Below are 121896 nucleotides of genomic sequence, written 5' to 3'. Positions count from 1 at the left end.
CCTGGCATCCGAGGGCCGAGCCTCGAGAAATTCCGCTCGTTGGTCGTGCGCCTGTTGCTTGCCGCCCGACGGGATTTCTCCGTGGCCAGCTGCGATCGTGTTTCTCCTCCTCTCCAAGCGTCGCCTGGGGAACACCAGATGGGCATTAAATGCTAATTGAGGGGTTACCTGGGAAATCGGATCGCCAGTTGCTGCTTGCGAGGAGTGTCAGTTAAGCGGCCGCGATACGCGCGTTCTTCGAGGCGGATGCGGCCTGGGCGCGAGCGGAGATATGTGGACCTAGGGGTACAGGCCACCCGGAGTGTCCTGCACAAAGAATGCGATTAAGGAGAATAACGCTTAGGAAATCGCGGAAAGATACGCCTCGAGAGCCGGATCGGCTTCGGATTCAATGCGCCCGTATTTATTGGAGCCACCCGCATCGGAACGACCGGGGGGCCGCAGTTTGGCTATAAATATAGGTGCAGGTGCGATGGAGCCTGCCAAGCCGGAGCTGTTCAGGTTGCCATGGATCGTGGGCCTCCTCTCCGGCGCATGGTTGAGAGACCCCTACCGAAGGAACGGGAGGCGCGCCCTTCGCGACTTCCGCCAACTAGCCGTTTCATCTGGGATCAACAAGGAGGTTCTCCCCGGCGGAACTCCGCTCTAGGCGTTTCATCCGGGATCACGTCTCCCCTCCTTGAAGTTCAGCCTCCCGATTGAGCTCCGCGCCAGACGCTTGATCCGGGACCGCGCCTCCATATGCTCTTCTCCCTTGTATCCCTTCTCTCCCCTAACACTGGGGAGGACCGGAATATCCCTTGGAGGTGGCGTTCCCCTGGAGGCAGCGGGAGCTTCTTCTGCGGCAGCTCCTCGTCTTTTTCGTGAGGCGTGGATGGCGCCTCTGGGTAGGAGCAGTGTGGACTTCTCCTTCGTCCACTTCTTCTTCATCCGCGCCGGCTCTTCGTCTTTTTCGTGAGACGTCGATGGCGCCTCCGGTTGGAAGCACCCACTTCCGGTGGGATTGCAGCCGCTTCGGATGGAGGTTTCGGGATCCCAGATCTTCAGCTCCTCGGAGTCTCCACCTCTTCTTTACTTTCTTTACACCCTAATTCCCCTCTGGGAATTCCTTGTAATCACACGAGCACGCCATTGTAACCAGAAATTATTGAAATGAAAAGTGTTATACATTTTTGAACTGTCTTTCTGGCATTATTGTTCTACTGGTAATACATCCGCAGGTTAGCGGAATTCCAGCTCCTTGGAATTTCTCGACCATCTAGGGCCTCCAACTGGTAGGAGCCAGGTCGGTTTACCCAGCGAACCTTATACGGGCCTTCCCAATTTGGCGCTAGCTTTCCACCTTCCGCAGGTTGAGATGCTTTAGCTCGCCTTAGCACCAGATCTCCGATTCTGAAAAGCTTCGGTCGGACCTTGGAGTTGTAATATCGGGCCACCCTCCGCTGATACATCGCCATCCGAACCTGCGCCATTTCCCTCGCTTCTTCCAAGAGATCCAGGTTCCCTCGGAGTTGCTCCGAATTGGCCTCGGGTCGGTGCACGGCCACCCGAGGTGAGGGGAGTCCGAGCTCCACGGGGACAACGGCTTCCGTGCCATAGGTTAGGCTGAAAGGCGTTTCCCCGGTAGGGGTCCGATGCGTGGTCCGATACGCCCAAAGGACATTCTCGAGTTCTTCGACCCAAGCTTGCCCCGTCCGACCGATTCGCGCTTTGATTCCTTGGAGGATTGTCCGATTTGTGACCTCGGCCTCGCCGTTGGTTTGGGGATGCGACACAGATGTGAACCGATGCTCGATCCCGAACTCCTCGCAGAAGTCACGGAAATGCTTGTTGTCGAACTGTCGACCATTATCCGAGATGAGGACCCGAGGTACCCCAAATCGGACAATGATGTTCTTCTTCACGAACTTCCGGACTTGCGCCTCCGTGATAGTGGCCAGCGGCTCTGCCTCCACCCACTTGGTGAAGTAGTCGATTGCAACAATCAAAAATTTCCGTTGGGCTGAAGCGACGGGGAATGGTCCGAGGATATCCATTCCCCACTGTGCGAAGGGCCAGGGTGCGGTGATCGGGGCCAAGGGGACAGAAGGGACTCTCTGGACGTTGGCGTGGCGCTGGCAGGCGTCGCATTTCCGCACGTGATCCTTCGAGTCCTCCAACAAGGTAGGCCAATAATAGCCTTGCCTCATGATCTTGTGCGCTAAGGACCTAGCCCCCTGCGTTCCTCACGGGCCGGGGGCAGCCTCCAGTGATAGTGTGGATCACGCCCGCGACGGGTCGATTCTGCTCCCGAGGCTCCTGAGGAGCCGGGTCGGCCGGACGCGGGTCTGCGGGGGGACGTCGGTCGTTCACATATCGACCGAGACGCCCTCGGCGGATGAGAGCCTCGATCTCGTCCCGAAGCTGGAAGCAGTCTTCGGTGTCGTGGCCGTGGTCCCGGTGGTACTCACAGTACGCCCGAGAGGGCCTCCTCCCAGGAATCTTCTTCATCTGTCTCGGGACCGGGAGGTCCTCCCGCCCCTTGATTTCCATGAGGATCTGGGCCCGGGGAGTCAGGAGAGGAGTGTACCGGTTGAAACGTCGGGGCGGAGAACGAGGGCGTAGGGCGCCGTGGTTCCTCGCCGGCGACAGGCTTCTGCGCCGACGTTGAGGCGTCGGGCTCCTCCTCTGGCGTGCCTCTTTTCGCCTTTTCTTCCCGAGCTTTGGAGGGATCTCGGCGGCCTCCTTGCTCCGGTGGGCGGCCGCCGCCTCGGCGTCCGCATACTGGTTCGCCCGGGACAACAGCTCCGGGAAGCTCCGCGGCAGGCGTTTATCCAGGGAGAAGGTGAGTCTGCCCTTTCGGAAGCCACGCTTCAGGGCTGAAAGAGCCACCTCCTGGCTCAGGTTTCGGACTTCCAGCGTAGCCTTGTTGAAGCGGGTAAGATAATCCCGCAAGCTTTCTCCCTCGTTTTGCCGGACATCAAAGAGGGAGTCGGAGACCAGTCGCCGCCGGCTACTGACGGCGAAATGGGTGATGAAGAGGCGAGTAAACTGGTCGAAGGACTGGATTGAGTTAGCCTCCAAGCCGGCGAACCACGCCCTTGCCGGGCCACGGAGGGTCGCCGGGAAGGCCTTGCAGAGGAGAGGATCTGATGCTCCGTGGAGGAGCATAAGGGTCCTGAAACTCTCGACGTGATCCCGCGGGTCCGCCGCCCCGTCATAGGGCTCGATCGCCGGCATTTTAAACCCCGGCGGATTCGGGGTCCGCAGGATCCTCGAGGCAAGCGCCGGCTGGGAGGAGATCTCCAAGTCGGCGAAGGGATCTTTGGAGTGGCCCTTCAGGACCTGGAGTTGTCGGTGGAGATCGTCCACCCGCCGGTCCAGGGAGCGCGACCGATGGGTGGGAGACAAGGAGCACCGAGAGGGGGACCGACTGGAGCGCGGGTTCCTTGAGGACTGGGGGGTCTGGGAACGCGCCCGGGCCCGCCTCTCGTACCCCGCGCAGCTCCGATGGGAAGGTCCCGGCAGAATGGACCGTGCTCGAGAATCTTCCTCGCGCCGGCGCTCCTCCCCATGGGAGAGGAAGGAGCGCGGGTTGAGGAGGACAGGTGAGCGCTCAGGGAGCAGCGGCTCCTGGGCCCGCTGCGGCGCCCGAGACATCACACCCTGCAGGTTCTGCACTGCCTCCGCGAGGGTGCGAACCTGCTGGGCTAACTGGTCGAACTGAGCGGCTTCGACCATCTGAATGGGAGGTGGAGCGGTGGAGTGTTGCTGAGAATGTGTTGGAGACGCAGCGACCTCCCGGCCGGAGGCGCGAGAGGCCCCGCGACCGGAGGCATTGGAAGCTCCACGACCACCTCGCCGTGCCATTACGATCGCTCTGAGATTCGGGCCCTTCCTCTAGCGCCAACTGTTGCTGGTAGTCCAAACCGAGAACGATTGGCACAGCGGTGTGAACGGGGTTCCGTTTGAGTTGCCTTGGTTGGTGTTGATTGCGCTCCACCTTCCACCGGAAAACCTGCAAGCAAGCCTCGCACCACCACTGGGGTAGTGGGGGCCCTCCGACGATCAAGTCAGAGGAGATTGGAGGAGAAGGAGAGATAATAGTAGCAAGTAAGAGAATGCTCTGGAAGTTCTTGCTTACCCCCCCTCCTCCTCCCAGCCGCATATATACCAGGCTGGGGGGTCTTTCAGGGGGGTTCGTCATCGTGGGGCACGATGGAGCTGCCACTGACACGGCCGTTACAGGGCGTCGCGGGGCAGCGCTGGGTACGGCCATGACAGGGCGTAGTGGAGCTCCGCCTTGTACGGCTGTTACAGGGGATCGTGGAGCAGCGCCAGATACAACCGTTGCAGGGAGTAGTGGAGCAGGAGGCTGCGGCGTGCCTCTGGGGAATAGCCTGTCGTTGTCGAGAGATGTCCGACTCGGGGTCGGGCTGCGGAGACGAAGATGTTCGACTCGGGGTCGGATTGCTGGATCAAGGGGCAGCCGACTCGGGGTCGGGCTGCGGAGCCGAAGATGTCCGACTCGGGGTCGGATTGCTGGATCAAGGGGCTGCCGTCTCGGGGTCGGGCTGCGGAGCCGAAGATGTCCGACTCGGGGTCGGATTGCTGGATCAAGGGGCTGCCGTAGTCTTCCTGGGCGCGCGTGCCGGTCACGTGGGGCATGGTGGCTAAGTTCCCCCGTAACAAGTGGTATAGATCATGTTAATAATATATAACATTTTGCAAAGTTGCAGTCCCCTCCATGGTGTGGCAAAGCACTCGAAGCCCTTTGGAGGTGGACCAGGTGGTTAGCATCGCTCCTTGGACTGCATATCGAAGCTAGTCGCGTATCATCATGTACTTGCAGCAAAACACAGCAGAAATGGAGCTGTTGTTGTGAAGGAACCTCAGGAAGTCTCGTCACCACCGAATTAAAAACCTACCATGGAACGGGCATTGTAATGGAGATCATATAGCAGAGCCTTTTAGAACATGCCACGCAAGCACATTTTCGCATCTCGAAGCGTACCTGAAATGGAGCTTCCCGATGGTTTATCGGAAGCCCGACAACCCCGTCCCTTCCGTTGTTCCACGGCCCCTCGCCTCGCAGGGTCATCGTTTTCATGCCTCCCCTCGGATTCCGACGACCTTGTCGCCATACGAGGTGATCCATAAAGAGAACTTCCGCTGCCAAAAATGCTTTTTGGCCTTCTAAAAATTTTTCCAAACGGAATCTAAAATAAAACACACTTCCGAAACCGTGGCATGCCTCATGGTAGGACCCAGCACACACACACACACACACACACACACACACACGTACCTTAGCTAGATTGGCCGTTTGTTAACTGGTCTTCACTCGTGCAAGCTCGCGCCAAGCTCTTCTCATTCAGTGTTCACATGTGCCCCGCCTCCGCCGGGTCAAGCTTTCTGTCAGCCGCAGCAGAAACAATAAATATTATATGTCCAGTTTAATCTGAATTTAGTTTGTTTTATAACAAAGTGTAGACCATTAAAACCATCATTACTGATAAATAATAAATTAGCCATGCTATATATTCTAACCGCATCCCTCATCTATTGCAACGTGTAAGGCTGCCATCTATATTCAAACATAGATAGTGTTGGAGGGAAAAATAGACCACCCCACACGTACAATTAAAGCACCCAAATCTGACAACAAGCCTGAGCTCACCATACAGGCCGAGCTCATCATGCAGGCCGAGCTCAGAGAGCCGTGCCGAGCTCATCATGCAGGCCGAGCTCAGAAGCTGCCGAGCTCATCATGCAGGCCGAGCTCATCTAGGCCGCCGAGCACAGAAGGCTGCCGAGCTCATCCAGGCTGCCGAGCTCAGAAGGCTAAGGCCCAGAAGGCCGAGCACAGAAGCTGCCGAGCTCATCCAGGCCGAGCTCATCCAGGCCGCCGAGCACAGAAGGCTGCCGAGCTCATCCAGGCCGCCGAGCACAGAAGGCTGCCGAGCTCATCCAGAAGGCTGCCAAGCACAGAAGGCTAATCATAGAAGGCCGAGCACAGCAGGCCGAGACCAAAAGGCTGAGCTGACCTCAGAAGGCCGACCTCGTCGTCTATATGCTGCGGCCATCCCCTGCAGCAGCCTCACCGCACCATGCTTTACTTGCCGGCCACGCCACGACATATTAATCAGGGACCATACCCTGCTACGACTGTCAACACCTCACCATTCCCAAGAATGTACTGCACTGCGCGCCACAAGCAAGCTCTGGCTACACGCCATCTCCTCCCATGATGGAAACGGGCCATCCACGGCAACTCATTACTTCACACGCCCACGTCCAATCGTGACGGTAACCCATTAATTCGTCTAGTCACATCACAGGTAACCCTGCCACTCTCCCTATAAAAGGGGAGCTTCTCCCTCTAAAAAGGGGGCTGGAGGCTTCTTCCTCCCAAGGGAGGCTTCGGACTTGGAAATACAGTCCCTCTCTCTTCTCCAAAATTAAGCCCCCCTCTGACTTAGGCATCGGAGGGCCGGCGCCGGAAAGCCCGGCCACCGGCTTCTTGCAGGTTCCCCCGGAAGGAGCCGCACGCCGACGATCCACCGCCTGCCGTTCTCGCTCACAGGCCACCTCCCGGAGGACGCCGCCAGACGACGAACCGCCGTCCGCCGATTCTCCCACCGGAGCTCCTCCTCCTCGGTTCGCGGCCGCCCCCGGGTCCAATTTCCAGCAACAGTTGGCGCTAGAGGAAGGGCCCGAGTTGTGGCCATGAAACTAAGGAGCAGAGGAGTCTCTGATACCTCCCGGCATCATGCTCCAAGCTCCGGGCGCTCAGTCCAGAATCCACCACCAAGACCTCCGGCAGATCAAGCTCCACAAGTCCAACCCGAGCACTTCGACGCGCTAGTGCAGCAAGTCCAAGCGCTAGCCATTGCAGCCCAAAGCCTGCAACAAGTGGAGGCTCCTCCTGTGCCGCCTCCACGGGTTCATGTTAAGCAGAGGAAGAAACTTTCTCCCGAGCTATCTCGAATCAGGCATGGCTCCCGCTACAACGACGTACGTGGGGGCAACTAGTGAGAAGTAGTAGCCCAAGTCTCACATCAACGAGTTGGAGGGAAAGAGAAATAAAAGCTGAGGTCTGGAGAAGGAGAGTTATGTACTCCCTCCTCATGGGTGTAAGTCCTTACGACGGCGCTCGTGACGTTGCTCTCCTTCAGAGCGTCGCCATCACCGAAGCCCCGGCCGTGCACAGACGGCTGCCGAGCTCATCCAGGCCGAGCTCATGCAGGCCGAGCCGAGCTCAGAAGGCCGAGCTCGTCATCCACATGCTGCAGCCACGACCTGCAGCAGTCTCATCCAGGCCGAGCTCATGCAGGCCGAGCTCAGAAGGCCGAGACCAGAAGGCTGCTAAGCTCATAAGCCCGAGCTCAGAAGCCCGAGTGCAGAACACCCCTCCCAGAAAATCGAGCCAAAGAAGGCCGGTGCTGAGCCAAGTCCTGAGGGACTTCGAAGCTCGAGAGCCATCAAAATATCTCCAAAAGGTACAGGATGCCACTTTGGCTTCAAATAATTTCAATATTTCATCTATTTTCAGGTCGGAGAATCCAAAAAACGACCTACGGGTATCCCTATCTCCAACGTCGCCCCGCTCCGAATAAGGGCGCACGATCGCCAACGAAATCCATCTCCTGCATGCATCTCCAATGATGCCCCGACTAAGTTCGGGATGCCCCGACTAAGTTCGGGATGCCCCGAGTGTCGACAGTGCGTGCCCAGACCCCTCGACACTTCGGGAAGACGGGGTAGTACCTTCGCGGCCCTCCGTGGCGCTCAACACCAACAACGGGGTAGTACCTTCGCGGCCCCCCGTAGCGCCTCCTCGACTAAGGTCGAGATGCCCCGAGTGTCGACAGTGCGTGCCCAGACCCCTCGACACTTCGAAAAGACGGGGTAGTACCTTCGCGGCCCTCCGTGGCGCTCAACACCAACAACGGGGTAGTACCTTCGCGGCCCCCCGTAGCGCCTCCTCGACTAAGGTCGAGATGCCCCGAGTGTCGACAGTGCGTGCCCAGACCCCTCGACACTTCGGAAAGACGGGGTAGTACCTTCGCGGCCCTCCGTGGCGCTCAACACCAACAACGGGGTAGTACCTTCGCGGCCCCCCGTAGCGCCTCCTCGACTAAAATCGAGATGCCCCGAGTGTCGACAGTGCGTGCCCAGACCCCTCGACACTTCGGGAAGACGGGGTAGTACCTTCGCGGCCCTCCGTGGCGCTCAATACCAACAACGGGATAGTACCTTTGCGGCCTCCCGTAGCGCCTCCTCGACTAAGGTCGAGATGCCCCGACGAGTCGACAGTGAGCCCGAGCTCCCTCGACCTCGGGATGACGGGGTAGTACCTTTGCGGCCCCCCGAAACGTTCGTGATTGACAACAAAGCACCCTCAAAATGTTCGTGGATAACAACAAAGCAACGCCCACACAGATCTCCAATGCTGGGAGAAGTGCGACGCGGAAGATCTGCCGCGTCGTCTCGACGTTCTCGAGAGCTGAGTCGACCTGAAGTACTTGACTCCAACTGCATGAGAGGTATACCCTACTTGGCACGCACATCTCCATATATATTTGGCTATATCACAGGATGATCAACGACTGGACTACTTCCTTCGTCCGAGCCAAAAAGCAGCTCAAACTCGGAAGTCGGGGGGTAGTGTTGGGGGGAAAAATAGACCACCCCACACGTATAATTAAAGCACCCAAATCTGACAACAAGCCTGAGCTCACCATACAGGCCGAGCTCATCATGCAGGCCGAGCTCAGAGAGCCGTGCCGAGCTCATCATGCAGGCCGAGCTCAGAAGCTGCCGAGCTCATCCAGGCCGAGCTCATCTAGGCCGCCGAGCACAGAAGGCTGCCGAGCTCATCCAGGCTGCCGAGCTCAGAAGGCTAAGGCCCAGAAGGCCGAGCACAGAAGCTGCCGAGCTCATCCAGGCCGAGCTCATCCAGGCCGCTGAGCACAGAAGGCTGCCGAGCTCATCCAGGCCGCCGAGCACAGAAGGCTGCCGAGCTCATCCAGAAGGCTGCCAAGCACAGAAGGCTAATCATAGAAGGCCGAGCACAGCAGGCCGAGACCAAAAGGCTGAGCTGACCTCAGAAGGCCGACCTCGTCGTCTATATGCTGCGGCCATCCCCTGCAGCAGCCTCACCGCACCATGCTTTACTTGCCGGCCACGCCACGACATATTAATCAGGGACCATACCCTGCTACGACTGTCAACACCTCACCATTCCCAAGAATGTACTGCACTGCGCGCCACAAGCAAACTCTGGCTACACGCCATCTCCTCCCATGATGGAAACGGGCCATCCACGGCAACTCATTACTTCACACGCCCACGTCCAATCGTGACGGTAACCCATTAATTCGTCTAGTCACATCACAGGTAACCCTGCCACTCTCCCTATAAATGGGGAGCTTCTCCCTCTAAAAAGGGGGCTGGAGGCTTCTTCCTCCCAAGGGAGGCTTCGGACTTGGAAATACAGTCCCTCTCTCTTCTCCAAAATTAAGCCCCCCTCTGACTTAGGCATCGGAGGGCCGGCGCCGGAAAGCCCGGCCACCGGCTTCTTGCAGGTTCCCCCGGAAGGAGCCGCACGCCGACGATCCACCGCCTGCCGTTCTCGCTCACAGGCCACCTCCCGGAGGACGCCGCCAGACGACGAACCGCCGTCCGCCGATTCTCCCACCGGAGCTCCTCCTCCTCGGTTCGCGGCCGCCCCCGGGTCCAATTTCCAGCAACAGATAATAACATTTTTGGTACTAAAGAATAAATGCTAGTTTTGTATGACAAAGTATCGTTTTGACTTGGGATCGATTCATTGGATATTATTTTACGTATAAAATAATATTTTTGGTAAGTAATAATAAGGTTTTAAATAACAATTATTGTGCTCAAATTGTAACGTCTGTTGCTTTAAACTCTCCCTTCATCTTCAGAAATGGAGCTGTTGTCGCGAAGGAACCTCCTGGAAGTCTCGTCACGTCCAACCGAAAACACCCAGCAACCCACCGAATTAAAAACCTACCATGGAACAGGCATTTGTAAAGAAGATCATATAGCAAGACTTTTAGAACATGCCACGCAAGCACATTTTCGCATCTCGAAGCGTATCTGAAATGGAGCTTCCGGTAAACCCGACGACCCCGTCCCTTCCGTTGCTCCACGGCCCCTCGTGTCGCAGGGTCATCGTTTTCATGCCTCCGCTCGGATTCGGACAACCTCGCCGCCATGTACAAGATGATCCATAACCCCGACGCGGAAAATCAGCAAGCAAAGCTTGACGTTTTCTTTAATTGTCGTTGGTCGACAAGCAAAGTATGACACGATAAAGCTAAAATGTACGACCATGTGAGCACATTTATAGATGCGGTTGTGGGCAAGATCAAGTCCATTAAGAAGTTGCATAATATATTTGGCGAGGTCGGCTTGGCGGGTGCTGAGGTTGGTCTAGTCTCTCCGATTTCGAGGTTTGTTCGGTAGAGTGCCTCAAGCACGAAAATCGGGGTACGTTGTTGGTTCGGGGCGCGTCATCGAATATCAAGGATGCTCCGAGCTCGGATCAGGACGTGTCGGCGAATGTAAGGACGCCTCAAGCTTGAGTCGAGACGTGTCGACGTGTATAAAGACGCTCCGAGCTTGGTCGGAGCGCATCGGCATATAGTCCTGTGGTCAAAGAGGCTCTTCGGCCTGCAGCAAACGCAACAAGGTGTCCGGAGCTCGAGCCCGGGACGTCGTTATAAGCATAAGAAGAGATTGTTGCAGGTCGTAGCAGCGGAGAGATTCGACCGAGGTTGGTTGAGCCTTCGGCTCTTAGCAGAGCCGAGGTTCGGTCTGGTCGGTGCCGAAGTTTGCTCGACTGGAATGGGATGATCCTTTGTCCCGAGCAGGACGATCCATTTTGCCCCCCATCAATACTATATTGGTAATACTATATTAGTAATTTGAGATGCTCGATATCTACTATTTCTAAACTAATTGCACATTAAAACTCATATAAGTTAGGTATCTCTAATTTACATATGTAGTAGTAAAAAAACATATATTTTATATTATTGAAACTATCTAATTTTGCGAGCGCCGGTTAAAGATCTTTAAATCAAATAATTTTTGATGAATAAATAATTTCAAGCTAATAGATCGCATCGAACGGATCAGATTATTAATATAGTGTGACGGCCTGGTCGGGGCTCGGCCTGCTTGATCGATCCGACTATATAGCCAAGCCAAAGTTGGGTGTGCTGGCGCGTAATGGATGAAAGTCTCCCGACAGTGTCCCATCCTTTCTTCTCTCTCGACAATGCCGGCTGGAAGTCGAAGGTCCAGGGCGGCGGGAGCGCTGGGGCGGCGGGAGCCCTCGGGCTTCTCTATAAATAGAGCCTACCCCTCCCTCCAACAATGAGAATAGCCCCATTTTCTCCCTCTTATTCCCTTGAATTTTCAGCATCCTGTTCTTGTGCCTGCCGAAAATCAAGGCATAAAGCTCTTTCTTCCTTTCTCTTTACCCTTCTTCTCCAAGCTTTGAATTGCCGCTGCATGCTTCGCTTTGCCGAAAATCAATCGAAAGGAGAAACCCCTTGTCCCACCCTTGTTTTTGGTCATCTTCTCTCTCTTTTTCTGACCACCTACACCACCACCACTCCTTATTGATGAATCTCGCGTGAGCCTTGATCCATCCATGAACCTCCATAGTAGAGCCATGGTTGCTAATGAGCAAGACAGCATCCAAATTTATCGAGCAAGAATCCCTTGTTTGCTTTATTTTTGGGATTCTTTTCTTCGTCAGGCTTCCATCCCGGCCTGCAGCTCTCTGCCACCTACCATCGTCGTGTGCTGTCGCTTTTTAGACCACCATCTCTGACCTTCCCTCTCCCCTTTCTAAGAAGGATGCAACGACCCTCTCTTTCCCTTGTTTTCTTCCTCTTCCCTAGAGACACAAGATAAGGCCTTCCTCCTCCTCTATGATTGCCAAAAAAAAACCATCTCTGCTCTCTCTCTCTCTCTCTACCTAGTCCATGGGCTCTAGTGAAGGGTCCGTCTTCCTTTTTGTATGAATCCAAGTTGGCCCAAATAAAGAAGCCCTGAATCACTATAGTACCTAAGCAGCCTGTCAAACCAATCACCTTGGCTCTTGCTGAGCATCCCTGAAACCCACTATTGATCCTCATCAAACAATTTTAGTCTTGATCGAGTTCTTGCTTCATGATTCATTGATTGAATTAGCTAGATGTAACCCACCTGAAGTCATCGAACACTGTTACCCGACAAACTGTGCCCTTTTTTTTGTTGAAATTTTAGCACTATTAAGATTATTGAATAGAAATTAACTATGCCTTTATTTTTTTAAATAGGTTTAGCTAATTCGCCTAATGCATTTTGAAGGGACGATTAATATGGCTGAAGAAAACCCAGCTGAGATGAAGGAGGGGGTGCCGGAGGTAAATTTTCTGTAGTCCTTTTTTCATCAATTTTTTTTAAAGATATATTCTTTGTGTATCAGACATAGGCTTGCTTTGTTGTTTGAGTGCAGAACACATACTTGGTTACTGTAAGACTAGGGTTAATGTTGTACAATGGCAATAAGAATCACACTTGTGGTTTTTTTGTTAGTGCATCTCTAATAACTTGCGACAATTTTGCAGGGATAATTGTGTTTTTGTTTCTTTTTCTTTGTGGGGAAAAAAATCAAATGTCATGTATTCATGGTGATTTCTTGTAGGTTGCCCCCTTTGATCCTACAAAGAAGAAGAAAAAGAAGAAGGTGGTAATTCGGGATCCTGCCGATGATGTGGATAAACTAGCTGAGAAAACTGAAAATTTAACAGGTGCGCTTGTACCTGAACTGGTAAAAAATGTTTCTAGAGCCGAGTTTGGTGGGCAGAATGAGTATATTTCTAAATAATTATATGATTTTTTTTTAATGATGCATAAAGATGACAATTTATGAAGTTACCTGTGTTTTTCATGATGCAGTTGCTGATTCCGGTGATCTTTTGGAATTGGCTTTTGCTGTTCTTGCTATCATGGAATTGTATAGCTTTTTGTTAGCTAGTTGCTCCATTAATGTTTTAACATCTTCTTTCATATAACACAAAGGTTATAACTGGTGCAAAAGTACCTAGTGCTTAGTATTTAATTCCTAATACCATTCTTTGTATCATTACTAACAAACTAAATTATATTGATCATTTACAAAAGTGATTCAGAAACTAGTAACATGCTAATTTTTGAATTGCTTCATAGAAATGATCACAGTAAGGTATCTAGGGAAGCTAAATCAGGGTAAGTTTTGCCCTTCGCTAAGTAAAGAAACATCTAAGGATTTGTGCCAAGCAATCTCCAGCTTAGTAGTAATGAGAGATTTAGTAGTAACGAGTGGGTTTTCACCTTGAGTTCCCGACCAAGATATATATAATTGTTTCTAATTATAGTGCACTTAAAGCGGTTGGAATAGGTTTACCTAAACAACAAAAAGTTATCTAAAGCCCCATCCCTCCCCTCCTAGGGAGTTTTGATTACAAATGTTGTGAGCTTGCGAAGTGGGAGCGGGGTCGGCGGAATTGTCCCAAACCGTCCGGTTTGGGGCATCTCGAGCCGTATCGGCGGCAGACCGGGATGGCTCCGGCAACGAAACCGAGATGCCGTCACCAGAGAGGGAGAGGGAGAAGGAAAGAAAAGAAAAGAGAGCGAGTGAGGGAGGGAGAGGAATCTGATGGCCTCTGCCACCCTCAGCCAGCCTCCTCTCTCCCTCCCTCTCTCCCCCTTCTCTCTTTTTCTCTCTCTCATGGTCTGCGTTCGCCCTCTTCTGTATCGGTATAGGCCCAGCATGGCACAGTGTGGCCCGCATCGACTCGTGTCGCCAGACAACTGGTACAGTGCCCAGTACCGGTATAATAGATTGTGAGTGGGAGTATAATGTATGGTAGTGATTGAATTAGGTCTTGAATATGCATGATGGACCATGTAAAGAAGAATCTTTGATTTTTTGAGCATATATTTGAATATATGTATCTATATATTCAAATATTTTGACCAATGGTGTCAGGTCTCATTGGAATGACCTATAATGTATTGTGCATTGAAAAAAATTTGAGCTAAATCCTACTGATAGGATTCAAGATAAACTTTCTTTGGATATGTGTATTCACCTTAGATTGAAGTTTCACGACATTTGATATGAAGTTTTCCCAAATTCAATACATCTTACTCATTTATATTTTTTAGACTACAATGTGTTGATAATGAATAAGAACTTTGCGGTTCCTTACCTCACAATATTACTCTTACAAATACTCTTATTGTAATTCTTGGCTTCTAAGTATGAATCTTCTATCACCGTGAGAACAACAAAGAGCTACCTGGCATTACTTTTCCTTTTGTTGGTTTTTCTAAATCTTGGCATACATTTGATACAAGCGCCTTTTTTGGAATACTTTTTTTTCCTTGTACTGCTAATGAGACAAAATGGAATTAAGCATGAACATCTTTGCCACCTATTCAAAATTGATATGATACCTTTTGTTGAACATTTTTGATGAAGTTTCGGGGCATAAATGCAATTTTGTGGTCAAGAGATATGCAAAGACTGGCCATCCTGCGGCACATGGTGCATTATGAAAAATTTTGGCCTTTCTCGGCCTTCATTATCAAGGTTTTAATACTAGTATTGAAGACTATGATTTTTTCATCTTACTGATATGGTACCGGTATCAACAGTAAGTACCGAAATTGATAACTGCAAAAAAATTAAAATCCATCAGTACCAACCGGTATGGCCAATACGGTACTGCTGATATGGATTGGTACAGATCGGTATCGAAAATGTATTGATATAGCCGGTTTCAACAACTTAGTACTTATACCAATGCCAATTTTGCATCAGAACGATATGGTATTGGTCATACCATCCTGCTCTGGTGGTTTTTGACGCAATATCATGCGCCGATTGGTGTCAAATTGTTTCTCATTATTCGTCACTCCTAAATCATGCGATATAGATTATAGGTTGAGATACAAGTCAGGCAAAATTATCTGATGTTGCATGACTGATGGTTGATTTTTCATAAACTAGATGCATTATTATTCTCAAAAAATGCTGCAATATCAGGAAATTGGACTCGGCTATCTAGAGTCATTTATGATTGCCATTTTTAAGCCAAGGTTATGTGGATTGTCTTTGTTCTACTATATGTTTGATATAACTTGATTGTTCTTGGTTGTGAACTACAGTTTTTCTTTGTATACCAAGCAAAAGAGAGATTCCTTATTGTTGTTATTTGAACCTTTGCAACACATAAACTGGATGCTTGTTTGATTGTTTTTTTAGATTTATTCTTCGTTTTTTCCTCTTTGGTGAGATTGTCACTTTCATATGCAGCACAATCTCCGTGCATAGAATCCTGAACATATTCACTAACCATGGATGAATATAACATGCTTGAAGGACAGTTGTTTTTGAATTTAACGTTTTGAAAATCTAGTAATTTTTTTGTCTTTATTTTTTCCATTTCTACATTTTTTTGGTTATTCACATAATAATGAGATTTTAATTGGTGTCCAGGATGCGCAGGCAACCTGAGCATGTTATGACTTTCTTACTTGCTGAGATGGGAACGAGTGGATCCCTTGATGGGCAGCAGAGATTGGTTATCAAGGGAAGGTTTGCTCCAAAGAATTTTGAGGGTATCCTTAGAAGATATGTCAGTAAGTTTACTATCCTGATGTTAAAACTTACATTTTTGAAGTGATATAGCACTGTTACATTTTTCTTATTGTCTATTATGACCTTGAAGGAAGTCTACTTATATATCAGCACCTTTTGATGAGTAATTTGTTATTGGCAGATTTAAGTTTTTTTTTTTTTGGGTGTGTGTGGCAGCAATTGTTTTCGTGCTGTGTGTTAGTTATATTCAGCCAACCGTTATTGTTATATAATGTAACTCTGGTTATTTTCACTATTCTAATGTATTGACAAGGCGGAGACATCAGCAGAACCAAAGAGACATTATGTTCATAGAAGTAATAGTTCATCATAAAAGACTTTTCCTGCCCAGTAGGAAGGGTAGATTTTCATCATGCTAGTTTTAAATTGCCATCCTCGAGTTGGTGCATTTTAGTTGAAATGGACTGGAGCCTAGAATAAAGGGCTCAAAAAATAAGAAATCTTGAAAAGCTATTAGAATGATATGTGGGGGATTATGATAAAAACTAAAAAACAAGGACACAAGCTTTTTCCATCATCTACTACAGTTTTAAAAGTGCTTAACATCCTCTTACCAAAAAAAAGTGTTTACCATCCATTAATATATTATAAACGATCGACAGATGATTATACATGATATGTTATGCATATATCCTTAAGGGCCGTTCTTTGGAGGGTAAAAAACTTACCCAGGAATCTGTATTTTTCTGGGTAAGTATTTTACACACAACATTTAGACAAAAAAATAATTTACCCATATTCTTTTATGCATTGAAAAATGGCTCCAGAATCTATTACCTAAGTTTTTTTGCATTATTACTTTCTTTGGTAAGTTACTAAAATCTATCAATATTTCTCATTATACCCATTATTATATAAATATTAATATATATGATAATATTATATTATATCATGTTACATATAATATAATATAATATGTTATAATAAAAATATATTATTGTTAATAATATGTTATATTATAATAGTAACATATTATTATATGATAATAATATTATATTATATTACATTTTAGGTTATATTATATTTTATATTATATTATATCTTATTATATTGTATAGTATAATATATAATAATATATAACATAATATAATATAGAGAATATAATATATTATGTTTATAATGTTATATAATATAATATAATAAAGAGAATACAATATAATATATTATAATATTATATATATTATATTATATTTTATTATGTTATATATTTTATAATTAATATTATTACATAGGGTTAGGGTTATTTTAAGAATAAAATAAAAAACTTATTTTTTCAGCTGATGGAAAATGACTTACCCACCTCCTAAGTGGATAAGACTCCCCCCCCAACCTTTGGGAAAATAACTTACCTATACAGAGAAGCATAAGAACATGGGCAAGTTGGTCAATGAAAAAGGTGACCAACTTTCCTATGATATTTACCCACCAAAGAATGAGCCCTAAATGTGTTAAATCATGTTATTTTAGAAGTGTCTTAATGTTATCTTTTAAGTAAAAGTTGTAATGCCTGTCAATTCTGTAAGCAATTGTCACATTTTAAAATCATTATGAGTACCTTACTACCTTTTTACTTTTGCAAGGACTAATTATTAGTGATGTTATAATACTGCCTGGTCTGTTAGGAGAAAGATTTATGCTGCTCGACTTCTGGATTGGTCAGTTATGCCAGTTTGTACTTGTTCACACATATGATCAGTTTATTATTTCTAGTTATGGCAACACAATCATATGAAGTGTATAAAGTGCACCTAGTATTTGCAAATACTTCCGCACAAGTAGCTATCCAATGTGAAGGACAACATCATGAAAATTGAATGATGTGTGAAAATGTCAACAGCAATATCATTCGTGAGGGTTTATATTTTTATAAATTGACTGCTTCGCTGTTAATTTTGGATAACTCACACATAAATGTGATGCAAATTAATAATTTGCTTTCAAAGTTTTGGGTGCTTTCCATTATGGAGAAGAGGAAGCAAAGCCTTGTAATGTGATACTATCTAGGCTCCAGACTTTGAAGTTGACAAAAGAAACGGTATAAAATTGAAAATACCATGAACTTCTCCATAGATGCCAATAGTTTATTATGTTGGTGCTAAGTTTTTATAGAGCTTAAATTTTGCCAGAATGGTGCTGTTATGTTACACTTTAACACTACTTGGAAATTTTTCTGTACTTTTGGTCCCAAAAGGATGTTGGTAATCTTTAATGTGTAATTTTGATTCTTTTTTCCCAGATGAGTATGTCATATGCAATGGCTGCAAAAGTCCTGATACAATCCTTTCTAAGGAAAACCGTTTCTCTTCCTCCGCTGTGAGCAGGTAGCCACTTGAGTTATTGTTTTCTTTGTATATATTTGTTAAATTTTTGAAATTTGTTGTTCACACTCACTTGGCAATCAGCGTACTTGTTGCTGCATTTGTCTTGTTTTTTTGTTTGGTGAGGCCTGTTGTGATTGACCAATATAGTGCCTACATATCTTGAGGGAGTTTAAGGAACTGATATCATGCATGCACGTACCCCCTCCTAGCACACACAAGACACAAAAAGAGAAGGAAAGAGAAAACCTCAAAATATCCTAAAACTCATTTTGTTTTATATGGTTAGGTGTTTTAGAGGTTCAAATGGTCAGATTGGGTCTAGACCTCTTAAGACTAATATCCTATATCACTAGGATCAATATGAATGGATTTTAGTCCTTTCACTACCTCAACGAATTCGGTGGCTTTCTTTTCCCTTTCTGTTTTCTCAAAATGACAATTGGTCTTAAAGCTAGGATCCAACTATGTTTCAGTTCCAGTCGGTTTGGTTTTGGCTTTGGCAGAAAAGGGAATTTAGTAGTTCTGGGATTTTACTATTTCTATTTTTTTAAAAAAACTATTTTGGATTCTTTTTACTGCTTCAATCCTTACTTGATGAGGCCTATGATGATCAACCACTATATAGCCTACATCGGTTGATTCAATTGTATGATAAGAATCTCCTTTTACTCTGAGGCCTTCATTAAAAAATCAAAAAGAAAAAAAATCATTCTGTTTTTATGGGTAGATATTTCAGAGGTTCAAGAGGTCAGATAGGGTTTGGACCTTTCAATACTGATGCCCCACATCGCGAGCATCATTATTATTAGATTTTAGTCCTTTCACTACCTCAATGAATTGGGTGTCATTTTTCCCCTCTATTTCCTTCAAAAGTTCAGATTGCTGTTACAGATTGGACCCAACTATTTTTCTCATCCTTTCTGTTTGGTTTTTGAGTCCTTTGACTTTGGATCCGTAACTCAGAAAACACATTATAAATTTGGCCATATCCTATTTCTTTTTTTTTCTTTTTTAAAAATCAGTTTGGATAGTTGTGACTGCTTCTGTCCTATGTAATGAGGCCCATGATGATCGACCAATATGTTGCCTACATTGCTTGATTTATTTGTATGATAAGAATGTACTGTGATTCTGAGTCCTTCTTAAAGGGTATACAGCCAATTGATGCCCTAATCTGCCCTCTCTCCACCCCTATCCCCCTTCTCTGTGTGTGTGTGTGTTTCTCTCTCTCCCTGTGCGTGCATGCATGCTGAACGTGGGCATGTCAGAGGCACTGTCAGGTTTGGTGTCTCTCATGATTGTAATCTGACACCAGTGGGACATAATATCAGGTTCTTTTATTCCTGTCATTGCCTGAGTGTGTTAGGGGGGGTTTCTTTATGTCTTTTCCTGAAAAACATCGGTTTGCTGTTATCATTTGAATGCATTTGTTTTTAGGTCCAGTCAGTTTTATTTAAAGTTGGGTTGGGTCTGAATATTTTAGAAAGCGCTGACTAGTTTTTGGGACTTCCTGTTTGCCTATTAATCAGTGTTGGTTCATGTTACTGCATATAGCTCCTTTTTTTCCCCCAAAAAAAATAAAAGTCCTACAATGATCAGCTAGTATATTGCTTAGATCGCTTGATTTATTTGTTTGATAAGAATATCATATCATTCTGAGGGCTCTTGGATGGAATACAAGGCATGCATGTCATAATGTGTTGTGTCTTGCAACTCCAACATGTTGTTCATATGATTTAGACCTTCCAGATTTGCAAGGGTTCATGTTCCGTTTGGAGGATCTCACTTAGGTCTTATATCGAGATTGGATTTTCTGACAGTTTAGACTGCTTTTTTGGCTTTGATAATTTTTTTTCAGATTGGGTTGAGTCTTGGTATCTTAGAAAAGGCAGTATACTTATACTCAGTTTCCACCTTTTCTCATCCGTGCTTCTTTTTTGTTTTTGCAGAGATTGCTTTTACTGTTTTGCATGTGATCATCCCAGCCCTCTGTACTGGCCTTTAATGATTGCAAAATTATTGCCTACATTGTTTGACTAAATTGTGATAATTGTTTGCTACCCTCCTGAGGCCAGTGCATTGCTGACCTGTTGTGCTATGGTTCTCTTTTACAAGTTTGCTGTTCTGTTATTATGCAGAAATTGGGAGTTATTATATACATCAGTTGAGTGCAAACAAGTTGACTGCATCAGGCTTGTCATGGCAGTGGTTGTCTGGAGTACCAGGTTAAGTAGATATAAGTTTTCTTATTGGATATTTTGTAGTAGTGATCAGAAAGGTGTGCCTTCAAATTCCTCTAACATTTCAGTTTGATGTTATTTAAACAAGCACCTACATGAGGGCACCAAATCTATATTGAAAAAAAAAATGGTGAATTATACATGTTTTGATCCCGAAAAAAGTTGTATAGAGAAGCTGCCATGCATACTGTAGTTAATTATTGTCCTGTTCTTTTTTAGCTCACATAGCATCAAAGAACCTAACTATTGTATTAGCTTGTTTGAGCTTGAATGATTTACCCATCATTTTTGTTCCCCGTAAGCATAGGGTTCTTGTTGCTCAAACATTTTTTCTTTGAAAGAATCTGCAGTTTTTTCTTGGTTCTCTGATGCAATTGATGTTTCTGAATAGTGAATTGTTGTTTCTGTATTTTTGGCTTCTGAGTCTGATATTCAAATTCCTTTTTTTTCATTGAATCAATTTGTTTCTTTTTTTCAGTGTGGTTCTGCAAGGTCGGTTGCACCCATTAAGGCTGGCTTTGTTGCTAGAGTCGGACGTCGGAAGGCAGGAACATGATTATGTATTTTCTTTATTTCTATTGATCCATGACCATTGGGAAACAAATGTAGTGGTGTTTCACCCGTATATTTTCATTCAAATTTGCTCATAGTTTTGTCCTCGAGTTTTTGCTATAATCTTCTCTTTATATGTTTTATGTACTTGATTTTAATTTTTAACCAGTTTGACTGGTGATGCATATTGCTGAAGGTGCCTTTTGGTAATTTTAGATAATTATTGCATGGTAGACCTTAGTTAAGATCCTTATGATGTGGAATGAGATTCAGAAATTCTCAGGCCGAGTTTCAGCCTTTTAGCTTCATTTTTGGTGTTTGCAACTTCACTGTTTGTGGGACAAAAGGTACCAATTGTATGAAGTCTCTTGTATCATATCTTTTGTGACCTGGTTCTCGTGCTTTTGACATTCTTCAGGAGCCTTGTTCAAGTATTTCTCGTAGGTGGATGATAGGCTGTAAAGGCATTGGAGAAGCTGTAGACTCGTGTGTATTTCTACTTGCTACCGCATTCCGATTTATTTCTTATTTTGGATGTTCCTGTGAGCCATTGGTGAATTTTTAGGATGAACGCAAGTGGTGTTGTTTGTTGTAAGCAAATTATACGTGAAATACCTGAGTTTCCATTAGACATCCCTGAGCAGAGACTCTGTGCCATTCAGGAGTTCTAATAGCAGACAAATTTGTTTGGCTTATCTTTAGTATGAATCCAGCAAACTAAAGATTGGATCATTCTGTTTGAGGACTGACATGCAATTGGGTCTTAATTAGAACTTCGATGCTGAGCAGTTGTAATTGCTGTACTTAAATTTGATCATATAAGCCTCACATTTCACAAGTTTGTAAGTTCGTTCCCCCTTTGATAAGGTGGCAGCATGTTATGCGGCTCTCCCTATTTGAACTGCAGCTGATGTTCATCAATTCCCCCCTTGAATCGCAGTAAGACTGCTGCTATTTGCGGAATTGGAATTTTGTACATTTGGTTGGAGGGATAAGTTAATTAATTGGTGTGGTCGCATTATTAGGCATTGGATTCCAATGGGCAAAAGAGAGGGTGTTAGACCTTCCAAACACTGCCCTAGTGAGTAACTGCTGATAAGTGAAACTGAAGTGAGAACAGCTGGAGAAAATGAACGAAGGCAGCTTCCAATTTCTCTCCCAACATTTTGTTAAATACTGTTGATAATGGAGGCTGACGCGAGAGCCGACTCTAAAAATGCATAAAGCAACTGCAGTCTCTTGCACCTGTTTTTTTTTTTTTTTTCTGGAAAAAAAGGGAAGAGGAAGGAGAGGAAGACCTCTCCCGTGTAGCAATCCCACACTAGGCCCTCCCTCCGCAGAAGAATGTTCGATGCATGTAGACAAATTTTATTCATACCCTTCTCTATTCGTAGGTTACCCAATGTGTGAGTACGTCATACCTGTACCACCTAAGTACTGGTAGACTAGATAGCAATTTCATCGGATAAATCATACGGGGGACATCCGGTCCCTACATTTAATCGATGTTTGCGTATTTCGAACCTGAGCCACTCTGGCAAAATCAAAGCTCCGTTTCTACCGTGCTACCACCTCGGTGGTTCTCTTGCACCTGTTCACCGACTCGAGGTAGAGGTCTCTATGCTTCCTCGTGGTGCTCGTCTTCATCCTGTTTGACCAGGTCGCACCAGTATCAGCTAAACTAAAAATGGGAGGCTTTTATCCGCCAAGATTGTAATCGGAATGTTCGTTCAATTTTGCCCCAACAGTTGGTACCTGGTAAGTCACTATTCTTCGGGGTATGTCGTGTGAGGCATGCCATGCATGATTTGTGGGTCGCATGGATGTGGTGTTTGCTAGAAGTTGCGATGCAGGGCCTTAAGAGTAGATGACATTGGATAGCCTGCCGTTCGCCGCATAGATATATGGTTGGACAACTGAAGTGGTTGGATGGTAAACTGTGTTCTTCCAGTGGTCATACCCCCGTCCCTAGCAACAAGGATGTGTGTCCCTACACCCCCCACTAGTCCCCTGTCTCTCTCTAAAAAAAAATATTTGCAAAAGAAGAAAAAGGCCTGATGGTTGTGCTATAAGATTATCTACTACCACATATTGTCTTGTTTTATACATGTGTGAGTTGAGTGATAGTTGCAGATTATTTTTCATGAATCGCCGGGTGAGATCATTGCAGAAGGAAAAGATAAGATTAAAGTCGATTTGCTTTCTTCTTATAATATTGTATGTTTTGTTAAATACATAAATATTCAGTTGGCAGAATATCATCATCAAACCTCGACAACTTGGGTATTAGAAGCTACTGGGATGATATAGACTGGTTGATGCGACCAATATTTGCAGGTTCTAATATTGTATCTTGGTTTGCAGAAAACAGCACATAGGATTCCATTATGGCACTGAAGTAGAGCATCGTGCAATTGCTTCCACAGTTACTGGGATACAAAGGTTACAGCATATATATTTCATGGTACAACTAAATATTATTTGAATCGACATTCACTTTGCAGAATGGGTGAGAGATGCTTGCATCATGACCTCACCAACTTGAGTTGTTAGAGGGCCAGGCTTACCACTCAATCTCCACAAATAACTCTATGATAAGATGCAGAACATCAAGATATGCTTAGTCCAACAATGCTTTCCATAAAAACAAAACAGCTTGTTCTCATGCGTGTATCTAGCTACCATCCTGCCCTCATCCCAATTTTTACTTGTTTCGAGGAAGAAGAGCTAACAACCAGCTTCATGTAAATTTTCAACTAGATTTTCTCAAATTCTAGTTCTCAAAAAAAAGAAAAAAAAAAAGGGTTGGCAAATCTCTTGGCCATTGTATCAAAGATTGAAGATCAAATTATACCTCGAGGGAAAAAATTCTTTATCAAACTAACAAACTCCTAATAATTGTGGATCAGATCTATCCATTAGTTGCTATTTTATTTCTCGCATCCACAGCTTCAGTGTCTAATGGAGCCATCTGAAACCATTGCACTTGCGGCGACCGTTTCTTCTAACATTTTATCCTTTAGCGCCAATGCCTTGCACTCATCTGCCATCTTTTTTTTTTTGCTTTGAATGGAGCCAACTTAAGGCCAGCCTACTCGTTGAGAAACTGGCATGTGAGGACACCGGCCCAAGTACGTCCAAACCTTCTTCCTTTTTTTATTTCGTTCCCTTCCTTTTATTTCTTATTTTTGCATGGAAACCAAATTCTCCTTGCTTACACGTATCATGGCTACTTGGCAAGTCGGCATGCGTCTCCCTCTCTGCATCCTTCTTTTCTCTTCAATTCTCTCCCTTCTAATCAGCAATACAGGAAGAGAGGAAGGAAATATCCGGAGCGAGCATTGGATACCCTTTGATTTGAGCTATTTCATGTACAACTTCTTCTACTCTTCTCATTTTTTAATTCAAATATATTGATGTCCTTTTCTTCTCGGGTCTGCTCCTCCTTGGCCCCTCTTACAAGTAATATTTTTCACAGGGATTGGTGCGTGGATCTTCTCGACTGTTTGATGAAAGGGTTGACACATGGATGCAGGTAAGACGTATAGAACTAGTCTCCAATCATCTGGTCCTTCGTTTGGGACCTTTGGGCACGCTTAGAACTTAGAATATTAAGCGTAATTCGTGAAATGGGATGGGATCACTAGGAGGACCAATTTGCTTTGATACCTTCTATATATTGTCCTCCGTATCCATTTTTTTTCACTAAATAACAGTCAAAATTGCGTTTCGCTTGCGTGCGTGCGTGATCACGAAATCTCTCTCCGGTGCATGCGTTCTGAAAGAGTTGCCATGGTTATATTGATACTAGTGACCTCAACTAATAAGAATGGCTGCTTCCTCTTTCAATTCGTTGGTATTTTAATACGCAAGTTATATGGTAAAATATAAGAATGGTTGTTCCCTTTCTCTGTTGTGTTTAATTAAGTGGTATAATAAGATCGGTTATTCTTGAATTTTATTGTCCGTCGGTCCAGTTTCATGAGCGAGTAACAAAAAGCTCGAACTTGTGAGAAGATTGTGGTTCTCACCATCTTACATGCAAGGAGTAGCTACGATGAGTTGGCTAATACAATTTCGACAAAATGGCTAATAAGTATTGGTATAGAGCTAAACCAATTTGTGGTATAATTTTCGTGGGTGTGCTCGGTCATGTCTGAGTTAAATGCTTTTCCATTCGACGGATTTCATATCATATCTTCTGATCCGGATTTTACATGACCGGGCGTGGGTTGGAGGCTTAGAGCCTATAAGGTAAGAGCTTTATCTTGGGTTGGGCTGGAGTATGAGAGTCAAGTTTTCTTAGCAGTCATTGATCTCTTTTACTCAGTTAATTTGGTGATTAATTTGTTTTTCTTTTGTTAAATGGTAATTTATTATTGGGTTATGTTAGAATGGGTCAAATTGGATCACATCAAAAAGGTCAGGTTGCACTGGGCCACGTAGAGTATTGTAAGTTATGAGTTAATTGAGATAGGATCTCATCAGGACATGATTCCAACTTGCTGGTATACGTACCGAGTTTTGATTCCATATTGAAAAATTAAAGTAGTTTGCTCGTTAAAAGTTCGCTTCTTATTATCAAATAAAAATTGATCCTTTCTTGAACATCTAAAGAATCAACTCATTCAAATTATCTTCAAAATTTTGCAAAACTAATCTCAAATGAACAATATTTACGAGAACCAGATATCTTAGCTCCAGTTTAAGTTTGATTTGCCTCTATCGAGTGCCGATGACCTTATTGTTATTAGAATATTATAATATTTTTTCAAATTTTTCGCTAATTTTCTCTTCTTCTTTTTCTTTTTCTTCTTGCTCTCTTGTTGACAAAATTTTCTTCTTTTTTTTGCCCTGTTTGTCTAAACAATTTATACAATGTGATTTTAGCCTGCCGATCTCTATCATTTCAACCCATTCATGCATTCAGAGAAATACTCGTAAAAATCTCACCAATTTTTCTCCTTAATACAGTATAAATTATTCCCAACCTATTATTCTCTCATAATGAACCATAATATCTACCCTAACTTTAGTTTAACATACATAAACCACCTCGGTGGACCTATTAGAAGTAACAACCACCATGAAGCTCAAACTTGCGACCAATGAAACCTACTTGCTTGGGCTAAATGGCTTGTGCATGCACTGCTGACCTTTTAATTCCTATCCAAGCATGTCTTGCTCTTCTAATACTTTAAATGCTTGCTTGTCTAACCAAGTTTCCCACCGTTCAGGGTGACACTTAAAGTGCCAAAAATAATAATACTAAAGAGGGGATGATGAGTGATGACATCAGAATTTTTAAAGGGCCTAAGTGCAAAAGAAACCTTTGCGTAAATCGCTAACTCCTCTCCCGCGAAGGCAGCCGCGACGTGAAAGGGTGATAAACTCGTAAGCTGCCACGTGGATTGGCGCCACGGCTGAATAGCGATGGGCCCCACTTTTTTATCTTACCTCCCAAAGACATCTTTCTTTGCGCGCAATTTTAAGGCCTGAAATTTGACACGTCGGACGGTTAGATTCTCTAGTTGAGATCTGGGTACAACAACATCGTATTCCTCTCAAAAAGAATCTCATATAACCCTGACCGGACCCGCTCCTTTTTCTTGAACCCTACTTGTTCAAATACTTCAAACAACAAGAGTGTGAGCTCACACGCATTGTCTTGCTTCCAACTGAAGTCCACAAATTTCTCCAACTACAGTGCAAGCCTGATCCCTCTTTGCGCATATATAAATAACTCAAAACCGAGAAAGTATTTGCGATCCCAAGAAAGCATTTAGTAGAGTGATTAAAGAACTATGGCCACCATGCAAGACAAAACAATCAAAACCTTCCTCCCTTTTCTATTTCGATTCTTCTTTCTAGTAATAAACTTTATGGCTTCCATTGAAAAATCAAATGCCCATATTCATGACGTTCATGAAAATATGGACATGGTGGATGACATGAAGGACTACCTTCCTTTCTCAAGCTATGGTCATGGGTGGTCAGTCTATCTTTTAACTCCTCTTATTGCTTCTCAACTCGCAGAATTTATTAGGCTTCAGTGTTTGGTGGCACTGTTGAGCTTCTTTAATTTGAAATTTTTTAGGACTCATAGCTTCGATGGCATGGAGGATGAAGGATGGGGGATGGTGCAAAGGAAAGGCAACCAGTTTGTAGTTGGAGGCCAACCTTTCTATTTTAATGGATTCAACACCTATTGGTTGATGATCTTTGCCGTCGACCAGTCCACCAGGAGAAAGGTCACTGAAGTATTTCAGGAAGCACTGTCAGTTGGCTACACTGTGTGCAGGACTTGGGCATTCAACGATGGCGGGTGGAGAGCTCTTCAGAAATCTCCTTCAGTTTATGATGAAGAAGTTTTCAAGGTAATATGCTATTCTACATGCATCAAATGCGCACTAATATGCAGCACGAGTATTAGAATATAAGTAGGTGTATCTTAAAGTGTGGCCACAAATCTTGTAGGTTGGCAGATTCAAATGGTAACTTGGAGCTGGTGGTCACATATATCGATATTTTATTTGGTGTTAGATTTTCTGAGAAGAATATAATCATAATTATTAAGATGGACTGCTAAGTGATAGCACTGCAATTTTTGTAAATTTATATTGTATAGCCAGTACGTCAGCCTAATGTCACATAATGGTGATTGGTCGGAATCTCTAGAAAAAGTGACTTAATGACATGGTGATTATTGATAGCCCACCTGCATAACATGAGAGCAGCCATCTAATATTGTGGAGGTCTTGGGATGCATGCTTATAAATGTACTGAATATTAGGGAAATTTAGGAGGTCCATGATCCATCTTGGATTTAGAGCATAACAAAATTAGGAATGATTTGTGGCTCTTAAAAGCACAGGTTTGTTTGTGTATGATATCTATTAATTTACAAAGTGATGATGTTCAACAATCATCTAATAACTTGTAAGCCACAGATTATATATGATCTTTTGATAGATATAATTTGCAGGGTAAGCAAGTGATATCACTGAATATGACAGCAAAAGCGACTTCTCAATCAAATATAAGCTGTTCGTTCCTTGGGAAATTTGCATGATAAGTAGTATTGAGGAGATAATAAAAAAAGAAGTTAAATACCTTTTAGGTGGGCTTTCCATCCTCTTCACTCAAACAAAAGAAAGAAAGAAAGAAAAGATAATAAAGATACTCTCTTTAAGAAAAGAAAAAGATAATAAGAAGGATATTAAGTTTATTTCTGATTCAGAAACTTTACAATTATCATAATTCTATAGTGATGCCAACTAAATTATGGATGGTTCTTTTATGATAAAAAGTTATTTTGCCCTTTTCTCCTCCATTCTATTCAGGCACTAGATTTTGTGGTTAGCGAAGCAAGAAAATATAAGATCAGGCTGATCCTGTCATTAACAAACAACTGGGAGGGATATGGAGGGAAAGCACAGTACGTGAAATGGGGAAAAGCTGCTGGCCTGAACCTAACTTCTGATGATGATTTCTTCTCCGATCCTACCGTCAAAGGCTATTACAAAGCTCATGTCGAGGTAGTCATTGCTTTTATATTTGATTTCTGGTCTACTAAATCATTCGGTGCATGATATTGCTTGCTGCACCGTATCCATTTTTTGAGGAACAAACTAATAATTCATTCATAAACGATAGAAGGAACTTTATAACCAAAATTCACCGTCTCAGTACCGAACTCTATACCGGTATCACACTAGTACAGTATCGATACAATATAGGATGGTACGAAATTTTTGAATGTACCAAGTATCGATATACTACCCATACCGAATATCGATACCGAACTGGTATGGTACGGTACGCTCCGTACCACTCGATTTGGCCGTTACAGTATACCATTCTTATAACCCATGCATCCAGTAAATCCAAACCACCAAAGCATTCTCCATAGTCTGAATCAATTTCAGACGATTAATTACCCTATCATGATCGATTAATTTTATTCATGAACTTGTTTTTTTTTTTGTAATACTGTATTATCTTTCTTTTTTTTTGTTCTCATTGCTTGTTTATCTGAGTCAGGCCATCCTCACGAGAGTCAATACATACACGAATATTACTTACAAGGATGACCCAACGATCTTCGCATGGGAGTTAATGAATGAACCGCGCTGTCTCTCCGATCCCTCGGGTGATAAACTGCAGGTGTGTGTTCCTGCATCTGCATCAAATGCTACAGCTATTTCTCTTGATGGTGTATAGCTACCAATCCACTTGTTAGAGATCTTTCAGGCTACAAATATATATGCTCAAGTTTGTGCATATAAATATGAGTCTAAATCTTAAGAGCAGCATTATTGGGTGCAATTTTTGGGCTTTTCTAGGCTTGGATACAAGAGATGGCGTTTCATGTGAAGTCCATTGATCCACTGCACCTGCTAGAAATCGGAGCTGAAGGGTTCTACGGTCCCTCTACTCCCGAACGCTTGCAGCTCAATCCCAACACTTTTGCAGGGAAAGTAGGAACCGATTTTATTAGAAACCATCGAGCTTTGGGTATCGATTTTGCTTCAGCGCATATCTACCCGGATTCTTGGTGAGTTCTCAGACCCCAGCAAGAACTAGCAATCATTTACTTAACGCATCAAAAACTTAAAAACATGCACATATAGCTTACGGATTTCTTATTTGAATTTAACCTCTTATGAAGGATATCAAATTCGATCACCGATGAGCACATTCAGTTTGTGAAGACTTGGATGCAGAACCATATCGATGATTCAGAGAATGTGCTTGGAATGCCAGTCATATTTGGGGAGTTCGGTGTATCTTCGAAGGATGATAGATTTAACTTGACATTTAGAGACAAATTCATCACTACGGTGTGCACCACCCAACTGAACTCCACAAGGAGTGGGGGGAGTGGAGGCGGCTGCCTTCTGTGGCAGCTCTTCCCTGAAGGTGCTGAGTACATGGATGATGGCTATGCTGTGGTTCCCTCCAGGTCTCCCTCCACCTCCAGCATCCTTTCACTGCACTCCAGGAGGCTTCAGCTCTTCAATTCCAGGTGCTCTTGGAGGTGCCACTGGGGTTGCAGGAAGAAGAGTTCTGAGGATTGGAACCATGTCCTCCCACATGATGAACTCTGATGTCATGTCTCATTACAAGAGGGAAGATGGAGAAATATACTACACATTATAAGCTATGGACTGAAAGATCAAAAGTACATGTTTTTGAATTTAATGTGACGATCGACTACAGGTGAATTGTATGTCTCAAATAAAGAGCCAGAGTGAAACATATATACATTGTTATTCTATGTGGAAGCTTATTTCTTTTGTGTAATATAAGAAAGGTGAGGTTATAGGTTATGAAAAACAATGCTCTTAGAACTGCAACATCTGCTGAGGTCTTGCTCCCTTGAACCATTTTCGCATTGCTCACGGGGAAGGCTTTTCCAGTGGAACCAGTAATGGGAAAAGGTGCCTGCATTATGTGTGTAAAATATATACTTGCTCCTAATTTTTGGGAAATCGTGCTACTAACAAATTAGTGAACTATTTTTTAAAAAAAAGAAACCAATGAACTATTTAAATATGAATTAGTGTAAAATAATATCTATTTATATCAAGACTTATTTTTATTTATATTTTTACAACCTTACTTATGGGTCATCCATGGTCACTTAATCTCCTTGTTCTCTGCACCAAATGTTTGAACAAAAGACGGGGAAGTCACGGGCTTGGTATCGTATTTTGGTCATCAAAACAAGCAAATGATGTAAGAAGTGTAAGGAGATTTTCATCAAAAAGCAGTGTGAGGAGATGACTTGGTCTCCATAAAGCCATTTAGAAGACGACCCCAAAAGCGTCCCTACAAAAGCTCCTCCTCCCTTCCATCTAACGAATATATATATCTATACCCAAAGCTTGCCACCTTTCACAAAACAAATTTATTAGAAGATGGAGTCGCCAAGTGGATGGATTCGTAGGCAAATGGTTTTACATTTCTAGCCAACTCTAGGTCATACAGAAAGAAGTTTTATTGACTTACCTCCTCCTGCATCACAAATCTAGTAGGTTATCAGAGTTGTTCCTCATCACTCCTTAGACTAAGGCTCCGTTCGGTAAGATTTTTGAAGGACCAAAAATTAATTTATGTCCTCCAAAAATACTTTTAGATGAAATAGAAGTATTTGATAAAAATTTTGAAAAACTGTTTTAATTTGGCCAAAAGCTAAAAGTAGTTTTTTGAAAAAAAAAATTCTGAAAAAGCTGTTTTAGCTCCATCAGAAAATTATTTTAAACTATATATTTTTTTAAATCAAAATATTTGTGATAAAATATAATAAATCCAGACCGACGAAATCACCATGAGCTCGTTTGATCTCCCCCTCTCTCTCCTCTCTTCCCCTCTCATGCCATGACAGACTCCGGCCATTGCCCGGTCCCCATCTCCGGCGACGTCATTAATTCTGTCCAACAACCAGACGTTACAACTTGCGGGGCCCCATCCCTTGCTCTCCTGTTCTCTCTCACAAGCCCTAGGTGGCTCCAACGACGCCACGGCAATCATCTCTCGCGGCCGACGCCAGCAATGACGATGACCGTCGGTGTCTCTTATTCTGAGCGATTCAAGAAGCTCTGGCCCATCCACAAAGATGGAGACAAGAACGACAGCCGGCGCCATCCGGCGTTGGTGGTGGGCGGTGGTGATTGATTCGGCTTTCGCCGCCGGCAATGGAGGCCGTGATTCTTCGTCTACCGCCAGAACAACTTCATCTTCGGGAAGAGCCTAGCCTTTGGCTTCAACCCCGGATGCCGGCGAGTGTGTTGCCGTCTCCCGCGTGCCTCTCCTCCCCCATCACCTTGGCCCGCCTTGTCAACTCCTCTGGCACCGGCGAGTTCTTCGCCATCATCTTTCCTGGGACTTGGATGGTGCTTTGAGGTTCCCATTTAGGTGACGTGGCCTTCGAGAGAGGGTCCTCTGTATGATGTTGTATTAATATTATAGAGGACTCTTTATAGAATTTTTATTCGCTAAAATGGCAGATCCGTTCTTGAAGAAGACAAGGCGCGGTTCATTCTATTACCGTCACTCCCACTCCGCAGGATCAGTAGCGCCGGCGACGGCGAGATCACAAGTCCTTTGGATCCTCAAAGCAGCACTCGGGTGAGCGAGTCCCCTCAAACCTCCTCCTCCTCGACCGACCGCATCATATGGAAGAATTATTTCCATCAATAATATTCAAATCGAATGCATCTTTCGTTCGGTATGCCATTTTTTTTACTTTTGGCTGCCAGCTGTTTCGATTATGCCGAACATTTTTTTTCTTTTTTTGTATCTGACATCGCCTAGCATTCAATTAATTGCTGTGTAAGGAAGAAAGACGTTGAAGTATCTTATGCAGTTTAACTTTATCGTTTTTTGTTGTCTTTGAAGAAATTGGCTGTGCACGCTCATCTAAATAATAAGCTAATAATTATAATATTTTATATTTTTATCATTATATTATATTTTAAATATATTATCTTATATTATAATATATTATGTTAAATAATTTAATATTATATTATATTATTATGCTATAGTATATAATATTATATTATATTATAGTAATGTTATACTATATTATATATTTATATATTAATACATACTATGTTTTATTATGCTCTATTGTATTATACTACAAAATGTCTTTCTCAATTTGTTTACTAAATACATTAAAATTCAACAATACTGTAAAAATTTAGTTACCAAACAGAAATAACTTTTTCATAAAAGCTCTACTTGAAAAAGCTTTATTTTCAAAAGCTCTACCAAACGAAGTCTAAAGTTCATTGCAAACCCTGAAATAAGGAGATATCATCATATCAAGTTAGTTACGATTCAATTTGAAAATTTAGAGATTTAGATGGATAGGCCCAAGGATATATAAGCACCACAAAAGTTTCTAACCTATCCGGAATGGAATTATTATTTCTCAACAATTATAAACTCTCTTGTCGGAAATGTCCGGGTCTATTACTTGAATTCAAACATAAAAGATGCCATTCCCATGGTATCCTTTAATTTTTTTTAAAAAAAGAAAAAAAAGAAAAAAAAATGATAAGTTATCTTAAAAGGATAATAGATATAGTTTGACGAGCTCCGATGACAGATATAATTTGACATGCTCCCTGCTATGAAAACAAGACTCTGTTTCTACTTCACAAGAGGGAAATGAATTGCGCGGCCTTCCATGGCAACACACAAAAAGTGGAGCCCTGTACAAGTACTCCTCGTCACGTAGAAATGAAGAAATATGGTAGAATGATGCCACGGGATGATTGAAGACCAAGGGCCGTTTGCTTAAACCATGAGCAGGTGAAGAGTTGCAGTGAAAACTACGTAGTTGAAGACATACGGAACTTTATTTCTTATTTAATATGAGGACATAATGCAGTACAGCTTTATGTTGTCCCGAGGTGGGGATTCATCACATTGTCATATGGGTTACGAAAAGCCATGCTGCTAAAACGGAAATGTATGTTGCGATCTTGCTCCCCAGCAGCGTTCTTGAATTGCTCGCATGTAGAGCTTCTCCAGTGAAACCTGATAGGAGAAAAGAGATCTTTATAAAATTTGTTCAAAGAAACTATTTGTGTCTGCAATGGTGCACGCATGTATCTTTACATGCGTGAATTAAATACCTGCATGTTTTTGCATACCAGTGTCAGACCAAACAAATGATTTATTAAATGATAGGACGACTGGTTTGAGCTATCAAGGTGCAAAAGAATTTTAAATTCGACTCCGAGTTGCAGAATTTTTTTTTTACCTACTGTTTCCGAGAGTAATGCAAATGCTTTTTTATTTTATGTTTAGGAAAAATTGCCAGCTTGTTTACTATGCTAGTCTTCCGCATAATTTTGTAGGGGACTAATAACATTTGATTCAGCATCTGTATCTAGATTAATAATTTAATATGGTAACCAAAAGAATTAAATCTCTGAGGTAATCCCATATTAGCTCCATTTGGCCTCTATAAATCAAGCTAAAATCAAGTCATTTTTCTCAAATGAAAAAAGCTAAAATTAATTTCAAGACTTCCATAATTTTTCAAACTTAGAGTAACTTTTTTTTCTATTGATAATTTGATTTCACTCTAGTAATCAAAATTCATCATCTAGGTACCGAATCTGATATTGGTACCATCCTATTAAAATATTGGCATGCGGTATGGTACAAAATGATGAGATGCATCGGTTAATACTGATACGGTATGATATATTCAGATACTAATCAATATCGTAAATTTTGTTAGTAATTCTCTTATATTGCAATTGAAGCAAGATGTAAGATCCAAACGGTGAATTGTGCCAAATTTTGACCTTTCAAGCACCCATCTGTAATCGTAAGGCTGATGTCCGCCACTTTCTCGCCACTTTCGAATTTGTAGTGCTCCGTCCGCATCACATCTTCAAGGCACGCCAGAACAATTATCGTGTGATCTTTGCACTTGTCACAGTAGAGCCCGGTGTCGCCCTTGGTTACATTCACCCATCCCTTTGCTGTCAACTGGTATTTCTCCGGACAACTGGTTGAAGTCTGCGAGAACTGTCGAGAAGAACAATTGGAATTAGTAATAAAATCTTGATCTATGACTCACTAATTCTTATCACAGAGAGAGAGAGAGAGAGAGAGAGAGAGAGAGAGAGAGAGAGAGAGGGAGGGATGGCAAGATAGCATAGCATACATTTTGCAGGCAATCATAAGCACTCCTCCATTGCTCAAATGGGGCTAGGTTGGGATGGGCTCTTGGATCCTTGATTCCCTTTTCCTTCAAAGCATCTGTTATAGAGGACTATTTAACATAAAACCATCACCCTCATTGGAAAGAAGGGCAGAAACATACCTTGGGCTCGGGTGAAACCAATCAGAAGAAAAATCACAAGAAAGGTCCCTGCAAAAATCCTCCTCCCTTCCATCATGTAGGAAGCCTGCCTCCAAAGTCAAAAGCTTAATCGCCACTTCTTCATAACATTTAACTATATATAGAGATCGAACCAACCAACTCAGCTTTCTGGAGAGCCGCCACGATAATCCATAGGCGATATGGCTCCTGTGAGACCCGAAGCATATCCTCGGAATATATCTTGAGAAACCTAAGAACAAGAGAGAAAAAATGTCGGTTGGCTAGTAAACAGAAAGAGTAAAACAAAGCCAGCTTAGAAGCCACAGCTCAAGCCAAGCATCCATGCATGGTTTGTGACGACCACCGAGGAAAAACTTCGGTAGCCCCTAAGCCAGTCCCCTTTGTGGACTCAGTCCGGCAGCAATATATAAACTCGCGGCGCCTCTGCTGCTCCCCCCAACCATCGCCACAGTTCTCCCCAAAGATGACTCAGGGGACGCCATCCGTCTTCTCGGCCCTCGACAATGCCAAGACCCAGCTCTACCACTTCAAAGCGATCGTGATCGCTGGCATGGGCTTCTTCACCGATGCCTATGACCTCTTCTGCATCAGCGCCCTCGTGAAGCTCCTCGGCCGCCTCTACTACTACGACCCAACCACCGGCAAGCCCGGCAAGCTCCCGGACGACGTCAGCAACGCCATCCAGGGGGTCGCCCTCTGCGGCACCTTCGCAGGCCAGCTCTTCTTTGGCTGGCTCGGCGACCGCCTCGGCCGCAAAAAGGTCTACGGCATCACCCTCGTCACTATGGTCGGGTGCGCCATCGCCTCGGGCCTCTCCTTTGGCTCCACCGCCCGCTCCGTCATCGGCTGCCTGTGCTTCTTCCGCTTCTGGCTCGGCTTTGGCATCGGTGGCGACTACCCCTTGTCCGCCGTCATTATGTCGGAGTATGCAAACCAGCGGACGCGCGGCGGCTTCATCGCGGCGGTGTTTGCGATGCAGGGCGTCGGGATCCTCGTCGCAGGGGCGGTATCGATGGCGGTGTCCAAATTCTTCCTCCTCGCCTACAATCCGCCGGCTTTTCAGGACAACCAAGTGCTGTCGACCCCGCCGCAGGCGGACTTCGTGTGGCGGATCGTGCTCATGCTCGGGGCGGTCCCGGCGGCCCTCACCTACTACTGGCGGATGAAGATGCCGGAGACGGCGAGGTTCACCGCGCTCGTGGAAGGCGACCACAAGAAGGCAGCCGCCGACATGATGAAGGTCCTCGACACCGACATACCCGTGGAGGAGACCAAGAGGAACCCCGAGAACTCCTACGGATTGTTCTCCGTGGAGTTCGTGCGTAGACATGGAAGGCATCTCATCGGGACTTCGACTACATGGTTCTTGCTGGACATCGCCTTCTACACCGGCAACCTCGCACAGAAGGATATCTTCTCCTCGGCTGGTCTCGTGCCGAAGGCGCCAGCAATGAACGCGATCACGGAGGTGTACAAGATAGCCAGGGCCATGTCCTTGGTGGCGTTGTTCGGGACCGTGCCTGGTTACTGGTTCACGGTGTTCCTCATCGACAAGATAGGCCGCTTCGTGATCCAGCTCGGGGGGTTCCTTATGATGTCGTTGTTTATGGCGATCATCGGGTTCCGTTACTCCAATCTCCGGGGAGAAACATGCAAGACCAGCAAGACCGGGTTCTGCCACGGGCACCCGCATGAGTTCATGGTACTCTATGCGCTGACCTTCTTCTTTGCTAACTTCGGGCCTAATAGCACCACGTTCATCGTGCCGGCCGAGCTGTTCCCCGCGAGGTTCAGGTCGACGTGCCACGGGATCTCGGCGGCATCGGGGAAGGCGGGGGCGATCCTGGCGGCCTTCCTGGTGCAGAGATTCACGCTGGACGAGGACCCCCACAAGATCAAGAAGGCGATAATCGGACTGGCGGTGGTGAATTTTCTAGGGTTCTTGTTTACGTTCATGGTGCCGGAGACCAAAGGGAAGTCGCTGGAGGAGATATCCGGGGAGGACGGAGACTTCGGGAAGGGCGGCGAAGGACAGAACGGGCTTCACAGCGATGGCATGGTTTGAGATGGGGTTCATTCATGCAAAGTTTGAAATAAAGAGTATAAGACGGTCGTGGGACATGGATGACCAACCAATATATAATTAGCGTGTGTATGGGGTTTAGGGGCCGAGTGTTTCAAGTTTCAGCCTATAGTAGTGGAATGGGGTGGTGTCCCGTTAGCGAGTGATCTATTTCTCGCGACTTTCGCGTTTTCTTTAAAGAATAAACTTCTCTTCGGAAAAAATGCCAGTATCCAATGCACGTACATGCATTATTCTTCTTCTTCTTAACTTGCCAACAAGACAGCATGTATGCGAATGGAAACCATTTGCTGTATTTGATTCTAGAAAATATGCTTAGGTATAACATTACCCCCGTTTCCGTGGGCTTAATTTGCGCTAAACACAATTACGCTCAACCTATGGATGTTATAGCAATACACAATACACACACAAAAAAAATTCACGTACTCCGAGTCCTCCGCGCACAGCAGCACGGCAAACCTCTTCCTCCCCTCCATCTCTCCTCCTCCCATTTCTTCTCCTCCTGTCTTTCCGATTCTTCAAACTTTTCCTAAGAAAAAAAAGTTCCAGGGACGAAGAAAGAGAAGGAAAGGAATGGACGCCTAATCGAGGAAAAAGGGTCGCCCCTGAGGATTGTGATGGACAAAGCCGTGACCCAGGCTGCGAAGGTCTCTTCGGTGAATTCATTGACTTCATCTGAGTTGGCTAGGAATATCTGGGGCACATTTTCTGGTGTTGCAGCGCCTAGGTATGCTTCTCTTTCTTGGGTACTCCCACCTCTTAGTTATCTTAAGGTGAATTTTGATGGCGATATGGCGATGGATAGAGCTTTCGGTGGAGTGGGCTTTGTTGTTAGGGACCATTATGATAGATTGATTGCAGCTGGAGGTCGGAGCACACCAGACTTGACTGTTGTTGGGGCGGAGCAACAAGCTGCCTGGAAGGGCATCCGGTATGCGAGATGTGTGCTGGGTGTCGACAAATAGTGCATTGAGGGAGACTCTGCCATGGTGATTGACTGGATACGGAAAGTGGATAGATATGGTGACGGTCACCCGTTGATTCGGGATATTTGCAGACTGGTTCAGGAGATGTTAGCTGTCCAGATTGGTCATGTGTATCATGAGGTGAGCAAAGCTACAGATTGAATCGCCTCATACGTGGCACGTCACTCTGAAGACGTCATCTGGACGAGTCTAGCAAGTGTTCTCCGCCTTTTGCATGTACCAAATCTTTGACTTAGCAGAATGTACCCTATCTTGATTTATTGGAAATGAAATGCCTTTTTGACCACCAAAAAAAAAAAAAAAAGAAGAAGAAGGACCTTTCTTTTCCTCCTTTCTGCTGGAAGCAAGCATGCAAGAAAGAATGCTCCGGTGGAGGAGGGATGGAATGATGGGTACAAATAGAGATCGGAGGGCGGAATGAAGAGGGATGGGAAGGGAAGGGAGACGTTTTAAAGAGGAAAGGGTGTGTCGAAGTGGCCATGTTTCACGGCTTAATTTACGCACGGGCGCACGGCGCCACCCATGGGTTTGCGTCCGGCATATAGTTTGGTCCGGTTTGCCGGAAACATATGATGCGGAATTACGCCTTTCAACAGGGAATGAGCTTCACTGGACAGGTATGCCGGCAGTTTTATCTTGTCCTTCACTATTTTCTGCTGAACCTTCTCCCGGCTGCCACCGACAAAAGGTGGCTGCACGAATATGTAAAGAAAAACATAACCAGATGAGAACATCGGGCAAATTATTAGCATCCTTGTAGTTGCTTAAATACGTACCAACTTCAGACACTACCACTTGTAGTTTGCTTAAATACATGATGCAAATAAAGGACCTGGTAGGCAATATTATTAGCATCCTATTATCCTGAAACTGTCCCTTGTAATCGCTTGAATGAATGACGTGAATGAAGATCTGGTAAGACAGTTTAGTAGCTAGCTGGAGACATGGATAGAGAATAAATCTAACCTTTCCTGTAAGCATTTCAAACAACAGGATGCCAACACTCCACCAGTCAGCAGCCTTATCGTGGCCTTTTCCGAGGACAATTTCTGGTGTCATATACTCTACTGTGCCGCACATGGAATTTGATCTAGTGTTTTCATCAAACTCCTTCGCGAGGCCAAAGTCAGTCAGCATGGCCTAACCAAAGCATTAGAAACATTTGATCAAGGTGATGTCAGACAACAGTAACAAGAGGGATGGAGAAAGAACGAAGACCACAAAAAACTGGTGCTCGCATGACCATCAGCATCCAGTAGTATGTTCTCAGGTTTGAGGTCCCGGTGCATTATACCATTTGCGTGAAGGTGGGAAACAGCGCACGCTATTTCAGCTGTGTACATGCGTGCCAGATCCTCTCTGACAAAAAAAGGAGTAAAACCATAAATGAGTTTCATATATTTGATCATTCTTGAAATACCTGCAAAAAAAATCTGAAAATAACATTCACCTGAACAGGCCGTGATGATACAGCTGAAAAAATAAGTGTCCCCCGTTTATAAAGTCCAGCACTAGATACAATCGGTATTTTGTCTGCATGACATTATACAATAACTATCAGTTAGTACATCTCATCAAAGTGAAGCATAAACCTTGACAATCCAAATAAAAAACCAATGACTTCTATGGATAGATGCTAGCTGCTGCAGCTATATGGGGAAATCGGCAGAATAAAGAGTGAAGCCAGAGCCATAAGGCCTTCAATATCAGAATTTCGTAGAGACGTCACCAGGGCCAAATGCTCACCATAGCATGTTATAGGAAAGGTATGTTCAATTAAGTTGGCCTTTTTCAAGTGGAATTCCCTCTAAAACAAGGCAAAAAGAATGCACTTCTTAATGTACTTCACTGCATAGTAAAAGATGGTAAGTCCATGGGTATTACAATAATGGTTTTGATGGGCGAGAGGTCCAACACAGGTTAGGCTCTGGGCTGGGAAGAAGAAAAGCTTCTGCTGATCAGAAATGACAGCTAAAATAGAATGGTTTTAATGGTCAAGAGGTCCAACAAAGGTTAGGCTCCTGGCTGGCAAGAAGAAAAGCTTCTGCTGATCAGAAATGACAGCTAAAATATGATAAGGTGTACGCACACTCAAGAAAATCCATGCCTAACTGACTCAGCCAGCACGTCTAGAGACTGTTTGCAAGATATGTTGAGAGGTCTCACTCTATGCTAACATCAGCAGGTACCTTGAGAGTTTTCATTCTGCACCTAATATCTGCTGTGTTAACTCGTACTCTACTCCTTGTGTGATAGCCCAGCATCACTTGGGCTAATGGGCCAGCTTGAGAGGCTAGGACCCGTTGAGTTTCACATGCGCTGCACGTGAGGGGCGCAGGGAGGAAGACTCCGGTTGGGAGTCTTCTTCCTCCCCCGATTCCTGTGGACTCCGAGAGTCCTAGGGCGAGCTAAGCTTATCCAAAAATCTAGAAATTTCATCTATTTAAGATCCTCCTCCTCCGCCATTGAAAGCCATCACCCATAAGTCCAAGAATCGCCGCCGATCTAGATGATTCTTCTCCGAATCTCTTCCTTGAATCCTCGCCGATAAGGGTCGCTAAAACTTGTCGGACTGAGATAAGGGGTCAGACTTCTTCTTCTTATTGGTTTTTTGGCTTGATGGCTGAGGTCACTGCTTGTTTCGGGCCAGAGAGCAACCGAAAAAGCAAGAAATAGGGCCATCCCTGTTTCCTTCTCTTTTCCTTGGGTTGCCCCGCCCCTAGCTGCAGCTCGTGCTTGGGATTGCCACTGTTGCCGTTGGGTGGAGGGATTGCTGTGGGCCACCGTTTTTGCTTTGAAATCCGGCAGGTGAGTCGCCGAAATGATTGTGAATAAGGTCTCCCCTATTTCACATTCTTTTCTTTTGTTTTGCCGGTCGTCACCGAGAGTGGCACACCGCCGTGGGTCGTTGGCCGCTGGGGGTCGCCGACCACGAGCGTTGAGAGCCTTCCTCTGTTTTGGGAAGGAGAGGGAGGGAAGGAGAAACAACCTCACGGCTCTCTTCTTCTTCTTTCCACATTTTCTCTCTCCACTCTTTTTTTGTTCTCTTCCTCTCTTTCTCTCTCTCTCTCTCTGCATGGTTCAACGGACGAGCAGGAGGGTCTCAGATGCTCTCTTGGTAGACCCAGGCTAACCACAGTAGAAAGTCTTGGACCAGTATTGCTGCGACCATCCGTCATAGTAACCTTCACTCTGTCATTCGTCAACCCTCTTTGGACCCCCACCATCAGCAACCTGGCATGTTATCCTTGTCGTATTTGATACCTATTCCTTGATCTAATGATTTGGAAAACACTATTTTGACTGATTTGGGCAATCGGGCACCGCTAGACTCTATCATCACTAATCTCTATTATGTTACTTGTACGATGATCTGATTTTTGTTTCACGAGTTGACTAGTTTCATTGGCTAGAGCGGTCCGATCCAGATCGTCGGACACTGCTACCTAGTCGATCCTGTCTTTCCTTCACTCCAACTTTTATCGGCTATCATTGAACCCATAATTGATAACCCTTGATCTATTATCCCTTTCTTGATTGGATATATGTTGCTTGATCAAAAAAATTAAGTAACATTGTGTTGACCAATTCGAACAATTGGGCATTGTTATCTAGCTGGCCTCGTACTTGATTCTATATGTATGTATTTCCATTGTCGGTCCTAGTTTTATATGGAGGCTACAGTCATCCGAACAAGAAGCTCAACGAAATTCTACACTCCAGTTCTAAATTGAGGTAAGGTCCTGACCCTTTATTTATTTTAATTTTTAATTAAAGGAGGATAGAAAATATAGGTAATTCAAGTATTAAAACTCTATAAAATTAGATAATTACCGAATAATTAATTCATTAATATGGTGAGTAATTGATAAAGGATAAGTTAGTTTTATATTGATATTAAATTAACTGGATATCTTAGGTGCGGATTAGCAGCGTTGTAGCTGCATTGGATTGCGATAGAGGTAAGAATGCTTGTATTTGATCGCCAATATATTTATACATGTTCATTGATTTGTACTGCTAGATTTACATTGTGAGATTTTCATCGTGAAATTTACATCGATAGATTTAGTTGGCATGAGATGATACATTTTATATGATTTCTGGTACGAACATACTTGTACGATTATTATATGTATCAAATATTGAAAACATGATTATATAAACAATGATATCTTGAATTTGTGAGAAATATTTTGTGTAAATGAAAAGTGATTTGACAAGAATAACATGCAAATTAGACGGATAAAATATGGTTTGGACTAACCTCATCATGGGATAGCCTTTACAAACTTATGCGTGAAATTTTGTTTAGCAATCTTGGAGTGGGTCATAATCTTAGTTAGTCCAAAATTGGAAAGAAAATTGTTATAGAATCTGAAATTCAGATAATGAGAAACGGATGATAAGACACATGAAACCAATGTTGAATAAAAGAATTTATTTGCCGGTATGTCGTAATTTATCTCTTTTGACAAGCTGGATATTTGATGCATGTGTATGCGGACATTTGTTGGTTTGATTGAGTTATATTGGATGTTTAAAAAGAGGTTTCATAATTTATATTTTTATTTTGGTGTTGCTTATTGCTATTTTCAAACTATATTATTATATTGGTGTGAATGTGCAGAGATTCTTACTACATTGTAAAGCTCATGACCCTCCTTTCCCTTTTCTTTTCAGAATTGTAGGTTGCAAGTTGCTTAGTACTTAGTTATGGTTGCTTGACTATGGTTGAGATTGCAGGAAAAAGGAATGAATAGATAGAGCATCATTGTTACGAGTTGGATGAATGGCTTTAATTCTATACAAGTTTGTTATTTGTCATGAACTAAGGTCATTATTGTTTATGGATACTGAGGTTGTGACAAATTTTCAGGTCTAGCAAATTCTCTAGAGCCTCGCCCTAGGGAGTATGCGGCCGTGTCACATGGCTAGACCCGAGTGTTGGGTTCGAAGCGTGACACCTTGGGACAAGTCAGTAGAATCAAGCATGCAACATACGCTTCAACCCTAAATAAAAACTTCTAATGATGGCTCTCTAAGGCAAAAATGAGGAATCATGTTAGAAAGTGCTTTCTAGCTTTCCAAAAGCTTTGCCAAATGGAGCCTATATCAGTTTATGGAATGAAAATCAGCAAGATGACACTTTTGGTTTCAAATACACATGAAAGAACACACATAAACATCACCTCTAAGCATAAAACTTTTGATCATATCTCCAAGTGCAACCTATTTAAAGATATAAATGTGGAAAGAAATAATTGGAAAGACATAATACCTGGAAAGAGTATCTGAGCTGGACAATGAAAGGATGATCAATTTTTGTCAGTATATATCTCTCAGCTTTCATGGACTCAGCATGATTCTTTTCCATAATCTTATCCTTTCTCATGACCTTCATTGCAAATATTTCTGAGCAGCCCTTTTTCTTCACCTGAAACACCTTTCCAAATGCCCCTTGCCCAACAACCTTCAAAACTTCGAAATCATGAAGCCATACGTCCTCACTCTTCTCAGATTTGGTATCATGCTTTTCAGCACTGCAGATGGATAGCTCTCGATGTCCTGTCTCTGCAGAAGCACTCTCTCTGAGTTCCAATGAGCTCTCAGTCTCATGTAATGTGAGCTTGCTGAGCTTCAAGGACTGACTAACACGAGATGTGGGCCCCACCAGAGAATGTGATCACTTGCAAATGACCACCGGGTCATCATAAACTTCATCATTTGAATCTGATGCAGGAAGAGAATTCTCAGAGGTCAGTTTATTTACTTCAATCGAGGCTTGGACAGGGGCCAGACCAAATACATCAGAAAAATCGAACTCCATGTTCTCGGCAGGCACAACATCAGGGGGAGCCAGAGGAAGAAGTATCTGTCTCTTGACGGACTTGTCAACATGTGTCCTGGTTAGACCAGGTATCTGGGAGGAAACCATCTCTAAGAACACTAAGAAGATGGAAGATGTAATATGAATAGTTGTAGACTGTTCCTACTAAGGCTGGCTCCCTCCACAAATCTCCGAGACAACAACCGATGAAGAAGGAATCCTGACAATGGCCTTGACCAACTGGAAGGTCACGTAAACAACAGAAGCTCCCAAGAATCCTGGGAGTAAGCAAACCAAAATCCAGAAGTTGCCCTTGTTTCCCGATGTACAGGAAACAGTGACTGCCACCGTGCTTCTTGAATTCATCGAGAACAAGTTGACTGGAGCTGCCGAGCAAAGCAAGAAGATTATAAGTTATATGACATAACGACATCAACAACTAGCAGAAGCACTCTAATGTCATAAATGCAACAGTAGGAGAAAACAGAAATGCAGCAAACACTACCAAAATCCTACCAGACTACAACATCAAGTATGACAAGGGCTCATGATGACACTACACGAATCACAATTACTACTTCTGATCATGTTGTCATTATACAACAACATGCACACATAGCAGGTTCCTTTTCTGCATCCATGTTGTATGTGAACCATGTTCATGGCCATAGTCCTCTAAGAATCAGATGTTTCATGTGAGCCATATCGATGGTTGTAGTCCTTTGACAATCAGAAGTAGGAGGCACATTTTAAGCACATTGCGTTTGTCATGGTACACACTTCGTTGGGGTACTTTAAAGAAAAATATGTCTCCGATCATGTACAAAAGTGGTAAGTGAGTCATGGGCTGAACCAAACAGTGAGCTTAGTAAAGCATGCAAGTGTATGCAAACAGATACATGGAAATAAGAAGAGAACAAAGAGCCAAAAGCAACAGAAGAATGAAATAATAGATAGAAAAAGAAAATCCATAATAAAATTCAAAAATATCTAGCACATGCTATGCTAGAGGTATATAACTCTTGTTCCATCAATATGAAATGGAATGATAACAACAAGGAGGGAGAATGAAACAAAGTGATGTTCAAACAAAAAATTGCATCATAGGTTATGGGAAAAACCACAAAACTAAGGCAATAATGGTCTCCTTGCGAATGCTAACAAAACAAGCAGCCTATATAGATCCGGATATTAAAGAGTTTGTGAGTAGTTAAATTATGACAACTTAGAGAAATAAATGATTGCATGAACAAACAATGCTTTAACATAAGGATGATCAGATCTGACAAGTTTTTAAAACCTAATAAATAACTTCATGTTTGTTGATTTGCAAAGATATGTGCATTGGCGCCTCACTGAAATAGCAAGTATGAAGTGTTTATGGAATGCCCATCTATAGTTTTACTCCCAAATAACTTGATGGATGGAAAAACAAAATTTAGATGAAGAGAGCAGGGGTGTCCAATTTGGCAAGAGAAAGTCATAGGAAGAATCTGCACCACGTAGATAAGAGTCAGATCTTAAAGCATCTCATATGTAACTCAAGATCTAATGTTTACCTTCTATACCTCAATTTTTCACCCAACCCATGCTAAAAATCCAAGGTAGATGGAAAACCTTTAGAACTTCCATTGTTCCCTTATGCATAAGTCATGCCCTTATGCCCAATTTGCTCCACAAACACCTCACCAGCTCTGGGGTGAAGGAATAGCAACAAGAAGAAGAGGTGGGGAAAGAAACACACTAAAGCCAAAAGCCCTCTTTCCAACCGCAATATCTAAATGACCACGCCTCTATTAACGGTTAACACATGATCGCTCACACTAACGACAAACCTTCATCTAGAGTAGTCACCTTTGCTCTTTCCAGGTAACCAAAGGCCATGAACATCCCGTCCAACGGTTGGGCAAAAAGGGGCATGCCAAACCTCCACAGATGCACCCCTCTCTAAACTTTAACCTGAAGTGCGATCAATTCAACAACACTGCTTCAAAATCTTCCCTTTTCTGTCCTGATCACTCCTAAAAAAATCTACGGAAAGAACTAACCGAATCGCAGGGATCTCCAAAGAACAATTTTTGAGGAAACTGGAAAGAAGAGAAATTTTATTAAATAAAAGAGAAAACACCTTCTTTGCTCCATTCTTCATAAAGAATATACAAATTTTCCACGAGAATGAGGTTACAGAACCGAAGGCACCATTATGAACCAGAATTTGTGTTTCAACTGTGCAATCCGGGAAAAAACAAAGAAACCCTCAAGAGTAAACGATGCTATGAAGTATTAATCAAATTAGATCAGATCACAACAATTTGGGGAATTAAAAGAACAAAAGATTCAAAATTTACCTACAAGAAAGCAAAACAAACACTATTAGACCGATCAGAATATAAATCTCACGTATGTAATTGAACTGAAGGCCGTTTAAAAGCCAAAGATCCCGATCCGATGCCCCAAAAACCCACAATAAATAGCGACGAAACGAAGAGTGGAAAAGAGGGCAAAATTTCTAACCTTGGAAGGGAGCGACAATCGGATCGAGGAACCGAGCGATTGCTCGACGACCTCCTCCCCCGATCCACTCCGGCGCTCTTATTCGTCGTGGCGGCCTTCAGCGAATCGATTAGCACCAATGAAGGACACGTGGCGCGATGTTGCCGGAGAATCCTTACTCTCCGATCGGGCATTTCGTGAAATATGCGTTCGAATCGGCTCGCGGAATGCAACGCGAACATCGTGAGCCGTCCGATGGGGAATGCTAGACTAGATAATGCTGAGATACTTGGTGTACCCCAATTTGATATCACTCAAGCCCACACCCCCGATGGAACTTGTGGGGGCCATGTTGGGTTGGGCCGCGTGCTAGTGAATGGGTATGGTATTAAGCGTCTTGAAGAGTATTTCTTTTTTCTTTAAAGTATCTTACAGCATAATATTTTTGTCATAGATAAGATAATTTATATAATTGAGTTGGATTTATGCAAGATAGTGGTTGTTTAAAAATAATAGCAGAGGATGGTGCAGTGCAACCATTTAAACTATGGCCTCCCTCAAAAGATCAAAGATGTCATTATCAATCATTATGTTAGCATGGATGCATTCAAATTGCTACGAGTATACTTGCTCGGATGAATAGTTTTATTAGACTCGTCCATTTTCTTATTCCATTTTCAAGTGATTTTTAAAATGTTAGCAACTTTGGTAAACGAAATAAGAAGTACACCCCATTCATCTTTCAATCATATCTTGTAACAAAATTTTGTGAGGATGGTTGCAAAAGACTGTGCTACAATACGTGCATAAGAGAAATTACTTCAATGTCAAATTGAAAGGATACTCTTAAAAGTTATAAAAGTCGAAGTAATGATGAATATTAGAAGACCATAAGCGGCTCTTGTCATGGGTGCAAAGCATCGGGAGTAGCTAGTTAATGTTCTTCATTTATTATTAAGTCCATTATGAAACATTGGATGGAAATGTATATTTTTGGAGATTCTATTCTAGCCCAAGTTGACTAGATAAGTTAATTTAAAATTAAAAACATGGCTGAATATGAATTACTCTACCAGCATGGTGATCGGAACCATGTCAAGTAATGTGCAGAATTATTCCTAGGTTTCTATTATCGTCGTCATTATTATCATATGTCCATTAGAAAAGAGATACTTCAATTAATTAATTAACATTCTTAGTGTCTATGACTAGGGCTATTAATGAATAAAGCTGCTCGTAAGCTAATAGGGTTTGGTTTGATATTTGCTCATTCAAAATCAGCTTTGCTGAAAAACAAGCCAAGCTCAATCATTTTTTAGAGTTGGATTTATAGGCAATTTGAGCCTCAACAATAGGTCTATCCAAAAAGAACTAACGGAAAAGCTAAAGTCAAAGCTTAGCCGAGGCAAGCTTGAACAATTTCAAAACGTGGATTGGGCTCAAGCTCAAGTTGAACCCTAAACCATACCATGCATCATACTAGCATGTTCATTAAAAAGGATGCTCGTAAAATATCATCTTCTTGATTACTTTTTTTTTTTTCACACCGTTCATGTGCTTCACTATTCCAATTGCTAATAACCTAAATTTGTCATCTTATTTTCAATTATCTCAACTTGTCCATTTTGCAATGCAATAGAGTATTGCTCTGTCAATAGTGGGCAATGGTCAATTTATTAATTTTTCAAATATTTATAACTAAAGAGGTGGTCTTTTATCAAAAAAAAAAAAGAAGAAAGAAAGCAAAACAGTGGTCCCTATGTTGCATAAATAACAATAGCTACCTCTTGTCTTGCAAGCTGTTGTCAATAATGCAACAATATCATCCACTCGTATTACTGTTCATTAATGGAGGAATGATCCATACAATCATGGCTAGAGCTGCAATATGGTCAACATAATTCATATGGATCCAGTTCTCTACATGATAGTAGGTTATAAAACGAGGGTGGATGGAAGAGGAGCTTGCAGTAATGGAGTCCATATCTAGCAAAAAAAGTTTAATTAGATTACATTAGTAGAATTAATGGTCTACATAAGGGGCTTATATGCAACATATTCTTTCAAGGATTTCATATAAAAAATAGTTATGTCAACCTCGAGTTGCTGCCAGCAATTAGTTTGTCAATATCAATTCAAATATATCATAAGAATTTTTAAAAATAACACAATATATAAAGATAAGATTTTTATATAAATGTCACAGTTAATTCACACGAGAGGCCAATAGAAAGTCGGTCAATAATTACGTGACAAGGATTTGCATGGGCGTATAAGAAGTCTGAACAAATTTCGGCAAATATATGCCGATTAAAGTCCGCTGAACGGTGTACGGACTCCGGTGGAGGCTATCTTAGGTTTTTTGTCTTTCCGTCTCGCCTGTCCTGCGCCCAAAACCATTGCGGGGTTCAAGGGCTTCGTCACTCCACGGGGCTCAACCTTCCTCCGATCTCGGACGCTAGGATTTAGCGATGTGCGATTGCTATTCTCTAGCTCCTTTGTCGCACGAATTCGGAACCCTAGCTCCAAGAATCCGTGGAAACGAGCTCTCAGGACGGATCAATGATCGAATCCTTGCACACCGGTGGAATTCACGCGACTCGGATCGAGAAACCAATCGACAAGGTAGAATCTTGTCTCAATATATCTTGAGAGATGGTTTCAAGCCAAGAAGCAGTAGTACTGGGCTTTCAAGAAAGGCTTCTGGTGGATTTCTTGGAACCTCTAAAAACTGCGGTGCCGCGCGAATTAGATCGAATTCTGAAGGTATTAGCGGTAATTCAGGTGATAACAAGCCCAGGAAGTACGAATCATTTGATGAATTCGTTGACCGACGGTCGAGCAGTAAAGATGGCTTGAATCCGGCAACTGAATCAGGGGATAAGCAAGAAAGTTCGAATATTGGTGATTCGGTCCCATCAAGTTTCGATTTTCTTGAGTTGAAGAGGGAGTTAGAGAAAGAGGAAAAAGAGAAGGGCATGGAAGATCTAAAGGAGGATGAGTTGATTCGTTCTGAAGGTCCGGGGATTGACACATTGAATCACGAGGAAGTGGAAGGTCTTGTTGGGCAGCTGGGCGTGAAAGGTGGAAGGAAGCTGATGAGAAGATCGAATTTATTAGCGAAGCAGGTGATTAGCATTCAATCTGCTCGTAGTTTGGGATTTGTCTCGCAGCTCTGGGTGGACACGAGATCAGTAAGTGAGGTGTTATTATTCAAACAATTTTCGTGAAGAAACAATTTAGATCTTTTCATTTTTTTTGTCAACAAATGAGATGCATTCACTGGCTGGCAACAGGTGTGTTAATATTCAAATTCAATTAAAAAATGGTGATGGAAGTATTCCAACTTGTACACATGCTTTAACTTTTAATTTTCTTTTCCGAAACTTGTCATGAATGATGGTCATATGTCAGCAGATTTTTTCATCTATGTTGTTCTGTTATCTTCTTAGTCATCATATTTTCCTTCTGCTTGCAATACAGATTTATAAAGGAAGCCACTGAGGCTGCTTTTTGAGGTTCACTCACTTATTTTTTTTTCTATTCTTGAAAATTTAATTCAGTGGGTCGTAGTTTTGGTTGAAGTGAGGCCAAATTTGCTATCTGGAGAAATTGAAAAGTTTTTTCTTGAGGATATATGTCAGGTAAATTTTTAATTGAACACGTGCTACTGCTTTGTGTGATGTTGCATGGAGCATAACTGCTTTTTTACCATTGTGTTCATAAAGAATCTAAAGGTCTTCCTTGATCCATTCATAAAAAATGTAATATTTCTGCACAGAGTTTCAATCCACAAGGACCTTCCAGGTCAGTCCATGATTGGTAGTTGGTTTGTTCCATGCTGCCTTAGGGACATGTTTAGAGTCTAGATTTATTTAAGAAAAGGTGTTATTGGTACAACAATAGTTTCATAAAAACAAACATGAGAATAGTTCCACTGGGTGACTTTAAAATAACAATATACTCCAAAAAAATCAATAAGATCTTCTCTAAGGGAACCTCAATGGTATTGCGATGGGTAATTACAAAGCTGTCAGTACAAGTTAATTGAGTTAGATCAGTCAACACATCAGAAGGATCATGAAACATAGATTTCATAATTTTTGCATCCAGAAAGTCATATAATTATGACAATTTTTTTAAAGCAGTTTTTTATAGATTGTATAGTTTTACATGATTATTTGGTTTATATGACATTGGTAGTTCATCTCCTTAAGCAACAGGATATGCGAAATCTGGGCTCTTTCTAGAGCATCTTGATTCAATAGCAGCAGTACATCTTGTCAGTTGTACAGACAGATATTTTTGTTTATCATATATCTGATATGGTCATGTTACATTATTTGCAGATAGGGGATGTTGTGCTTGTCAAGGATGAGAGCGTGATGGAAAATGAACTTAAAATGATAGGCCTGGAGACATTGGTATGTCAGTTTGTTTTCCTAAATAGAACTCAATATTTATGAGCCTCAGATTTTTTTTCACTGGCAAGTAGCAGTATTAGATACTGAACCAACATTGTCCAAGGAATTCTGCAGTGCTAAATTATCCTTTGAGACTCTTTCTGATTTCATTGTATTTTGTAACAAAATTATCTTATGCATTTTGTGACTTTTCCTTGTGACTATCACCTGTCACTTCCGTAATTCTTTCTGCTGCATTTAGGTGACCAGGATATTCTTTGCCCAATTGTTGATATTGTTATTCCGTTACATGTTAATGGTATATTTAAGATTTTCTTCGGATATGATAGTTTGTGTAGTTGGACAGTCAAACCTGCTTTGGTGCTCCATCCCAGGGATTCATTCTGCTTCTCATATCCAATTTAGTTATTTCATTCCTGCTTCTGGTTGTTCCTTGTACTGATAAAGGGATGAAGTTTGATGCACTTATAAAATGGTCTACTTGATAGAGATTTAGCACATAGAAAGTAGGGGTGGCAATCGGATCGGGTCAGGCATAAACAGGTCGGGTCAAATACAGGTCGGGTCAGAAAACTATAAATCTGAACCCGACCTGTTTATTAAACGGGTCAGGAATTGCAAACCTGAACCTGACCTGTTTATTAAACAGGTAACCCGACTCGACCCGTTTAACCTGTTTAATAAACAGGTAACCTGTTTACCCAACCCGACCCGACCTGTTTAACCTGTTTGCCCAACCTGACCCGTTTAACCTGTTTATACCTGTTTAATCTGTCCAACCCAACCTGTTTAACCTGCCCAACCCGACCTGTTTAGACCCGTTTAACCTGTTTAGACCTGTTTAACCTGTTTAACCCGTTTAACCTGTTTAACCCGTTTAACCTGTTTAGACCTGTTTAATCTGCCCAACAGTTAAACGGGTTAAACGGTTTAAACGGGTCAGACATCTAAAATCCGTATCCGACCCAATTAATAAACAGGTTAAACGGGTCGACCTGTTTACGACCCGAACCTGTTTAGGCCAAACCCAAACCTGTTTATGGCGGGTCGAACACGGGTCGGGTTGGCGGGTCGGGTCATATTTTGCCACCCCTAATAGAAAGGAAGTGGATGCTTTTTGTCAAACAAAGTAGTATTAGCAGAATGGTTGAGGCTTGATGGATCGATATTCTGAAGGCTTAATCATGGCATTGATTTTTTTAGTAAAACAATGGAAAGACCTAAAGCCATGCATGTTGGCGTAACCTTTTGTCAGAGAATAGTTTCTTTTCTTTGATATCCCTTGAAATCAAATTTCATAATTCTGTATGGGCTGAACATGATTGGAAGGTTCTTTTCCTAACTGTATTAAATAATGATTGGACAAATAGTGAAATTTTAATGATGATGTCATGGATTGTTAAATAAAGGTTTTAATACTTCAGTTCCGTGTCAGTTTGGTCCAATCCCAGCCTAAAAAATTCAACAAAAGAACAGAAGACATCCACATAAAAACATGAAACAAGAAAAATTAAAGTGGGTGAATTTACTTAACTTTATGCGTCATGCAATGGGATAACCAAGAAGATAGTAATTTGAAAGTTTGAACCGCCTTTGTTTTTTAGGTTTTTCAAATGACTTGATCCAAGCTGATTTGATGACATCCATCTCAACTGAATTCTTACAATTATAACCTGAGTCGAGCTATTTATTTAGTTCAAACTCAGCTCATTCAGTTCCCAGGTCAAGATGGGTAACATCAGGCCTCTGCAGGTTTTGGCTTTGTTATTAGCCTTCACATGCAGGTGCCTGCACTCAACAAGATATCCATGGTTGGTGGATAGTTATGATTCCAGCAAATGCCAAATTCAAGAGGGAGCACTTGATGGATGACCATGATCCATCAAGCAAGGAAATGTTTTGTACGGGGAATGCACATGACTACTTTGATAGGAAAAGAATGTGGAGATAGTCATGAGGGGTGAGGAAACTCTTGTTATTTCTTTCTTTATTTCTTTTTTTTTTTGGTTCCATAGAACAGGGTGAGAGAGATTTTATTTTTCATAGAATGATTGAAAGAGTTGCTAAGCCTTAATTTTTTCCTTTTTTTATTTTAAAGCAGTATTTTCTCATCTTCCTAAATAAAAATAGATAAGATACAATATATTCGTTTTTTCTCTCCTCTATTCTTTATATATATTTTGTACATATGTTGAGACCTGAGTTAGTTCCTATCATTTGGGTTATTTCCTTGAACGGTTATTGGATCGTATATTAAAGCCATGTTGCAAACTGTTACATATCATCATTGTATAGTTGTCTTCAAATTTGTCATTTATATGCAAATCATCTTTCATGTCTATTTGTATCAAAATGCATATATATTGGAATTAGGCATTTAATTACTTGTTCGATACATAATTTCCAAGTGTGGAAGTTTGGTCCTTTGGTATATTCAATTACATTTCTGCTGTGGTATTTCTTCAAGGAAATTAATTTTTCTTGTCCTTATCAAAAGATATTGGTTTTGAGCCTGTGGAAAAGTCAATTTGTTCTGATGAATATTCAAATCATGTTCTTCAGTTTGTTGCACAGCTTTGTAGGATTTCTATTTTGGTACTTTAATAGCGACTCCGTGTTCGATAGCCCGACCGTAGTTATGTTAATTGTGGTTACATCCATAAGTAGCTTGGTCCATCTTTATTCCATTTCATATATGTCTGAGGATCCGCATAGCCCTCGATTTATGTGTTATTTATCCATTCCTACCTTTTTTATGCCAATGTTGGTGACTGGAGATAACTCTCTTCAATTATTCCTGGGATGGGAGGGAGTAGGTCTTGCTTCATATTTGTTAATTCATTTCTGGTTCACACGACTTCAGGCAGATAAAGCAGCTACAAAAGCTATGCCTGTCAATCGAGTAGGTGATTTTGGATTAGCTCCTGGGATTTCGGGTCGTTTTACTCTCTTTCAAACAGTAGACTTTTCAACCATTTTTGCTCGTGCTAGTGCCCCCAGAAATTCATGGATTTTTTGCAATATGAGATTGAATGCCATAACTCTGATTTGTATTTTACTTTTTATTGGTGCTGTTGGGAAATCTGCACAGATAGGATCGCATACTTGGTCACCCGATGCAATGGAGGGTCCCACTCCCTAAAAGCCTTTAGCATATTGGCCATCTAGGACACTTCCTTATTAGAGAACTCCTTGTTATATCATATTGAGTTTTATGTAAAAAGATGAAAACCGTTCTATAATTTATACCATGGCCCAAACTTATAATTTAGTATAAAATTTCTGATAGCTGCAGCTTGCTAGGTAAAATGTTTGCTACCCTTTCTGCTTATATAATATTAGTACAAGAAATCAGAAGTAAAGAAACATCTAAAAGTATTAGGAGAATTAGATTTTCTTTATATTTTGCATAGAAATGCTCATAGAATTTTTATTTATTGTTTTTCATCCCCAGATTCAATTTTTTTTGCTATAAAGCCTGCAACTTTTTTTCTTTCTTTATTAGGTGTTTAGCCATTACATTATTTAACATGACATTGTTGTTCCTTTACTTGAAAACAGTGTTGGTTGAGATGGTGTTTTGCGTTTTAGCTATCAAAAGAAATGCTTACCATGTGTTGTTTGTTAGGTAGGATATAATGTTGTTACGTCAGGTGGGCGCAGTGTCGGCAAGGTGCGTTTCAGTCTTTAATATTCATGTGGTGATGAACCATTGTTACATTCATTTAGTTTCTTGTGTATAAGAGTTGCAAATTTTCTTCTGCATTACTATTGTTTTAACATTCTTCTTTATTTTTAAGGTCCGTGGCTACACTTTTAATATAAATTCAGGATCTATGGAGTCACTTGAGTTGGACCCGTTTGGCTTTTCTATCATCCCATCTAGTTTGGTAGCTTAATAAAACCTTTCTTCTATTACATTTATACGTAAAACTGCATGTTTGAATGTAAATGTAACTGTATTTTCTCTTTCACGCAGGTGAGTACTTACTGTTTGTTTGTAGAGGATGTGCTTGAAATAGTGTCAGACACTGTTGTAGTGCATGAACATGCTACTTCTCGAGTACAAAGATTAACAAAGGTATATATTTCTTCATTTCTGCTCCCAAGCCTGTTGACTGAATGTTTTATCAGCATAAATAATACCAGACAAGCCTTTGACTGCGAAACAATGATAATCATTATTGAAGTGCGTACAGCTGCATCATACCTAATTCAGCATGATAACTTGATAAAAGCTCTATGCTTTCCGCATGATAACTTATAGAAGCTCTATGCTAGGTACCAAAATGATGTAATTCTCTAGGGAACATGATTGCTATTTGCCAGGAGAAATGGTACAGGGAATGAGGGAGTTAGGAAGCAGGTTGGTTTGTCTTATACACCTCCAAACCAAAGTAGACGAAATTCACTCTATACATAAAACATGTGTAAAAGTGTCTATAACTTGACATGATTTTCTCATTTTATATGAATCTGTTTATGTACCATAAAAGCTTCCAGTCATTGTTATCTGAAGTCTGAACCTTGGAACCTACTTAAATTTAAATCTTCTAAGCATGCTTACACGTGCACTTCTAATCAGTCTAGATATCCATCAGCTTTGTGCTTTACCAAAAATTATTTAGAAAAGGGATCAAAAACCGCCCAAGAGAACTGATAATCCAAGTAAAATAAGTAGTTTGAAAAATTAATTCCATCAGTATAACTCTGGGCAATGTGCTCTACTACAAAATGAAAACCAGTCAAACTCCTGTGATGAAAAAATGCTGCAAGGATCCAATTTAGCTTCAAATATAGAAGTTATATGCTTTTCTTTAGTAAACATGCTTCCAGAAAAAAAAAACCTTAAGATTAATTTTGTCATGTCCTGAAATTATGACCAATTGATTGTTGATGCGGGCTTTTTAACATGCCTACAGTAGAATGACCCAAATATAATTCAAGATTGTGCTAGATATATTTGTATTAGGGTTTTGTGTTATTTAAATAGGAGTATTATTTATATTTAAATATGGAAAACTAATTTTAAACAGCTAAAACAGTCTAATCCCAAAACTAATTACATAAAATAAAAGAGCAGAATTTTCCTGCTTTTTCAGACTTGAAGCCATTGTTGTCCTGAACAATAAAAATATGATAATTATTTTTAAAAAAAGGAGAGAATGTTGAGCACTAAAATCAACTCCAAGCTAGATGGTAACACCATCAAAAGAATTTCTATAAATAAAATTACACCTTTGGAAAGGTAACCAACCTTGTCTACCTGAACATACCATATCCTTGATTTCTTACCTTGGTTTATGGACATATACCTGAAAAGAATATGAGGTATAACCTTATTCATCAATTACAGTGCTCTTTTTACTAAAATCAACGTAAAAGATAAGACTAGAAATTATAACTTGAGGTCCACTTGGACTGTGCAATGAATATCTGATCCTAGTCTTGTCTGATTCCCTTGGTTTTGGATTTTAATCCCATTTCAATTGCTTCTTTAATGCAGGAATTCATCAAAATGGGGGCATCTGTGATTTTTCTTTATTTTTTTATTTTTTGATAGCAGATTTTGTTGGCCATGATCATAAGCTGTCACATGTTTCTCGTCTTCACATGGAAACCTGGGAAAACCATCTTGCATAAACAACTAAATATTGACTCTAGATGCTTCATGGTTGGCTCTTGCTTGGTTGATTCTTTTGTACTCAGCATTAATAGATCTGTATGGATTTTGTTAATGTGATGGCAATTTTTGCTTTAAAATGATCGTCTTTCCATCAATTATTTTCTCATAGATGGCAGCGTTGTCACCATTTAGCAATCCTTTAAAAGTGCTTATTTGGACGAGTTGAATCTTATATAGGATTTTGTAACATTCTTGCTTGTCATATTCTTATTGCTGATGAATGAGTTACTCGTATGTGAGTTTAATGTCAAACAAATAAATAAATAATCATTCTCTTGTGATGACCCTAATGTTTCGCTTATGGAAGAGTCAGAGAAGTAGAAAAGCTCTGTTTCTTTGATTTTAGACTTTCTTGACCTTACGGATGACAATTGGAATGAAAATGGAAGAGAAAAAAGAATACTTGATCAGATGATATTATGCATCCTTTCCAATGCTTTAAATTATTGTTTATGGAACTTTTATTGTGTCACTATAGTGTGCAGCATAAACATATTTATCTGTTTCTGTTCTGGGGTGTTTATCTGCTTGAGTCGATCTAGGTGCCTATTTCTGATCCATGCACTGCTTTTCTGAATAGCAACCGTTTATCATCAGTTATTGCAGTCTCCATATACTTTTTACTTCTTGCAACAAAACGTGTTATAAGCATTAATGCAGTTTCACTGCTGTTTCATCCTAGGGGTTCCATTCCTAAGGTCTTAATTGCTCATGTAGTTGGCTTCTTATGAGCTGTTGAAGGGGCAGTATATGTGCTCGTTGGTAGTTGATGTTTCTCATTATTCGGTTGCATTGCTTTATCCATTGAGAGGAGCTGCAATAAAATTTTCACTTATAAAACCATTATTCAAAGTTTGAAGTGAAATGATATTTTGTTTGTTGTAGGGTATTTGGGATACTCGAAGGGTGGATATATCCAGAGATGAGATAGGTGAGGATCCTGATTTTGGAAGAAGAAGAGCATGGTCAGTTCACAGTCAAAGCAGTAACAAAACTTTTACCCGCCAGAAGTTCCCTCGGAAAATGAGAGATGTAGAGGATGATTGGGACCTTCCAATGGACTATTAACAAGGTTTACTATTTTTACATTATTAGATTTTTTTTCTTATCATCTTTTATCTGATGTATACTTGAGTTATTTTTTACATGCTTTGATAATAATTAACAAATATGATTTTCCATGTGTCCATTTATTATTGTTACAAGATTGTTAACTAATATTGTCTTGTATCAGTAGACATCTGTACTTATTGTACAAAATGTTTGATACTGAAGCAAAGGTGCTTGCCGTTTTCTTTTGTATTGCATGTCCACGTCAAATGTGATGGTGACTTGGCAGAAACACGAAATATTTTTCTTAGTATGATGGAGGAGTGACAAAGGGACCTGCCACTGAATCTTATTTATCATGTTTTGTATTAGGACACAGAATGGTAAGCGGTCACTATATTGAAATATGAAATTTAGATGTTATTATTATTAGGGAACTATGGAGAACATGTCATCTCATTTTTCATATAGGGACCTAACATGATTGTATGGTCACTAAATAAAATTTTAATTTTAATTCGATATAATTAGTGAGTTACAGACTTATTACTAAATAAATATGAAAATTTCGGTCATATATAATTAATGAATGATATAGGACCTTGTCATCGAATTCCATTTCTCATGTTTTATAGTGATTTCGAAGTGATTCTGTCCTCGCTGTGTAGAATCATGAAATTTGGACTTCCTTGCAACTAGTGAACTAAAGGCCATGTCATCATCCCATTTTGATTATAGAAGGATTCCATGATTAGTATAAAAAAATATTTCGGTCTTAATATAATTAATAAACCATAGTGAGACATGTCATAAATCTTATTTCCCATTTACGTAGTAACCTTAGATTGATTTTCTAGTGATTTTGTTTATGGACACCATATCGAAATATGAAATCTGGGTCTTGATATAATTAATGACCTAAGAGACGCCAACCAGCCTTAGCCTAATTGGTGGTTGGTACCTGCGACGTCTAAATCTCAAACCATGTCGGAAGCATTTTAAATAATAAATAATATAATAATATAATTTTGGTTGGTTTTTAAAATTTTTTGCTTATTAATTTAAAATATAATTATAATTCTTCATTCTAAACGTGCATCTGCACATAAATTGTATGGAGAGCATAGTTCTTTCGGGAAGGTGATTTTCCAATATTTAAATAATAGACGGGACTCATGAAATAATAGACGGGATATGGTGCTTCTTAGTAAATCTAGATAAGGACAGTATCAAGCTTTTGTATTTTTACATGAGGACAGGATCAGAATCTTGTGTTTTGAAACATGTTGAAAACCTTATGTCTTTTAATATTAATTATCAATTAATATAACATTTTGAAAATAAAACAGGTAATCACACGGAAAGATATAAAAACAAACATATTCTACATAAAAGGAGAATATATTTTATAGCCAACAAATAATTATATTCTATATAAAAAAATATTTTTTTGCTATATTTTATAGCAAATAAATAAAAAGTATTTAGAATGAATGGCCCATGCAGGTCTCGAACCTGCGACCTTCGCGTTATTAGCACGACGCTCTAACCAACTGAGCTAATAGGCCAGGTTGAATGCTTAGGTGTGATCAAGATTAAAAGAGCATTTAGGTTTTATTAATGTGTAAATAGTCCATGCAGGTCTCGAACCAACTGAGCTAATTGGCCGTGTTAAGTTACAAAATGACCGCATCATGTAATCTCTTTTCAACTTATAGCTAGCGTACAATCTAACCCATCCTAGCCAACATGAAAATCCCAACTTGGCAACTAGATAACCACCTATCACATTTTATTGAAACCAGTCTTCAATTTAGATGAACCTTACACTTTTACGCATATTAGATCCCAATTTTGCAACTAGATGCCCTTATGCTTGTCACATTCTATTGAAACCAGAGCTTTGATTGGGATGAGACTCTTATAAACACGACTTTTTTTTGCTACTCAAGTAGTACGGAACTAAAGTGGTTCCTGCCCCATCCACCCCCTAATAGTACCCTCTAATGGGAAGGGTCGTGCGGAGAAATTTTGGCGGGGCTCTCAATGAAAACACTAACTGTTAGAGCACAGAAATGGACGGCCCCCATTACGAGATATTGTCCGCTCTAGAAAAGGGTCACGTAGGTACTTCACCCCCACACGGTTTTGTCCCTTCGGTGCGACCTTCGCCGCTATCAAAAGGGCCCTCGCAAAGGAAATGGAATGAGATCCTTATAAGCACGACCTTTTTCCGCTACTCAAGCAGTAAGGGACTAAAGTGGTTCCTGCCCTATCTGCCCCTCAATAGACCTTATCATTTCTATTGTTATATTCCAATTGTTATCATACTTGTCATAACACCAGCCATTCTAGTTATAAATGTGGATGGTGCTCTAATATTAGGATCCTTTCGCCTCAACACTATTAAAGATGGAAAATTTCATGTTGAATGAACATAAAAGCATATTAAAAGCTTGCTTGTACAAGATGACTTGATTAGTAAAGTTTATGAAGGCCTTGGTTCTACTTTGGGACAAAAGAAGGATAACTATGCTGACCGACCAGAAGATGCTATTAAGAATCAGAAATTTCGAGGTACCATCTTCTGTATCCAAGTTTATAAGGTCTATCATATCTAGGTTTACTGTGCATGGTAGGGGAAGGTGGGTTTGGTTCTGTCAGCCCAAGTGCCCCCCATGGACGAGCAACCCATGTTGTGCCCCACCATTATTTCAATATGCCATCTTTGTGTTATATAACGATGCAACAAACCATCCGATGTTCGATAAAATGAACCTATTAAACTAGGAGATGCATAGGGTTTGATTCCTGATTTGTTGCTATGGATGCCTATCATTTCTTCCTGTTAGAGTTGGCCTTTGATGCTTGCAGAGGGAAAAAGAAAGCCCCTGCTGCATCTTGTGGGTTGCAAAGTGCAGCTATTGCGTTGCCCTCTTGATGTGTTTCTCTACTACTTTTGCATGCTTCTTCGCATTGTCTAGATGGCCAAACCTTTGAAAATATTATTGCTCCTCGGCAACTAAAATCGACTTTCAGGTTGCACAATTGTAGGTCATTAGCCAGTACAAACAATGAGCTGCATCCTCCCTTGAAGCACAGCAGCTAGGTCTTATCTTCGCATATTTGGAAACTGCTGCATTTATCCTCATGCATGAATCGTAAGCATTTCAAGATATTTTCTCTCTTGAATCTCAAGCAGCAACACAAAAATTTGCAGAATTCATTTGTAAACTTCTTTCTTTAGCAAAATTCTTTTTTGAAAAAGAAAGTAATATGTGAAATTCTTCTGACTTTTTTTTTCTTTTTTTTGAGAATAAGATGGAGGCGCCACCAAAAAAGTGGCATGAGAACCACAAATTAAAACACTTGGGGGAAGGCTACGATCGGCTAATACCAAAATCTATCCCATAAAAAAGGATTGGTATTAGGCTACGTCCTACCAATTTGCTCTCTAAGTTCATAATTATCGGAGACCATAAAGAGACGGAGGAGTAGAAAATTCTTTGATGAGATTCATTTATGAAAAGTGATCTTTCGCCGAGTCCCGAATTTGTTTTGAAAAAAGAAGTAAAGTCTAATAAATTTTCAGTGATGACATGAAATATTATCAATGTAGCTTCCAACCCAGTTTCTTTTGCATCGATGGTCACGAGTCTTTATTGAACTTGTCCAGATTGCATCCTCTACCTCTTGCATTCCATGAAGATGGCTTGATAGGTGATGCTTTAAACTTGAGATGAAAAAGGTACAAGCATGATTTCTTCTGGTCAAAATAGAAAAGAAAAATTCTCAATTAAGTCTATCCTACAACATGTAGCCTTTTTTTTGATGGTAAGAGAAAGAGAGATTCACATGCGCTTTATTTATTCAGGTTTAAATGCTTAGAAATGCATATCCGGGATTTGATATAGACTATTATAGATGCATCCAAGACTCATTGATCATTCATTAATAAAGTCTTTGTGCAGGATGATTAGAGTACATGCAATTAAAAATCTCAACGCAAGATAGTGCAATTACTACTCATCTCAACGATTACAAAGCTGGTATGATAATTTAAACTCTAGGGAAGTACTTGGAAACTTGTTCAAATTTGCCAGGACCCGGCTAGAGAAAGGAAGCCCCAATTCACATGGGATAAAACAATCCCTGGAGGTTTTTCTTTTTAATCCCGAGGGATCTCCGAAGTTGACAAACATGCCCCATTTTTTTTTTCATTTCAAGATAAGAAGGGAGCATTTCTTTCAATATCATTCTTTATTTGGTAATCTGGCAGGTCGCCAGTGAACCTTCGAGGCTTCAATCAATGCGCGGATGGGTCCATTCCATACCGGTCCATCCCCCCAATCGACAGTTCACCTTCCAAGTTCCAACTATCCCTCCCCAGTTCCTATCCCCATTCCTTCCACTGTTCCCAGTTATCCAGGATATATATATATATATATTCCGCTGGCGGCGTCTCATCTCGTGCCAAGCCGGCCCCGCCTGACGAAAGCCCTGGCAATTCCAATAATTTGTTTCGAAGTTTGAATCTCCCGCGCCTGCACCGCGCTACAGAGCCGCTCCTTCCGCGCCACTCGCCCTCAAAACGCACAAAAAGCCGCGGGCCCCTCCGCCCGCGTGACCCACGGCGCCAGCTGTACTTTCTCCGAACTAACCCTCGTTAAATTTCAAAATATCTGGTCAAATTTGGGGCGATACGACGCGTAATCGGACGGTCGAGGCAGCATGTTATCAACCGCATTGATGAGCCCGCGTGGGGATCCTGCAGGCGCCCGAGTTCCTAACAGCTCATTCCTTAATGAGAAAACATAAACACGGATTTGTTCTAAAATAATCACATTGGAGTTACAAAACCGACATTTAATGATGGGCAATTTGGTCATCATGGCTCGATTATATAACACCGACATCCCACCGCTTCAGGCGGAGTGCTTCGTTAGCTTTTTTCCTTCTCTGTGAAGAGTTGTGGCTCTTCTGGTCCTCGGTGTTCTCCGATTCCGGCTTCCTTCTTCGGTGGAGTGAGAGGTTGGAACCCTGGGATCGTCAGATCGGACGGCGGTTCGGCCTGGAAAACAGAGTTGAGAACCGTCTCTTGGATAGGATCATAGGAGGTGATTTCATCTATCCATTTTTCGGAGTTAAATCTTCGATTTTCTTTCTCCCTCTTTTTATATGCAGTGTTACTTGTTTTCTTACCCGGGTTTAAAATCCATACGTTTGATTTCAACCTCCAACGTAGTATTATTCAAGAAGGATTTAAGAAGAGCGACTATTTGCTTAATTTTTTTTTTTGATAACTTGATAACATGACCAAGATACTGTTTGTTTTTTTTTTTTAAAAAAATGTCGATCCTATTCATTGACTTCTTTTTATTAAATTAATAAATATATTTGCTGGCTTTCAGGTGGAAGCTCCTGGAATTAGCTGGATCTCTCTCACTACCGCTAAGCGTTTGCCGGAGAAGATAAACAGGTAATCAATCCATCCCATCAGGAGAGACGCTGTTTGCTTTCTGCTACCGGTTTAATTTATTAATAATTCCTGCATTTGACGCACCGAGATTTCCACGGGAGGGTATATTGGTAATTTTACATTATGGTCAAGATCATCCTTTCATCATTTTTTTAGAACATATCTGGATCTGATACAAGCACGTCTCATCATAATCTTCCATAAAATTTAAAGGTAAACCCGAGAGGGAGAGGGAGAGGGGGAGAGAGAAAGAGAGAGAGAGCTATTCATTTATTTCGACCCATTGACCAAGAGCTGCTCAATTAGGTCGGTGCACATGTGATCATGGATCATGAAACTAAACTCTCTCTTACGAAAGCAAGTCCATTTACTTGGATCTTAAATAAGCTTTTTGTACCATCATCGTCACCTCAAGTTTCAGACCTTCTCTTTTTAACAAGGATCCGTGTGTTGAATAAGGTGTCTTCTGATTTATACCTGATAACTGCTATTGAATAGCCTGTTTGCGGTGTAGCTGGACTAGCCTAGGATAGGAATAATTGGATGCCTTGTTTCCTGTTCTTGATCTCAAATTGAACTTGGTAATACTTTGATTTGCTTGTTTTAATATCTGTTTTCTAAACGGCTGGATGTGACTTGTTTTGATTTGTTCTATCCGAGTCTTATCCTCTACCTTATTTTCGTGAATGTCTGCATTGTAATACTAATTTGGTAGAAGGTGTGCTTTTTGCCTGGTGCCGTTTGGAATTTTCTGAGATTTGGTAGCATGAGCACAAGACGGGGTTTTAATTTCCATTTGATATTTTTTAAGTGTCATATGGTATTTTCTTGAGCATACTGCTACCCTGAGGATAACACTAAATCCTTTAGCGGACCTATCAACTATGAGAGAACATTATCTGTTGTTTGATTTCAAATACTGCTTTGTTTATTCCTTGAGAGCAGAGATCAATGAAATTCCATACCGCCTTATAGCTGCTGGTCGATTTTTCTTCTATATGGGTGGTCTTTGAAACTTGTATTTGTGGAGGTTGGTTTAGGTTGTTGTTAAATTTGGCTCCTTTTTCCCCTGAGAAAGTCCTTAAGTTTGGTCCTCTGGCTTATTCTATGTGTCTTGCAGATAATATTATAGTAGTAATTCCCTCTGTGAAATCTTTCCTTTTTCTTTGTCTTTTGGACCTCTTCTATGCATAGATGTTGCTGAAGGATTGCTCCTTATTGCATTAACAGAGACCATCTCAATTTTATGGATAAATGTCGCCTTAGTTTTTGTTGTGTCTTGCTGTTTCTATTTTTTATCTTTGTTGTTGTCTTGATTCATTGTGGTTACACTGTTGTAATTTAGGTTTGTCATGCTGTTTGTTTGTTGCACCATTTGTGTCCCTCGGTCAAATCAGTTTAACTTGTTATGTTTGATCACTTTGTTTCTAAGATTCTGGTGTGGATTACATGCTATGTACTAGTGTCACTGGGGCAGGTTCTGTATTTTTCTGGTCCACTACATTTCTTTCTTCTGTCATATTATGTGAGTTGCTTCTGCTCATAAAGCAAACTAAACTGTGTTCCATGGGTCTTTACACGGAAAAAATATACCTATGCCGTATGATTTCCTTTATGGATGCATATATCATTATTTTGTTACTAGAGCACACTATTATGCCTACTGTTGTAGAGAAATTTTGAGACTTTCTGGATACAACCTGCACACAAACTCATAAAAAAAATAAATTTTTATATTTAATAGTGAGATCAAACATGCTGGTGCTCTAAACTGTCTGAGAATGCACATGTGCTTGTGCGCATGTCTGTATGGTTTTGTATGTTTAGCAGTTATCATGATATCATTCTGTATTCATCTCCACTATTTTCACATCAAGCTAAGTTTGACCATCTAATATTAGCACGAAGCATGCCGTATCTACTCAGTTGGCTCAGTTACAAGTCAATTGTATGTCTATCCATATACATACAAGCATGTATACATATGTTCTTGGGAAAAAAGACCTTATGCCATACCATTGACCATTATGGTTAGCTGTGGTTGAAGTTAAGAGACTCATTTTTTCTAAATGCACTATTTACTCATTCTTCACATGCCAATTTTTATTGGTTATTATCATGTCTTGCAGCAGAATCTGCAGTCTTTTCCTAAAACTTCCGTTGAGCGAATCAGTCTTGCTGGTTGTTAAAGATGAAGCGGATGGCATCTAAAAAATCTCACTCATGGTGGTGGAATAGTCATATAAGTCCCAAAAACTCTAAATGGCTCCTGGAAAATCTTGAAGGTGAGTGTTTAGCTATTTTGCCTTTTCCTTCATGTGCTATATTGTTATAAAATTCTTCTGGTGCAAAGTGTATCCTGTATATGCTAAGGAAAATGGTTTAATAATTGTATTCATGTACTATTTTGAAGAATATCTGATTGGATCAAATGGTGCATCATCTTTGTCACTTAGATTACACTTAACCATCCTATGCAGAGATGGATAAACGTGTCAAGGAAATGCTGAAACTGATTGAAGAGGAGGGGGATTCTTTTGCAAAGAAAGCTGAGATGTATTATGAAAGGCGCCCGATGCTTATCTCTCATGTTGAGGACTTCTACCGCATGTACCGTGCCCTAGCCGAGCGTTATGATAATGTGACAGGTGAGCTGCGCAAGAATGTTCCATCAGAACTTCAATCTCAAGGATCTGGCAATGGATCTGATTTTGGTTCTGAACCGCCTGTGTCTCCAACACTCTCTCCTGAGCTCACTCCTGAGCGCAAGCCACCACGACCTAAGCCAAGCCCAAGAAGTTCTGGCTTCCATTTATTTGTTGGATCTGGTGGCGGCTCAGATGTCTCCAGAAAGGGGAGCGATGGGTCCTTTTCTTCATCATCATCAGAATCTGAATCTGAATCTGATGATGTGAAGGAAGTTAATGTTGACAGCATTTCTTCTAGGCTGCATGACAGGATACTTGAGCTAGAGGATGAACTCTCTGATGTGAAGGAGAAGCTCCAGATACAAGAGGAAAAATTCTCCAATGGCCAATGTGAACATATAGAGAACGGGAATCATTTGGGTTTTAGCTCAAAGATCTTAGCATTGGAGGAAGAGTTGATAATTGAGAAAGCAAAACTTCAGGATTCAGAAGCAGAGATTGTGAATCTTCAAACTAAGCTTGAGGAAAGGAATGCATTTATAGAAACTAAGAACATTCAGCTCAGTTTGGAAAAGAAGCAGGTTGCCGAATTAGAGAAACAAATTGCTGTGTTAGAAGCTGAGATATCGGCCCATAAGAATGAAATCGAGGATCTAAAGGGAGCAATGGCAGCTTCCTCTCAGATGTTTGAAGCTGAATTATCAGATCGTGATCTTGAAATTGGGGAGTGCAAAACTGAGCTTATCAATTTGTCTGAAAGACTCTTGAAAGAGAAGTCCAGTCTTGAGGCTGATGTTGAAAATCTTGAAGGTGTCGTCAAGGGACTGAATGCAGAAGTTGATAAAATTTCGGGAGAGAAGTTGCTGCTTGAAGCTCGTCTTGCAGAGCTAGAGAATGTGATTCAGGAATTGGAAATGAGGGCAGCTAGTTCTGCTGAGAAATTCTTACAGGAGAAATCTGTACTAGAAGCTGAAGCTGTCAACCTGTCACAATCCAATGCTTCCCTTGAGGTTAAACTCTTTAAGCTAGAGGTTGATATAAGACAGCTTGAGGCTGAGAAGATGGAAGCATCTAAGGAGAGTGGTGAGCACATTGCTGAGCTAAATCAAAGTCTAGATGCTCTCAACCTACAACTTGAGATACTAACATCTGAGAAGGAGACTCTTCATGCTAAAGTGAACACCCTCATTGATGATGTGAAGTGCCGTGATGATCAAATTAGCCAGATGGATGAGCATTTATGTCAGTTACACTTGGAGCATGCTGAGCTGATAATAGGGATTACGGAGGCGCAAAAAGCTGCTGCGGAGTTAAGCAAGCGGGTGAGGGAGCTGGAAGAGGAGGTGCACAGGCAGAAGGTTGAGATTTCTGATGGTGCTGAGGGGAAGAGGGAGGCTATAAGGCAACTGTGCTTCTCGCTGGAACATTACCGTGATGGCTATCATCAGCTCAGGCAGTTGCTGCAGGGCCACAAGCGTCCTGTGGTGATGGCAACTTGAGCTTCTTATGAGGGTAATTGTCCTGTATATTTCAGGCTTTTTGTTTCCCTACTTTTCTTTCTTCTATCCGGTTATAGCTCTCTAGGGCTATTATAAAGTTTTTATTATGGATGTAAAATGACTATGCTATACTTTATTATATGATTACCCTCGGTAGTTCATGATTAATTTTAGTCGTTTTGCCTGTGATTGTTTGTCTTACAAGTGGATCATTTGATTCTTTTGTCCCCTTTTTCTTGCAAGAGGTTTAGTTGTTCTCATTAGACACTTTGCTTTTTGAGAATGCTTAATGACTTTCCCTTTTTTTCCCCTTTCAAATAATTCGGTGGTAATGCATCTTGTTTCTGCAGCTAATTTAACTGGACATTGATCTGTGTTTGCTTTGGATAGTTGAATGAGTTCTTTCTGATCTCTGAACTCACTTTGCTAGTTCGTCCTATTTCCATAAATTCGATCATCCGTACTACCATATAAGTATCTTAATCATTGTTTCATTGAAATTCATAGTTAAAACATGGGGCATGAGATGATGTACACCATTTTTTGCTCCAGGTGATCCAAAGTAAGTATTGTTAATTTGGGATTGTTATGATTTTTGCTGAATAAGGCTGAAAGGAATTAGATCAGACAAATTCATGAACATGAAGGTGTCCAGGGTCTGATCTTGAAGGGGTAAGTTGGGTCAATTTCTGAATTTGTAGTTAAAGTAAAAAGTATTGTCAGCAGTTAGTGCTAAACTTTTGACAGCAGTCCAATGATATCATCTTTTAGCTAGTTTATAAGTGATCGGGACCTGAGGTCTGGTGCAGCCTTTCTCTGGTCAAAAGTTTTAGTTGCACATGCGATTTGTCATTAAAAATTAATTTGGTGTGTTCGTGGTTGTCAGCCTCCAATATGCTATCTATTATTCTTTTCTCTTCTTTCGTTTTCGTCGAGGATCATCAATGTGCCCTTGTCCTCTTTGTGGTCCTCTGGTGAATGAATGGTCGGCAGCAATTTACACGAAAAAAATAGATCATGCATTCTCATCAAGATTTCACAAGTCTTGATTGCCTCTTTAATGGTCCCTTCTATTTTTCCAATTATTTACAAAGGATTCCTTCCGCCCCCACCACCTTCACATGGTGTACCTCTACATCAAGGTATATACATATCCTGTACATCTACACAAAGCCAAATATGAGACATTTTGTTTATATCAATGCTTGCAGAGCACGACCTTTATTTTTTTTTCTTTTTATATGTGTTTAATGATTTTTAAATTATCTATATTACGTGTGTTTAATCGCACATCGGTTATTTATTGGATGAATTTTGAATATTTATATAAAATTAAGAAATCTAAATAATACATTTTAGCTAGTTTTTTAAGTTAAATTCTGAGTTGGGGCGAGGATAAACATGGTATCCGTGGTCTTGCTATTAATTCCAATGAGTGGAGAAACAGTTTGAACTAAATATGGGATTAATTAGGTTAATTTTATCATAATAACAAAGAATGGCCGATATCTGCGAGGTCTATGATTAAAATAATGACAATTATTGCAGCCATCGTACGTTGGGATGTCTGCATTGCTGCTTATTCCAATCACTATATTATATTTTTTGGGACTTCTAATAGTACGCCACGGCCGTTATTTTATACTTTTGGTGCTCGTCTCACACGCTTACATCTAGAAAGAAGCATTAGTGCTGTGGCACTTGGCCCTGGACGTGATTCTGGCGTCAAGCTTGCATGACCTGAGATGCGAGACTTCACGTTTCGCGTCTCACCTGTCATCTAGTCGGCAGCTCTAGGCCCTAGTGGATAGATATCGGCATTCGACCGCGTCCATGGATGGGCATGGTGGGGCCAACGAGCGGTGACTGAGATTGAGCCCTGTCGAGAAGTGCCCGTGGCATGGAGGGGCGTTTTCTTAGATGCAACTGGGAAATTCTAGGTGCCGTGATGCTATCCCAAAGGACCCGTTTGGTCCGCGAAAAGGGAAGAAAGCGAAGTATGGTTAACAAAAAAAATAATGAGATGTTTTTTGTTTGGCCGAATTTCTTTTTTTTTTTAAAAATGAAAAAGTTATATTTTTATGAAAATATGGTTTCCACATTTTATGAAAAAAAAATTTTCATAAGAAATATGGAAAATTTATTTTTCCATTAGTCGAGAATCACTCTATTTTTATTTTTTTCTAAAAAATATACTTTAGTATTAGAGAGGCATTAAAAACTTAATTTTTATTAAGAATATAATATGAATTACACGTAATTTTTTCAAAAAAGTGAATGGTCAACCAAACATAAGCACTCTAAAAATCTGTCATTTTTCTATGGTCAGTCAAACATACCAAAAGTACTTTTTCAGGGATCTTCTTCCTAGGAATCTGTTTTACAAGAATTATATTCCTATGAGGAAAAATGCTTTCTGCGAACGAAACGAGCTCTAATGATTTTGCGAGATAACTTCTTTAACAAAACTAGATGTTCTTTAAACTCTCTTTTCTATTTTTTTAAAAATTTATTCTGGCCTTTTTTTAGCTAAGCTGGAACTTAGGACTTTATGTACCTATCTTCTTTTTAAAGGAGAGAAAAAAAATAAGAAAAAAGTCAGATTCACTAAAATAATAATTAAAAAAACGCTCCCTCACTCTTTAGGGTAGACTCCTTAAATTAAAATTCAATTTCTGCAAGATGTACAGGTATAGATGAGTATTAATTGTAGCCATGCCATACTCAAAATATCGTATCAGAATTTGTTAACTATTATACTAACAGTAGAAAAGTTGAAGGAGTGGTATTTGATATCTTAATTAAATATTTATATGTTGTTATATATATACTTTTTAAAATAATTTAATATATGAAAAATTATTATATGAACCAGAAACTGAATTATGAAGCATATGTATGGTGGATAACAAGCATCCCCTATTTGATTTTGAATTGTTTAAATATAAGAGGTAGTATGGTGAGTGGCTATTGGACTGATCTATCTAATAATTAAACTTAAATCCGAAACCTCGGGCTTTGATCTATTTATTGATACTAAAATTGGAAATGCACCGGAACAACGCAACTGGCATGCTCATTATTCTCGTGCGAGTCGCATTAAACATCGGTGGGTGAGACCGAGTCCAACGCCAGGTGGTCGTCTAGAACGCAACTTTCGTTCGTGTGCTTTTTCCTCGAAGCATCCCTCCCAAGCCCTATCCGAGCCCTAAAACGTCAATGTGGACACGGAGGAATGGGACACGACTGGATTTTGCGGAACCGCCTCTTTGACCGACGTCTGCGACACGGTCCGGTTGAGACCTCACCAGTCAAAGTTATACAGTCAGACAGAGAAAAAAAGTCAGCCCACCTCCCGTGTCCCGTGCTTCCTTTTTCTCCATTTCATTTGCCTACCTTTTTGTCTACACTCCGAGAACTCCCCAGAAGGAAAAGGAGGAGATGAAGGTGAAGAGAAGAGAGGAGGTATCAGTCGTCAAATTTCTAAGGTTTTTCCCCCTTATCTCTTACTACATCTCTGGTTAAATTATGCTTATACTGATTCTGATTGTAATAGGATTCCCTTGCTTAGGATATGAATTGAACTATTTTGGTTGATAGCTTTTCTTCCTCTTGTTGGTTTTATTTCTTGCATAACCAGCATGAAATTTATCTCTCTGCTAGCTTTTTAAGCTCCTGGCAGCTTTTCTTTTCTGGAGTTCTTAATTCGTTGTTGGTTTCCAGGTTCTTGGTGCATATATGCTTCAGCTGAGTATTAATTTGCTGCATTTGTTGGATTGCCTAATTGATATGGTTGTCATCTTAATTTAGCTTAATAGATGAGTTGGAGCTGCTTCTATAATTCAGGTTGAATTTTTACATGTTTTGGCATGTTTTGGAGCTGAGTAGTTCGTTTTTTTTTTCTTTTTTGTAAATTGTACATCTTGATGGTCGGAAAAAGCTGATAGTTAATGAGAAAAAAGTGAGAGAGGAGCTCGTTTCTTGCTCTATAAGGTACTTCATGGGAATAATCCATTCAGCTGATAAACTTTCCCGGGTGTGATATTATTTTCATCTGCTGGAACGAGTTTCTGGACCTTCTGGCGGAAAACTACAGCTATTTCGTTATCCTTTTCCATTCAAGGACTGTTAGGAGATTTCTAGTTTTTACTCCAACCCTTTTCTTTTACATGATATTTTTTGTTCGAATTAGGGAGAGGGGTCAGCAGCTTGGGGAATTGGTGCTTTTGTTTACTTTGCTTCTTAGGCTTTTAGGGATTTCTTCAAATGAATGAGCTAGGCTTCTGATAATCCCTACTTCCCGTAACCTAATTTTAGGTCCCCTTTTTTCCCCAAGATAACGGTTGGGGGCTCCTTAATTAAATCATGATGAAATATTTGGCAATCTGTACTCTTGTAGCATTGGGCTGTCATGTTACCACTTTTCACCGGTCAATCTGATGTAACTAATGTGTTAGATTTTCCTGCCACTTTTATGCAGCCCTTAGGTTTTATTCTTTTTATTCTGAGAATCTGTAGTTTTTCATAAGTTGCTGACTTCGATCTTTCTTTCTCTTTCATGTAGTATTTGATAGTCTCTTCTGTCAAAACCTAGAAGCATCTGGACCTGATGTTGTTTTTGCATTTATGTTCTGTATCATGGATTACATTTATCAATTTTAGCTTATGGCTTGAAAGCTTTTTTTGCTGTAATTATGGATTAAAGGTTTGCTAACATTTGAAATTGAAGTAAAGCATCTTTTGAACACACTTCAGACCAATTTTACTGAAGAGGCTTGTTCGAAAAATTTTACAAAGTTTGCTGTACTTCGTTGGGGGACTTTTCCTTGATATAAATTTCAGAATGGATCTTGATAGATCATGTATTTCCCAGTTCATATATGTTGACTGCTCTTGTACATTTGGTGATGCAGAGAAACATATCATGATGGCTCATTAACTTATACGTTGGAATACGTGGTCTACCATCTTAATGTTGAATAACCATTGGAAGGGCTGAAAGAACAGATGGCACACTTCCACCGTTCCTGCTAGGCTTTTTAGTTTAAATCACTGAGTGGTATATTTAGCTTCTTCAAAAAACCATGGCCAGCACTGTCCCTGGAGTCCGTTTTGTAAGATGTCCGAAATGTCTTATGGTTCTCACCGAATTTGCTGACGTTCCGGTGTACAAGTGTGGTGGGTGTGCCACCATCCTTCGAGGTAAAGATTTCTCATCAATCAATTTTTGGTACTAGGAGTTGCTCTTTTATTTGTTCAGAGGTTTATTTTGTCAATTCTTTTTCTTTTTTCTGCAATGCAGCAAAAAGCCGTATTTCTGGTGGACAAAATGTGACTCTAGGATCACTTGGGAACACTTCACAGAACTTACCAGACAATGGCTTCTTGAACTATGGATTGTCCTCTTCAGGGAAGGATTTGGTTTCTGTGTCTTCAGAGTTGGACAGTGAAAGAGAGAAAGCGGTACCTGTAAATATTCAGTCATCTTATCCAAATGATTCAATCAATTTGCATGGGAATGTAGAATCATCAGAGCACGAAGAAAATAAAACTGAAGAAAGAGGCTTTGACCAACATGCCCCTCAGCCGACTGATCTTCTTGGGCCTGAAACAAATGACACAAATATCGAAGTGGAGAAGACTTTAAAGCTTTGCCAACAAGGTCGTGAAAGCTTGAAGTTGAGTGATAGAATGGAAGATTCCATGGAATCAACTGACCTTGATACTTCCTCAGAGGAGGACACAGCTGATGGAGTGTATGACGATAAGCATGGTATTATGTTGAGATCACCAACCAGAGACTCTCGTGCTTATGATGCCAGTGTCTCCTCTGCTGATGATGGCTGCAATGATCATGTTTGTAATAATCATCCCATCTTACCTGAAACCGGTTTTACACAGAAAAAGGTTCTGGACTCGATTGATACTAAAGGAAAGGAAGCTGAAGAAGATGACTGTGGGGAGAGAAAGGTGGCTGCTGATACTGGAGCAAAACTTCAAGTTCAAGATTTTCCAGCAAAGCCATCAAATGAGATGCTTGACTCAGCTGTTGTGGAAAAGTTTGATTCAAATATAGATGAATTTCCTTCAAAGAATAAGATCCAAGCATGCAAATGGGAAACTTCATTAGATTCTGAAGATTTCCACTCAGTGCAGAACACATTGGAACCAGAAAATGGAGGGTCTTTGAGAATGTCAAGGGATGCATTCTCCTGCGAGGACTCACTCAACCATCCATATGGCAGCTCACCAGCTAAGCTCAAGTCTTTTAAACATGCTGGCATGAAGATACTGAGGAAGGTTGATGAATTGAGAGATGAACTTAGTGAATTATTCGATAAAGCGGTGGAAGGGAAGGGAAGGCCTCACTCCAGAGGCACCCTGCAGGAAAGCATCACCAAATCCCTTAATCCAAACTTAGCTCGCCATCCACCTAAAGTATATGAGCCAAGAATACTTGTTCCCCGACAAAATAGGTCTTCTCAGATTCCTTTACCAGAACGACCCCCCTGTTCCTGTTTGCATTGCCATTATAAGGACTGCAAACTGTCCATGCAGTTGGCACCTAATATCTGCTGTCACAATGGGCTCTGCAGGGCTTGTGCCCATGGCATACCTTGCCAATCTTCCAAGGCTGTCTGTCCAGGTCTGCATATGTATTCTAATCTCTCATCATGTCGTCACAAGGCTAAGGCACCTGGTGTTGAGTCAGAGAAGATGCATTCCAAGGAGAAGAGGCAGCCGATGAAGCAGTATTGCCGGCCTGTCTTTGGGGGTGCACCTTTTGTTATCTGCTACAGTTGTTTGAAGTTACTTAAGCTGCCAGTGGATTTTTCAACATCGAGGAAGAGATTGCATAAGCTGCAGTGTGGTGCTTGTTCTGAAGTTCTTCTGTTCTCATATAGAGCCAGAGCTTATTCTATTCCTTGCACACCTACTGAGGCACGACATCCACCGAGCGAGGTTGACAATGGTACAGAAACTTCTACTGTAAACAAGATTTCTGCTTCTCATTTTAATGATTGCCGTACAGGGGATCCAATTTCTTATTCTGAAGAATACGGGCCCTCATTTGGTATGTGCTACTCTACCGAAGAGCCTGCATTACATGTCTCGAGGAACTCTTCTAATATGATGGAAGAGAGAGATGGCAAGCAAGGAACAGTTTCGCGACTCCATCGACTCATGGGCTACTCTTCAGCTAGCGAAATATGCCGTCAACCTTTTGATGTCGATGATGAATGCAGAAGCTTGGAACCAACCATGCATTATCATAGACCTGAGGAAGGACATGTGAGAGTTGATCTTAAAGGGAAAGGAATTTGCATTCCTGATCATTCAGCAACTAGGATTTGGAAATGCATGGGGAATTTGAGTCGCCAAAGAGAGTGAGAACAAGGAGGATAGGATCATGCACAGATTGTTGAAGAAGGGAATACTAGAGGTGAATCATGGATTAGAGATCATGAAGCTAACAGTCCTTTCTGATGGATATAACTGAGATTCATAGGTCAAGGCTGGGAGTGATGGGTAGGTTAGCCTTGCTGAAGGTGAACCTGTCGTTTTGTATTTTTCTTTTTACCATCTCCAAACCCTTTATCTATTCACCAATCATCATTTGTTTACAAAATAAATCCAAATGAGATTGTTTAGGTGATTGTTCAACCATTGCCAACATCACTCTTTCAGGTGTCTAAAGCAGGGTACTGAGTCAATCTTCTTTTCTTTTGCGGGATGGATTGTATTATCAGCCTTGTACGGTAAAGGCACAACATGATTCTTTAAAATCTGAATTAGAGAGATCGAGTATGTAATAAAATAGTCCTGTTTTTAAGGTGCTTCGCTTTCAAGGCCCTCAATTTTCACCTTTTGGCTGATATTAATTTCTTTTGTCTTCGAATGCGAGTACAGAGATCTTTTCAAACATGATATTGTACTTGTATTGTTTCAAATTATCATCTCTTGTAACATTATTACATTTGATTCACTGAATATGGTGGCAGAGCTGAGGATCTGCTCATCTAGTTATCTATCATCAGCAAATTCCATTTCCACTCCTATGTTGGCAAGGTGTAAAATCGCCTAAGTTATTTCTTGCAGCATGTACTAGATTTTTTTCCCCTCATTGGTTTGTAACAGTCGTCTTTGGCTCTCATAACTATAGTTCTCTGACAAGCTGCTGGACTATTTATGGCTCCATCGTGCACTTGGATGCTACTCTTGTACATTAAATTGGTGAATTATATTGTGTCTAATGCTTAATTGTCGTATAAATTGTTCTGTTTTTAAGAATTATCATTACTTCTAGAATGATATGTCCTAGCTCTCGTGCATACTGTACACATTTTTAACTGAAATAACTCTTTGAAGCCTGAATAAGCAATGAGCTTCCTTTATAACTTGCATTAGAAACTATAGGCATAATGCATCAAACTTAGGTTGATTGTTGCTTTGTTCATTATCCCCTTCAAGCCAAACTTGAGAGGCCTTGTAAATATGGAAAGCAGCACAGAGCCCAAATAACCATATACAGTTTCCTTTTATCAGCTGTATGTCCTCGTAAAAGGCTATCTGAGAACTCTACAAGGACTGAACAATTAGCCACTGCATATATTGATCTTGAAGATAGAACAGATTGGATGAGAACAGTGCTGCCATCCAAAGATAAGTTCCTCCATTTCCAACCATCCAACTTAGTTTATCAAACAAGTAATCAAAATCAAAATTTTTGTATTTTTCTGCCAGATAATGGTCAAGAAATGACTGCACAGTGTTCTTAATTGGAATGCCAAACTCCCTACTGAGAGTACTTTGCACATCAGAAAGGGTGGAAGGTCTAAAATGAATAGAATAGAGAAATTAAAACCCACATCACATCCTCTAATCCACTGAATGAATTTAGAGCTCAAGCCAAACTTATGCAGTACTTCTCGATCATAAGCCCGCTCCATATCTGCTTCGATTGCCATCAAAGCCTTCCTCTTACATGCTTTCTCCAAAGAGTGAAAAACTTCCTGGGCCAGCATAATATTCTCAGATTTATTAGGACCCTCTACAAAGGCATCTTAACTGACAGATATCAATTTTGAGAGACTTCAACCAAAGTACCAATATTTTTGCCACAATCTTGTAAACTGCATTCCAAAAACTGAATGACCTATAATCTTTATGAACTAGACAAGTAGACTTCTCGGGCATTAAGGTTATGTAAGCGGCTTTCCAGTCTTTAGCCATGAGACCAGCCTCGAAGAAGTTCTTGATTGCTTCCACTACTTCTTAATGATAGGCAGGCCATACTCTTTAACAGCGGCTTAATTTTTTCATTTGTCACCGCAACCACTAAGTAGTCATTCTCCAACCAAAAAACAATATTATGGATTGAAGGCAGCTCAAAGGGCCCAAATGGCTTTGGAATATTCCATTTCTCCTAAAAAATCCACAAAGATTGCCAAGCTTGCTCATCATTCTCTATGATCGCACCATCTACCAGTTATATTTTATTTCTTCTTTTTCTCAATATAGTACTTCGATAAAAGGAGGAGAATTAAAATCTCCCATCTTTACCTATTGGATTCTAAATTTTTGCTTACTCAATATTCTATTTTTAGTCTTTCTTGTAGCTAGACGGTTATTTTGTACACAAGCATGCTTGTTTGCACATGGTTACATTTGTATAAGACTAGGGATTAAATATAAAACGATAAAATTAAGGCTGAGAATTTTTTAAGTTTAGATCCACTCAAGTTTGAAGAGCAAATTTTAAAAACTAGATCCACAATCATAGCCATTCATGTATTCCACGGCAATCGCGATGCAGCAAAACCAATATATTGCATGGGTTGTTGTCTCATGTACAACACAAGCCTTGTCGTAACATGATCGTCACACAGTACACGGTTTCTTCTAGAATTTGAGGAGATTCAAATTCAATTTTTTCTTAATTAATATGGGCTAAACATAAAATAACAGCCAAACAATGAACTGAAAATTAATAAAGCTTTATTTAATGCTATCTTTTTGGTCCAATTGAGCATGCATTTAAGGCTAACCGGAAAAAAAAAAAGGAAAAAAAAGACATGCCTTTAACCTCATTTATATAGGAGCTAGTACTTAAATGAAGTGTAATTGAGAAATTATAATTTCCCTTCCTTTTTCTAGTATATAGGATGGGGAATCCAACCGGATTACACCAACCAGTTATAGTGGATAAAATTTAGTTCGGATCCGCTTTCAATTTGGACCGGGCGCAACGTGGCTTCTTGGTCTACTCTTCCACATGGGTTTGGGTCGGCATCCGGTTCTTGCGGTCCGACCGGTCGAACTCGTATGATGGCTTTCTGGAGGCCAACGACACGTGTCATAATCCCGCCCACGGGTCCCACTTGTGGCCCGTTGGTGGTCCTTAAACACTAAATGACTAAACTGCCCTCACGCCTCTTTCCAAATTACCTGTTCCGACCTCTAGATATAAGGCGGACAAGTTCCCTCTCGCGGCCACGCCGACTTCGGAGCGCGGAGAAATCTCGCTCGCTCGGACGCTCGGGTCTGTTCTTTTCTCTGAGGTTCTTGAATCGACTTCGAGAATTCTTTTGTCTGGTACTTTTTAACGAACTTCTTGATGAAGATTTTTTTTTTTGGAATATGTTTTTTTCTTTCTTTTGCTTGAATTTGGCTTCGAATTATGCAAGATTTCGCTTGATTTATTTGTGCAATGTGAAGGTTTAGGGTTTATGAATTGAATTCGGTTTTAATTATTAAACCCTTTCATTGGGACCGTCTTCTTTGAGTAAGTCCCTTAATCGTTTAACATCGTTCAAGAATATGCTTTCTGGTTTTCTTTTTCAATCTTACCATGCATTACTTCGAAGAATTTTCGATATAAAGAGCATGCTTTGCACGGAGTTCATCTAATGATGCTAAAGTCTGAAAATTTTATGAATCTCTGGCCGTTGATTAAAGATTAGATTTCTTAAATGGGGAAGTCCCGAAATTGCAACTCTTGTCGATATATCTAATTAATTTTCTTTCCTCTTTTCATCATTTTTTTTTTGCTTTCCTCTTAGTTCTTGAGAGACTAATTGTATTTCTTTCTTCTTAATTTGCAGCTATCGATCTTTGGGTTCCAGGGATTTGAATCAAATCTTGAATGTAATCCTTTATTTCAGCAAATGGCAAGGAAAAAATCCCGTCCAATACGGTCTGGAGGGATAATATCTGATTTTGGTGCCCCAAACAGCAGTAATAGTACATCCGAGATTTTAGCGCATGACAATGGTCTCAAAGAAGTAGATGTAGATAGCAGTCAAGAACTTCCTGACTTTAGGAAGCCGATTTATATTGATATAGATCTGAGTCATTGGGCTTCTGATGAACATTTTGACATAGCAGAAATCTATCTGATTGATGTGAAAATTTCTGATGGATTAATTGATTATGGGTTGATAGAGGATAGCTTCAGAAAATCCAAATTTTCTCTTCGTTTCCGCTTGTGTGATGTAGAGCAAGGTAGCTTTAGGTTAGGCAATTGGCCTGTATTGCCGGCAGATAGTATCATTCTAGAATACCTTGTTTTAGAAAACCATAGTTCAGAGGAAAGCAGAGAATGTACAGTGTCTTTATCCGGTACATTTGATGGCCCAGATGACAGCATCTCTTGTCTTGTCCACTTGGTTAGTCTAAAATTCTTGACACTAAGACTTGATTTAGAAGTTGAAGATTTGGGGATTGTTCCATCTTTTAGATTTAGAGTACAAATACTAAGAAGTGCTTTTGATGCATGTGAGTCCTTGTTGGAAACTGTGAGGCAGCCATGGAGAAGGAGTATGATGAAGGTTATGTCTTGGCTACGCCCTGACGCTACAACCTCAGAAGCCATATATGGGTTAGCGGGTTCTACTGTGCATCAGTATGCAGCTGGTAGGTTTGGGTCAAAGAAGCATGCTCGGTTTGATGCTGCTGGATTTTATGAAGCTATTAAGCCTTCTAAGTAAGTTGGAATGATTACCACAACTTAGTAGTGACAACATCTTTCTGCCACAACCCCTTATATGCTACACAATTGTTTCACATGCTGATTGAATTAAATTATACTATTGTATAACACCTCTTGAATTGTGTGAAGCACTGACAATTACATAAATACCGTGACCATTTGCTTGTATAATGACCATGCCCCTGCTTTCTTTCACTGGCGAAAAGCCTTCAACTGATCCTATGGTGAAGAGTGCATGTTTTTAGCAATTTCAATCTAGGACCAGTCCAAGAAGTGGTACTTTAATTGACAGAAGAGTAGGATTTATTATTCAGTGTTGATTCAACTTTGTTATGATTCTTTTGTCTCTAAATGGTAAACTGTTAGTGGTTTTTCTTCTAATTCAAGATTTCAACACTGTTAGTGCTATATTATGTTTTTCTTTTGGCTGATAGGGAGGAGCAAATGTTGGAAGATGAACTTCCTGACTTGCTTCCTCGTCTAAGACCATATCAACGTCGTGCTGCTTATTGGATGGTTCAACGAGAGAAGGGGATTACAAAATCTTCAGGCAATAATATACAGTATCAGCTGTCTTCTCCATGTAATGTGCCGGTCATTTTTCTCGATAAAAATTCGAGAATGTTCTACAATCCATTCAAGTAAGATTTTATTAAGGAAATTGCAATTTTGAATCACTAGTTATTTATGCATTTTTCCACATATCCTTTCAGACTTTGAAACAAAAAAGACATTTTTCCACATATCCTTTCCATATAACACAGCCCAAGTTGCAAACTTTTAGCGACAGTAAGTAGCAGAAGCAGCTCACACATGAGAAATTATCAGTGACATATATCTTTAGTCCCCAAATTTTTCTTCAGCCCAAGCATCTTGAAGATTCTTAGCCTCTCGCCCCCCCCCAACCAAAAACAAGAAAAAAAAAAGAGAAAAAGGGAAATAAAATCCCGTGTAATAGCCTGTGTTACCACGATTCTTGCTTCTCTTCGGAAGATTCGTGTTGGATATGCATTTGTAAGTTGGATTTTCCCATTAGGTCAAACTAATTGTTTGCAACTCTTTGATGAGCAATTGGCCTTTCTAGCAATATTTTCTCACCATAGTGATGTTGGAAGGAGTTTTTCCCCCTTTCAAGAGCTAGCAGCCTAGGATAAGGATGTCATAAAATAGCTCTCCAAAATGTTGCCTTTCTTGTATTCTTGAGCTAATTTTTGGAACTTGGGTGATAGCCTTGTACCAAAATACCTTAATCGAATAATGGCTTCTAGTGCTTTCTATTGAACGAGATTTAAAATTCACTTGATATATAATGTAGTCAAAATTATTTTCTTTTCTACATGTTCCCCTATCTACTTCTTTCCCCTTTCCAAGTCAGACACTTAGAAATATGTTCAAAACTGAATCTTGCAATTGTACCTGTGCAACACTACTGATAGCTATTACAAGAAAATATGCCTTGGGTCCTTTAACAATCAGTCTCTGATATTTGTAATAGCCTATCTTTGCTGGACAATCATGCCTGACATCAAATATTTGTGTTTGATACATATCCAAGGCAGATACACTTGGATACTTAATGAAGTTCTATGGTTGCCAGTTTTAAGGATCGACGGAGAGTTAAACTCTTCTAACAATGAGTTTGACTTTCCATTTTCATATTAGAAGTGAGTATTTTTTCTATTAAGTGATTGGCCAAGGATGTAGGTGTTGAAATAATTTTGAAGAATGCTTGGAATGAGGAGTGGAGGGGCGATAGCCGCCCACTGCTCAGGGATATTCATAGGATAGCGAGAGATTGTGTCTCAATTTTAGGTTGCTTATGTGTATCAGGAGGCAAATAGGGTTATAGACTAGATCGCCTCTTTCGCTGCTCACCACTCGGAAGAGGTCCTTTGGACATGTTTTGTAGCCGCCCCTCCACCCTCATGCCATCTCCTTTCTCTCGATTCCGTTGGTTGTACTCACACTAGAGCAGTGTGAGTAGCTGTTATACCAAAAAAAAGAATGTTCTTTTTGTTATATTCTTAAGTTAATTGCGAAGTCTGAATAAGGAACATGTATAATAAAAGATCTTAACAAACAATATCTTCTTAATATTTATTTTTAATGTTTCAACAAAACAATATTAAAGGTATAGATATATATAATTTAATTAAAGTTATAACTTATCCTATGTATCGCTGTATCTCCCTTTTCTTATCTTTGGTTGAGTTAGACATTTGGATATGTATCCGAATCTGATTCTCTTATGCATGTCCATGCAACATTGACTAGTAGCATATGCAGAAACGTAAATAGATTAAAAGTCTTTTGTAAGGTATGCTGAACTGGCTTGTATTAGAAAACGATTCCAGCTATGGGGCCGGAACCGGCCTGAATCGGCCAGTACTAGATACGTATCGAATGGTTCCGTTCGGTACGGCTTAAACTGGTGCAAACTGGTCTGTTCGCACCGATTCGCTACAGTGCGCTGCGCGCCCGCGCGTGCAGGGCCGGCCCGAGCCCTAGGCGACCGAGGCGGTCGCCTAAGGCCCCGGGCCAATGGAAGGCCTCCGAGAGGCTGACCAAAAGGAAGCAAAGGCCCCATATAAAACTAAGATCTGGTGCTGGCTACGAGTCTTCCCCCTTGATGGAAGGGAGGTGGAGAATTTCCTGGCCTGCAGAGGGGCAATTTGGGAAGTTGGGGACAGTAGTTTTGTTTTGGGTGGGGAGAGAGAGAGAGAGGAGGGATTTGGTTGGCTTGATAGATGCCTGAAGCCACTCTTATCTTTCATCCCTTCTCTTTTTTGGTTTTGGTCTTGGTTTTCCTTCCCTCACATTACTCCTGATCCAGCTGGGCCATCCGGAAGAAAGATAGGGGGATTGGAGATGGACTTCTTGGAGGGTGGAGATTCTTTTAGTTTTCTCCTCTCGGTTTCTTCTCCCCTCTTGGGTGGTAGAGAGAGAAAAGGAGGGAGGGGGTTGAATGGCTGCTGTGCTGTGATGTTGCAGTTGCTGCTTGGGTACTCACTTGAAGGGGAGATGGTGGGATGGGGTGAATTTCCCATAATGACCCTACTTTCTCTTATAGAGAGGTTCCTTTATGGACAAATTCTTTTCTTTACCTTGACCATGAAGTGCCATGGGATGACCTTTTCCTATTCGGCTCTTGCATGACATGGTAAACAGTATTGCCAAGCATTATCTCAGTTATTTAATCAGTTTCATGGCCATTCATTTAGAGTAATTACTTTTATGTGCTTCCATTTAAGAATTATATTAAATTGAAAAAGCTTCTTGTCTATCTTTGTTAGATTCATGTATCTTTGTTGAAATAGTGTACTTAATAGCTATCTATTTTTATATATTTTTTAAAGTATTTTATATTTATTTAAAAAATTATTATTAAAAAAAAGAGGCCTCGTTCATTGGATTCGCCTTAGGCCCCAGAATGTATTGAGCCGCCCCTGCGCGCGTGTTATGCGGACCGGTTCGACACCAGTCCCGAACCGGTCCGGTAGGCGACCGGTATGCTTACTGGTACCGGTTCAGTGTACCTTGGTCTTTTGTTTCTATGAAGTTTAGTACCTTGTATAGATCATCGTGAATTTTGAGCAATAAGAGGTCACATCAGGGACACTATTTAATAATAATGCTAATTAATAGAAATAGAGTTAATCATATGCTATAAGGCATACTTCATCAAAATAACTCTAGGGTTCTAATTCTTGGTATAACAGAGTAAACTGATCTGATCTATGGCTGTGACCTTTATAGATATCAATACCAACAAGCTTGGGGTTGCAGATCAATGGGAATGATTTCTGCAGGGCTAGCTGCTGTTTCACCTTGCAATTCTTGAATGGAGATGAAAGATGGGGAATGGTAAAATAAATTTAGAGGGAATGATGAGGGAAAAAGAGATGAAGATGAGGTAGTAGAAGAAGGTAATGGGAAGAACAGCAGAAAATGCTTGCTGCTAAGTCACTGCTTTTAACATATTCATGAAAACAAAGAAGAAAGAGAGGAGTACTAATGATAGGGGAGGAGAATAAGGAAAAGAAAATGAATAACATAATGACAGAAATCAAGATTGCCATTGTTTATAATGAAGAAGGAAGGGTGGAATCGATAAGGTCAACTAGAAATTGCCAAAAGATTACCAAAATGCAACCCATAAAGTTCAGTCATGTGCTGTAAAATGACCTCTTGAAGGAGGATTTCTCTGTGGGGAGTGAGATCCACTTGGCATTTTAAATTACTTAGTTTAGGACAAAGATCGCCGAACCGGCACCAATTGGCGTACCGGTCAGCCACCGGACTGGTTCGGTACCGGTACCGAACCGGCCAAAAAGATGCGCGTTGTAGCTATTTGGCCATAGCGTGCCGTGGCATTAAATGGTCATTTTTTGTGGCCACAACGTGTCGTTTTCTGTGGCCGAACCGACCCGGTCGGCGCCGGTACCGGTTCGGTATGGGCTGAACCGGCCGGTACGGGCCGATTCAGCATTCCTTGGTTTAGGATGTTTTAGGATATAGAGCTCCAGACTCAAAAATTTAGAACTACTGCTTGTTAGCCAAGGGGTTTGACCAATGGGGCAATTCTTAGCTCACAGCATTTTAAGTAGAATTTCTTTGCTTGAAAGATAAGCCACACTATTAGTGACCGAAAATGAGTGAATGGAAGTGTCGGTACGGGGAACCAGCTCCGATTAAATTATAGTAGCAATAGTAACAATAACAACGATACTTATACTAATAATAGTATTAGTAATAAGAAGAAGAATAAGAAACATTTAGGAAGCAGGTGCATGTACGAGTTTCCAAGGAGATTCTAAAGGAGATGTGCAACCTTGAATGGGAGATTTGCATGCCACTTTATTGTTGCAGGTGAATTTTTCAGCTATATGCTAGAAATGGGGAAGATTGGTAGAGTTGTTAACTTGTTTGTACGTTAGGAATTTTCACCTATTTCTTCAGTAAATATAAAATTTTAGTTACAGTGTAGAACTTATGGTCAAGGTTTGAAATTCCAACCATATTGCCCTGAACCATGCACCATACTGCCCCATTTTTGTGCCATCTCGACCCTTATCAATTCAATTCATATTGACACCCATGTATCATTCTGCATATCATCTTGATACATGATCGGCGTGCATTGTGTCACGAGATTTCAAACCTTGCTTAGGGAAGAATTCTATTAGAAACCTTTCTTCAAATATTATCAACTTTGAAAAGGACCATAGGAGTTGGGAAACTACACTCCCCCTTTATACCTAGTGTAGAACCATGTCAATTTATTTTTCCAAGCTAATTTGATTTTTTTGGAATTGCTGGATGTGACCTTCAAACAGCAGATATCCTTAATAATCAATGGTGTACTAGGTCAAATGAGAGTATTATTGGAAAATTGTAAGCTATCTCAATCAGGAATTCTCCAATGAATTAGTTTATAGAGCTATTATAGACAAATCAAGTTGAGAGAAAATCTGAGATCTCATTTTGAGTGGTGCTCTCTTGCTAAAGATAGTAAATCTCCTAGAATGAAATTTCATCTCCTGAAAATAATGATATATTTGACATATAGCAGAATATGTTAAAAATTTAAAATGTAACTATACAAGGAAACCGAAGCTGGTAAAGGTGAATTGCACCAAGTCTTTGTATATCCATTAAATTATGGTATGAAATAAGCACTTGAACACTGGCCATAGGGGATTGCTCTTGCTCATCATAACTTGATGGAACGGTCAACATTGTGGGGGAGTGCTGAATGCAAGGGTGAGTTTACATGTACACCTCCTCCAGGAGTTTATGATAAAAAAGCATTCTTGAGATCTATCTGATGGAGAAACTGGCCAGGAGACACCATAACGAGAGTCAGAACATGAAAAAAATGGTCATCTTTCCTATGTGGACAAAATTCATGTCTTTTATCATGCCTTAAACAGCAAAATCACATGCAATGACACAAGTGTCATCGCACTTCAGAGAACATTTGAAGAGGATCTTGGTTTACCAGGCCCACTTGCAGTTGTTGATGATTTACCATACTGGATAGGCAACATGCTTTCAAGCTCCCCTGAGTAGGTACCTTAGGAAGTGTGCAAGTATCCCTGCTAGATGTGTAATGTGCTATAGATTTTCACATGGTGCCTGCCTCTCCTATTCTCTAATACATGGATAGAAGAATCACTTGATGGCACAAACCTTATCGTTCTATACCATGACAATTTGTTCATATGCCACGATCTTTCAAAATGATTGTTGTCTAGAAGACATTTTGTATATTCATCCATCTTGAAGATAGTAGCATATTTATCTGTTTAACCTATTTCACTTTCTCTTATTAATATGTTTCCAAATCATTTTTTTCGAGATGTAATACACAATATCATATGCCTTTAACTTGTTTCTGGTCACCACTTGTAAATTTTATATCTGTGGGTTGTTTTCCTTGTCAGTGGCAATATTTCGTTGCATCCGGAGTCCTCACCAGCATATGTTTCTGGTGGGATCCTAGCTGGTAAGTAGCTGCCTTTGCACTATATTCACTTAAAAATATTGCAGATTACTAACTTGATGCTACTGCATCTATTTAATTATCCTCTTTTCTCTCTGTACTTACCTATCAAAGATGAGATGGGCTTGGGGAAAACTGTTGAGCTGCTTGCTTGCATCTTCTCTCATCCCAAGCCATCCTTGGGAGAAGGCTTTAAATCTCTTGATGATTCACAAGATATAAGTAGTCAGATTAAAAGACAGAAACGAGAGCGTGTGGAGTGTGTTTGTGGTGCTGCAAGTGAAAGTTCCAAGTACAAAGGTCTATGGGTGCAGTGTGATCTTTGTGATGCTTGGCAGCATGCAGATTGTGTTGGTTACTCACCTAAGAAGAAACCTTTGGTTTCCCATGAAGTTGACACGAGAGGGGGCTCTGAAGAGGTTCTGTCTGCTAAGTCAAAGGGTGGTAAAAAGAAGAAAGATATGAGCATCATAATAGAAGCAGATGGAAATTATGTATGCTCACTCTGCTCAGAACTTACTGAAGCTGCTAAAATTAACAGGCATACTGGCTCAACCCTTATTGTGTGTCCGGCACCTATATTAGCACAATGGCATTCTGAAATAATTCGGTATGATACTTCATCCTACCATCTTTGTTTAAACCCTTTAAGTGCATGAGTTTCCTTCTAGTAATCTGTTCATCTTCTCTAATAATCTCTTCATATTATAAGTACGGTTATTTACCTAATTCCATTATTGCCCTTTTAGTGACTCAAATCACTCTTCAATTACATCAGAACACTGTTAAAGCATGTATGATTTGGATGGCACATGTTATATGAAATTAAAGGCAGGAAAATTTCATCATGTAGTATCTTGATCTTGGATCATGATATGAAAGACATTCGGGTTTAACCCATATTTCTGTTCAAATTACTCCTCCAATATAAAGTGCCAACAATCTTGGCATCTTTTGCATTAGTGTAAGTGGTCCCTTGTTTCTTTTGTGTGTATGTTTATGTGTCGGACTGAACCTATTGTATGCTTTGGTATATGAATTTTCTGCTTTTGACTTTTAAGTGTGTGAGAGTTATCAGCTCTTGATATAATGGAGCGTGGTTGACTAGTCCATATGTAAAACATGTGATCCTATGATCTCAAACCTTTGATGCACGAACACCTTCCATGTTCACATTTTGAAATCTATGTTTGAATGTAAGTGCTAATAACCATTTCACATTGTATTTGTCTTTGTGCATGTGTGGGTGCCAGTCTATAATATGATTATGGACTAGCATAGGATTAAGAAGCTGCCTGTGCAGGCCAAGAGCTATTATGGGAGAGATTGGTGCGCCCTGGATTCAGGTGATCCAGGTTCAGACCACCTGTATCAGCCTGTAGCCCTGTACTGTGTGGATTGGGCCCAAACCTGCTCATACCAAGGGAAAACTGAGGGGCAAATTAGGTGGTACTGCCTGACCCCTTGAGATAGATTTCCTTTATTCCTTTTAGACATTGTTCTCCACCATTTCAAGGTGAGAACAAGCAGAGAGAGAAGCAACAACAGTCCAAAGTCATTTTCCTTAGAATTGAAGCAAGGATCATCAAGTTTTTATGCTGAACAAGCAATCTAGCTTGGTAAACTTCTCCCGTCTCCACATTTTTTTTTCTAGTTTCTTGGAAATTCAATGATTATTTTGTGTTTAATTGAAAAATAATTTGGGATGCTTATGTAGGTTGTTAGGAAATTTGTTGCTGAAAAAATAATTTTGTTGTTTAAGTTGAATAAATTTCTTTCAGTATATCGACTCTTTTCTATCATATGCATATTCTCTCTCTGCTTTACTTGTTGCTATGTCTAGGTCCCTTTTCTCTTGGTGCTTGAGTGGTGCATTTGTCTTGTATTGAGTATTGATGGCCTTTTCATTCTTATTTAAAAGTTGTGTTTCCTTGTAATGTCAAAGTACATTTAACAAGGTTGCTACATTTTTGATTTAGAGCTGATCTGTTAATCTGTTTTGCTTTAGTCATACAAGGTCTGGTTCCCTGAAAATCTGCATTTATGAAGGTGCAAGAAATTTAGACTCTTTGGCTGCTTTGACAAGGGATATATGTGAACTAGCCACTGCTGACATTGTCTTGACCACATATGATGTGCTAAAGGAAGACTTATCTCATGACTCTGATAGGCATGATGGCGATCGTCATTTTTTGAGATTCCAAAAGAGGTATAATTGCCAACAATACTTTTCTCTTTTCAGGGCAGTGAATTTTTTAATTTCTTTTTTTCTTCTTGCTGAAGTTTATTCTTGCTTATGGAAAATATTTCAAATGTAAATATAAATTGTATGGAAGGCTTAACATTTGCTTGTGCTAATGTCTAGCCTCCCAATATATGTCCAAGGAACTGGTCAACTATTTACCATAATAGTTTGTATCACTAATTATATCATGTTTGCAGAAGATTGTTAAAAACTAGATTATCAGATAAGCTGACCAGATTATGCTATATACTTTTTCCATCCAGGGAGCCAGTTTTCACACTAATAGTCTGAGTTATTAATTATGTCAGATGTGCATAAGCTTGCTAAATGTTAACGTAACTGGATTGTCCAATAAACTAACCATATTAAGCAATCTAGGGTTCTCAGGGAATGCTCTAGGACTTGTAAAATAAACCACATAAAGAATGTTTAGTTGAAGTATCAAACTTTATAATTATTTAATTCAGTAACATCTAATGTTGAACGACATGTATTAAAGAATAAAAAAATAACATTCAGAAAATAATAGCTTGATGTAGCACTGAGAGGTCCCCTTTTTTTGAAACTGCTTGCAACCCGCCATGAATTCATCATACAATGTCCTATTGAAAATTTCGTATGTATGGAAACAAAGGATTGTGGTTTCATCATCTTTCAAATGTAAGTTGAAACTTCAGGAGTAAGCTTGGATGGGTTATAACCTGGCAATACAATACTCTAATGGGGACAAATCCATATATAAATATATATATGAGTAAAATATGCTATGCCCTTGTGCATGTAATATATAAAACACATAATACTATGATTTACAATTTAACACTCCCTTCAAACTCATGGGTTGATCATATAGTTTGCCTAATGTAGCAAATAGCATATTGTAGGACAGTGTTTTTTCATGAAGTCATGAATTACCTAGTGTATTAGAGTAATTGGCAGGACCAAGGTTCGCTGGACTAACCGTACCGACGTACCGGTGAGCACCGGTACTGGTATGGTACCAGTTCGGTACCGGTTCGGCAAATAACTAGATATTGCTTTGTCCACGTGCAATTAACTAGATTGCTAGCAATTTGACGAGCAGTCCAGTTATAACAGATTAATACAGTAGTAAATGTGACATCCAAAGGAACACGGTCAAATTAATTTACCTTGGTGGTAGTATTTGCTATTTTACTATTTTATGGTACTTGCGTTAAGGCTTAGTGGAGGGTTGGCAACTTGGCTTGATATGCATGCCATGTCATACTATGCAAACACTTCTCCATGAGTATAAAAGAGATGCATGCATGCCGAACTGAATGAGGAGTACTGGCACACTGGCTCTACATATTCAAGATCATTTGCTCAATGCCCAGTCAAGAGATGGTCAGATATAACCTCCTTGACAATACTAAGTAAATTCAGAATGCAGCATTGATCATTACCAGGGTGATGGATATGCAAATTATTGTTCTATGTTAATCTCCAATGAGTGTTTGTTTGTAGTTGATGAAGGAGAGGGAAAAAAGGTTTGTAAATTTTTTTCTTTTCTTTAGTAATTTTTGTTGTTGGTTCCAGAAACATGCTTTGACTAGATTATTTTGTAGGTATATATTGGCTAAGCAAGTCCTAAAGTGATTATGATTTAATTTTCCGTAATTTCAAGTTGCTTTTTGTGTGGAGTTTGGTGGGGATCTGAAATTTGTCACTCCGAATGGGTGGATATACTTCTCTTGGGCTAGGTTTGGCTACCTTTTCCTTCGCACTATGTTCTCTATTTCTTCCTTCTCCTCCTCTAATCTCTTCCCTCTTTCTTACCTAACCTCTTTAATATTTCTCTCTTACCTTATTTTTTTCATTCTTCATTAAACTGCATGTATTTACAAAATACATGTAAAATCTGCTTATATTGTTTCTGTGAACCAAGAAAATCGAGTTATTTTGCTAATATCTGGTGTCACCATATCATAATTTTCACTGAAATTCTGATTTCTTGGACTCCATTCCTTATGACCTGCTTTAGGACAATTTCTTTGCAATCTAAAGTTTAGTTATAACTCTCCTTTGGATAATATCTGATTGCCTAAAATTCTAGAGGCCTTTCCTAATAGCATTACTCTCTAGAAATTTTAGAACAGAAATTCCCTGAGATTTATTGTTAAACCAATAGATAAATCTCTTTCTTATTATTCTGTTTTGCAACAAGAAAGTAGGTGAATTGTAGGTAAATCTCTTTAGGTCTACTAGGAGTGGCAATTTACTCTGTCCCATCGGGTACCTGACTCGACCAGACCCAACTGGAGTGGGCTTTACCCGATCCATAGCAGATCTGCGACAAATGCGGGTAGTGTATGGGGCGGGTACAGGAAGTGGCCTACCTGACCCATACCTGACCCATTGCCATCCCTAAGGTCTAGCACTGCTTTGCATATTATTCCTGAATGGTCCTACGTCAATAATGAGTGTATGTACTAGGTTGTTGCCTCCTCAAGCGACATACCTAAGGCAACTAGCTGTCTCCCACAAGTTGGCATTAACGATTATGATGTTCAGGTTCATTGCTGCTCTGCAAACCATCCCCGAGTTACGCAGCAATTCATGTATGTATTGGGTCATTGCCTTCTCACACGACCTATTTAAAGCAACCAGCTGCTTCTCGTTTGTGGGGTTCAGTTTAGGGATTGTGGTATGATTTGTCAAATATGAAAATGTTTTAACCAGCTCTAAACATAATGTGAAGCCTATCAATTGATTTGTAATTTTTGTCCAAAGTTAGTTGGACAAAAGGACCTGGTTTGATACGTAGAAGGCCATGGTATGCTGAATCAGCCCGTACTAGCCGGTTCAGCCCATACTGGACCGGTCTGGTTCCGCAGTGAAAAACGATTCCGGCCCCAATGAAGCCGAAACCAAGCGGTACAGAGCCCATACCGGGCTGCATTGGCCGGTATAAGAGCGTACCGGACGGAACTAAACCGGTTCCGTCCTGTTCGGCTTGCAAACCGGATGCCACTGAGTGGCATTTAATGCCACTCTGTGGCATCCGGTTCACCAAAGAGTGGTATTTGCCACAATAAATGCCACAGAGTGGCATTTGTCACTTTGTGGCCACAGTGCGCCGCACTGTTAGCCGGTTCGGTACCAGTATAAACCGGTCCGAATCGGTACTGTATTGGTCCGGTAGGCGATCGGTACGTTTACCGGTATCGGTACATCATAACTTGTAGAAGGCCGATAGACAAGTAGGCAGACATAAGTTCTTTTCATTTAGTTTAAGTGCATGCATTCAAGGAGTAGTAGCACTATCGTTACTTGTTCCTCCTTAAGAAACAAATCTAAATTTCATACTTTCGACCAATGTTTGCCGAACTAGGCTGAATCGCTCGGTTCGGGTAGTGCCGAGCCGACCCGGTGTGAAATCGGGTCGGTTTGACTAATATTTTTGGTTCCGGCCCTGTACCGGCCGGAACCCTTACCAAATCGATCGAAATTGGTCCCTTACCGACCGGAACTGGTCGGTAAGTGTTCGAACCGCCCGAAATCAGACTGGTTCACACCGAGTTAACCTGGTTATGGATTTGGTTGATACTATTCCTTCTTAAATGATTGCCACCTGATGCTTTCAGGAAGGCCCGAGAAGGCCTTCCCAACAACATTTGAAAGCGGCTCTGCCGCTTTTTCTTTCCTAATACTTCAAAAATAACGCTGATTTAGGCTATCAAAAGGCAAATCCAAGGCTAGATAAGGTGTGCTTCCTCTCTTTTTACTTCATTCCCTTCTTTTTTGAGGAGGCTTAATAGCTCAAAAATTGCAAAATAAGAGGAGATCATGCCAAAATTTTTGATTTGGGCTTGATTTTTTTATATGTTGTAGATCTATGGACGATCTACATGTTGACATAAAAATTTTTAATTTTTAAATTATATATAATTTTTAAAAATTAAAAATATATATTTAGATTAAAAAATAAAAAAATATAAAAGACGGGCTACACAGGATAGGGACCATGGTGCACGATCTGGTAGAGCCCGCAAGGATATGATTGCATATAGAAGACGGGTTCTTCGAGGTTATTCAGAAGGACACGATGCAGCTGCAGATGACCTCGCACGTGGAGTAGAATCCAAAGATGTATCAGGTTTCGAGTCATGTAATGGATCCTATTATCTGCAGCCACATGCAGCCTATGATCCATACAGATACGGATTGGATATGATGCATTTGAGGCATCTTTCGGTGGTTACTACCTTACGCAGCTCGAAGCATCTTACAGGTTGGATTTTGCTGTTGGATGGGCTCCTCCATAGCCGTATTATTAATCAGAGGACACCTCTCAGAGCCAGAGCTTCAGCGAAAAATCTGAGAGTGCTTATAATCCGGCGCACGTTCCTTATGGGATGAACGTACAAGACTACAACGCCACTTGGTTAGTGAGGTGGGCTGATGTGCCTCCTTGCTATGTTGATGATTCTGATATCTACGAGACACATCATTACTTGACTCGATTTTAGATATTGGTATGTATGTTGGACTTTAAATATATATAATTGATTGTATTATTTTTTAATTTTTACGTCACTACTTGATTTGAGAATATTTTATGTTGTTTATTTTATGATTTGTATTATTTTAAAGTAATAAGATGCATCATTTAGGTTAAATCGAGATCATAGAAATATCAAAAAACATCAACATCAAAAGAATATCAAATTAGACATAAAATTATTGAGAAAGTTCAAAAAAAGTGATTACCAATTAAATATTTTTGAAAACTCCAAAAAAAGTGGGCGTGCTGGTCTGTGAACCGGCATGCCCTACCCGTATTGGTTTGGTTTGGTATCGAACCGTACCAGACGCCAACCGGTATGGGTTCAGAGGACCTTGCTTTCAACTTTTAAGTGGATAAAAAAACTACATTATTGTTATGGTCTTGGCTATCTAGGGTCTTTTTTTGCACAAAGTGGCATCCTTAGGACTCACGCCATGGCGCTTGTCAGCTCAAGCCTTTACCATTGCACCCCACTCTCAAGTGTATATCATTTTTAAATATTACATCTTGACCTGGAATATGTCACCATTTCCTCAATGCAACAAAAATGACTGAGAAATATGGCTGAAATACCTTGCTTTTTTTTAAAAAAAAATAATATCCAAAATGCAGTAGCTTTACCAAATAATATGTGCATCCGGTGGGTCTTATGTTTCATACTCTGAGTATATTGCAGCAACATTGCATCTTTAAGTCTTTCATTATTTATTGCATCTTTAAGTCTTTCATTATTTATTGCATCTTGTGCGTTCTTGGCCTAACCTTAATTTGGTCTTCTTTGTGTGATCTAGTTTTGTCCGACTTAAGAAAATGTAGACCATTTTTTCACATCTTCGTTATTAACTAAGATGATGAGTTGTTCAATTCTGATTATGTATATCTAGGTATCCTGTTGTTCCTACTTTACTTACAAGGATACATTGGTGGAGATTATGTCTGGATGAGGCTCAAATGGTGGAGTGCAATAAAGCTTCCGTGACAGAGATGGCAATGCGATTACATGCTCAACATCGTTGGTGCATTACAGGAACTCCTATTCAGCGCAGGCTTGATGACATGTATGGACTATTACGTTTCCTCAGGGCTAGTCCATTTGACATCTATAGATGGTGGGTTGAAGTTATTAGAGATCCATATGAGGTATGGTCGTAATTCCTCTTTCTTCAACCCTCCTTTTTTCTTTTTTTTTCTTTTTTTTGGGGGGGTGGGGCGTGGGGCGTTAGGGGGTTATCCAATCCTTGCACACTTTATGTAAGTTTGTGAATGATGAGAAAGGAAATGCCAATCAAGCATTGATTTCCAGTTGTACAGGTTTTAGTAGAGATTTCTTACGCCTTCCTTTTGCATTTCCAAATTTCGATGAAAGATTATTGGGTTCTGTTATCCTTTTTTCCCACTACCATCGGTTGACAGATTTACTTATCTTGGAGGAATTAAATATAAGTTCTTTGACTTCATTGGCTCTTCATCAAGGCTATCCTCAGTTTTCAGCTTTTCATGTTATTGTCACTTAGATCTTGGCAATAGTGGTAATAGGAAGGACTGTTTTTGCATCTCATTGCCACATAAAGCTACTGTTGGAAAGGTAAGAGGAAGTTAGTCCCAAAGTTAAGCATTGGATGTTGATGCAGACAGTTAAAGAAATGAAGCCCGATATGCAGATTATATTTAGCAGTATATAAGGAAGAGGACCTTTGGTTCGAGAACAATCAAGAGAATATAGTTCTTAATTTTAATTTACCGAAATTTTTTGCTTAGTTTAAAATTTATCTTAACCTGAATTGCAAAAATTAGAAGTTTATTGTAAAATTTATGATATATTGTTTGATCTGGTTTCCAAGATTTTCATGAAGGGATAAATGAAATCTTATGTTTGCTGAATATTTACAGAAAACCTGAGATTTGGTTGTGTTTGAGCTGTGAAGACCAAATATAATATGGAAGAGTTGCATGGGATAAGTAAACTCACATGGTTGCTGGAAATTTATATTAGACCTGTTATTTGAGCGCAATTGGGAGGTTTCAGATGTGATGAAAGAGTTGCTTGCAGATATCTGGGAGAGAATAAGGACAAGAGTTTGCAAGGGTCGTAGGGAGTGATATATAGGTACAGTTGCATGACCAAATTTTCTGGACATCACAGGTGCGATTGATGGAGTCACGCCTTCAAACTCTGCAGTCACACATGATTGGAAGAAGTAAAACAAAAATCTCTTAAATTGACCAACTTGAACTTCTAGATAATAATTGGTCGGTATACCTTGTGAAGACCTTTGAAAGTTCCCTATTCCGGGCATAAGTGACTATTCAAAGCAAAAACCTCTTCCAGGGACACAAGTCTCCAATTAAACCTAAGGTTTTGTGTTTTCGAAGAAACTGCTGGACATAAGAAAGAAGAATTAAAAAGGAAGGAATACAAGATAGCCATAATTTAGTGAACCAAATTGCCTCGTGTGGGCACGTTATGCATGCATAGGCACAAGTATATGCATGTGCAAAACAATTGTTTGGGATCGATTTTGGACTCCCACTCCCAATATCTTTATTTCTTCATTAATAAATATTTAATTGCGAGAAGGAAAAGGTTGATACATATGTGGGTCTTTTGGAAGGTTGGCAGTGATAATAATTTTAGTGTAGCAACTGGTTTATTCAGTAGGATATCTCTTGATCCAGCTAGATAGATATGTAGATGTACATATGTATGTATTTCTGATCTTCTGTGGCCCATTTTGTAGTATTTAAGATGCATAATTCTATATTAATCATGTAATCCAGAGTTTCATCGAATGCAGCCATTCATATCTTCTTTTGAATGAGGCAGAACATGGTCATAATCTTTCCATGATTTGTATTGCAGATGAGAGATGCGGTGGCCATGGAATATATTCATCATTTTTTTAAGCAAATAATGTGGCGTTCATCAAAAGTGCATGTGTCAGAAGAACTTGATTTGCCCCCACAAGAGGAGTGTTTATCCTGGCTCATCTTCTCACCAATTGAAGAGCATTTCTATCAGAAACAACATGAAACTTGCGTGAGCCATGCACATGAAATTATCAAAAGTTTGAAAGATGATGTTCATAGAAGAGAATCTCTATCTGGTATTTGTTATTTTGTCAATTTCATCGAAGTATTTATATGTTTCAAAGTTAACACCACTGAAATTCCAACACTTTTGCAGGTCCTGATGCTTCCCACAATGGCTTTCTCTCACATAACGAAGTTGTAAAGCTTCTCTGCCCTCTCTTAAAGCTTCGTCAGGCATGTTGCCATCCTCAAGTTGGGAGTTCTGGTATCTGCTCTTTGCAACATTCTCCTTTGACCATGGAAGAGATATTAGAAGTGAGCTCAATATGTTAATACTTAACAGTTAACACCATGTTATTTCATGTCTATGCTGTTTTTGTTAAATTTTCTCAATGAGTTCAAGCTTCTAAATTCAAGATTTTCTGTTAGGTGCTTATTGGCAAAACCAAAATTGAAGGAGAGGAAGCTCTAAGACAAATTGTTAGTGCACTGAATGGTCTAGCTGGTATAGCTATAATTGAGCAGGATTACAAACAGGCTGTGTCACTATATAAAGAAGCACTGGTTTTAGCTGATGAAAATAGCGATGATTTCCGTTTGGACCCTTTACTGAATCTTCACATTCACCACAATTTGGCTGAATCACTTGCAAACACTTCTGAATTTCTACAACAATGCCCATCCATGGGAGCACATTCCTTTGAAAACATCGAAGTGAAAAACAGAAAAGCAACTGGCGCAGTAGGCAAGTTTGATAAGTACTATGTGAAGAGAAGAAAAATCAGCGAGGACAGAAAGTCAGTTTCGGCTACCTGGTCTTCAGAGCAATATAAGAAACCGGACAATATTTCTTCCCATTTAACTGGTAATGATGGAGACAAAAGTTTGGGGGTTGATGGTCAAGTATCATTTAGATGTTATGCTGATGATTGCCTAAGAAAGGCATGTGAAGATATTAAACAGAAGTACTTGTCCGTGTTCAACTTGAAGCTGTCTTTGGCTCAGCAAGAGTTTAAAGATTCACACATGCAGGTACTTATCCTGATTATCTTTGCTTCCTTTTTGGTTTTCCCTCGTGGTACTTATCAATCTTTGTTTATTTTCTTTCCCTCAAATATTTGAAGTGAAAGTAGTTATTTTAAGTTCATTGGAGCAACTTATTTTCTGCCCTTGCATCTAAGCTGGCAAATGGCACCTGTGAATGTGTCATTGACCATGCTTCTAACAAACCTTGACTCTTTCGGTTTTGTTCCAGATTCATAACCTAAGTGGCACTTGTGCTGTTATCATTCTATTTTTGAATTATGGATGTTCCTTTCTCTCTGATTTATGCCAATGTAAGTAGATCTTCTCTAACATTTTCATGGTTATTCAATGTTTGGGATTTAGAATACAGATAATCCAATAACAATTGCCTAATTTATAAGTTTAGTTTTTAAGCATTTGATCGTCCAAGTTTCCATGGAGATTGCTGACTTAGTTTGCAAGCAATTACAGAAGAATAGTGTTATCAAAATCTCGATATGAGTATTGCGAGATCTGTACTAATCAAAAACAATAGTTTCAAATTTTGGAAAATTCCTAAATAGATTTCATATGTCAAAATTTATTCTAGAAATAACCATCCCACTTTTATTTTCAAAATATCTCAAATCCTCTGATGTGTCTTTCCAATCTGCTGGGATTTTGTGCTGGACATCTTATGTTTTATAAATTCTCCAACTACATATATTTAGGGTCATATAGCCAATTATGTTATCTCTAATCAATAATCTTAGATATTGAAGTTCATAATCTTAATTCAAATTAATTCTTCTTTTCATACCCCCATTCAAATAAAATTCCTTTATAGAGTAGGAAATGCCCTGCCCACACACCTCCTATTTCAATCTTGGAGATTTCTCCCTTGCCTCCATCTACTTATTGCCACCACCCTTCTAGAACCCCCATACTGAATCTGCAACCTCCAAAATCCACTTGGATTCTATAATCATCTCTTATGTTTATGCTTCCTGTCAATCTAATCCCAGTATGTGCCCCATTACTAATTCTTCAATCATCCCATAATTAGTTTCATATCACCAGTTACATTTCTATCTCTAATTAGTAGTCCGTAGTGCTCAAGTTAAAGTAAAACAGTTCGCAGTTGGAATTAAAATTTAACTTCTTCCCTTTCAAATGAAGTTTATTTCTAAATTTGAAAATTATTTTACTAAAATTTGAGGTCTGTTATTCATATATATGTTTAAATACCTGTGCCGAACCTTGTACTGCTTTCCATCAGGATGATACTGAATCAGCATGGTACTGGACCTACTGGCAATGATACGTACCAAAATTAACAGCATCAAAAAGAATGAAAATCATCTGTATTGATGGGTATTGTCGGTACGGCACCATTGCAAGCACTGATATTATCTGATATGGACTAGTACGGCTGGTATGCGCTGGTATGTTTTGTTTTGGTGTCCCACCACCTGTATTGGTGCTGGTTTTGCATTGAAACTATACAGTACTGATGGTACCATCCCATTTCGGTAGTTTTTGAATCCATGGAAATATGCTTATTATCTTAAATGATGTGTTAACGTCTGATTGGAGCTTAAGCTAAGATTTCTATGACAAACAACATTTCCTAGTATAAACTACGAACAATTTTAAATTTTTAATATTAACAATTTAAAATCTGCCTATTGTGCTCCGCTAAAATGAACCTCTCATTTGAAGACAGAAAGAATGAGTGCAATAGATGCGGGTTCGGTGATTGAGATTGAAAGATTCTAGAAAATTTCATGGATCAAATATAGAGAGATAGTTGATGATTAAAATAGTAAATTTAACTGTAGTTAATTAAGCAATGAGACAATACATGTGATTAGTAGTAAATGTGGGTATGATATGCTTGCCCCATCGAGTGCTTCTGCTATTTCCATATATGTTTATATTTTATTTAAGTCAATCATCTATGATTCTATATTCATATTTTTTTTATCATTTTTTATCAAATGTACATTTCACATACTTGTTTTCTAGTTTCAGTGACAGTAAAGGAATTATCACCCACTGAGCATTTACCTGGTTTTTTCAAAGTCTCATCAGCATGTATTCTCTTTCTCATGTTATTCTTAGATAGTCTGTGATCTTTTACAATTTTTTTAGCCAATGTTCTTCCATGTCTTTCCAGGTTTGCGGTATCTCTAACGAGTTCAATAATCAGAACATGACATGGTGGTTGCATGCCCTTGACCTTATTGAGCAGAATAATGATTCCTCGAAGGAACTACTCAGAAAGATCGATCAATCAAGTGCTAGTACTTCCGCATCATTGAGAGTATCCAAGAAGTTAGTTCTGTTTTCTTGTTGCTGTTTAAGTTTTCATTGTTTCACCCCTTATATCCTCTCTATTCCTTGTTGATAATGATGAACATGAATAGTGTGATGCCACTACTTTTACAATATATATATCTGGATTCCTTTGTTCTCATTTTAGGAGGGTGAGGTTTTATGAAACTCACTAGAAATTTTTTCCCTTAGCTTTTTGTTGTTTAGAGAGACAAAAAGCAGCGATGTGTTAAGTATGAGTGTTGATTCTAATCATAATTATCCAATAAATAATAGTTTTTAACATGATGAATACATCATACATGTGCATAACAACTTTAAATTTTCTAGATTATTAATGAGGATGAAGTAGCATGAATTTGGTGGAGGTTCAATGGTCTAAAGATATAGGGAAAAATTTATGTACAACATTTTTTTTATTTTGTGTTTTGTCATTTTCAATGTAAGTTTTATGTTCATATTTTCTCTTGTTTTGTAAAATTTATTTCGTCTTAGGTTACTCCTAATTAAATGGGGTAGTGATAAAAGATGTGTTTGTTGTTGGAAGTATTGGAAAGCCAGCGCAAGTGCAAGGGCGAAATTCTTTAGAGCACATAGTTGAAGAACCAAATGGAAAATCCTACTGTTTATCGTCATCGATATTCCAATCTTGAGTACTATATGGTAATTGACATAAACTGCATCATATGTGATTGAGTGCCTTGTGTGTATACACAAATAAATATCAGAAATTGTGTGAATGCACTCACAAATTTACTATTTGCTTGTATACCCTTATAAATATAGTGAATACCCTCACAAATTTTGCATGTACACCCTTATAAATTACTTCTTTTTGCATGTATGTCCTTAACTCAATAAAGGTTGACATGCAAAATGAAATAATTTATCGGGACATGTACACAAATAATAAATTTGTGAGGGTACATATGCAAAAAGAAATAATTTATAAGGGTAACATATAAATAACAAATTTCAAGGGTATACATACAATGTCGGATATGTATAAGATACATATGCAAAAAACTCAAATCTTTTTTATAATCTAATGGCATGAAATCCTCATTAGGGTTTCATGCATAAATGAATCTTATCAACTTTTCAAAATGCTTGCCTAATTGGAAAAGGGCATTCAAGACTAGCACAATACTAGCGAAGCGTGCAATTTTTTAAGCCTTTATTTGGTTTCAGCTTCAACCAATCCGTCTTGCCGAGTTAAACTTCCAGTGAAGAGAAACAGACTTGAGGTGTATTTTGTTTGAAAGATTTTACGTTGATTCTCATCATTGACAAAATGGATTAATTAAGTTGAAGGGATAAGGTGTACTGCTTCTGTTATATTTATGTTTATATACTTCATTATCTGATATTATTTTTCTGTTTCCTTTGTCAGGTTTCAGAGTATAGGTGGTCTGAAATATACCATCCAGAGTGGTCTAGATTCTTTGGAGAGTTCTAGGAAAGTATTAATTGATCAACTTATAGAAATTAACCAAACAATGGAGAGGCCAAAGGATGATGATATTGAACGAGTAAGATACTGTCCAAACTGCAGTGGTGGGAATGGTCCTTTATGCACCCTTTGTGAACTAGATGGCGTATTTCAGGTTGGTTACGTAATGTCTTTCATGAATTGCTGCCAAGTAAAGTTTGAATGCTAGTCTCCTCAATTATAAAAACTTCCAGGCATATGAGGCCAGATTATTTCTTCTAAGAAAAGCAAATGATGGTGCTGTTTTTGGGTCATCCGAGGAAGTACTTGACTTGCAGAGGCAGAAATTTGAGCTGAACAGCTATTTTCGTGACAAGGAAACATCTACACAGCGACATTCTAGAGAAGCAGTACAGGTAACTAATATATTTCATATATAAATTTCTGGATGGTTGGAATCTTTGTGGCTACTGGTTACCTTATCTATGTTGTTTACTATGTTCCTAGCCTTTTCCTTTTTTATTTTCCTGCTCATGTTCATAAAGATCAACTAGTTTTATGAACTTTGGAGATCGCATGAATTCTCATGCATGTGAGCCGCAAAGTGCTCAGGTCAAATAAAAGCAGTACTCATGCAGCTAAAAGCACATCTAGATAGTGAGATTCATGCTTTACTCTAATGGTAGGTGATTAAGTTGCTTTTGAGAAAGTGATAAGCAAAGCCTTCATGAAGGATTTTTTTTTTCCGCTGAAGTACTGCAAATTCTTCTGTTTATTTTAAACGTTCAAGATCTTAGCAGAGATAATACTTCTACACTTCAAGACCTTTGATCAACATTGTAGCTTGATTAGGTACCGCTGCTTCATTTTTCTGTAATTGTATTTTTTTATAGTATTAGATGTAACTGTTAATTGATGCCTCTACTGAACTATATGATGCTTTGGGATAACATATTTCTACCTGCCTGATCTTTTGTTGCTTTTTGAATAGTCTTTCAGAAGTCCATCTTTGCTGGAGATTTCTCTTAGGGTCATAAAAAGTTATTCAAGGGCATTGCTGGGGAAGCAGTATATGGAATCTGCCAAAAAGCACTTACTTCTTTTTGAGGTACAGGTTTCTTTCTGCTCTTTGTGGATTAATACAATTAATCCATGGCCACTTATTAAAGCATTATGAAAAAAATAATGCCTCATTCACTTCATTTATTACTAGCTATTATATGTTTTTCACCTACTTAGCAGAAACATGTTTAAACTTTTGTTCAGTTAATTAGAAGCCATCTAGATATATTGTTAGATGACATAAAGTGCAAATGTTGATAATGTAAAATCGAAATGTGCCCCATGACACTTGTTTCCTGGAAGCATGTTTGGCAGACGGTTCAATTAATTGTTTACGAATTTGAGAAATGCATTCGGAAATTTTTAGAGGACATAGGAAAGTTGACAAGACAGTTGTTTTGCCAAATAGAATCAAGTCTATGACAAGTTTGGCAACTCATCCAGATTGGAAAAGACAAGGCCAACGTCATTTCCCCTCCCACGAAAAGAGAGAGGTGAGAAATAGTGCAACCATCCTCATTGCTGCATTGTTGTTGGCAAGTTTAACTTGCTCTCCACTATTGTCCATCACTGCCCTCAACCATTATGCTAGTTAGGACCTTGGAGAGAATAAAGGGAAATGAGAATTGAGTGAAAATGGGAACAATAAAAGAGTCACGTATAATTACTACTCTGTCTCAGATATCCACTTCCCCTTGGCTTCACTGTTCACAATAGACACAAACACATATCGAGAGCTTTATTATCAGATTTCACTGTAGCATCAGCTAGGTGCCTTTATGGTTTCCATAGAAGCCTAAAATATAGTGGAATGTTGCCTTATTCCTTATAGGTTTCTCTGTTTCTTACAATTTTTTCATATGCTTAAAAAATATTTTTCAGTTTATTAATGTTGTTTGCCATATCCTAGTTGTTTCTCATGTTTGTTTCCCATGTTGGTTTTCCAATGGCAATAGTGGTTTCAATTAGTGATGAACGGAGATGTTCTATATGAGCACTCTTGAAACCTCAAGAAGTTTAAATTAATGTATAAAGTGAATATATTACTAAATTTTAGTTATAATATCACTTGAAAGCAAGAAATGCGGAACCGAGCCGAACCAGCCCTTTCTGAGCCATACCGGTGGCTTACCGGTACAGTTCAGCTATTGAAAATGGCTCACTGCCGGAGCTGGAGGAGAAGAGAAAGAGAGAGCGAGCGGGGGAGGGAGGGTGAATGAGGGGCGGTGGACGACAGTGGAGGGCCGACGGAGGCCATGGGAGGCCAACAGAGGCCGCGGGGGGACTAAAAAATTTGAAAATTTTAAAGTGAAGTCGGCAAATCGATTGCTGACTTAAAAAATCCCAATTTTTTTAGGACCCCCCCCCCCCCCCCCCCCGCAGCCTCTGCCGGCATACGCCGCCACTCATTCTCCCTCCCTTCCCCGCTCTCTCTCTTTTTCTCTTCTCCGGCTCCGGCACTTTTCTCTATCAGTACAGGCTGGGCATGGCCCGTATCGACTCGTGCCACCGAAGAACCGGTATGGTTTCCGGTACCAGTTCCTCCGACCTTGCTTGAAAGTAACAGATTACTAGATATGCTACATTCTGTTGATGAGTATGTCCGACTTGGTAGCTTATTTGATTATGCATCATTAGGGGGACCTCATTTGGTGTGTTGCATTGTGATCGATTGTTAATCAAGCCTACATTAAGTTAATTTTGTGAAAGATGGCATAATGTCCCAAGACATCATCAAAAGGGCTAGCTAGAAGTTGTTATTTGAGATCCTTGGACCTGTATAAGTACCCTAGATCTTCTTAATGCAAACAATGTAGGACTAAACACACCCTCACGGGTCCTCACATATTCTCCTTGTTTAAGCTCTAGCATCCTCGGCAACCTCAATATTGTTTTTTATATATTTTGCTGTGTATTGAAAGATGAGATCGTTATTAACCTAATCTCATGGTGAAATACTCTATAGAAATGCAAGGTTTCTTATATGTATTAAACGTTCACAAATTAAATGAAATATAAATATTAATCATTCGAGAAGCTCTATTACTGTATGTTTTCAACTCATTCTTATATCAATTCATTAAAGATATCTCAGGTATCTAGTTTCTAAATTTTTGTCTTTGTATGAACATGACTTACAGTACCTACTGTTTTCCCTCAAGTTATGTAAGTTGTATTTTAATTTGTCTTCACCAAATATTTTTGATGTTCTTTTATTAGATTGTTTCTTATGTGATGTTTTGCATAGGCTATGCGCAAGGAATTTTCTCAAGCAAGATTGTTGTCAATAGCTCAAGCTCAAGTATTGCGTGCTCATGACGAAATGAAAATGTCTTTGCAACGATTGCGCCTTAAGGAGACAGAGGATGAGACTGCTGCTATTAATGTGCTGAGTAGAGAAGAACTAATTGGATCCAGTATGCATAATTCAAGTGACAAGTTTTTGGGTTTATCTTTATTGGCTCGCATCAAAGGACAACTCCGCTATTTGAAGGTGAAATCTTGAGCCCCTATAATGTACTTCATCTTTCTCTTGGTAAGCTGTGTCTGTAAATATGTACAGTATTTTACCATTTCTCTTTGTGTGTATAAGAAAGAGAGAGGTTATCCTTATGTATATCACATATGGTCAAAAATAAAATTCCCAAATCGAGAAAGGATGTTATAGAAGTGGATGATAGATGGTTGCGAAATACACTACGTGTAATAGATTTTGAGCTTGCAATTTCTTGCAAGATGTACAGAGGACCATCTGAAGTATCCAAAATAACGGAACCAACTTGGTTGAGTAGTTAACGGATTTATTGATGTAGTAGCACATAGTATAGTGATTAGATTGTAAAACTTACAAATAACAATAGTAAATAGAACGGATACAAAATAAAGTAATAAATGAGTAATAAATTTATAAGTTATAAGATAAGCTAATGCTATATTGCCTCTTTGCTTTTTATTCCTTTCAAGCGTGTTTCCAATTTATTTTTCAATTATGTGCCTATATAAACATCTAATGGAAAATCAATTTTAATACAAAGGGAAAGCATATGAATAAATATTTATTTTAATCTGTACACTACTAGACAACAATAAGGATAAATAAAATGTATAAATATATATGTTAATAGAAATTGACAAATTAAAAAGACAAATGACAATATTTTGCAATTAAAAATAAAATAAACCTGGTATTATATTATGCTATTTATATCAAGAAGTAACTATATGGTCTTCTTTGATCTATATAAAATTAAAAAACTCAAATTACGGAAAATAACAAATGGATAAACAAATATAAGAACAAACAAAGAGAGGAGAATAAAGAAATATAAGATTTTTCCTTCTTCATTTTTGAAATTATAAAGTAAAGTAGAAAAGATTGAAGATAAAAATGGACCTTCTTTTCATTCGTAGAAAGAAAAATATGAAATCAGATTATAGATAAATCCTATGGGAACTTTGTGAAATGGAAAGTTGCTATTTTTTTTCAAGTTGCTTGAAATATGTTTTACGGATATGTTCTATAAAACAAAAATTGAGTAAATAAAAATAGCTAAAAAATGCGAAAATCAAAGAAAATACAAAAATTAATTTGCTACTTGTTCTGTGCGAGAACTAAAAATAGAATGGAGAAAAAGAAGCTGGATATACATCTATGAAATACTTTTCTTTTGAGAGCTAGGATGGGAGAAAACCCAACTAAAAATTTGGTATACATCTATAAAATATGAAAACACAATTTAGCTCTTCCTCTTTAATATTCATAAAAAAATAAAGATTAAATTAAGGTACAGTATAATTTGTGATTACAAAAATTGGTTTTTTCCTGTTTCTTTTCCCCTATGTGATTTTAGATAAGAAACAAATTTTAGAAATAGGAAGAAAATAGATTTCACTAACAATAGTTCTTACTTGTCCAATGGGAATTGGAGCATGTCACACATGTTGTGACACTAGGGAATGATAAATAGTCATCAGTAAGAAATAGTAATTTGGTAGGATGTGCCATTCTTTTTTTCGTTGCATGGGGAGGGGGGATTTGGCAAAGGAGAGAATTTGAGTTGTAAGTGGTTTGTCTCGCTACCAGTGACGAGCACAATTGTCCCACGGTGGTGGTTGTGGACAGCATGCACATGATGCATGCCCCATACTAGTGCAATACATGGCGGGACGCGGATCATGCACAGGCTTGTTGTTAAAATCTTATGATTTATGATCTGGATCTTATGAACCAGATCAAAATGGTTCTAAAACGATCTCAATCCCATCCTTGGATGGATCCATTTAAATCACAAGATTTAGATCTATATGATGGAATATACATTCCTTTTGGATCACAGGATCCAAGTTGATTATGTCATTTAGATATTATATCATGTGGCCTGTTTTCTATAATTTCTTTGACTATGTGATTCTTAAGTTTCTTATCACTAATAATTCTCAAATAGCAAAATTAGCAAGTCTGTTCATGGAGTTAAAAATAAGATGCAAGTGTTTGTATTTTTATAGGCATATGTTAAAGTCTTATCATTGTTTATTCTAAAGCATTCTACATAAAAGGATAATTGAAGTAACACAAAATACATAAATCTCTTGACTAACAAGTAAAGTGTTCATTTCATTATAAATACTAGTTATGGGTCTAAATTGGTGAAAACTAGATTTGTTGTATGTAGGCTTTTTATTTTCCTTTCATCCACTTTAAAGCATTTACATTTTCAAATTTCTTTTATATTTAGGAATTTCTGAAGAAATCAGAAAAATCTTACAATCTACGATTATTCCAATCGGATCTAGCCATCTCTATAATGTTTGACTCAATCTCTATCTTAACAACATTGCATGTGCCCCACAGTCCCTATCTATTAGGATTGTGTAGTTGGGTAAACCCATTTCATTTGAGGTATACTTAGATGGAAAGAAATGATCAGGCCTAAATTTGTACACACAAAGGAGAGTTTTATTAAGGAAATCTGCCTCAATTGGATTTGTTGACACTTATAAGGGAGGGAGCCAAAGAGAATGGGGTGCATGGCTGGGCTTTAGTGTTACCTAGACAGATCAGTGTCTTGAAGTTCAAACATGGCCGTCTCCAAAAACCAAGGCACAGGGACATAGGATACATAGACACATATATACATACATATATATACACACATTTATGTATACATTTATATACATATACATATGTATGTGCATGGTTGGTGCTTTTTCAAAAAAAGAGAGACTTAGAATTGTAGATTCTAACAAATAAATTCAATGGAGTAACCATGAGTTTGCAAGTTGTTTAATTTCTTTTTTCTGGGTTTATTTAAAGTTACTTAAAATGTGTTAAGAATAAGATACTTGATAACTAATCATGCTACGTTGATAAAATCATAATGATATTTCACTTAAGCATTCATATAACTATGATAACTTTATATTGAAAATATAATCACACTTTGCTTAAAATGTCCATATACTTGATATCTTTGAAAAATATAAGGATACTTTCTTAAATCAAGTATCCAAAAGACCTTCATGATAGTTCACTTAAAGTGTCCAGCACTAAAAACTAAGTGTCTATTGCAGGACACTCTGAAAAGAAAGAGTCGAGTGCTGGAAGCTTTTTTTCTAATGTTACTAGGGCACTTTAAAGTGGAGTGTCAATCCATGTTGTGATGGCACTTTAGTTATCTTAAAAATGGAGCAGCTAGGTAATACAGGTGCACTTAAAAGATAAGGAAGTGGATATAATGAGTATAAAAATCTAAGAGTCTTTGATTGGGTTGGAAGAGTGCTATTGAGGGTGAGTTTTGGCACCATGGTTTGCCGTACTGGCCCGAACTGGGCGGTACGGGGCATACCGTACCGATTTGGTGCCAGTATCTAGTACGGATGGTCTACCGACATTCGGTATGCCGAAAAGATCCAGTATCGTATCGTACTGACACAGTGCTAGTGTGGCACCGGTATAAGGTTCGGTACCGAGACGGCAAATTTTGTTTGGCACAATGGTAAGCATGGTATGCTGTACCGATCGGTACAGGTCGGTACCGGGCGTACCGTACCCGTACCGATGGATACCGGTATCGGTACGCCTGACGTACCGCGTACCGTACCGTACCGACATTCGGTACGCTTATGCTAGTGCGGCGCCGGTACGGGGTTCGGTACCGGTATGGCGAACCTTGATGGTAAGGTTACTCCATTGTGATATGGAGGTCATGAGTTTGAAATATGGAAATAGCCTCTCCGCATGCAGGGGTAAGGCTGCTTACACTTGACTTTTCCCATACTCGCAATGGCGGGAGTCTAATGTATTGGGTCAGCCTTTTTTATACGGTGGGTGCTGTTAGAGAGAAAAATGAGTGAGATATTAAGATTGGATTTGGAGAAAGTTTATAATTAGAACAAGGATTAAGGTATCGGCATGTTTTGCCTACATGAGCTGGCATGGATCGTGGCATGCTGATCCGTGCCATGCCATGCATGTGCTAACATGTGCCATGTGTCAGCATGTGCATGGTGCAGCAGCATATAGCGTACTAACCCATGACCAGCATGGGCACCAATATTGGCTCCTCGATTTATTGCATAAACTGCTGAAAAAACAATCATGGGATTTTTTTTCAAGATTGATCTAATTTAAAGTGAAATCCAAAGAGGTTGATCTCCTATAGACTAGGACACGAGTGATGAAACACATAATGTATCACACCACATGCAAATTGGGGGAGCAAGAGAGAAATAAAGAGGGGGCAGGGGTATGGGGAGTTTTGGCTAAGGTCAAAAAGTGGTGCATAAATGACTCAGCAACTAACATATGAGTTCTTATGTTCATGAAAAATTTAAATTATTGAATTGTTTGTACAAGTTTTGCAAGACTAACTGAGAAAGGATCACCTTTTGAAAAGAAACTGAAACTATCATTTTTCTTTAGCGAAATATAAGGGGAGTTTCAAATGAATAGAGTAGAAGCATGAAGGTAGCATTCTATAATATTAGACATTGTTCATATTTGCACAAATTTCCACGAATTCAATCTTTCATATATAAATTATAAAAGAGGTAGTAAAGCTAATATGAAGGCAATGTGCTTCGAAAAAGATCAGAATGACTTCTTTTCCATAAAGGTTTACCATTTAAAATTGTTTGTGATCTATGCTACTAATGGATAAAGCAGAGTGAAAGTTTAACATGGTTCAATTTCAATATTGAAATAGCCTATGATGACATTTCGTGCTCATTTCCAAATTTCTGCTTTGTTATTTCCATCATCCGGTAGATTGATTATTTGCTTGCTGTTGAGGAAGAAATGAAAATATGGGAACTTTGAAGAGCAATCATAATTTTATGAACTGCTTTTAAGTAAAAAGACCATTGTCAGTTTTTCTCCCACCACAGAAATGATCATGCAAAGTTCTATCAAATTTAAGTTCTTGAATTTACAGGTTAGTTCAATTCCATGCTTTCTTACACTTGTATTTTAGATGCACTATTTGCTGATATACGATAAAGAATCCGTTGTCTCATACCTTCCATCATGAAACTTCTACAGTTTTATGATTTGTCTAACAAATTGCCTTTTCTGTCTTTTGACATCTTATATGACAATTTGGAGCACCAACAACCTTGTTTAGTTTTCCTTTTCTTAAATCCTGAAAATACCTTTTTTCCAGGGAATGATGCTATCTAATAAGAAAACAGAGTATGAACAAGTTAATTCATTGCCCAAGCCTCAAGATACAGCTAATAAGGCAACTTCTTCACTTGCAAGGGAAGAAAGCCTATACAAAACTGATGACGAGCCTTGCCCTATTTGTCAAGAGGGACTTGGCAATCGTAAGATGGTGTTTCAGTGTGGACATGTTATTTGCTGCAAATGTAAGTGTCCATATTTTTATTTTAATTGTGTAGTTTATGCTCCACAATTTCAATTTTATATTCATGCTTATGTGTTTGTTCTGACAGAGTATTAGGTGAAACTAAGAAGGAATCTAAAGTTCAGTTTTTTGGTAAGTGGGGCTCTTTGAAGTGAGCAATGTCAGTGTTTGGATGGTGAAACCACTGGTGGAAGATGTAAAGTTTCATGAATATGACTAATCTCGTTTATTTAGATTTTTTGAGCGCTAAGTTCTTTAAGGTGGGCAAAGTTTTAAATATTTAGTGAGGAATAAATTGTGCTACTCACCATGCCGAGAGCAGTTCTTGGTTATTTGAAAATCTCCTTGACCACCTACAACTTCTTCTAACCCTTAAGGTGAACAAAGATGTGGGAGAGCTTGTGTGCTCCCCTTATGATCAATAAAAACTTAGCATAATTAGTCTTTTATACATTTCCTCAGTTTGTTGAAATGCTTCCTGTGGAATCGGCCTGACAAAAAGTTACTCTCACTCTGATGTTGACTATCTTAGTAGTATCTCATTGAACTCATAATTTGTGTGGATTGCAATCTCAATCAAGAATCAAGATTAGCGCATGCAGAATTATTTTTTTGGGTGGATTTTCCCAATCATGCATGGATAACAGCTGAATTAGGTAACAACCATGCTTTAACTTTGAGTGATGCAATTAGATCATTGTTTTCCAATTACCATATTTGGATTTTTAGAACCTACTCCAAGATCCATTAAGAAGTTAATACTATAAAATATTGACATGATAATTGGAGAACCTTAAGCAGTAAGGATCAATAATAATTTATGAATAAAATCCAACTATTGTCTTTCAAGAAATTTAACAGCCATAACTTACAGTGGTTAAAAACATATTTCTTGTTAAAGACTATTTAAAATATTCTAGCTTGAAGGATTGTAGAAGATAAAAGCATAGTAATTTAAAGATTTTTTTGAGTTGAGAAAGATGCAATAATGATATTACCGGATAAGTTGGATAACTGAATATTTTTTTTGTTTCTGAATGTTTACATTTTTGTTTGTAATTTTTGAATATTTCTAAAATACCAATTGCATGTGCACCCGCATGCCACTTATGCACTACGTAATAACCCAACCACTAGCATGTGGACAGTTTTAAGAGCGTTGTTGTTTTTCATCTAGTGAAAGATGCAAGCATAGGGTAATTATGGAGCTTGAAGTTATTCTTGGAGGTTATCTTGACTCTTAAGCATGGAACAACCTTATCAAGGATAAATCCAATTAAGGATTTTTCAGACGAGGTTTGACAGCACAAAGGGAGGAGCTAGGTTTCATCCTTAGGGGGAGCTAACCAAGGAATGTGGAACCGCCTAGTTTGGGGTGTACCGAGCTGTGTCGGCGGCGGATCGGGACGCTTCTGACATTCAAAACGAGAAATCGGTAGGAGGGGGAGAGAGAGAAGAAAAGAGAGAAAAATAGAGAGGGGGAGGAAGGTAAAGGGAGAGAGAGGGAGGACCGCCGTTTGAAACAGGGTTTTGGAAGGCAGAGCCCCTGCTCGAGCCCTTTGCGGCCCTCTGGTGCCCTCCGGAGTCCGTTCTCTCTCCCTTCCTTCTTTCCTCTCCCTCTCCTCTATCTCTCTTTTCTTCTCTCTCATCCTCTTTGCTGTGTCGGTACGGGCCCAGCATGGAACGACGCGGGGGCGTACCAAACTACATCGCCTGCTGACTGGCATGGGCTCTGGTACCAGCACGACGAACCTTGGAGCTAATTGTTCTCTAGGTTGTTAGCAGTTCTTGTTTGCCCATCTAATAATGAACAATTGATTTTGAATCTATTTTGCCATTATCAATTGTGATCTATTATGAAGTGGTAAATCACTTGGGATCAATTTTCTATTGTAGAAATTCATCATTAATTCTAAATGTGGCATAAGAAACGTACCAAATATACATGGAAGTTATTTTTCCTCCAAAAAAATTGGGTTCATATTCATAGCGTGTGGCAAGATTTAAATTCATAAAAACTTATATTATTATATATTTTTTATACCACTTGTTCTAATGCGATCTATGATGATTTCACCAGCAAGGGAATGTTGTAGAAAGGAAAATCTTAGAGAGAGAAGGGACAAGCCTTCTATGTCTTTCAAAAGTGGTATCTGGTGGTTCCAATCTTCTGAATTTAACTGGGATTGCTAATATTTGAATATCAAGCAAGATCCGGCCATTCTCCTTTGCCTTTATCAATCCAGTCCTTCTACTCGGTCATGGGTGCTGGCAGGGAATTGGGAATATCGCTTGCCTTTGTTCTTGTGGAGCATCAAGACAATAGGAAGTCTTTGGACAAGACTAATAAGGTACACCGCTGCATCATGGAAGATATCAATTAGATAAGAAAAATATGGAATATGTTCATGAGTTAAGGAGGCACTAAGGGAAATATTCCAATTAATCAGTGACTCCAAGAGAGGTAAAGACATGCATAAGGAGGTATTATAGGAAAAGATTCCAATTAGAGAAGATTTAGAAAATGTATATGTTGATAGGTTGGAAAGTGGAGGGTTTCTCGATCCTAAATAGTGGAAAGAGTTAAGTATCTTAAATAAATAACATTGTTCGCCCTTTTTTTTCGTGTGGGGGGGGGGGGGGGGGGGGGCGGTGGAGAGGCAGGTGATGTAGGTAGAAAAGGCCCAGAAGGGTGGTTCTGATGGGGTTGTCTCTGACTTGGGGAGTTTTGGCTCCTTTTAGTGACCATCTCTTTCCACCCTTGGCAATGCAAAATACCAAGCCACCATGCTTTTGCCCAAAAAATATAAAGATTCTTTTATTAAATATTTAAGAATTTTGATGGAGATCTAAAGCAGCAAGTATAACATTGTCAATTACTTCCTAGCTTGGGAAGTTTTCTTCTCTTCTTGGTATGTATCCATCAAAAGTACCATAAGAGAGACATAATTGAAGACTGGTAACCATGGTTCCAAAATCTCAGACACGAGTTGGCCAGGACATTTGGACTTGAAAAGAAAAGGTTCTTCAGACTGTTTCTATATTGCACTTTAAACCATGAGAATATTAATAAAAGCGAGTTGAGTTGTATGACTGCTATTCCGAGTAGGATTTTAATTACTCAGGAAAGTATCTCAAAAGAATTGCTATGGAAATTGAATCAATTTGTGAAGTTATAATTTGAGCTATAATTTGAGTCAACTTGTGTAGTTGAGTAACTATGATTCTACATGCATATATCGTAAAAAAATATTGGTTTTGCTTGAAAATTTTTCTTTCTGGACACTTACTCTAGTCCTTGACTCTGATCTAACAGGGGCCACGACCTGTTGAGCATTTTATGTTTTTTTGACTTATTGTTTCTACAGCCGTTCACTCGCTGTCATGGGTGCTTCAGGGACCCTGCATAACATCACAACCTGGAGTGTGATGGGTCCTGAAGATCATCTTGAAGGGCCCTCCTACATTTCTGAGAAAGATAGAGGATGACATTTGATCCTTATTATGTTCATGAAATAACCTTGCTTCTTGACTTTAAGTTGGATGGAGCCTGGAAATCGAGTGTTTCTTAACATTGTGATAAAGTTTATCTGTATCTTAAGGTGTAACAGTCATAAGAAGTCATGAGTAATTCAAATGTTGTGGTCTTTAAGAGAAGGTGAGATGCAGCTGCCATGCTATAAGGAATTCGTAGATTGGTATCTCACTTTCTTGACTTGAGGTAATCATCAGAGCTGTAGTTGGGATACACCCTGGGAAGCACCATGTGTGTGTTCCCGATGTCTCGTCTTTTTGTCCACTTGCAGAGAAGACATAGCAACCTCGTCTTTCTTGACCCCCCGAGGCGCCTTTCGGTTGGGGTCCGCCCCGGGGGTTAGACCGCTTGGGTTATATTTTATAGTATCGAAGGCAGTCAACGTGTCAGCTATTCTTCTCCCATTAGACTTGTAAATCCTTTGCTCTCTTCCAGTTCTCTCCCTCTATTTTACAGGGGCGGAGAATACCACTCTCTTGGTGTAATTTGTGGGCGGAGTTTGGTTCTTTCGATAAGGAATCTGCTGGAGGTAGGAATGAATGGGGATCGCTGATCTTGATCTGGAGGATGTCCTCCATTGAAAAGGATCTGTTTTGAACAACATCCGTGACCCTTGTCTCCCTTAACCCCTAGACATCATTAATGATGTGATTGGCAAGCATATGAATGACTTTCACAAGTTATCCATTAGAAGGATGATTACTTCAGGGAATAGTGAGCTGTAATCCTTCTTCATGGCTTCCTTAGACATGGAAGTCCTTGTTGGCTGTCAAATTTGCAGTCAAGGCTCAGAATAGCCATGACAGTGTCTAGCATATCTCTGATCATTCATTTAGAGGCTGGATTTGAGTGCATTATAAATATAACTGACCCTTCAAGAGAACACTAACTTGCAGAACTGATCCTATAAGACTGTATTTCTAGTTAGGCTATGTCTTTTATTCTTCTGTCCTAGGCTGGCCAAGAATTTTAACAGCAACTGATAAGATGGATTATCCTAGCTGCCAACTAGTCTTATAGATCTCATGGCAAACTTCTTTCTTGCCTAAATTTGCCTCAGCCTTGAATTTTTTTGGCACCAATTCTAGAGGGTTAACATTTGGTTGGCAGCTGCTCAATCCTTCCACAGAGCCTTCTTAACTTAGAATTATGCTCTATAGCCGATCTGATAGTGGATGAAAAAAAGGTTTGGATGTTGATAATGACAGCAAAGATGACAGCTGGAAATGAGCTGAAAATAAAGTTCCACGGGGTATCTGATGGTTCGTCAATTATGAGAAGTTGGATCGGAAGGGCTGCATCATAGACTGATCCTAGGCTCTTTTTAGAGTTTAATCTTAGCTGTTCATGATTAGAGTTATTTATGTCTTGCAAATTCTTTCGTTTGATTTTCTTCTTCAATTTTTGTACATCACTTTAGGATATCCTGCTATCTGCGGTCTATCAGTTGGACCCATATATAGGACCTGACTTGGAGGATCCTTTTAAAGTTTTAAGTAATACTTCTTATGACTCCATAATCATTATTCTTTAGGGCCATCAAGAGGTCATGCTAATTTACAAGAACAAGCCACATAGGCTGTCTCATACTTGGACCATGTGGAATTATTTTAATGTTCTTTTTCATATGGGAAAAAGGTTGTGCGTTAGATTTTGACAAATTGGATGTGATTTTTCATATAAATAAATTGATTTGGCAAATAATTGATGTTATTACCTTGTTTACTATTAACCATCTATTTTTATTTGTTTTTGCACTAAAAGTTGTGTCTCTACTGTTATGTATAGATATCCAAAACAATTATTTATTTCCAGCTCAATCTCTTAATTTTCTATTCCTGTAAGCATGGATATTAGAGTTGGATAACATGATTTGTTTTTGTAAATTTACTTCTCCTTTCTGATATAACTCAGTTGCATGACTCCAAATGTTTCTTTGGCACCATGGTTGTATATTTGCAGGCTGTCTTGAACTGACAGAAGTGGCTGTTGTGCATTCTGGAAAGTGTCCTCGGAAATGGATTGTGTGTCCTACATGTCGTCAACGTACGGACATTGAGAATATTGCATATGTGGCTGAGAAACAGAGTACTGGTGATGCTTTGAGAATGTCAGATGCTTGCCAGATTGAAGATGCTTCAGAAAGATCTATTTTAGTTCAAGGCTCTTATGGAACAAAGGTCTTTCTTTTATTGCCAATTATACTGCTTTTTCTTTATCAAGGTGATAGCTAGAAGAAAAGATATATGAAGAATTAAAATAACTATACATTGTAGGAATTTACCAGTTTTTGGATATTACCATTTATGATCTTCAGTTTAGTAAGAGAGTGCTAATTATTGTGCCCTCAATATTTTATGATACAGTTCATGTGTGGATAAATGACGAAAGAGTGACTAACATTCTTGTGAATATCAGGTTTGCAAATTATAAATTCTGGAAAGACTTGGTTGTGTGGTTTGTGGTAATTTATCTATGAAACCATTCACTTGCTGCTCCTGGAGGAACTGGTTAAATCATTCAAATGGTTATATGGTCTTATTAAATCATTCAAATTATTATATGGTCTTAGCTATTAAAAAAAACAGTTAAGAATCTGATTATAGCAATTATCAGATCGTCAAATGGATCAATTCAAGAACTGCTAAGATACCATAAACTGATTTTACATTTAAACTGATGGCTGAACAAGATATAGAGCACTATGAAAATTGAAGGCAATATATGCGAACTGGGAAAAAAACAAGTTAAAAAGGATTTGAAGGAAAAGAAACAAGAAGAAGAGAAGAAGAGCGGGAGAAGAGGTCTTTCTGCATGGCTGGGAAGGAGGGATGTGCCAAAGTTAGATGGTTTGTTCTTTGGCACATAAAAGCTTTCAAAATGGGCTTGAGCATCTACAGACTAGGTCTTTATACTGCCATAGGTATTCAGCTTAATAGCCCGGAACTCTTAAATGGTCCATAAAGTAAGACAAGGCTTGACCATCTGACATTCTACATAATATTAGTATGTAGTATATTGCATGTACTTTGGTTGTCTTCATCAGTAACATAATTTCTCTTTAATTTACTTGAAGATGTCAAAATGTAATTGGAAACTTCAAAGTTCTCGTAGAAATGTTAGCAACTCGTCTACTTATCACTATAGAAACTAAATCTATCTATAATAAAAGTAACATAGTTTCCCTTGCTTGTTTTCTCATGCATTTAGTGTACCTGGAATCATAACCTATCCTTTTTAACAGCATGCCAGTAAGACATGATACACAGGCCAGTGCAAGCATGGTATGTAATAATCCTTCACAATTTGTAGTCCATGTCTTAGGTAGAAACGTTCTATATTATTGTTACAGGAGTTGGGAGCTCAGAATTGCACAAGACACTACAATTTAGTCATTGATATTTAGATGTATTTAGGTTATGGTTGGTGGAACCGTCCTGAACCGCCCAGTTCGGGGCGTCCCGAGCCATACCGGCAGCTTATCGGATGGTTTCGGCAACTAAATCGAGACGCCATTGCCGGAAGGGGAGAAGAAGGAAAAAGAGGAGAAGAGAGAGAGAGAGAGAGAGAGCGGGCGAGGGAGGGAGAGGGAGAGGAAGGAAGAGAGGCCGGCCCGGGGCCAGCTGGTGGAGGCCGGGGAGCCTTCGCGTGGAGGAGGTGGAGGCCGAGGAGAGTGGAGGTGGGGTTCCGCCTCCGGTCCCCTGTTTCGTTCGAAACAGGGCCCCCGAGGGGCTGCTTTTATTTGCACATTTTAAGTTGAAGTCGGTAAACCCATTATCGACTTTACTTTTTATTTTTTATTTTTTTTAATTGTGCAATATTTTTAATTTCGAACGAAACAGGGACCCGGCCGCGGCCTCTACTTGTTGCCCGGGCGATGGCCTCCGCCGATCCTTTGCTGCCCCTCCGTCGGCCTCCTCTCTCTCTCCCCCCTTGTCTCTCTCTTTTTCTCTCTCCCGTTTGCTCTCCTTTGTCTCCTCTGCTGTGTCGGTATAGGCCCGGCACGGCACGACGCATGCCCATACCGACTCGTGTCGCCAAGCAACTGATATGGTGCCCGGTACAGGCACAACTGACCTTGATTTAGTTTGTACTTATTCTTAAAGTGTAACTTCTCTAATCCCCTACCTTGAACAAACATAGGTGAAAAAGCAGTGTGTTCCCATGGATTAATAAACAAGCCTGGTCTATCATATTGGGATTATGATTCATTTTTCCATTTTGTTAGGCACTAGATCTTCAATTGAAACTTGTTTTCCAGTAAAAGGAAGTAATATGTGTATGTGTGTGTATATTTGTATTTATATTTATATTTATATTTATATTTATATTTATTATTATATTTATATTTATATGATATTATATTTATATTTTTATTTTTATTGTATTTGTGCTTGTGTTTGTGTATGTGTTTATGTAATGTTTAATCCTTGGTTGAGAATTTGCATTCTGGCCACTCATATATCAGAATTGATTGCTCACCTGTTGTTTTAGACAGTTGATATGATGATGGAATAATTAACTAATATTAAGCTTCGATACGAAATTGGGTGCAATTGATATGATGATGGAATAATTAACTAATATTAAGCTTCGATACTAATATTAACTAATATTAAGCTTCGATACGAAATTGGGTGCAATTATGTTTTGCATATATTTGATCAAACACCAATACATCATGTTCACAGGTTTGCATAACAAACAAAGAGAGACTAATTCTGAATCCTTTTCCATGGCTTTTTACCTGTGCAGATCGAAGCAGTCACAAGAAGAATCTTATGGATAACATCAAAAAACCAAGAGGCAAAAATTCTTGTCTTCTCCAGCTGGAATGATGTTCTTGATGTAGTGGCACATGCATTGGCTGCAAACAATATCACATACATTCGGATGAAAGGAGGGAGGTAAACAATTGGCAACTGCATTTGTTTTGAGCATCACATTTTTATTACAATGGGAACTAAACAAGTTTTATTCTCTCGAACAAGAAACCTCTGCCTTGTATTCTTGAGAATCAATTCTTACACTATGAACAGAATAGGGCACAAGAAAGGCAAAAAGGATGTGAGCCACTTTTCCACTTACATCAATCAGAAACTGCTCCCACATGATTAACTCAATAAAGCAATTTGTTGCACTGGCTCCGAGTTTTTAAATGTCGTTGGACATGTGCTTCATACCTATGAGATCATTAAGATTGTAGGCATCATCAAACTATTTTTCCTTCTCTATATGCAAGACAAAATCATGCTTTATGGATATTTCTTCTGAAGCTTGATCATTGGTTTGCAGATATTCTTCTGGCTTTTGATAGAGTTCTTAATATTCTTATCTTCTAGATATTGGTTCCTTTCTTTTGAGTAGGCATAATTTTCATAGCCATTCAACCTTCAAATTCTAATGCTGTCTCACTCTTTCATTAAATGGTTTCTTTGGACAAATCCAAAACCTTGTCTGCACTTACATCTTTGTTTTTGTCAAATTAATGCCTGCAGGTAGTTTCCAGAAAAAAACATTTCCCTGGGATAGGAATTTCCTAGGAAAGGAAATAAATTTTCTGGACTTACTAGGAGAAATGTATAGGTTGGTTTCTGAAACGCTGTGGAGAACCAGCCTATATTTTTATGAGAAAAAGATTTGAAAGCACTGGAAATCAATTTCTTAGGGTTTCCATTCGGTATATCATGTGTGTACGATATGTTACTTTCTGACTACATGGTTCCCATTTCCTGCAACTGGGCCATTCTTTTTTGGTAAACATCTGCACTATTCTTTACCAACCATTTTTCTGCTTCTGTTTCATGTGTTTCCTTATCCGATTCTTACAATGGCTGTATTGTTTTAAACATTTTTTAATACAAAAAATTTCTAAATTTTTCCTTTCTTTAAAATTCAAAAAAAATCATCATGTATCCTTTTACTAGGCCACTCTTATCTTGTGCTTTCCTTCCATGAGAACTCCCTACCCACTAGCACATGATACACCAGTATTCACAACCAGATATATGATGTACTTAGGAGCATATGCTGGCTGCAGGAAATCGCAAGTTGCAATTGCACAATTTAAAGGACAGAAACACAGTTTGTGTGGAGCTGAAAAGAACAGAAAGCAGCTCATTGAACCAAAATCCATCCAAGTTCTTCTGATGCTCATCCAGCATGGAGCCAATGGTCTCAATCTATTGGAAGCTCAGCATGTCATTCTAATGGAGCCACTATTAAATCCTGCAGCTGAAGCACAAGCTATCAGCCGGATCCATAGAGTCGGACAGGAGAAGAAGACATTCATTCATCGCTTCCTAGTATGTGCAGTGCTGTCTCTAAGTCCAATTTCTGTATCTCAGTCCAGATACATCTTTTCTTACCGCTCTCTCTCTCTCTCTCTCTCTCTCCCACATTCTTTTCCTTTCTGACAGGTAAAAAACACCATAGAAGAGAGCATCTACAAATTAAACAGGAGTAAGGCTGCAAACTCCATCATTAGTGCTAAAGTTAAAATGTATGAAGATGAACCTGCCCTGACCCTCCAAGATGTTGAGTCTCTATTTCCTTCAAGGAGACCAGCAGAAATTCTAGAACATGGGGATGATTTAGATGGAAGTTTGAGGCATTTGCCCCCAGCTGTTGCTGCTGGTCTGGCTGCTGAGAGGAGACTGATGGAGCATCATAATTAGTTATTTTGATAGGGCCATACTTGTTGCTGCTGATCTGGCTGCTGAGAGGAGAATGATGGAGCGTCATCATGAGTTATTTTAATGGCACATATTTGTTAGGTATTCAGGATGGTAACCGGTAATAGAAGAAAGTTGGAGAATTTAGATTCATCCAACTGGTCAATAACTTTTTCGGTGGTCTGAAAAGGTTGGGAAATAAATGACAGCTTCAGAAATGAAGGCTTCCTTTTTATTCCTCTCTCAAAGCCTGTATCATGTGAATATGGAATAATGGTATTATTAATTTAATTGTAGGGTCGACTTGTTTATCTCCTGTAAATATTTACATAACCTTGTAAAAAGGAAAGAAACTATTCAAAAGGTAATCAACTTCTCAGGTTCAGTCTTTTATTTAATATGTAGTATGCCTACTTTCATGCGGCCGCTACTGCCAAGGATGCCTCATCTTTCAGTATAATTGCATCCTTATCACCAGAAGATCAAAAGTTCCACAAAAAGGAAGAAATCTGGAACCAGACGGTCCTTTTGATTTTCTTCTTGCTTTATTGTCCGCATCTCCTCGAGACAGCTACTTGGGTTGTGGGAATCAAATGATGGTGCCATTATATATTCTCCAATGTGAAACTCTTCAAGGCATGGTGGATGCTCATGTCCCGGTTAAGTAATTCCAAGCAAAAGTTGCACAAATATGAGCGAAATGGAAGTCGTCGTTCTACTTCTCTCACGCTGATCTAATCCTTTCCAAACAAGCTCTCCATTCCCTCCCTACCTCAATTTTTTTCTTGTGTGTACTCTATTTACTGGGGAACCCTGTAATTACTCGAGTTTCTTTTCTGTAGTTGGTTGGATATTATAGGAGTCTCTAGTTTGAAATGTTAATTTCCTGCAGTTAATGATGAAATCTCTATGAACAGAGACTAATTTGGGAAATGCTGAGGTTTGTGTTTCCTATAGGTAAGCAGGCAGCATGTACGCAAGTTATTGTTGGAGATTCAGAATTGCCATCTATATTGGTGTATCATTTTTCTTTTGTTGATCTTCCCCCCTTTTCCCTCCTCTAGAAGGAGCTTGGCTTTTCACATCGAATTCTTTTGTTCTTTTTGTAAGTGCGAAGATGGGAAGGCTGGTCGAAATAATTCAGAAAGAAGAATAATTTCATCGATGGAAAGATTTTTCATGTTGTATAATGATGTTTGGGAAAATAGGCGGTTCAGAAATTTTGATCAAGTGGAGACAACCTGCGAATCAATTTCTTTAACAGAGAATGTATTCTACATTAAGAAAAATGCTTATGTTGTATAATTGATTCCTCGACAATCAATTGGCTAGATTTCTAGGCAGTGGAGGGCTAGATTTCTAGGACGCTTAAAAAGGAACGATTCCTCTTTCCTCTGATTCTCAATCCAAGCGGGGCTTAAATAACATCGGTTATGGTTAGGAGCGTAGGAATTTCCTTGTAGAGAGGCATCAAGAAAGGGATCACAAACTGCAATTGTGTTACTTCGAGAAACAACATCCTTCTCTATAATGTACAGAATTATTTTAAATATCAAAAGCTACATTTATCTGTTGGGCCCGACGGCCCAGACGGCCAGACCCGTCCACCGCCTTCCGCCTCTCTGCCTCGCCCCTCCTCGCCGTCGGGGAGGCGGGTCCGGGCCATCAGAATCTTATTCGGTACGGTGATTCTTACTATCGGCGGTGGTGGGCCGGCCGTTGCGGTCCTTGAGCGCCCGGAAGATCCGAGAGCTCTCGGAGAAGATGTGGGCCCGCCGGTCGTAGTCGGTGGGCGCCCGCCCCTCGTCCCTCCCCGCCATCGCCGCCTCCTCCAATCCCTCCAACTCTTCCTCCTCCTCCTCCTCTTTCCCGCCGCGGGCAGCGTCCTCTCCCTCCTTCGAGGGTCCCGGATCCTCTTCTTGGATCCGATTTTCGCTCGCTCTGGAATCCGGCTTCCCGCTCCGCGTCCACGCCGTGCTGATCCGGTGCGTCAGCGGCCGCGGCGGCCGCGCGGCCACGAACGAAGGAGGGGCGTTCGACGTAGTGACTGGAGGATGAAAGGATGAATCGGGTTTGTGGTTAAATGGGAGAGAAGGGTAGGAGGAGAAGATCGATAAACGGTGAACAGCATCCATGGCGGCAAACGAGGCCTCGACTGGAGCTCGAGACGGAGAACTGGAGAAGGGCGTTCCTTCGATTAGTTATTATAATGGAGTCGACGGTGGGCGGTGGGTCGAGATGATGAGGACGGAGGACCGTTGCAGCAATGGGTACGTGGCACGCGGCAAGACGCGTGTTTATTTCTTGGGGCGGCACACTTTTTCATGGAGACATGCACCAACGACATCTCACCATTGTCGGCTCCTTAGCTCGCGTCCGATTCCTGGGAGAGATTGGTCCTTCGAGACCTGTGAACGGAGACGATGACGGTCTCTGCTGGCGACAAAATCTGACGTAACCCCTAAACCATATGGATAAAGAGACCGAATAAAGAAGACCATTGCGGAAGAAAGAATCCATTGGAGAATTTTCCAAGGATAAGAGGCAGGACCGGACCTATATATCCTCGGAACTCAGTTTGCTTCGGATTAGAGCCGTGTGCCCGTGTCACACCATGCGTCTCACTTCCATTTCAGATGCGTTCCTCTTCTTCCTTCCAATGGTACACTTACATCTGTGCTCCTCGTGGTTCGCTCTTCCTTTAGCAAGTATAACAGTAGGCTTGAAGGCGCCAATATATTCAGATATAAATACAAATACTTATCTGATACAAAAATTTATATTTATATTTATTT

At 40.1% G+C, this 121896-nt stretch overlaps 7 protein-coding genes, 4 non-coding genes and 2 pseudogenes across 27 annotated transcripts; 10 read left to right on the top strand and 3 right to left on the bottom strand.

The window, feature by feature from the left end:
- The first annotated feature begins 11205 nt into the window (after positions 1–11205).
- Positions 11206–21013, top strand: LOC103702228 (eukaryotic translation initiation factor 2 subunit beta-like; annotated as a pseudogene). Its single transcript, XR_016396088.1, has 7 exons — positions 11206–11470; positions 12376–12431; positions 12713–12818; positions 12967–13024; positions 15554–15696; positions 17952–18036; positions 20755–21013. The product of XR_016396088.1 is annotated as a eukaryotic translation initiation factor 2 subunit beta-like (transcript).
- On the top strand, positions 18633–18717 carry LOC113462420 (small nucleolar RNA SNORD34). Its single transcript, XR_003384693.4, has one exon. It is a non-coding gene; the product is annotated as a small nucleolar RNA SNORD34 (small nucleolar RNA).
- LOC113462421 (small nucleolar RNA SNORD34) lies at positions 19094–19178 on the top strand. The gene has a single exon (XR_003384694.1). It is a non-coding gene; the product is annotated as a small nucleolar RNA SNORD34 (small nucleolar RNA).
- Positions 20030–20112, top strand: LOC113462419 (small nucleolar RNA SNORD34). The gene has a single exon (XR_003384692.3). It is a non-coding gene; the product is annotated as a small nucleolar RNA SNORD34 (small nucleolar RNA).
- Positions 21014–26574: 5561 nt separating the features above from the next.
- LOC103702153 (mannan endo-1,4-beta-mannosidase 8-like) lies at positions 26575–30167 on the top strand. 2 transcript variants are annotated; one of them, XM_039124364.3, is made up of 6 exons: positions 26575–26820; positions 26935–27205; positions 28172–28366; positions 28872–28994; positions 29174–29385; positions 29500–30167. In XM_039124364.3, exons 1-6 carry the CDS (start codon positions 26633–26635, stop codon positions 29936–29938), a joined length of 1428 nt encoding a protein of 475 aa, XP_038980292.1. In that variant the 5' UTR covers positions 26575–26632; the 3' UTR covers positions 29939–30167. The 2 variants fall into 2 exon arrangements, with proteins under 2 accessions (XP_038980292.1, XP_017697071.1); XM_017841582.5 differs by having other exon boundaries at positions 26926–27205.
- Positions 30168–33180: 3013 nt separating this feature from the next.
- Positions 33181–35547, bottom strand: LOC148702625 (uncharacterized). 2 transcript variants are annotated; one of them, XM_089924713.1, is made up of 5 exons: positions 34843–35547; positions 34687–34771; positions 34528–34622; positions 34163–34388; positions 33181–33383 (listed from the first exon to the last, which is right to left on the bottom strand). In XM_089924713.1, exons 1-5 carry the CDS (start codon positions 34909–34911, stop codon positions 33268–33270), a joined length of 591 nt encoding a protein of 196 aa, XP_089780839.1. In that variant the 5' UTR covers positions 34912–35547; the 3' UTR covers positions 33181–33267. The 2 variants fall into 2 exon arrangements, with proteins under 2 accessions (XP_089780839.1, XP_088558181.2); XM_088702055.2 differs by having other exon boundaries at positions 34163–34379.
- LOC120110332 (low affinity inorganic phosphate transporter 8-like) lies at positions 35171–36772 on the top strand. Its single transcript, XM_039125157.3, has one exon. The coding sequence runs from the start codon at positions 35171–35173 to the stop codon at positions 36770–36772; it is 1602 nt and encodes a 533-aa protein (XP_038981085.1).
- A 1732-nt stretch (positions 36773–38504) lies between these two features.
- Positions 38505–46380, bottom strand: LOC113462408 (serine/threonine-protein kinase AtPK2/AtPK19-like; annotated as a pseudogene). The gene is made up of 6 exons (XR_016396129.1): positions 46124–46380; positions 43061–43995; positions 39230–39312; positions 39018–39138; positions 38746–38919; positions 38505–38611 (listed from the first exon to the last, which is right to left on the bottom strand). The product of XR_016396129.1 is annotated as a serine/threonine-protein kinase AtPK2/AtPK19-like (transcript).
- Positions 46381–48399: 2019 nt separating this feature from the next.
- Positions 48400–58865, top strand: LOC120109487 (uncharacterized). 3 transcript variants are annotated; one of them, XM_088702508.2, is made up of 8 exons: positions 48400–49296; positions 49666–49746; positions 50452–50526; positions 54155–54199; positions 54327–54416; positions 54506–54607; positions 57098–57284; positions 57552–58865. In XM_088702508.2, exons 1-7 carry the CDS (start codon positions 48574–48576, stop codon positions 57278–57280), a joined length of 1299 nt encoding a protein of 432 aa, XP_088558634.1. In that variant the 5' UTR covers positions 48400–48573; the 3' UTR covers positions 57281–57284; positions 57552–58865. The 3 variants fall into 3 exon arrangements, with proteins under 3 accessions (XP_088558634.1, XP_038979167.2, XP_038979168.2); XM_039123239.3 differs by having other exon boundaries at positions 57098–58865; XM_039123240.3 differs by lacking the exon at positions 49666–49746 and having other exon boundaries at positions 57098–58865.
- TRNAI-AAU (transfer RNA isoleucine (anticodon AAU)) lies at positions 58757–58830 on the bottom strand. Its single transcript has one exon. It is a non-coding gene; the product is annotated as a tRNA-Ile (tRNA).
- Positions 58866–61974: 3109 nt separating the features above from the next.
- LOC103702151 (uncharacterized) lies at positions 61975–67056 on the top strand. Of its 5 annotated transcripts, none has more exons than XM_008784462.6 (4): positions 61975–62379; positions 62674–62741; positions 64874–65026; positions 65222–67056. In XM_008784462.6, the coding sequence occupies exons 3-4, from the start codon at positions 64933–64935 to the stop codon at positions 66886–66888; spliced, it is 1761 nt and encodes a 586-aa protein (XP_008782684.2). In that variant the 5' UTR covers positions 61975–62379; positions 62674–62741; positions 64874–64932; the 3' UTR covers positions 66889–67056. The 5 variants fall into 5 exon arrangements, with proteins under 5 accessions (XP_008782684.2, XP_008782683.2, XP_088558631.2 ...); XM_008784461.6 differs by having other exon boundaries at positions 62194–62379; positions 64871–65026; XM_088702505.2 differs by lacking the exons at positions 61975–62379; positions 62674–62741 and adding an exon at positions 62922–63047 and having other exon boundaries at positions 64871–65026.
- Positions 67057–70206: 3150 nt separating this feature from the next.
- Positions 70207–74765, top strand: LOC103702149 (uncharacterized). Of its 2 annotated transcripts, none has more exons than XM_008784460.6 (3): positions 70207–70376; positions 71802–72090; positions 72191–74765. In XM_008784460.6, the coding sequence occupies exons 2-3, from the start codon at positions 71973–71975 to the stop codon at positions 74278–74280; spliced, it is 2208 nt and encodes a 735-aa protein (XP_008782682.4). In that variant the 5' UTR covers positions 70207–70376; positions 71802–71972; the 3' UTR covers positions 74281–74765. The 2 variants fall into 2 exon arrangements, with proteins under 2 accessions (XP_008782682.4, XP_088558629.2); XM_088702503.2 differs by having other exon boundaries at positions 70239–70353.
- A 2556-nt stretch (positions 74766–77321) lies between these two features.
- Positions 77322–119499, top strand: LOC103702148 (RING-finger, DEAD-like helicase, PHD and SNF2 domain-containing protein). Of its 6 annotated transcripts, none has more exons than XR_015967830.2 (21): positions 77322–77431; positions 77994–78874; positions 79315–79521; positions 85327–85388; positions 85500–85995; positions 87394–87594; positions 93046–93301; positions 95022–95265; positions 95346–95506; positions 95621–96223; positions 98376–98533; positions 99927–100140; positions 100220–100381; positions 100957–101073; positions 103276–103521; positions 108689–108893; positions 114390–114607; positions 117183–117334; positions 117926–118183; positions 118468–118732; positions 118847–119499. XR_015967830.2 is itself a non-coding variant. In XM_008784459.5 (20 exons), exons 2-20 carry the CDS (start codon positions 78057–78059, stop codon positions 119102–119104), a joined length of 5043 nt encoding a protein of 1680 aa, XP_008782681.4. In that variant the 5' UTR covers positions 77322–77431; positions 77994–78056; the 3' UTR covers positions 119105–119499. The 6 variants fall into 6 exon arrangements, 4 of the variants coding, with proteins under 4 accessions (XP_008782681.4, XP_088558627.2, XP_008782680.4 ...); XR_015967829.2 differs by having other exon boundaries at positions 77366–77484; XM_008784459.5 differs by lacking the exon at positions 117926–118183.
- The last annotated feature ends 2397 nt before the right edge of the window (positions 119500–121896 follow it).

The sequence above is a fragment of the Phoenix dactylifera genome, chromosome 8 (genome assembly GCF_051530095.1).
Source record: "Phoenix dactylifera cultivar Ajwa chromosome 8, Ajwa_hap1_PhDact_Kaust_v1.1, whole genome shotgun sequence".
Taxonomy (NCBI): Eukaryota; Viridiplantae; Streptophyta; class Magnoliopsida; order Arecales; family Arecaceae; genus Phoenix; species Phoenix dactylifera.
The sequence above is the reverse complement of the archived record's forward strand: the minus strand, read 5'-3'. Positions and strand labels throughout refer to the sequence as shown.

What these genes read in the sequence shown, in the direction of transcription:
- LOC103702153 (XM_017841582.5), top strand. Translation starts at nt 26,633, where the DNA reads ATGGCCACCATGCAAGACAAAACAATCAAAACCTTCCTCCCTTTTCTA. An exon ending in TCAAGCTATGGTCATGGGTG is followed by an intron (nt 26,821 to 26,925) that starts GTCAGTCTATCT and finishes GAAATTTTTTAG; the next exon opens with GACTCATAGCTTCGATGGCA. An exon ending in ATTACAAAGCTCATGTCGAG is followed by an intron (nt 28,367 to 28,871) that starts GTAGTCATTGCT and finishes TATCTGAGTCAG; the next exon opens with GCCATCCTCACGAGAGTCAA.
- LOC148702625 (XM_089924713.1), bottom strand. Translation starts at nt 34,911, where the DNA reads ATGCTTCGGGTCTCACAGGAGCCATATCGCCTATGGATTATCGTGGCG. An exon ending in CTCTCCAGAAAGCTGAGTTG is followed by an intron (nt 34,772 to 34,842) that starts GTTGGTTCGATC and finishes CTTTGGAGGCAG; the next exon opens with GCTTCCTACATGATGGAAGG. An exon ending in CTTATGATTGCCTGCAAAAT is followed by an intron (nt 34,389 to 34,527) that starts GTATGCTATGCT and finishes TCTTCTCGACAG; the next exon opens with TTCTCGCAGACTTCAACCAG.
- LOC120110332 (XM_039125157.3), top strand. Translation starts at nt 35,171, where the DNA reads ATGACTCAGGGGACGCCATCCGTCTTCTCGGCCCTCGACAATGCCAAG.
- LOC120109487 (XM_088702508.2), top strand. Translation starts at nt 48,574, where the DNA reads ATGTGCGATTGCTATTCTCTAGCTCCTTTGTCGCACGAATTCGGAACC. An exon ending in TGATAGGCCTGGAGACATTG is followed by an intron (nt 50,527 to 54,154) that starts GTATGTCAGTTT and finishes GTTGTTTGTTAG; the next exon opens with GTAGGATATAATGTTGTTAC. An exon ending in GAGTACAAAGATTAACAAAG is followed by an intron (nt 54,608 to 57,097) that starts GTATATATTTCT and finishes TGTTTGTTGTAG; the next exon opens with GGTATTTGGGATACTCGAAG.
- LOC103702151 (XM_008784462.6), top strand. Translation starts at nt 64,933, where the DNA reads ATGAAGCGGATGGCATCTAAAAAATCTCACTCATGGTGGTGGAATAGT. An exon ending in GCTCCTGGAAAATCTTGAAG is followed by an intron (nt 65,027 to 65,221) that starts GTGAGTGTTTAG and finishes CATCCTATGCAG; the next exon opens with AGATGGATAAACGTGTCAAG.
- LOC103702149 (XM_008784460.6), top strand. Translation starts at nt 71,973, where the DNA reads ATGGCCAGCACTGTCCCTGGAGTCCGTTTTGTAAGATGTCCGAAATGT. An exon ending in GTGTGCCACCATCCTTCGAG is followed by an intron (nt 72,091 to 72,190) that starts GTAAAGATTTCT and finishes TCTGCAATGCAG; the next exon opens with CAAAAAGCCGTATTTCTGGT.
- LOC103702148 (XM_008784459.5), top strand. Translation starts at nt 78,057, where the DNA reads ATGGCAAGGAAAAAATCCCGTCCAATACGGTCTGGAGGGATAATATCT. An exon ending in TTTTTGAGATTCCAAAAGAG is followed by an intron (nt 87,595 to 93,045) that starts GTATAATTGCCA and finishes ATGTATATCTAG; the next exon opens with GTATCCTGTTGTTCCTACTT. An exon ending in CATTCATTCATCGCTTCCTA is followed by an intron (nt 118,733 to 118,846) that starts GTATGTGCAGTG and finishes CCTTTCTGACAG; the next exon opens with GTAAAAAACACCATAGAAGA.